Source organism: Vipera ursinii (genome assembly GCF_947247035.1).
Source record: "Vipera ursinii genome assembly, chromosome: Z".
Lineage (NCBI taxonomy): Eukaryota > Metazoa > Chordata > Lepidosauria > Squamata > Viperidae > Vipera > Vipera ursinii.
In genome coordinates this window covers 42,061,783-42,167,513 of record NC_139517.1, presented here as the reverse complement: position 1 = coordinate 42,167,513, position 105,731 = coordinate 42,061,783, and the positions used below count along the sequence as shown (strand labels likewise).

Sequence of the window (105,731 nt, the reverse complement as noted above, 5' to 3'; positions counted from 1 at the left end):
ACCTGCAAGAGCCGCTGCATTCAAGCTCGCACGTGAGCCCCGCTAAATAAAGCCACGCATGCGCACGAAGCTAGGCCGGCCGGCCAGCGGGTCCGTCTTCGCTCGGCCAAACCTGCCGGGGCGCCTGCGGGGCGCTTGCGGTTGGCCTGAGCCTGGGCGGAGAGTTGGCCACTTCTATTTATTTTATTCAGTTTATGTGGCCACCCATCTCACCTGCCGGACCCGTTTCGCTTTGCAAGAAAGAGCAGCTCGAGAGCGGAGCCAAGCCAACTCTGTGCAGCCCTTGGGGCTCCCTGAGCAGCTCAGTGCGAGCGCCCCCCCCAGATGTTGCGCCCAGTGCGGCCGGCCCCCCCTGCACCCCCCACGCTACGCCACTGCTGAGTGCATTCTGTATTTCTTCAGCCAAAGACTCCAAAATATCTTTGTGTGTAAGAGAGAGTGGTAGAGATGACATATTTGAGCCTCTTCAGAATTCAAGCAAGAATATTCATCTATGTAGGTGCCTCTGTTTGAATTGTTACAACAGTCCTACTGTAATTAGATGTCCTGATAGGAAGAAATGGAGTATTGCCTTGTTCAATTATTAAGGGGGGGGAAAGTAATTACAGTGATATTCTCCCCTCTCCTCAGCTTTGACCTAACTTGATGTTAAGGAGGTCAAATCAGCACAAGAGCTTGTGAACAGCAGTAAAGGATGGCAAGCATTGAGTGTTCGCTTTCACCAATTAACCAGGTTGGAACAGGGCACGTTTATGTTTTCTCCTGTCCCTCTTTGCAGACAGCTATGTCTCTGGGCCTTTTAATAGAGGGAAGTGGGAGTAGGAAAGCTGCTAGTACATTTTGCAGTGTTCTAATTTCAGTTGCCCATCCTTTTCAAGTCCCTCAAGCTTTTTTGTGCCTGCATACCAATGTGTTTTTTAATTAATGACGTTTTTCTTCTTCAGCTTCTTTAACTGTAACTGAACATATTCTTTTTTATAAACTAAATTTATGTATATCACTATACCTGATGTGTGGAGTTGAAGAGATTATTAGAATGTTTGTTCTTTGCTGCTTGCTTTGTGTATCTACTACAACCAGTCTAACTCACAGAAAAAGAAAATGTGTATGCACAGAAAACTAATAAAAGTAATGTTGGTAATATAGCACCTAACATTTTTTGGAAAAACTACATCTCCTTGTAGTACAATTACATCAGTTATCAATGCTTAAAATATTTCTTTTTCCTTTTTTTTAAGCTCCATTTTTTTTCTTATGAGAGGTACAGAATTATAAGCATACAGAACTGATAGTCTGTATTCTGGAAACCTCTTCTGCTACTGAAGGCTCAGGTTGCACTTGCTTCAACACAGAAGCTTTAGCATGGTAAAGGCATGAGAAATTAACATGGTAATGACTGGGTCCACACATCACTCTAAAATGATAAATTGGTTAAATGAAGGAAGCAAATTTCTTGCCCCCTCCTGTGTTTCTTTTTCAGCTTAATGATGACACCCCAAACCCATTCAGCAACTTTTACCAGAAGCTTCCATTAGTTTCTGCGACTTTTTGCATTCTAAATAATGCCATGGTCTATATTCATTTGTGTTCTTCACCGTAAAGACTTTTCTCCCACGAATTTTAATTTTCTAATGAAATTGGTGGCATAAATAATAAAAATGACAGGAATGCAATAGTACTATTAATGAATGGAAGCAACTTTCACTCTTTTCCAAAGACCAGGAAATTTACATAGTGAAAGATAATTAAATCTAGTTTCTATACTAAAACAACTACAGGGAAAAGATTCTAATTAAAGCTAGGAGACCTGGACATTCTCTATAACTTATTGATTTACCTTAAACAGGTTGATACAGCAACATACACATGAAGGAGTTATCCTAGAAGGCTTTTTAAAATAGAGTGATGATACAGAAATCATTATAATGTAACAGATGGTCAGTGCTTGTGTCCTTTACAAACGTGATGCTAATAAAAGAATAAACTATTGTAGAAGCAACCATATTCTGGTTTTAACCAGAAGTGAGAGAAATGTTATAGAGAACATGAGAATTATGACTTAAAAATATGTGACCTCTATTTTAATTATAGTAATTATAAAACAATCTAGTATGTTTGGGTACTAATATTGTATGATAAAAAGGCCTGGAGGTGGTTATGGAGAGAATTTAGAAAGCCTAAGGGATAATCCATTAAAGAACAAAAAGGTGGTCCTCTTGGTATTTAGTCAATAAGTGATCTCAAAAAATTGCATCTTGCAGATGTAAATTTCCATCTCTAAGCATGATCAAAATCCTTGTTCTTAAATAAGAAGTCATTCATGTAACTTAAATGTAGGGCAGGGTACTTAAAATGAACAAATTGCAACAATTATTTTATAGCTTGTGTCCTATTAAAAGGTTGGAGGACAGTTTGGGAACATAGCCATAGTTTGTCTATATCAATTGACTACTAAAACAAGTTTTATAAATACTGAATTATATCAGAAAAGTACTTAACACCATTTTGTAGCATGTTTTAAAATCTCGCCTCATCCCTGCAAAGCTCCATACATTCCCATCTTCCAAAATCTTGACCAGGGAACGTTACCTCTTGAAAATGGCAAGTGAAGGTAGTTCTTAGGTTATGATGGCAATTGGAACTGGCACTGCAGCCACCAAGTAATGGAGTCTGAAAGTGTGTCTTACAGGGCCACATCATTTAGTGATGGCCATCCCAGGCAGTCCTGTTGCTATTGTAACCCCAAGAGCTGAGGGCGGTTTAGCAGGAAGAGGTGGGAGTTCCAGATAAACTGCAAAGTTACTATGAGTGCTGGGAGAGGGCTGGAGCAAACCACATGCAAGTTCTGGGAAGCTAGAAGGAGGGCTGGTGGAGTCTGTGAAGGGGAGAGAGTTCTGAGATCAGGAGAAAAAGCAGGAACAAGTTAACTGGAGCCGATTTGCATCCTTGCTCGCCAGTTTCCTCATTGAGTTTGCTTATGAGAAACTGGAAGGGAAGAAATGGCAGTCACTTGACTAATGGCTCTTTGCGACATACAATAATTACGCGCTGGACATACAAATTTATTTATTTATTTATTTATTTATTTTATTAGATTTATATACCGCCCTTTCCCGAAGGACTCAGGGCGGTTTACAGGGTATTTAAAACAAGAAATACAAAAGTTAAAAAAATTTAAAAAATTACATCAATCCCTGAAAAAAAAGTAAAAACTCCAATTAAAATTAAAATTAAAATTAAAATTCTCAGCCTGGGCCAGAGAGCTCGAAGAGCCAGGTCTTCAGGTCCCGGAGGAATGAACGGAGGTCGGGGGCAGTCCTCAGCTCCACGGGCAGCTGGTTCCAGAGGGCAGGCGCACCCACTGAGAAGGCTCTCCCCCTGGGTGTTATCCGCCGGCAATCTTTTACCGGCGGCACCCTGAGCAGACCCTCCCTGTGGGAGCGCACTGGACGAAGGGAACTTGATGCCGGCAGCAGGTGTTCCCTCAAATATCCCGGACCCAAGCCATTTAGGGCTTTATAGGTCATTACCAGCACCTTGAATCTCACCTGGAGGGCAACTGGAAGCCAATGCAGCTCGCGGAGTAGAGGTGTTACATGGGAGTATTGGGAAACCCCCATAGTGATAGTGCCCTGATAGTGATCATATGATCTGTGGGGATGCTACTACAGCTGTAACATGGAGCGCCAGTTTTATGTCCATTTTTTCCCCAGTGATACTGTAACTTTGGTTGCTAAGCAAATGATTGTAAACTGAGGGCTACCCAATAGTTGTTGGTGTGACTCACACTTGTGAATGGAAGTACATTTACAGTTACCTGATGCACAACCTTCATGGTGTGCATTGTTTGCTGATCAGTTTGCTTTAGTGTTGCCTTCTGTATAGAAGTGATGTCTGTACAAGATTCCACATTGCTGACTGACTTGGAATGACTTACTAAATAAGATTTAATTTCATCTAAACAGGTCAGGCTTACTCTTTTCAGCTGAGTAAAGGGGATGGAATTAAGCATAATCTACAGGCTCCCTGGTAATAGTGGGAAGCATTCTGAATCTTTTGGAAGACGAAATCTTTGGCATTAAACTCAAACCTTCAATAAAATCAAGAATCTGATCAATCTCCAAAGGTGGCAGTTCCTTATTATGTAAATGATCAATGTTTGTGCCTATGGCTTACTAGTAAATTTTATTGTGACTTGACTGATTGTCAACATAAAGGCCTGATTTACCTTTATGTGTGTGTGCAGGGGGCTAATATATATGTATATGACACCTTTCTCCTTTGTGAGTTTTACTGCCTTCTCTCATGCTTGTCCATACAAAAAGTCTGTGTATGGAGCTGGAGAGCAAGCGAGCATCAGACGGCTCTTCCATGCTAAAAAGGCAGGAGGAGGGATCTTTGTAGCTCACGTGTCCCTTTTCTCCCTTGCTTCCCCCGCTGCAATTCTCCACAGTTCTCCCTCACGTCACGTTAGGCTCTTCTATCCATCTCTGCATAGTCAAGAGGAAGAAATTTTTGTCTTTCTCCTGCCTGTTTCCAACTATTCACTGGTTCTGATTTGCCTCTGCAAAAGATTCCCATCGCCTGCCCTAAACTGCTTTTCTTCCACTCCTCTTTTTTCCCACCCTTATCTTTCTCAGCAGTAACCCAGAAGGAAGAGCAAAGAGGAGAAACAAGAAGAGGTAAGGCAAGGACCAGTAAGAGCCCCAGACTTTCAATGCAAAGCAAAAGAAAACGAAGAAAGGGCACCACAATCTGCCTCCCTTGCATGCCAGACCAGCTGGTGCCAACTCTGGCTCCGATTATGAAGGCATTATGAGCTGCTCGCTTCAGAACTGGGTGTTGACAGCTTTCTGCTGCTTGCTGCTTTGTCATTCAGGTGAGGGGAAAAAACTCTTCTTTGCTTCAGCCTCCCAACTTTCCCCCCTCTCCCCCCCCACATATTTCTTTGTATTGCTTTGGAGTAGTGAGTGCTATATGAGGTAGGAAGCTGGGTACAGGCACTGGACTGCCAATCAAGCAGTCGGAGTTAGATTGCATATATTTCTCAAAGTGACAGGGAGCACCATATTCCAATACTGCCTCCTTTCCCCCTCCCAGCACCCTCCAACAATGGGTTTCGCTACTCACCTTTTGGAATGGGGAGGGGGATACAGCAATTTGCTGTTTGTAAATATATCTCTTGTTTAAAACCCATCCCTTCTTTATAGACACATTTTTACATTCCATCAGTGCTAGGACTGCAGCCTTTTCTGCTGCATCGACACATTTTCTGCCGTTCCTCTCTGAGGTGGAGATGTTTAAGCAACAGCTGGGGAGGGTGGGTGTAATCTCCTGTCAGGTTTACCTGGGATTGGGGCAGGGGATGGAGGTTCTTCTGGCATTTGCCATTCAAGCTTATATGGGTGACAGCTGTGCTCATAGATTTTTTTGATAAATATGAATGAATTGGATGAAAGAATCTGGGGAAATGGGAAAAAGACTGAAATGCTTGGGAATGCGGAAACCGAGGGTTCAGCCTAAATATTTTAAATGCTGCTGGGGCCAGTCCAAAAATACATGTGATTATAGCAAACAAAAGGAGAGACAGTCCTTGAGTACACGCAGAGTGCATTCCCTTCGTTGTTGTCCAGTGGCCTGGAGTATATCGAGGTTGTGGATTCCAGGAAAAGCTTTAACCTCAGCACCTGTCATTTTTAGAATGTAAAGTAGTGAGCATGCCCCAAAGAAAGTGAGTCAGGCTTAAAGGTTGTGTGAAAGGGCACTGAGACAGCCGTTTTCAATGTGGATGGGCTTTTCTTTACACTAGCAGTGTTCAAATGTTCCTGCCAAGCATTGATTTCTTTTAATATACACCAAGGTTTGGCTTAGCTTGACTGAGAATGCATCGCTGATTTTGTTCTGTTTTTCTTCTCGGAGGTTTTGTGAAGGCAGATCCACCACCTGGTGACTCGCGTAGGTGGGTTCCAAATTCCAATTGGCGCAAAAGTTGGGGTATTTCAGAAATCACATATCCCAGCAGGCTGATGAAACGTAACTCTGGGGGAGAGATCCAGAGGTATCAGCTGGACACAACAGTGAGAAAAGAGACCGGTGGCAGCAGAGGAGGTGACAGAAAAGGAGGAAGCCCTGTAAGTGATCCCAAGAAGCTTCTCCCCCATGCCATTTCATAAGCTGGTTTTCGTTTTCTTCCCTCAGCTTTTACTAAGGCTCCTACCACTAAGGCACAGGTGGCTGTGGGAGGAGAGAGCAGACGCCAAGCTGTTCTGTGAAGCCAGATGGTATACACATGTCATGGTTGGGTGGCAAGAGTTACTTCCAATTGGATACTAATATTCACTGGTGCAGCTGTTTACCTAGCAGTTTTAGACAATTCAAGCATTTTTCCAGGATAAGTAAAATATCTCAGCCGGCATTCCATCTCCTGTCCCCTGTTGCTAAAGCCAATTCTTGCCAGCATTCTGAGTCCATGGGAAGGGACTTTGGACAAGTTACCCTTGTTCAGCAAACAAAATATGTTTTCACCCCAAAACATCACCTATATTTATCTTTCCTACGGAATCAGTAGCAATAATGGCTAAGTTCATATATCTTGCTAAACTATGATTTACTGAATCATAACTTATTAAATAAAGTAATATTATTTGAATTTACATGGCAGAGTGTACTATAAACCAATGGTTTTCCTTTCTGCAGACCAGTAAACTGTCATAAAAAAAATACTGAGAACTACTACCGTGTTTCCCCAAAAGTTAGACCCAGCCTGATAGTAAGCCCTAGCTTGGTTTTTGGGGGTGGTACTAATATAAGTCCTACTCCAAAGCAGCCCTAATTTTGGGACGAGATGCACCCATAAAAAGCAAGCTAGGGTGGGGTAGGTGAAGCTGCCCCATGCGCCCCACACCTGCTTACCTTACCACTAGGACCACCATAGCCAGACCTTCCATACCCTGACACCTGTCGCACCGCTACTTGACTTCTGTGGCAGCTTGCCACCACTTGTGGCCAGATGCCATGTGGCACATTGCGCTGTTGCCACTCCTCCTGACAGGATGCCGCATAGCGCTTTGGGCCGCTTCCACTGCTTTGGGATGCTTCCGTTGCTCGTGTACTTTGGCCCCCTTCTGTTGCTTGTGGCAGGAGGCCACTTGGCACTTTGGGCCGTTTCCACTGTGTAAACGGCCCAAAGAATCACACAGTGTCCTGCTGCGAGCTGCAGAAATGGCACAAAGCACTGTGTGGCATCCTGCCGGGAGGAGTGGCAATGGCACAATGTGCCACATGGCATCCGGCTGCAAGTTGTGGCAAGCAGCTTCAGAAGAAGTCAAGCAGTGGTGCGACAGGTGTTGGGGTGTGGGAGGCCTGGCTGCAGTGGTCCTAGGTAAGACATTCTCCGAAATTAAGACCTAGTGCCTCTTTTGGAGGCAAGAAAAATATAAGACCGGTCTTAATTTTGGGGAAACATGGTACATATGCCAAGGGCTGGCAACACACTGACTTTGGGCTCTGTGGCATATATGTTCCCCAGATGGGATCCCTAGGAGCACAAATTAAGTAAAAATTAATCAAAGAATGAAGGGCCATATCTGATGATATTTTGGTGTTCTCACCTAAAACACCATAAGAAATTTGCCAAAACTACCACACTCTTGATAATCTCTTGAGACTGATGATGTATAAGTATGTGAAACATCATGGACAGGGGACAAGTGATATATACTGCAATGTTCTGGCACAAATCCTGCTCCTTGTGTACTTTTATGCAGTGCAATGTGTCATGATCTCACAACTCATATTTTGTCATTTTGACATCATTGATAGTTGCTTGTGTGTATCTCTAGTTTATTAGTGTGATCTCTTGTTCAGGAATTACTAATGGACCATAATTAATAAACATATTAAGACTTTCAATTACTATTCACTTGGCTCACCTATGGTCCCAAATTATAGACTGAGATCCCTGACAATCGCTTATGGTTTAAAAAGCACACAACTGTTGTACGCACATGCAAATTCTAAACCCAAGCTAACAAAAATTTACTTGCAAGACTTGCATTGCTCTATTAGAATTTGCTCAACTGATTTGATTGTGCCTGGAAAAGCAGCCAATTGTCTCCCAGTTGGGTGAGATCAAGCAGGATGAAAGCTGGAAGCATTGCTTTTCCATAGTAGAGACAGCCCAACTTTTCCCACTTTGCAGAAGATGAACTCTTTTCAGAGGGCATTTAGAACATGAGCCCACTTGACAATGGTCAGTAGATTTTTCAGTATTTTGTTTCTGTATTACTATATATTCTGTGTTTTATTTCTCTTTGTAAGCTGCCATGTATCAGTTTAGATCAGTGTTTCTCAACTTTGGTTACTTGAAGATGTGTGGACTTCAACTCCCAGAATTCCCCAGCCAGTATGGTTTAGACTGTGGTGAGATACAAATAAGTAAACCACAATTGCTATATTCCCATAACAAGCTGTATCTCCTCCAAAAAACTGTATCATGGCTGATGGCGATGGCTATATTTCTGTAACCTGCTGAAGCACAAACTTGCCAATGTGTTTTAATCTAGTCCACAGGTCTGCATCCCACGGCTCCGGAGCCGCATGCGGCTCTTCCAGCCGTCTCCTGTGGCTCCCAGTCCTCTGCCATGTGCAGTCCCCCCCAAAAAAAAGTGGGACTAAAAAAGTTCAACCAATCAGTTCAAATATGCAGGGTAGGTGCATATCTCGCCTTGGCTCCACTCTTCAGTCAAACCCTGTTCTGCGTTTGCACGCATGTACGCACATGCGCACACATTTTTTGCGGCTCCCAGCTTTTCCTTTTGTGAGGGAACCGGTTCCGAGTGGCTCTTTCACTGTTTCAGGTTGCTGACCCCTGATCTTGTCTAATATGCTACGTGAACTTAACTGTTTAGTCGTTGTTACCTGGGATAAAAGTGGTCGTGCCCTGCAGCTAAGGTCATCACCCCAAAAGAAAGTAATATGGTCTGGATAATGGGACCTGGGATTTTTTCCCCACCCTTTGGGGTAGATGATAGATAGTGCTCTAGGATCCAATCTGAAGAATTCAAAGTTATGGAGATCATGGAGTGACATCAGAACAGTATAATATCTAAGGAAACTAAAACCGCAACTGTCTCAGCTTTCAAATAGCAAGTATCAGTAGCTTAGGATGATTTCCACTTTCCTGTTTTCTTTATTATCCAATTTCATCTTTGTCAATGTTTCCTGAAGTAGTACTGTTTATAATTAAAGATGAGCTTTACATACTGAGCCCAATATAAAAGCAAAATATTTCACAATTTGTTCTCAATTTGTGTCCATGATAAAAAGAAATGACGAAAGGCTAAAACTGCTAGAACATAGAAGAACTATTGTAATTGCAAGACATTTCGGCCATCCATATTCCTTTCTAAAAACTCTTTAAATCTGAGTTTCTAGATAGCTGGATTCCAAGATTTTACAGGCAGGAATTATGAGGTCATCATTTATATAGGAGAATATTAAGTGAAGAAAATCTTGCTCAAAGCTGATCAGCTTTGCATATGGGAGCATTACAAACTTTACAGATGCATTTCTGACTTAGCATTCACGTAGACATTAGATCAATTAATGCTTAATATCAATACAACCGTCCTGATTGCTGGATGTACTTACAGACGCACTATCCAGTTAACTGAACCATAGTTTACTGAATTCGCCCAACTCTCTATGATTGCATTATGCATGGAACCAAAAGCTAGCCAAACATTTTTTAATGTTTTGTTCCAACATTTTGGAAATCCAGTCACTGGGCTGTGGAAAGAAAAACAGATAGAGCTCATAAAACATTTTCAGCAACGCAATAATATGTTATGTACCAGTCTTGAGTCTTTCTAGATTGTTCTCCCACTTGATGTTCACCTTTGAAATGAGAACTCTTTTAAAAAATGAAAAATTTCACAATCACATTTACCTTCACTCTCTTGCTCATACTTTTACTATCATTGTTGGATCACAACTCTTATCATACTTAGCTAATTATATTGTGCCTCATATCTGAAAGGCATCAAGTTAGGAAAAATTAGTCTGATATGTCATTTACTTCCTGATGTCAGTTCATTTTTCACCCTTTTGTGATCTGTCTCTCCTTTCTGTTCCTTTCTAAAAGGCTATGTCCACACAGAACCATGAGCCCCCATCTGACCACATTTTAGCTTTGCATGCTTACCCAGCCCAAGTGAACTCACGTCAGGTTTAGTAAGAAAAAAAGGAAGGTTGATAAATTGCAATTAATTGTGCCATGCAAACTCAGCCAGTGAGAATTACGACTGCTGATTTTGGATTCAGAAAGGTGGGAACCTAGATAAGATTGTAATACCTGTATTAGGTTGCCATGATGCAAATGGTGTGACTTACATTCTTGTGTCATGAACGGTTCATTTGTGCGTGGATGTGATGATGCACAAGTCAATATTCTGATGCATGGAGCCTGATATGGACATGTATGGCTGTCATAGATAGTTTCTTCAGAAAAGATATGCCTGACCTTTGTAAGGATACTTGCATAGCTATTTATAGTGTAATACAGTGGTAGATTTCTACAATGTCTCAAAACATAAAACACCATTAGTTAAATCTTTGTGGGAAACTTGAGCATTCCTACTGGATCTCATCCATTCATATTTTCATATTTTTCTTGTTCTTTGCCAATTACATAGACAAAATTAAATATCCACCTTAAAGCAATTGAGAGAAGGCTTACTGCAGAGCTGCCTTTGTTTTAAAAGTCCTGCCAAACATAAAAGGCCATGGGATGGGTATTTTTGACAGTTTTTCTTCTCTTTAAAAATAAAATAATTATAAAATTCCAGATAATATCTACTTCAACTACTAAGTTAAGAAGGTTGCTGTACTCTTAATAATTTCAGAGGGGAGACAAATTGTTATATACAGGGAATTGTTTTTTTTTAACTGAGCATTCACAGTTCAGTAAAGAAATAGTTCTTCTTTGTCCAAAGAGTAAAGATATGTTAATAGATATGGTCTGTTTTTAATGTATCTTGTTAGATATTCTAGGTAAATGAAAGCTGTTGTTGTTATTATTTTACCCAGCCTTTTTAAAAAATAGGCCTATCTCAGACATATTGTGGATTTGATTATAGACCATTATAGTAAAGCAGATATCTTAACAGTCAGATTTTTTTTCAAGTGCTTAGGTATATAATTACTCCATACCGTACCCTACTGTACTATTAAGTGTGCAATAGCATTATGTCTGAAAATGTACCTAATCTTAATATAAAAATGCTTTATTGCTAAAAATGCTAATCATCAGAGATGTAGCGAGTTGTAATCTTTTTTTGGGATGGAGGATCTTGTAAAAAAAATGCAGTATCTGTGAAGTGCAATAAAGCGAAGCATAATATAATGAGATATGTCTGTATAACTCAAGAAGGTGAACATACTTAATAATTCTGCTCCTGTTTTCCATATAACAACAACCCTGTGAAGGCTGAGAGAAAGTGACTGCCCCCAATTTACCCAGTTTCCTAAGGGAGACTTAGAATTCACAGTCTCCTGGTTTTTAATCCAGCATCTTAACTATTATGCCAAAGTTAAGTGGACAGAAGAAATTCTCACTCAAATTCACACATTTAAGAAATTGACGCCTGGCCATTTTTAGTCTCAAAAGACGTATTTCCTATTTTGATTACTTCATAGATTTAATATATTTGCAAAATATTATTTCTATGCTATTCTAGGATCTCAGTGTCTTTTATATCATGTCTTCTTCTGTGGCAGCTGTTCCAAGGTGATAGCTTTGTTAGGGTTAGGGTGTAGGATTGCTTTGTTCTCCAAGTATAGGGTAGTTTTAGAGAATTTTTGTATCCTGGAGTGGGTTTATCTCTGCCTTCCTTAAGCAGGAAGAAATAGAATTAAAATAATTGGTCACACAGATTATTTTGCTTTGTTGCATTTTAGTTCTGGTTCTAACCACTGATCCCCTGGAGTTATGATAGGAATTAACAGTTGGCGGCATTCTGGGAATTTAATTTCAGAGAAGAATATTAGAGATGGACAGTGAAGTATTTTCTGGCAGGACTTGCAGAACTGGCTGACTTCCCTATGCAAAAAGACCCATTTGCAAAATTAGAGTGCTTCCAGATGGACTGCTCAATGTGCTGCTAATCGAAAAGTATCACAGAGGTAGTCTATCAGTGGTAAGAATAAAAAAGGAGGGTTATAATACAAGAGACAGGATGATTGTGCAGTGAAAGCTTTGTCAAGAAACACTTGTGAGGCTACAGAAGAGGTAGTCTCAGAGTGGGAAATTTATTTCCTTCAAACCCATGAATGTAACTTGAGTCCCTCTTTAAAAAATAAAATAACACTTACCGTGCTTCAGTATTAAATGCATCCTGTTGAGTCCAGTTTCCAATTAATTCAGTGTGACAGACTTGCCATTGATTTCCTTGCAAAATATATTTAGCTAAACTTAGTTTGTGAGCCAATTTGAGAGAGTTGTTAAAACACCAGGCTAAAATTAGGAGACCAGAGTTCTAGTCCTTCCTGAACACAAAGCCAGGTGGGCGACTTTAGGCCAGTCACTTTTCTCAGCCCTAGGGAGAAGGCAGTGACAAATCACTTGGAAAATTGTAGAAACTACACCATTTGCCAGGAGGCAACACTGACTAAAAGGCACAAAAACCCTACAATAAACAGTTATCTTAATTTGGACTTAACAGTGTCAATGTAAAAAAGCAAGAAAATGCAGGTTTTAGAACAGTGGTCCCCAACCTTTCCAGCTTCATGGACTGGCAGCAGTGGCCCTGATGGTTTGGGGGGAGGAAGAGGATGGTTTCTCACACGTGCCCACTGCTTGCACAAATTGAGCTCTATGTACTCAGCTGCTGCTTGTGCAGCTTGGTTCCCAAAGGGCTGGGAACTGGGGACCCCTGTTTTATTTATTTATTTATTTATTTATTTATTTATTTATTAGTTTTTATAAACCGCCCTTCTCCCGAGGGACTCGGGGCGGTGTACAGAGGAAGGAAGGTATACAGATTGAACAATAAAGATAATAAGAAACACTAATGAACACAAACTGGGACCCCAATTAACGCTATCATGCCAGGCCAGCCTGCTGAAACAGGAAAGTTTTTAAGTCGCGACGGAAGGTACGGAGGTCAGGGGCCATCCGGATTTCTGTTGGTAAGGTGTTCCAGAGGGCTGGCGCACCCACTGAGAATGCCCTCCCCCTGGGGGCCACCAGCCGACATTCCTTGAGCGGTGGCACCCTGAGGAGGCCCTCTCTGTGGGAGCGCACAGGACGGTGGGGTGCTGACATCGGCAGAAGGTGCTCCCGAAGGTAGTCCGGACCCATGCCATGTAGGGCTTTGTAAGTCATCGTTAGCACCTTGAACTTCACACGGAAGGCAGCCGGAAGCCAGTGCAGCGCACGGCGGAGAGGTGTGATATGGGAGTATCGGGAGGCTCCCAAGAGTGTCCGTGCCGCCGCACTTTGCACCAGTTGAAGCTTCCGAGTGGATCTCAAGGGCAGCCCCATGTAGAGAGCGTTACAATAGTCTAGGCGAGATGTCACAAGGGCATGGGTGACTGTACGTAAGGAATCCAGGTCCAGATAAGGCCGCAGTTGGCGAATTAGTCGAACCCGGGAGAAGGCCCCCTTGGTCACAGCTCCAATGTGGTCTTCCAGGGAGAGCTGCGAGTCTAGGAGGACACCCAGGTTGCGGGCCCTATCAACAGGGGGAAGTAACTTGTCCCCAATGTTAAGCAGTGGGACGTTCTGAATCTCCTGGCTTCCCGGTACGTACAGCCATTCAGTCTTGTCCGGGTTCAGTTGAAGCCTGTTTCTCCCCATCCATTCCCGGACCGCTTTCAGGCAGCGGGACATCACGTCTAGGGCATCACTGATATTGTTTGGAGTTGAGATAAAAAGCTGGGTGTCATCAGCATACTGATGGTACCCTACTCCAAAACTGCGAATGATCTCACCCAGCGGTTTCATGTAGATGTTGAACAGGAGAGGCGAGAGGACCGACCCCTGAGGGACTCCGCAAGCGAGAGGCCTCGGGGTCGACCTCTGTCCCCCTGTCAGCACCGACTGCGAGCGACCCTGGAGAAAGGAGGAAAACCAACGCAGAACCGTGCCTCCCACTCCCAGTCCCCTGAGGCGTCGCAGCAAGATACCATGGTCGATGGTATCGAAAGCCGCCGAGAGGTCTAATAAGACTAGGACAGAGGAATGGCCCCTGTCCCGGGCTCTCCAGAGATCATTCATCAGAGCGACCAATGCCGTCTCCGTGCTGTAGCCCGGCCTGAAACCCGATTGGTACGGGTCTAGATAAACCGCTTCATCCAGGATCTGAGGAAGTTGGTGCGCCACCACGCTCTCAACAACCTTCGCAAGGAAGCGAAGATTGGAGACTGGACGAAAGTTATTCAAAGAGGATGGGTCCAAGGTGGGCTTCTTGAGGAGAGGTCTCACCACCGCCTCCTTCAAGGCGGTGGGGAAGTGACCCTCACTCAGAGAAGCAGAGATGACCGCTAGGAACCAGCCTCGTGTCGCCTCTCGAGCTGCATAGGCCAGCCAGGAAGGGCACGGGTCCAGTAAGCATGTGGAGGAGCTTAACCTTCTCATAATCCTGTCCACTTCCTTAGGAGTTACAGGATCAAATTCTTCCCAGATGACGTCGACAAGACTGTCCATGTCTTGTTCTTCCATCTCAGCCCAGTTGGAGTCCAGACCAGTTCGAATCCGAGTGATTTTATCCAGCAGATATTGACCAAATTCCTCGGCTCGACCCTGCAAGGGTTCCTCCCTCACCTCTTGGTTTAATAGGGAGCGAGTCACCCTGAACAAGGCAGCTGGGCGATTATCTGCGGACGCGATGAGGGTGGAAAAGTAGTTGGATTTTGCCACCCTTATCGCAGCGAGATAAGACCTGGTGAGGATTCTTAGTCGCAATCGGTCGGATTCGGATCGACTGGACCTCCAACGGTTCTCTAGGCCCCGTCTCCGACGCTTCATCTCCCGGAGCTCCTCGGTGAACCATGGGGCTCGCTGGGATCTGCGCCGGGTCAGAGGCCGCAAGGGTACAACTCGGTCCAGAGCCTCCGTGGCTGCCTTTTCCCAGGCTTCCACTAAGGCTTCCGCCGAGCTGTGAGCAGGGGGTGCATGCGAGTCCCTAAGCGCTGCCTGGAACTTATCAGGGTCCATTAGGCGCCTAGGGCGGTACCATCTGACTGGCACCGTGCACCCACGGTGGGGGGTGGCAAGGGGGAAGTCTAGCCGCAGGAGGTGGTGATCGGTCCATGACAGGGGCGTAACAGTTGTGGCACCCCCACCGACATCATCACGCCACCGTCCAGACAAGAACACCAAGTCTGGGTTGTGGCCTCTCTCATGAGTCGGCCCAGAAATTATTTGCAACAGGTCCATGGCCGTCATGGAAGCCATGAACTCCCGAGCCAGTTCGGACGATCCTCCCAGGGACGGTAGATTAAAGTCGCCCAAGACCATGAGTCTTGGGAATTCAACCACCAACCCTGAGAGGACATCGAGTAGCTCGGGTAGGGCCGCCGCTGCACGATTAGGTGGTAGGTACGCCAGCAGCAGCCCCAGCTGCGCCCCTGGGCCGAATCTCAGTAGGAGAGACTCACACCCGACCATCTGAGGGACGGTGGTCTCTCGCGGGCTAAGGGATTCCCTGATGATAACTGCCACTCCCCCGCCCCTCCCATGAGCCCGGGGCTGGTGCAGTACCTGGAAACCTGGCGGGCAGAGGTCAACCAGAGGAACACCCCCCTCTGGGCCCAGCCAGGTTTCCGTGATGCAGGCCAGGTCCGCATGCTCACTCTCCAATAGGTCACGAATGAGGTGAGCTTTGTTGGCTGCGGACCTTGCATTCAGGTAGACCAGCCTCAGCATGGGAGGGTGCGCACCTTTGCTCCCGGGTCCTCCGGGGGAGAACAGAGGGTCGGAGCGTCTCACCGCCTCTACAGAGCGGAGATGACACTCCCGGTGACGATACGGCCCTCTGTCTGTGCACCTTCTGCCATTCCCCACCATCCTAGGGATGGGACGTTCGTCAGTACGCCACTGGGTGTTATCGGCGACTGGCCCTCGTTGTACACCGTCGCGAACGGCCGTGGGCCTGGCATGCGTTATGGTGGCTGGAAGGTGTGCCTTTCCCGTGCAACCATAGTCTCCTCCCTCCCCCCTCCCTAACCCCACAAAAAACTTAGCTAAGAACTTAATCAGGGGCCTCTTGATGGGAATGTGCTGGAGGCCCCTGACCCTGCCCGGCCATCTCTCAGAGGCCCAGTGGTTGGGCCCGTCATCAAGATTGGATGTGATGCAGGCGGGTCGCACCCAGGAGAGTGGGGAACCCCTGAGGGCGTGCAGTGCTATGCTAGAATATTGAACGGGCATAGTCACAGGTGGTTCCGGGAAGGCTGTCCCCTGGATGGTGAATTTGCAGGAGGGTCGAGCCGGGTAGGTGCGTATCTGGATCGTCGCCCTGCCACTGCCACTTGGCCGGGCGAACCCCCAGAAGCAGGCCACTCCTCATCCTCTCACGATGGGTTGTGTCTCTGCTTCCGGAGGTGGTCCAGAACGTACTCTGGGTGAGGCATACCCCATAGAGCTCTCACCACTATGGGGTAGCAGGTGTATGGCCCAGCCACTCTGCCACCGTGGCTAGCACCCAGGCCCGTTATGTCCTGTGGGGAAAGAATGGGCAAAGATGGGTGAGAATGGGCAGAAGGCAGGATGGAGGGATCCATTAATTGGCGTCAGCTCCGGTGGTTCAGCCGCCCCAAACAGTTCCCTCCCTGATCCTCTGGGCGTTGTTCCCGGCCGCAGTTCCATGGCCCCTATTGGTTGGGGACCGTCCAGAGCGTGGCATCTCAGAGGTACCCATTCTATTTCATTCTGAAAATCTCTTCCTGGAATTATTTTCTGATGGCAAAAAGTATACTTCCCCCAAAATAAGCTTCCCTATCCAAAGCTTTGGGCATGTCATTGTATACCAGCTATGGACTGAACATTCAGACCCTCCTAATGCAAAATAATTCTAAAGGAGACAGAGCAGAATGGTAATTCGTGCAGAGATGGAGCAATCTCGTTCTTCTGAAGATAAATGTTATAGCAATAATTACATGATCAGTATGTTATCGCATATTAACTGTTCCTCTGGGCATATAACTTGGCAATTACTTAGAGTCAAACTAAGTAAGACCACAAAGATTTATTTTTGTCTTTCCCAATGTTTCTGGGTATTTATTTTCTTAATTGAGACATAGTGAAGTAATGTAGACTATGACTGGAAAGACCCAAGGAAGCTAAAGATGTGGCTTCGGGCCAATTTCACAGATTGTTGTGTTGCAAATGGAAAGAGAGAATGCATTTTCTTGAGCTGTTGGGATAAAAGAATGGTATGAATATTAATAACAACAGTAAAATATATTTTACTTAATTGATACTCAAGATTACCATCCTACCAAGACATTCATTTCCACAAAAATAAACTAATATATATATATACATATACATATTTACACACACACACACACACACACACACACACAGAGAGAGAGAGAGAGAGAGAGAGAGAGAGATTTTTTTTACTGAGGCACCTGGTCCACCCAAATATGGGAAGGAAGCTTATGCCTGTATCAGCCCCGATCTAGGGGCTATCCCAGGCAGCAGTCTGGGATTTGGATTTGGATTTAACCTATATATAATAACCATGTGAACTTCTTGAAGTTTAAAAACTGGCAGAATAATGTAACTACATTAGAGACAGTTGCTGAGAGGTCTCCCTCTCCACTATCTCTATACTATTCTGTAAAAAAGTTCCAGCTCTAATTTTTTTTTCTGATCCACTTTTGCCTTCTACACTTTCTTTCTTCATTTCAAAATCTCTTTAAAGGATTCAATTAAACTGTTGTAGATTTATGCAAGTGTTAAACAAGGTTAAATAGAAGGTGCGTAAAAGATCTCATCCATAATGAATTAGACCAGACATGTCAAACACAAGGCCCGGGGGCCGGATCCGGCCCGCGAAGTAGTTTCATGCGGCCCGTGAAGCCATCCTGGAAACAGTGAGGGAACGGCCCCCACTGCCTTGGCCCTGGCCCAGAGACCCTCCTCCTGCCAGAGACCCTCAGATCTGTCCCACTCCTGCCCAGGCCCCTATAGGCACCCTTGATGCGAACGATGTAGAGCTGGCCATGCCCACCCAGTAGGCCTTTTGCACTTTAGCCACGCCCACCCAGTAGGCCATGCCCACCCAGGCCACACCCACCTGGCCCCCTGAGGGCAACCGCAATGCTGATGCGGCCCTCAATGAAATTGAGTTTGACACCCCTGAATTAGACAATCTATATAAAAACTGCAGTACACAGCTACTTATAGTGGTAGGTGGTACAAACTACAGATCCCCCTTTATGTTTTTTGTTTTCTCTGTAGTTACCTCCAGGGGATAGTTTATTCCAGAATTAACCTTTCCATTGTCTAGATAAGTAAGTGGGCAGAGGATAGGTTGGGCAAGGCAGGACAGTATTAAAAAATCTTATTCTGCATAGTGCTCTGTTTATGATAAAGCTTGTGAGATGTTTCATAAGCTTTTATGAGATTTCTGGCATTATTTTGCTATACATTCTGACAGGTTTGCATTTCCAAATTTTCTAAGTTAAGCAAATCTAGAGTTGCTACCCAACATTTTTCATTCTACATTTTTATGAAAGTTCAAGTGTTTTCATTGTAGAATAGTTTTATTCCAATGTTGTACCTGTAGTCTTCTGATCTTTTTTTAGGCCACATTTGTGCAATAAAATGTCATCCTATTTAAAACTTGGAAAAAACTGATGGTTTTCAATATCAAGTGTCTTAAATTTAAAATAAAATGAGATCAGTAATTAAAGTCTTCTTCATGGGAACAGAAACTGATCAATTAAGAAGTAATTCAATGCTCTGAACAAAAAACAACTAAATAAAACAAACTGAAGAAGTGGAAACTGAAGTAAACTACTAATTTGTTCCTGTTCCATAATGTTTTTTTAAACAGAGTCTATCTACAGAGGCAGACATTCTTAAAATTAATTTATATGTCCATTGTTCAAAAATACCCTTCAATATGTCCAATGTTAAAATATTTTGCACCGTTCTCTTTTAATACATCTTTAGTTCCCTCTAGTGTCCAACCTTCAAAATCCCACCCTATCATGTTTTTTGTTAGATAATTCAAACAACAACATTTACCCATGGGAAGGATTATTATAATTAATTCCAAAATCATATTTCAAATTTGGCTGGACTCTTAGTCCATTTTTAAGTTTTCAAAATCAAAGTTCTAATTACCATTTTGCTGTTTATTTCTTTCCCACCCCAAACACACATTTTTAAGTCCTTAAAGTTGTACATGAAAACTTTTTTCTCTAAGAATTGAAGGAAACTCACCTGGTGTTTTCAGACGTATTGAGCCAAAGATTCCTAATCACTGAAAAGAGGTTATTAAGCAATTCTTGAAAGTGCTTTAAAAAAGAAGTATGCAAAATTGATCTTCTATTAAAGATACCAAACATATTTTGAGCAAGATAGCTATACCCTTTCAGAGCCCTAAACCCATTATAGTTCCAATATCTCAGGGGCTGCCACAAAGAAGAGGGAGTCAAGCTATTCTAAAGCGCCCAAAGGCAGGACCAGAAGCAATGGATGGAAACTAATCAAGGGGAGAAGCAACCTAGAACTAAGGAGAAACTTCCTGACAGTTAGAACAATTAACCAGTGGAACAACGTGCCTCCAGAAGCTGTGAATGCTCCAACACTGGAGGTTTTTAAGAAGAGGCTGGACAGCCATTTGTCTGAAATGGTATAAGGTTTCCTGCTTGAGCAGGGGTTGGACTCCAAAGTCCCTTCCAACATTATTATTATTATTGTTGTTGTTGCTACTGTTGTTGTTGTTGTTATTATTATTATTATTATTATTAATCTGCTGTCTTGCAGTCTTTTCATGAGAAGCAACTGTCTGGAGCACTTTGGGGCAGTTTTTGTCCAGAGATCCAGTACTTGCCAGCTCTTCAACCTGCCGTGGTTGTTCATTTCTTCACCATTTCTTCCCCAAGGGTCGAGAGATATCATTGTTTATAATTTATATTCAAAAATGTTGGTTAAAACATGCATGATAAATTTATTTCTAATATTCCTGCTGGACTATATGTAACCCCAGTATTAAACTCCTGAACTCAAATGCTATTTTAACATTTAATTTTTTTAAGCTTCCCAGAATAATCCAAAAGTTCGTGACATATCAGTTTGTGAAATCAAATGAAAAATAATTCATTAGCAAGAGAACTGTTAATACCAATCCTTGAAATTCTTTTATGATCCCAACTTACCTTTATTTATTTTTCTGAGCAGTAAAATCCTGGGCTATTTTATTTCATTATTTTTGTCTCATGTCTGTGGGATATGCAGTACACATAAAAAGTGGGGGGGATAGGGCTTTGATTACATCCTGCAACCACAATATTAACATTTTCAACACCCCTCCCATGGAAGCCCTATCAGTTGGTAATCTATGCTGCCACCCCATGAAGCTTTTCATGAGCTTTGCATGAGAGACTTTCTCCAAATATGTTTTTTTTGAAAATATTGAATATATTTTAACCATTTATATGATTGTTTATATGTTTATATGATTGTATATCCTTTGGGGAAAAAGAAAATGAGACGGTTTCAAGTTCCTTCTACTGTAGCCTTTAAATCAACTCCTTACCATGACTCAATAGCAAAAAGAGTCACTCTGTAAACTGAAAGTTGGAATGACCTTTTTCCTCTGTCTAAATATGTTGTAAATACCAATCAAAAGGAACTGTTAAATATGTTCTTTCTCATTGCCATATATTCTGAACTTGTCTTATCCTTCTTTTGTGTTGAAGCTTCTATAGCGTTTTCTTGGAAATCACGTTTTCAGCCCTTGAAATATTCTCACCACTTTACGTTGGAATTGTCCTGTCTTCTGCAGGAAAAGGAATGAGCAAACCACAAGCCAGAACTAATCCTCATATTTGAGTAATGTTCTTTTTTTTAGTCCTTATTTTTAGCCTTAGCCCTTCCCTCCTCCTCTATTATAAAGCCAAAGATTGCATAAGTTCAATATGCTGCAGCAGCATTTTAGCAGGATTAAATTTGAGCCAGGATTCAGTCCCAGAAGCTTTTAGTCTGTTGTCTACATTTCTCCCATTATTCCAATCACTCTGATGAACCATTTGATTCCACATTCCATTACCAAACCTCCCTGCCCTTAGCATGCTGCTGCTCTGCTTGTTTATTGGCATTCTTTAATATCATTTCATATCCCAGTATTAAAGAACTTGTCCTCAGAACGCATGCAGTGATTGCTATTACATTCTGGACTGAAGGAAAAAAATACATTGTTTGCTTATGGAACTCTTTGTCACAAGCCGTATTGATAACTGCTGACAGAATGCTTTAAAAGGGAGTGGACTCATTTATTGAGAACACTCTATCAGCAACCAGCTTCAGCCATATTTGCAGGTTTTTATAAAGGAACTTTTAGCTTTATGTCATCAAAGGAACTTTTAATTTTATGTCATTTTAAGATGAATGCTAATTTAAAAAGGTGAGGAGAGAGAAAGAGGAGATGAAACTGCCTTCTGACGTGGAAGGCTATACTCTGTGAGAAATGCAACAGAACATTAAAAGCTTAAAGTGGTATTCCAATTTATGATTTCATACATTTTATATTGAGCTTTTGTCATGGTTCCAACAGATGAAACTCTTCAAAGAACTTTGAGGCATTGTTTACCTTAAAGAATCTTTATTCGAGAAGCATAACTTCAGCATTTACATAGTCAAAGCCAAATTCTGAATTCCCCTTCCCTGAGCACATAGTATCAAAGCACAATTCCCTCCTTTAAATCACAGTCATAAATCACATTCTCCAATTAGTTTGAAATGCAGGCTCTCCCTCCAGTTCTCCAGCCCGCCAATTCTTATCATCTCTTATTGCAATAATCTTGGTTCACACACTAGTTACAGTTTTGTTATGTCTAATTAAACTCCCATGCACATTCCTCCTCCCCACCCCTAGTACATCTAATTCGAACTCTAATTCTAAGAGTAAAACACAAGAAGGAAAATGGTTGCAACTCCATATGTTGTCAAAGCAAAAACATCCAATGTTAGCAGCGTTGACAGCTTTAGCACAGTGAAAACCTTTGTTGTTGTTAGTTGCGAAGTCATGTCCGACCCATCGCGACCCCATGGACAACGTTCCTCCAGGCCTTCCTGTCCTCTACATCTTCTGGAGTCCATTTAGGCTCATGCCTACTGCTTCAGTGACTCCATCCAGCCACCTCATTCTCTGTCGTCCCCTTCTTCTCTTGCCCTCAACCTTCAACCTTTATACCACATATAATTGGAACTTTGGAATTTACTCCCACATCTACTATTGGCTATCATCTTGAATGGGTTCAAAACAAGATTGGAACTGATTCACAGAAATCATGAGGCTCAATGGCCATTATCATTAATAACCATCCATCTGGGAGACTAGTTGGCTTCCTTATATAGTTGGTTGCCTACTGGTTAGCCACTGGTTGGCAGCTGTGAGAACAGACTGCTGAACTAGTGCAGTAGGAACATATGTGTGTTGTTGACTAAAAGTGCCACTTGTTTGTTTCTGCCCGAATTCCTGTCAGTTTCCTTTTCCTAATCAGGCTGCTGTGAAACAATGATTATGAACATGAACATCCTCAGGGAACTGGGTGGGAAATATATACACAAAAGTTTGGGATATATACAGACTGTGGAAGAAGCTTAAGAAAAAAAAACCTAATAAAAGCTGGAAGGGAAGCAAACATCTCCTTTGGCTAGACACTGCTGTTCTAAATACTGTATATATTTGCAAAGTGCAGTTCCCTAAGCCATTACATTGCAGATCTGGCAGTTCTAGTACATTCCAATAAGCACATAAGATATTGATATTTTGTCTTATTAATGTTCAAGCAAAAGTGAAATCAGAGTGCTAGAGTGCAAAATGGTGGAAAGATCCAGATGCTAAGTAGCTGTCCCTATAATCTAGTGTTTCAGCTGCACTACTGCATAGAATACAATAAATAGTGTATTCATCCTCTGATCTGACACCAGAACTCATACTGCAAAAATCTTTTGGAAAAAAAATAGTCATAATATTGACTCTGTGTCAACATTAGTCTGAGCCTGCTTTAATTAGCCCTTGCAGGTGGTCAGCTGCAGCAGCTCAGTTCAACTTCATTCATTGGGATTTCTCTTTCCTAAAGATCCACATCTTGGGGTGTCTGACAAATGATCTGTAGTTTCCTGCAGTTCCAGGGAAGGAATGAACTACACTGCGCCTTTATATAAATTGGTTGTGGTATCCAGAAATCACCTTCTGTGTCTATCATCCTTTAATTTTTAAAAGTTAATGAAATTCAAGAGTTGTGCAGATGACATTTATGATAGTTGCAGCATGATGCGGTCATGTGGATTGCAATTTGTGACCTTCCTTGCCAGTTTCTCACAAACAAACTTGGTAGGGAAGCCAACAGAGATCATAAGTTGATCTGGTAAGTCTCCCCCACCTGGCACCCTCTTTGAGTCTCTTGCTTGTATCATGCCAACCTGGTGACTTGTGCATGCTCTCCCACACAGCTGCAGTCACTTACTGGCCTGCTTGCAAGTTCCCTGGGACTTTGAGTTTGGTTGTTAGAAGCTGTCAGGAAGTAGCAAGGAAGTGCTTACCTGATGACATACAGTACTCATTTAACCACAGCAACAGAAATGCAGGGATTGTTGTTGCTACGCAATTCAGTCGAGGACATTGTGATTTAATGCCCCCATTATTTAGCAGTGGAAATCCTGGTCCCATTTCCTGTAGTAATTCAAAAACTATCTGTATCTCTTTCTCCAGTCAAAAATTGCCAAATATTCACATTCTTATTCCCAGAATCTCACATCATTCTGTTTTTTCTCCCAATTTTCCCCAATACAGTTAGTCCTCCTGAACGACTAAATTTGGGATCAGCAATTCTATCATTATTAAATGGGACATCATGCAACTTCAATGCCTTATGATCTCAATTTTGCTGTGGTTGTTAGGTTATTAAGTTAAATCACTGCAGTCATTAAGCAAGAAATCACATGACCGCAAATTGCAATTTTACAGCTGGCTTCTCCATTGAGTCTACTTGTTGGAAGCCATCTGTGAAGTGTGCAAATAATAATCATGTGACTTTGGCACACTGCAGTGGTTGTAAGCACCATTAGTTGTGAGCTGCCCAAATCTCAGATGCATGAATGGTGCAATGGATGATGCAAGGACCAGTTGTAAAGTTATTTTTCAGGACTTCAAATAAGTGTTTCATAGGACATTTGTTAAACAGAAACTACCTGTATACTATGTTCATTTGAATTCTTATAAGATTCAAGGGGGGAAAAAACCCATGAGATTTACCAGGTGATGATGGCGAGGTGAAGTCCTATTCTCATCTTTTAATATATCATAAGCAGCTGTGAGTTAACTCTTATCCAAGCTGATTGTAAAAGCAGGATTTGAAAGTTGAGGAGTAGTGCCCTCATTGGTTAACCAAGATGGTTGAATGAAACTTTCATGCAAAAAGATGTGTACTGTGCAAAGATCAGAGTCACGTGCAATCAAAACTAGTTGAAGAAGCTATGCTTGGCTTCACTAAAATATTGAGTTGAGCTCTAAGCCAAATGCAGGGTTTGGCTATTTCTTTCTGCATTATGAATAGAACTTGTCTTATTATTTACATCAATAAGAAGCTTTTTGAAGCTGATCCCACTGCAAGATGGTTAGATACCTGAGACTCAAGAGAAAGTCTTCTCCTGTTGGTCTCTCAGTTGTTGAAGGCTTCCCTCAGGGAGGAGAGCTGGTCTTACCAAGTTTTTAATGGTGGATTTATTTATTTATTTATTTGGATTTATATACCGCCCCTCTCCGAAGGGACTCAGGGCGGTGTACAGGGCAATTAAAACACTATAATTGATTTCATTATGCTGTTTTAAAATTTGAATTTAATTTTTATTTTAAGCCAACTATTCCTATCAAGAGAAGGGGGATAGCTTAACAAACAAGCAAGCAACAAATTAATAGTTTGTTCTGTTTGGCATTGGGTGTAGTATCCTGCAAATAATAAGTCAGAATTAACTGGAACATATTTAGCAGCATAGAATTCAGGCCCATCAGAACTAAAAACCAGGGGTTTTTTTTGGGGGGGGGGTTGGTGGACTGCTATACCCTAACTAGTAAGAAGGGAATGTTTTCTCTCACTATTCTGCTATTACTATTTTGTCCAAGCTTGTTTGGGATTCCAGAAGCAGGAGGGATGCACCTGAGAAACCAGAGTTGTGCATTTTGCTAATCTTTGGGGCTTTGAGGTCTCCAGATTTTTCCCACTCTAGGGGTGAAACAGGTGGAGAGACCTTTTTCCTGAAGTTTGAATTGCTTTGGGCTGTGTGCTCTTCTGACTCTCCCTTGTACTCCCTGAGCCTCTGAAACCAGGGCAATCTACAATTAACCAGGGCAACATGCAATTTCTGATTGTCCTCATGCCATCTTTGCCATAGGCTGAGGTGTGATTTTAACTAGGGCAAGATTCATTTTGCTTTGTTCCATCATGATCCATTTTCTCCTACTGTACAGGCACACAGCATCGACCCTTGGGACTGCAGCTACCCCAGAGCAAGTGGTTCCTTTTTCCTAGTTCATCCTCAGGCTAGAGCATGACCCAACTGAAAAAGCATAATGAAAGGCATATCTGAGGAAAAGCTGTCCTATGGGGTCCTTCCCTCCCTCCCTCCCTCCCTCCCTCCCTCCCTCCCTTCAGAGTTTTTATGCCATTCCCTCATATAGATTCTGGGCACTTGACAAAATAAAAACATTGAGCATGAAATGTACTCCAAACCACAGATCTTAGCCTTCAATTCAAATAACATCAGAACAAAACCACAAATGGTTCCCAATGACCCTCAACCATCAAATCCTGCTGAGAATGACCTTCTTCAGTGACTTTTCAATGCCAGGAGCAGTCACCTCTGTGGGCCACATATTGTACATCAGGGAGGCCACTGCTATAGAGACCAGTTTCTTGCCCACATATCTCACAACAGACCAGGAGCCAAAGGAGTCTTTCTTTAGTTGACCTCACAGGACAGGCAGAATCATTTTGAGCAAGTAAGGTGGTTCCTAATAAGTATTAATTTGATATTCTCTTTAACATGAGGTGTATTGGGTATGATGGTTGTGAATTTAAATTAAATGAGGTATTCTGCATTTTTATAAAGGCATTTGTGTTCTTTTGTCCTATATATGTGATGATTGCAATAAATTAATTTCTCACAGTATGCATATGAAGAGATAGGAGAGGAGAATTAAGTTTAAGAGGGAATATGTGTGATCACAGTTGCATAAGCAGTTGCAGAACAACTGACACATTTTGTGTGCAACATGCTTATTTCATATCACTGCAAATGAAGGCAAAAGTCAAAGAAGGCTCTGCCTTAATTTGTTTTTGTTCTTTTAGGTTATCCATCTGGCCCAAGTGAGTTTCCTCATCCCTGCCTTTGGTTTAAACTTCACTTTGGATCTTGAATTGAACCAGTGAGTATTTACTGCCAAAGTGATTGTTCTTGTGATTCAAATGTAAGATTCCATTTTTGATTGGATGATAAAGGAAGGGGAAAGAGTGGTTGGTTGGAGCCTCTTTGATAATTGGAACAAAAAATATATTCAGCAAAATTATATATAGAACTCTAAATCTTGAGAAAATAGAAAATTACAAAGAATAAATAAGGAAGTAGTAAAAGATGTCCACATTTAAAAAAGAAATAAATCTTGTCCATAGAAAGTTGTGTCACTACTAAACTAGGATTCTTCTTTGTGATAAACTGCTTCTTATGGTACAATAGAGAATATTTCAGTGCATATTTTCAACATATGTCATAAAATACTTTCGTGTGAAAGGATTAAGAATATTGAATAGCAGAATTGTAAAAATACCCGAAATCTTAGAGATTTTCTATCAGAATATAATAAATAAAGCTAGCTAGACAGTGTATGTGTGTTGTATGTTTATATGTGATAGCAGGGCTTATAGTGGACAGAGCCCCAGATTGCTCAGAGTCACATCAGGAAATCTAGTCATTCTGTAAGGTGTATCTGCTCACTACCATAATGGTCTCAACATTTTTTTTAAATGGATTCTGATCACAGAGAAAATAGACTCTTAGGAACTCTGTTATGGAAAACTGAGTAACTGGGTTAATACACCATGCTAAACCCTAAATATTTTGTTAGGTTTAGGTTTCAAATATAGGTGGTCCCAGCTGTTGTGATTTATAAACCATGGATTATAGCATAAACTATTGTGGCATGTTTAGTAAATTGTTATCAAACTGTAATTTACCATTCCACATGTGCAGTGTAACAACCAGCTAAGTAAGGTAACAAAAGGTATATTGTCAGCAATTTTCCTCAAATTGAAATAGTAAGCAATTATTGTAAAAGCTGCAGATTATGTATGTTTTTATAGTTTAATCTGATCTATTTGTTTATTTTGCTATGGTTTTTTAAATTCTGTAAGCCAAGAAGAATCACCTGTGAGATTCACTATTATCTAATGGCTGTTAAAAAGTGATAGCCAATTTATGATGGATTAGTTAATCAATGAGTCTTAATTCTAATAGCAAAATATTCAGGAGAAGTATATCTCTGCTGGGGCAAATTGTGGGGTAAATTGCAAGAGATTCTTGTGAACCTGTCCTTCCCCAAATGTATAAACAGTAAGTTGAATTAGCTGGATCTAATCATACAGAATATGTTTCATTCAAATGATTCTTCAGGCATATAAATAAGCAGAAATGGATAAATTAACTTCTTTTTTTATTGAAATAATTAACTTCTTTGATTACACAAAAATACCTATATTAATGACTGTCTGGAAACCCCTTAGAGACTTTTTGCATGAAACGGAAAAAATGCATTCATGATTTGTGGTTTTGATGACTGGAAAGAAATAGAAATAGAAAAACAGTAGCATTTTTGGAATCATAGAGTAAGAGAATACTGTTACTGTATTTATATTAGCTGCAGAGGCAATTGGAAGCTTCTTTCTATTTCTTTTGGTTTTCTCTTAATGTATATTTTCCTCTTTTTTCTTCTTTTTCTTTTTTCTTCTTTTACTTTTTATTAGTTTGTGCTAGCTTCTAAGTTATTTGCAAAACTTTTAATGATACATGAAAGACAGATAAATGGACAGACAGACAGACAGACAGATAGATAGATATAGATAATGGAACAATAGTCATTTGGGCAACTTTCTGAATATTTTAATCTCATGATACCTTAAAGAGGAATTAATATATTAAGGTATAAACTTTCATCAGCTGTGAGATACTTATGTCAAGTAGCAGATTTACATATATAAGAGTAGACAAAATAATAGAAAAATGTAATCTTTTCAGGCAGGAGATAGTCTGAAATTATCTGTCAAATTATTACAGACTTTATCTCATAGTGACCATTTTAGTGCAATAATGGATGATAACACAATTATTATAGTTTTAATTTGTTAATAAACAATAATGAGATTGAACAACATTGTTATCTCAGTTCAGATATTTGTTTTAAAAAACTGCATATGGAAGAAGCAGTGTTTTAACTTAGATTATATACACCATGTTCTTGTCTCCAAAAGAAGAGACCAAGATCTCATGAATGGGTTGCAGTATGGGAGATGTGAAATTTTCAACCTGGGAGTCCTCATATATATCAACCTCTCCCAATGTGGTGTCTTCCAGTGTGTAGATTTCCAACACTCTTAATTCTCAAATATATTGTGGGCATATTGGCTGGGAGTTATTAGAACTGAAATTTAAAGCTACTCTATTGGCAAAAGCTAAGGAAGTAGTAGGCAAATTCACAGGCATGTATGTGGGTGTGTACTTTTTCTTAACATATGGTTATGACAGAGTGTGACAGGATAGGAGTTACAGTGTGCTGATTTTATATTTCTGATGGCAAGCCAAGATATGTGCAGCAACTGTGTAAGATGTACTTGTCTTCCTGTTTGTTTGTGTAGGTGGGTATGCATATGTTTGTGTGATAAGACTAAATGCTTGTTATGAGTGGAAAGGGCCGCTGCAGTCATACCATCTGCTTTTATTAAACAATTATGAACACAGCTGAAAAAAAAGTGAAAATGGAGATTCGAGTTCCAGAGAATGTTCTATATGCAGTGCTTTTTTTGTAAAAGAAAAAGGTGCCGGAACTCACACATGTCATACAACCTGCCTTGCCTACCCTACAAGGTTCCATCCAAAAAAGGTGCCGGAACTCCGTTCTGAGTGTTCTATGAGAAAAAAAGCCCTGTCTATATTTATTGATTATGCTGGTCTATGGCTGTAATAAAGATTTGATTTAATTTATATGTATTGATAATTGTGTTAATTAAAATATTGAGATATGGAAGGGGCAACACTGTGTTTAATTTATAAAAAGGAGTTTCAGTACTGAAGTACTGTATGTATCTCCTGCATCTCTGATGAATTCAGAGATGTTATAATTATATAACAATAAGAGAAAGTCACCCTGGACGTGCTTAGTGACACTACACTTGTTATTTATAACTTCTGAGCTGTCTTGTCAACGAAAAACAGTTTTATTGCTTATGCTGTAGTCAAATTTCAGTTCCCTCTATCTCAGAAACTATTTTACAGTATTCCATCAGTAATTGTCAGAGGTTTTTTTATTGAAAAGTTTTAAAATACATTTTAGAATACAAAAAAAGGAAAAGCAAAAAAGAAACCCCCTCCCCCCCTCTCCCCAACCCCCCCTCCCCTCCCCTCCCCTTCCCCGACTTCCCAGAGCTGAATACAGGGTATAAAAATACAAACAAACATAATGTAAAATATGCTAACAACAATAAAGCATTAAAGTCTATCGCACTTTAACTCTCCATCGTCAGAATAATAACAAAATAACTACTAGCTAATTATACATCATATAACTCCACTACTCATTCAAATGCTAAATGAATCTTTTTAGTCCCATATTTGTTCTGGATATAATCAATCCATCTCCTCCATTCCACAATGTATCTCTGTTGCGATTGGTCTTTCAAGTACGCTGAGATCTTCACCATTTCCGCCAAATTAGAAACTTTTAAAGTCCACTCATCTATAGTCGGCAGTTTTTCCTTCTTCCAATATTGCGCTACTAAAAGTCTTGCTGCTGTAATTAAATTCAACATCAACTTAATATCTATAACAGTAGTATCTGTAATAATACCCAATAGAAACAATTGCGGACAGAACTTTATCCTTTTCTTAAATATCTTTTGCATATTCCACCAAATTTTAATCCAAAAAGCTTTAACCTTTTCACATGTCCACCATATATGAAAATACGTTGCGTCCTCACAACCACACCTCCCACATTTGGGCTGACAATTCGGATACATACTTGCTAATTTTTTAGGATCTAAATGCCATCTATAAAACATTTTATAAAAATTCTCTCTTAAATTTTGGGCCTGTGTAAATTTTACATTTCTAACCCAGATCTTTTCCCAAGTATCCATTGTTATAACTTCTTGAAAATTTTGAGCCCACTTTATTATACAGTCTTTAACGAATTCCGTTTCTGAATCAATTTCTATCAATGCATTATATATCCTTTTTATATGTGCTTGTCCTTGATCTCTAATTTGCTTTACCAAGTTTTCATCAGTCATCGAAAAACCAGTTTTCTGGTCCTCTTTCCATCTAGCCTGTAATTGCCCATACTGGAACCAAGTTTGTACAATCTTTTCTTCTTTTAAAATATTATATGGCTTTAGTTGCCATACATTCCTTTCTAAACTTAAAATTTCCTTATATGTAGTCTCATCATGTTTAAATCCCACATGTATATTTTCTATTGCGTGTTTAGGTATTGCCCAATAACTTGACTGAACCATGTAATATTGAGAAGGGCACAAGGCAGGGGTGCCCGTTGTCACCTCTATTATTTGTTTTAACATTGGAAATATTACTGATTAAAATACGTGATTTGGAAAAAATTAGGGGAGTTCAAATAAGAGATCAGGACTATAGATTGAGGGTGTTTGCAGATGATCTGGTTGTTGCAGTAACTCAGCCAGATTATTTGGTTGTAGAATTGATGGAGATAATAATGCAGTATGGGAAAGTTTCTGGATTTAAGATCAATATACAAAAAACTAAAATATTGTCTAAAAATATGACAGTATCACAAAAGGCTGTTTTAGAAGAATTAACGGGATTTGAAATAGTTAAAAGGATTAAATATTTGGGGATATATCTGTCAGCCTCAAATGTGAAGTTATATAAAAATAATTATGAAATGTTATGGAGAAAAATACAAAAAGAATTAGATAGTTGGAAAAAACTACAATTGTCTTTATTGGGAAGAATAGCGGCAGTGAAAATGAATGTTTTGCCAAAATTTTTATTTTTATTTCAAATGATACCTATACTTAAAAAGGATTTAAATTTGGAAGAATGGCAAAATTTGTTTGGGCAGGAAAAAAACCACGAGTTAAATTTAAGATAATGCAAGATATGCGTGAAAGAGGTAGTCTTAAAATGCCGAATTTTAAATTATATTATGAGGCTGCTGCTTTGTCAGCGTTAAGTGACTGGTTTAATTTAACACAAGGGAGATTATTAAATCTTGAGGGTCATGATTTGTTATTTGGTTGGCATGCATATTTATTGTATGATAAGAAGGTGGATAGTGTGTTTAAGACACATATTTTAAGGTGTGCTCTGTTGCGAGTTTGGAAAAAGTATAGACATAAGTTAAGCTACAAGAGGTTTTTTTAATGTGTGGGTGCAGGTGCACACATGTGAAACAGTGCAAACAAACGATTAACTATGGCACCACATTTGGCATAAATTTGCTCATTTTGTGCTTGTGATTATAGTCATAATTAATTCCACTCAGATCCCAGTGTTTTTACATTTATTATTACTAGTTTAAATTTACTAACTTCAGGGGGCTCCTGAAGGTATGATTATTTGCATAATGTATATCAATATATGAGCTTCTATGTACATATTGCAAGTTTAAATAGGATATAAGTAGGGGTGTGGCTGTGAGAAACCAGAGATTTTTTTTCATGCAGTGAATTTTTTATTATTATATGAATCAGAAAATATTATAAAGATATTTGGCTTTTTTCATACTAGCTCCTGAATTATGTGTAAATATATATCTGGGGTGAATATAGTTTGAAGCACTATGTCTGAAAGGTATGATTAGGTGAGTGCCTTTGAATATTTAATAAGGCATCTGGAAACATTTCTGTTCTTCCTGCTCTATCTTGAAAATAAATTAAGTTCAGGGTTAGGCACTAGATCATTGTAAGATGAGGTTGCTGATGATGAGTCTTAGTCTGTAACTAGATATGGTGTGGTAAATGAGCAGGTTAGGTAACTGAGTTTCACCCTTAGACTGTGCCTGCTTTTACCCAGGAGCCCAGATGCCCTGAAAAATGACCTTAGCAAAGCTCAGTGTTCATTTTCAGTGTTGGAATTTGCTTGGGGACCATAGAACTGAAGAGTAGTATGCAGAGATATTTGCCAGGGACTAACAGCTGCTGGGTTACATTGAGCCTCCCCCCCTTTCTAGGGAGTTTGAAGATCCTTTTTATGAGTGTATAGCTCTTCCAAACAAAATAGTTAAAAGCTTGAACAAGTCTAGGATCAATAATTATAGTGCATCTGGGAAGAATGGGTGGATTTCAATCATGAGATCCACATATCTGTATTGAGGAAAGGCAAGCGTTACTATTTCCCAATCTAGATTGGCCAAGGAATGAATTCTGGTTGCTGGCATCCATTGCTTTTTCTCCCAAGGAATCTTCTGAGGCAAGTCTTTGCAGAGAAAGTCTGTCTTCAGAATCTAAGCTATGAGATCCTAGAAGTAACACAACGTGGGAATCACTGAGACCAACAGCAAGAGTTTATTCATGAATGTCCAGAGAGCTCACAATGTAGCACATGCTTTGTATGATAAAGCCCCCATCACAATAGTCATTCAAGAAATTTCTCATCACATGCACCCATACAACTGGCATGACTGTCAACTAGAGGGTAGTTTAGAGCAGTCATGCTAAGCAAAGGAGAGTGAGTAAACAGGGATAGGATCAGTGACACAAAAAAATGGCAAAGGTTTTAGTGTCCTCAATCCTGTTAATTTTATAAGAATGGATTAGGAAAGCAGGAGAATATGAGGCACATTTCATCTCAAACATTGATGAAAGTGTTTATATATCTTTCAATATTTTTCTTCTCCCATCAGCCATCTGCTGTCCTTAAATTATGTGGAACGTCATTTTGGACATGATGGAAACGCCAGCCACACCATGGTAAGGAAGCTGAAGCTCTATATCTATATTGTTTGACTTAATATTGAAATATGTGGAGAGAGAGAGAGAGAGAGAGAGAGAGAGAGAGAGAGAGAGAGAGAGAGAGAGAGAGAGAGAGAGAGAGAGAGAGAGATTGAGAGATATTGAGAGATTGGTTGAATGATTGAGAGAGAACGTTGTTACAAGACCTTGACCTGTATTTATTTCAGGCTAATTCTCTGATCTGTTAAACATGAAAAAACTAGCTGGGTGGGGCAGCGGGAAGATTGTGGATGGGAGGAATGCTGATTGTACTTTGCAGCTGCCAGAGCAAAGATGTAGATTGCAGATGCTGAGTCTGAAAAAGAATGAATGGATGTTCCAGAAATAGCCCTGTTCTTCCTACAAAAGGAAGCCTCATAAGTAGAGCATCAATAATACTAAGTGCTTGCTAAGTGGTTGGTCACACACAGCCTCCCAAGCAGCTGCAGCCAATCCTCGAGTCCATCCATTTTATTTCCCTGCTTTGCCAGGAGCGATGGCTTTCCCCATTCTTCTCCGAGCTAACCTGAACCATGCTGTTTTCTATAAATAGACATGAGAGGGAGGTGGCTGCTTGCTCATGCTTGTCATACTGCAACAACCTTGAACACAATAGGCAGTGCAGGGACTACTCGTGAATTGTTTCATAGAAAGACACAAGCAGGTGAAAGAAGGTCAGCAGACAGGCATGCCTCTACACAGAGGGCATAGCTGGGTATTGATGTGCCAATGTCATTTCAATTATTGTTTATTGTTCATTGCTGCTGTTATTGTTCAAGTGCAGGATTATCCACACTGACTTTACATTTTAAATGCCATGCTTCTTTGAGCTGTACATTCCAAATCACCAAGTCATTCCTGAAAGATAACACTCGGCCCTCTGTCACTCTCCAACTATGTTGAACTATTGTTCCTATTAAAATTAAGTAGCGCTGAGTATGATAGCAGTCATAATCCAACATATCTGGAGGGTACTGAATGGTAGAAAGCTAGAACATCTGGAATCTGTATTTGGAGAGTGGAAAGTGGTGGAAAGTATTATGAGAGTCTGTCTGTGTGCATACATTCTAATTTATTCTCTCGTCATCTCTTGCCTTGGTTTCTGTAATCTTCTCCTCTCAGCTTTTTCATCATAATTTCAGAAGACTAGCTAATTTCCTTAGTCCTCTGCCTGATGTCTCTGTAGTTTGTACCTCTACATATGATAATCCTTTCTTCTGTTATCTCCCCAAAAGCTGAAATATCAAGATCTGAATTATCCAGGATGGGAGAAAACAGTTCACATTCACATGAGATGGTCATGCAGTCACACATAGAGAACATTTGAAAATGTTTTCTTTAATGGATGTCAGGATCAGATTTTATGATACGTTAAAGGCCATGAACATAAGAAAGGTGTTCAGGGGATTTGAGGTGATCTCTCAACAGCATACCTGACATTTTTTCCACTATGATGAGAAGTATTATGTTTTCAAGTATGTGCAAATTTTAGGCAGCTTTGAAAATTTTGTTCTCTTTTTGGCTATACAAAGATGTGTAAGTGTAACTGTATAAAATACAACAAAGAAATCGAGTTTCAAGACTCTTCTTCCACTTTACTTTGCTGTTTTTTGTCACTTTTTTCATACCTGTTTACTTTTTATATTAGAGCAGTAGTAGTATTTATTTATTTGGTTAATGATAATAATTTAAAAAAGCAATAACAAAATGAAACAAATTAAATTTAATTTGAAGTTTATTTAGCATATACTAAAAGACAAACCACATATTACATTTACACCTCTACTGCTGTAATAATGTTACATCCAAATAATGATAATTTATTTTTTAAAAAAAACAATTTCTTTTAATTACGTTAGAGCAAGTTCTGAAAAAAAGATATCTAAAATAGTAGCATGCAAAAAAGCAAAGGGTATGATCTTTTAAAAATAACTTAAAAAACTAAACCTAATGCCAGAAAAATACAACTGAAAATTCACAGAACTGTGATATAACAAAATGTAAGTCAATAAATTTGTTTACCTTATCCCCAGGAAGAGCCATTGTCCAATAGCAAAGTGCACCATTTGTTTTTGGAAGGCCTCAAGTTCAGTTTATTGCTTATTTTCAAAGCAATTTTATTAAAAAATTATAGTAACAAAAAACCTGCAAACTAAAAAAGGGAAAAAATAGATACAAAAAAATAGAAAAACAGAAAAGAAAAAAAAAATAAGAATATATTAAAGAAAAAAGATATATAGAAAAGAATGACTCCCCTCTTTACCACAAGCATAAACAATTTTAATAATTTATTAAAGGTAAAGATTTCTCCTGTCCCAGTCATATCTGATTCTTGGGGGGCAGTGCCTTTCTCCGTTTCTTAGCCGAGGGACCCAATGTTATCTTAAAACATTTCTCTGATCATGACTATATACTGAGGCGCAGAGAATGCTGTTACCTTGCCACCAAAGTGGTACCTATTTTATCTACTTGCATTTGCATGCTTTCAAACTGCTAGGTGGGCAGGAGCTAGGGCAAATAATGGGAGCTCACCTGTCATGCAGGACTCGGGTCTCGATCCCAGGTTGTATATGTCCAGCACCCCCAATAACTTATTATCTTCTCTTAAAATAAACGATCTTTTCTTCCTATATCCCAAATCCTTAAAACCTCATTTCAACCCCAATCATCAAAAGTGCATTAGTTGTTATAGAAATAACAACATAATGTGTTTTAACCTTGATCAAAGAAACTAACTGTATATTTCTTCCTTTTATTTTGATCTTTCTGATGTTTAATCACTTCAAATAGTGTGCTAGAAGTTTATTTCTTTTCATTTTTTCTTTGTTCCCTCTCATAAAATTTTTCAAAACTTCATAAAATATTTATCTTGCTTACTTTCTTGGTTTCTTATTTGTATATCCCTTTTAATTATGAAGACGTCAACTAGTTTCTTTTATATGTCCATGTAACATATTTTTTTCCGTTCATTCTTATAGCCTGTTATTTTTAAAGCCACTTTCAAATTGATTTCAGTATTGTCTGATAAAACCTGTTCCTCTTCTATAACATCTTTTAAATAAAGTCTATTTATAGAGGCAGTCATTGTTAAATTAACTTTTGGGTCCATTGTTTAAAAATATCCTTCATATGTCCAATGTTAAAATATTTTGCTCTATTCTATTCTGTATTTGTGTCAAATTTAAGTGTTCTTCTCCTTTAATTGTAATGTTATTTGCTTCTAGTTTGTTTAGTGTCCAATTTTTAAAATCTTACATTTAAAAAAAAATAAAAACAAAAGTATTTTCCTAGGAGAAATTTTTTTAATAATTAATTCCAAACTCTTACTTCAAATTTATCTGGACTCTTAGTTCATTTGTAAGTTTCTAAATAAAGATTTGGCTCCTTGTTTCCAATAGTTTTTAAGTCCTTAAACTTGTAGTTTAACTTCTTTCTTTATTTTTTCTCAAAAAAGTTCCCATTTTTCCAGCTCTGTTGGATACTCTATTTCTCTCATCCTCCAATAAACTGACTGCACATACTTTATTCTACCCATCTTTTGAATGAGTGATAATATCAATGAGTATTTTCTACATACTCCCTTCTTGCTTCTGGAGTAGCATAGAGAATCTGAATGATAGCGCTGTGGTAGGGAAGGTTTGATTTGTCCTTGCTAGTTGGTTGCTTATTTTTGCTTCTTGTATTGTAGAACAAGCCAATTTGCATTAGAAGAATTTAAGCAGATAAAAGAAAACATGATGTTTTTACCTCTCTTTTAGGGAACCAGTGAGCACTGTTACTATCAAGGCAATGTCCGTGGAGAAGCAAACTCTTTTGTGGCTTTATCTACCTGCCACGGCCTACAGTAAGTAAGGAATTTGTGAAATGGGAAGAGGAAACATGACAAAGAAAGCCTGGTTTCCATCAAGGCAAAATCACTGTGGTTGTGTTGTATTTTTTTTTAATTGGTTATTGGATATGTTGGTATCCTTTATAGATGAAGAATTAATTTAGACATTTAAAAATAATAATTCTGATCATAAATACTTTTAAAATAATAATTCTGATCAATCAGAAACTAGATTAAAGTTGCTACTCCAGTGCTGAGTGGGTTTGGGGGTGATGTCAGCATGCTGTAATTGTGGTTTCTACTACATTGAAGACCAGTTTAGCACCTGATAATAATATTTCCTATTATTTCTTAAGGGGTTGCAATCTGCACATAGACATTTCTTGGTCCATATTCTGTTTTTATTTCCTTGAGTGAGAGTAAGGAATGTCTACTATGATTGCTTCATGGAAATGCTTAGCATGCAACTGTTTAGAAACCTGCAACTTTGTCCTAAGGAAGTTACTGATGTCTGCCTGAATATTGTTTCTTAATTTTTTCCTCCTAACGTAAATATAGTTGCTTTAGTGTTTTATGTAACCTCTTCGTATTTCTTTGTACTTCTTCAGTGGCGTTTTCTCTGATGGAAAAGATGTGTACCTCCTGAAGCCTCATGAGTCACTTGAACATCAAGAGGTAAGGAAAGCCTGGCCCGGGCTGTAATTCCATCACTGCCATGGAGATACCTCACTTGTGTTTCATCCCCAGAGGTGAAAGGAAGTTCGTGTTGGCTCCCTTCCCTCCTGTAAACATTTGTATATATTGGGAGTCTGTTCTAAGATAGGATCAGTGTCAAAGTGAGGTGTCTGGGGAAAATTACTGGCACTGAATTGCAGAGGCCTGGATTCAAATTTCTCTTCAGCCAGAAAGCTCACTTGAAGGATATTGGCAACAATTGACCATCAGACCAACCAACATCACTAGGTTGTTCCTAGGATAAAAGGTAACTATCACATGATGAACAGTTGATTTGACCCATAGTGACATATAAGAATAATACACATGAATTCTATCTAGGCTTTTTTGGCATAGTAACAGAAAGAGAGAAAAATGCCACCTTTAAAACTGCAAGGCCAGACCCATGCAGGGCTAATTAGCATCAATCTTTATCAAGAAATTGTTGCGTGTTTTGTTTGTCTCAACACTTTTTGTTGTATACTACAATTGAAGTATTTATTTCAAAATGTGCCTTTCTTTCTCCCTAAGGGATAGGGAGGCTGTTATGGTTGCAAATCCTCCAGAAAATGCTAAAGAAAATATATTCAGATTCTAAAAATTCTCCAACACATTGCTATATCGTATCTGGCTCCAAAGAAACTGGGATCATTTTCTATGGTGCTACATGGCTTAGGCAGCTTCTAAATCTGCTTCTCCCCACAACTTGGCCTAATGTATTTCCATTCTTTTGTAAGAGCCTGGATAAGAAATTTCCCAGGGTGCTTCCTTTGAATGTTGTTACCATAGCAGCAAAGGGAAGGATATTCCATGTTTTTTCCCCAGAGAAACTGCTTCCTCTACCTTCTTACTTCTTATCTGCCCCAGTTTGCATAGATGTTTTACTATTGCTTTATTCCAATGAATGAATGAATGAACGAACCTTTATTGTCAAAGTACAACCATGTATACATTGAGATTGCTAGATGAAAAACATGGTTGGGGAAACTTATAATATTTTGCCCAAAAAGTATTGGAGGGGAAAAAAAGAGATAACATAAACATAAACTTCAACTTAATATAGGAGGAAGAAACTGATTTTCAGCTTAGGATATTTTAATATTGTAATAGATGAACCAGTAAGAAAGAAACAATTTTTAAGCACGAACAGGCTGTTCTTCAGTCTTGAATAACAGTAACACTTCGGTGCACATGGCACTTCTATAGAGAATCTTTTCAGCAGTCTAGAAACAGTTCAAAAACTGTGAGACCTCACAATATTGGCTAAGAGAGAACTGACTCATGCTTCTTTTGGCTTTATACCAGTTTATCCAAAATTGGGGCAAAGCTGATATTTTATTCTGCAGTTTCAGATATCTAGAATATGTAAATAATTTGATCTCTCATAGGTGGAATTTTTGCTTCCGCCCTTTGACTATTCCTGCGCTATATGAGCATGCATTTAATTCACAGGTTCTTTAACAGAGAAGATGGCTTAGTAGCTTTGTGGCTTTCATACCACATCACAGGAGTAGTTTTGCACACAACTGAACATAAAACGAAAGCAAGAACATGGGTAGAGATGCTAGCAGTTAATTCCTTTCTCCTTTGTGTGGAGTAGAGGTGAAAGGATTTTAAATGGATCAGTGGTAGTTCAGGACGAAGCCCTGATTAACTTCTAGGGGTGTTTTTTTTTTTTTTGTTTCTGCACATACCCTTAAAATTTTTAAAAGTTTTTTTTTATTATATAAGGTTTTCCAGATAATATAAAAAGAAATAACAAAAGAATAAAGATACAAAAAGCAAAGTAGAAGATAAACTACTAATAAAACATAAGCAGCAATATAATAATAATAATAATAATAATAATAATAATAATAATAATAATAATAATAATAATAATAATAATATAATGATGATGAAGGATATCTAAAATGAATGCACCAGTTCTGGAAAGAACAACATCCAGAATCAGAAATAACAGAACAGAGACTAGCAGATCAATGCCGATTTATAATACGAAATAAAATATTCACAGAAACAGAAGTGGATGAACTTCAAAGGTTTACCCAGGGCAACGACATCAAAGCCTTGCCAGAAGTAATTCAGAATGTAGCTACAAGCCAGGGGGAGTTGGCAGTGAAGGAATCCAGCAGAGGTATACAACTGTTCTCATTTGGAAACCAGGCACCTCTTCCTCAGGAAGAACAAAGCCTTCTACCTAAAGAAATAAAAGAATTGAAACAAAGAATAACTGAGCATCTAGAACACCACAAAAACAACAGAATGAGGCTGCCTGCATTGAAGCTTGTTCCAAAGAATCAGCTAGCACAAGCATTAAAAGATGCTAATACTGCAATATCAAGTATAAGCACCAATTCACTGCAAGAAACAAACCAACTAATGTAGAGCACAGCTGCAGTTATAATTGAATACCTGGGATGCAAAATCAACAAAGAAGAAGAACAAACAAACAGTGCACCACAAAAATGGAAGGTTAAAGTAGAAAATATGATCAGTAAGTTAAGATCACATTGCAAGCAAGCTAGAACAGATGAAAGAAAAGAAGCTGAAGAAAAAGAAGACCAAAGAATACCTAATCAAGAAATACCATTTAGAAACAAGGAAGATCAAGGAAGCACTGGAATAATAAAGCAGCAAATAACAGCTATAGCCAGGAAAATCAGTAGATACGAAGCTCGAATTGCAAATTATAGGCAGAACCTCCAATTACAATCCAATCAGAAACATTTCTACCAATCCATCAATGGAGAAACTGACAAGGAAGAAACAGTGCAGTTCTGGAAGCAGATATGGGATAACCCAAAGAAACACAAGAAGGATGCGGCTTGGTTAAAAGAGGTGGATGCAAATAAAATAGAAATTGAAATGAAAGAACTAGTAATAACAACAAAAATGGTACAAAAAAGAGCATGGAAGATCAAAAATCATTTTCAGCACCAGGTGAAAATGAACTGCATGGGTTTTGGTTGAAACATCTAACTGCTCATTGCCAAGCAGTTCAACAATATACTACAAGGAGGAGAAATTGAAAAGTGGCTAACAACTGGGAAAACCTACCTAATAATGAAAAATCCAGCAAAAGGTGCAACACCAGGCAACTACAGGCCAATTATCTGCTTACCAACAACTTTCAAATTGCTAACTGGTGTCGTAGCTGATGCAATACAACAGCATCTAATTGAAAACAATGTCTTTCCACCCGAACAGAAAGAAAACCACCCCAATAGCAGAGGAACAAAAGATCAACTCCTAAAAGACAAAATGATCTTGGAAAACTGCAAGAAAAGGAAGACCAACCTGGATGTGGCATGGATTGACTACAAAAAGGCATTTGATTCTCTGCCTCATGACTGCAAAAAGGCATTTGACTCTCTGCCACATGACTAGATAATCAAGTGCCTAGAAATAACAGGAGTCAGTAGAAACATCAGAAAATTTGTGCAAAGTTAGATGGCACAATGAACAACATAGTTGCAGGTCAATGGTGAAAGACTGGAAAAAGTTAATATCAAGAGAGGAATATTTCAAGGAGATTCATTATCACTACTACTATTTGTTATTGCACTGTTTCCTCTGTCAACAATACTGGATAGCTCAGGACATGGCTATCAAACATCAAAAACATCTGCCAGACTATGCCACCTCCTTTACGTGGATGATCTGAAGCTGTATGAAAAAACATCATCTGAAATAGGATCGCTACTGAACACTGTCCATATATACAGCCAAGATATTGCAATGGAGTTTGGCTTGGACAAATGTGCCACACTTACTCTCAAACAAGGAAAAATAGTGAAAATAACAAAATACAAAGACCTACAAATAGAAATAGAAAGACTGTGGCAAAGGCAAGCAAGGGTAGTACCAATAGTAATAGGCGCCTTGGGTGAAATCCCAAAAGAACTGGAGCACCACTTGAACACCATTGGCATTGACAAATTCGCCATTAGTCAATTTCAAAAGGTGGCCTTACTAGGAACTGCTTCCATCCTGTGACAATATCTGTAATACCATCAAACATCCACATCTGCCTATCCCAGGTCCTTGGTAAGGACTCAATAGGTAGACAAAAATGCCAAATCCAGTCTGAACATCTGGCTGACTGCGATGATCAATAACAGCAACAACAATAAAAACCAACAACTTTTAGTAGTGCATTCCCTCATTCCTTTCCACTTATTTTCCCAGCTGCTAACCACTACCTACATATTTTTTGCTATACTTGAACATAAAATGGTGGAGGTTATTATTAGTACCTAGGACATTTTATTTATTATTTTAATTTATCTTTTAACTCTTTTCCTAGAAGACATTCCACATGTCTGAATTTACCTTGGCTGTGATTTTTATAATGCAGCCGTTCCTGATTGAATTTATTGATTCAATTTATATAACTTTCCATCTATCGTAGGTAACTTAAGGTAGTTTGCAATAAAATACATATGAAAAAATAAAAATGAAAAATGTCACATGTGTAGGGTCTTGGTCCTGGACACAAAAATAAGTTTTCAAGTCCTTATGGAAAAGCACAAGGATGGAGGCCAATTTAATCTCAAGGGGAATGATATTTCAAAGGGCGAGACCATAGTAGAAAAAGCTCCTCTTTTGGACCCCATTAGGCAACATCTTAGCTGACAGTATCCAGAGCGTGCCCCTTTCACTGGATCAAACAGGATGGTAGAGACAACTGGGAAAAGATAAGTAACCCAGGTCCTTGGTCTGAGGTTAGAATTGGTGCCATTTGGAATAAAAAGTTCATCTTGGGATGCCTTTAGGGTTCTGAGGTAGGTAGGCTGGCTTCAAGCCACTCACCAATAAAGAGTGTAGAAGGGAAGGGAATAGTAACTATTGTAACTGAGAGACATGACAGAAAGAAAAAAAAGCAAAAGAAAAATACAGATAGTCATCAACAGTTCATTTAGTGACTGTTAAAAGTTACAACATCACTGAAAAAAATAACAATTTTTCACACTTATGACCATTGCAGCATCCTAATGGTCACATTATCAAAATTCAGACTTTTGGCAACTGACCAGATTCACTTAACAATCATGTTACTAACTTAGCAATTGCAGTGATTCACTTAACAACTGTGGCAAAAATAATTGTAAAATGTGGCAAAAAATTACTTTACAAAAGTCTCATGTAGCAACAGAAATGTTGGGCTCAATTGTGGTCCTAAATCGAGGACTAACTATAAAGCTGGAAAAATTAGAGACTGATGGATAGAAATGCACATATACATGGATAGTTGAAAATAAGACAAGAGAACAATCAAAGAGAGCTTTGTAGCAGAACATTTGCTTTATATGTGGATATTCCACATTCTTTCCCTGTCACCCATGTTAAAAGATTTATGAATGATCAGGAAGACTTAAGACCTTGAAGAGCTGTCAGAATATGTGACAGTAGTTGTAATTTGGTGCAGTTTGTTGCAAATGGATCTATGAGGTTCTGAAAAATAAAATAATGCTATGGAGTATAGATGTAATGGAGTAGCATGGCAGGCAGAGACCAATGTGGAGGGGAGGGGGAGGAAGAAATTAGCTAAGGGTTGGAATACTGAAAATTGAAAGGTATGTCATACAAAGAGGGAAGTCTGAAAAGTGGGACTGTAGAAAAATGAGGCAGTAGCAATCTTTCTTGTACACAGAGAAGCATAAAAAGGAAAGGGGGAAAAAAGGAGTTTTCCACTATGTGATTAAAAAAAACCCAAATGCTGCCTGATGTGGAGAAATTCAGAGAGCAGAGCTAAGAGGAGATGCCCAGAGAAAGAGTTGATTAATTGCTAATAGGGACCTTTCTACACCGCCATGGATTCTATTCCTCAATCCTTCAAAAGCAGCCTGGAGCTGATTTGCAGTAATTTTCACTTCTACCGAATTCAAAATGCTGAACACAACATGAGCCAATCAGTTCTTCCTCCTCTAGACCAGGGCTTTTCAACCTTTTCACAGATTGTACCACTTTTAGGACATGACAATATTCGAGTACCACCGGTGTCAAAAACTTGATGACTAAAAAAAAAAGGGGGGGGGTGAGGGATTTTGGGTTTTACTGATTGGATTCATTTGTTGTTATAAAAATGGCTAATTTATACTATTATGGAAAAGTAAAAAATTGAGGTTCGATGTTAATGCTTCATTCTACTGCAACAGAGGTTGTCGGAAGTCAATGCCTTTTCTTTTTCCCTTCTCCCCCTCATTTTTCCCCCTTCTTCCTCCCCATTGTGTCCTACTATTTTCTTTTGTATTTTTGTATTTTATTCCATAAGCTAATAAAATTTACAAATCATAAAAAAAGTAAAAAAAGTACTGGTTTTAATTTCTTTGGTGGCGGTTTCTTTGCTCTCAGGCCATGCGGAGGACCCCTGGCGGTGCAAGCTGCCCAGAGCCCTGGGCAGTGGAGGGCAAGCGCCCAGCTTAGCCCAACCTTCCCCAAGGGGGTGCCTGGTGGGCTTACTTTCTCCTGAGGCTACTGCTGCTTGGCTCGCTCTCCTTGGCCAGGTTGCAAAAAGTGGTCCTATGGGTCAGAGTGAGGCCCACTCCCTCTCCATGTGAGGAGACTCAGCTTTGTAACCAAAGCATCCTCAGTGACAGGATGGGAGACCACCAGGAGAGTCAGGAGGAGGGGAGAAGGGGATGGCAAAAGGGCAGCAGGGCTGGTCGTGGCCAAGCGCTAAAGCAGGACTTCCCTCAGACCCTCCCTCCTTCTCATTATAGTCTCCTTCCTTCCTTCCTTCCTTCCTTCCTTCCTTCCTTCCTTCCTTCCTTCCTTCCTTCCTTCCTTCCTTTTCTTTTTCCCTCCCTCTTCATTCTCCTTTCCTTATTTAAGGAGGCCAGGTAACTCTCAGTCCCCAGTTCACTACCCCCTTCCAATAAAGAGCTGAACTCGCACACCGGCTGGCGTCTCTTCCTTGTGTCGGACCCACTACACAATAGTGGCGACGAAGGTGGGATGCTGCCGACCAAGAGCTGAAGTCACTGGGGAAACGATCCGCGAGCTGAAAGGAAAGGCATTTTCCTTCTTTCCCGCCCCAACTGCCAACCAACCCGGCTACGCCAAGTGCCACATCCGCGACCAAGACCGCAACCGCTGCCATGGCTAGAGCCGCACAACCCCGCGAATTCGACACCCGCCACCCCGAGACCTGGAACCGCTACCTGGCTCACGTTGAACTGTACATGCAGTTCAACCAGATATCGGAGGATGGTGCAAAGGCAGCCGCCCTGCTTTGCCTCGGGGGGCCAGCAGTACTGGAGATCGCCGTGAATCTGTTCCCCCAGGAGGCCATCAACACCGTCGCGTATCGGGACCTCGTGGCCAGACTCAATGCCCACTTCAAGCCCCGGCACTCCAAGGTGGCCGCGCGGTCACAATTCGAAAAAAGGGACCAGCGCCCTGACGAGACCGGTGCTGACTTCCTCGCCGCCCTGCGGGAAGCCGCTGTCACCTACAGGTTCACGAACTTGGAGGAGCGGCTATGGGACCGGCTGATCTGCGGCCTACGGGACAGGGGGCTGCAGGAGCACTGTTCGAGAGAGAGGAGGTCTCTCTAGGAAGGAAGCCGAGCACGCCATCCTAGCCCACGAAGCGGCCTGCGGGGCCGTCCAAGCTTGCCAGGAGACCCAGTCAGGCGACCAGCGTCCACCGGCAAGGGGCCACAGAGGAGGACGACCTGAGTATAGACCCCCGACCAGCGAGCCAGATGCCCAGACAGGCCCAGGCCTCCCAGCAACGCCGCCATCCCTCAGAGGTGCGCAGGGTGTGGTGGAAACCACGTGCGCAGCCTCTGCAAGTTCCGGTCCGCCACATGTCGGGCCTGCAAGAAAACAGGCCACATAGCCGCGGTCTGCCGTAGCCGCCCCCCCCGAGGGGAGATCCATGAGCTGCAGCCGGAGGAACCGCCGTTCGAAGGTACTGGGGCCCCTACCAAAACGCAAATTGGCTATGTCGAGAGCCAGCTGGCCATTAACCACATGGGTAGCCGCCGGCTGCTCAAACCCAAAATTAGATTAACAATCCACTTGCAAGGCGTCCCTTGCAGCATGGAGTTTGACTCTGGATCAGCGGTCTCGATTATTTCAGACGAGACCCTTAATTAGATAACTAGCCGGAGCAAGCAGCGGATTAAATTACGGCCTACAAAATTAACCCTGACCGATTTTCAGAATTCGCCGGTCAAGGTGAAGGGGGAGGCCACCGTTTCAATGGGGTTTAAGGGTCGTGAAGGGCACCTGGACGTTGTAGTGGTAGAGGGCCACAGAGCCAGCCTGGTCGGGCTGGACTGGTTTGAGGCCCTGGGAATCACAGTCTCCGGGATCCATCGGATCCAGGGGGACTCCGTTGAGGCCGTCTGCCGAGAGTTCGCAGACGTCTTCGATGGGTCGTTGGGCAGGTACACCGGGCCCCCCATATCATTCAAGCTTAACTCGAACGTTTCCCCCCCGTTAGGGTCCGGCCGCGGCGAGTCCCCTTCGTGCTCAAACACAAAATCGAGCGCGAATTAGATAAGCTGGTGGCCCAGGGAATCTTAGAGCCTGTAGATGGGGGGAGTGGGAAACCCCTATCGTAACCCCCCTCAAATCCAACGGGGAAATAAGGATCTGCGCTGACTATAAGTGTTCGGTGAACCGCGCCCTAAACCCGCACGCTTACCCGGTCCCCACGGTCAGCCACGTTCTCGCTTCCCTCCAAGGCCGCGCCATCTTTGCAAGGCTCGATCTTGCGCAGGCGTACAAGCAACTCACAGTCACTAGGGAAACAGCTGACATCCAAACCATAGTAACACACAGGGGGGCATTCCGGGTGAACAGGCTGCAGTTTGGAGTCAGCGTTGCTCCTGGCATTTTCCAGGAGGTTATGGAAAAGACACTCAAGGGCTTTCCAGGAGTCTGCCCCTATTTTGATGACATCCTGATTGCAGGAGCATCAGCAGAGGAACTGGCAGGTAGGCTCAGGGAGGTGCTGTCCAGGCTGTGCACAGCTGGTCTCAAACTCAAAAGGGAGAAATGCAGCATAGGTGTCCCTTCCACAGAATTCTTGGGGTTTAGAGTAGATGCCAGGGGAATCCACCCCACAGAATCCAAAGTAAGGGCCATCAAACTAGCACCCACACCCAAGAACAAAGCAGAGCTTCAGGCATTCCTGGGTCTGCTGAATTTCTATCATACATTCCTCCCACACAAGGCAGCCATCGCTGAACCGCTCCACAGGTTGCTAGACAAGCAGGCAACATGGGCCTGGACGGCCACCCATGACCAGAGTTTCAGGGCCTTGAAAGCATTACTGTCGGACAAGTCCACAGTACCCATTTCATCGAGTCCAAGCCCATTTGCATTGCTTGCGATGCATCCCCTTACGATGTGGGCGCAGTTCTCAGTCACCTTGAGCCCAACAGGGCACAAATCCCCATAGCCTACTATTCCAGGACGCTGTCTGGAGCAGAAAGAAACTATGCCCAAATTGACAAAGAAGCCCTTGCAATCGTGGCAGGAATCAAGAAATTCCACGATTACTTATATGGCAGGGAGTTCACTGTCTTCACGGACCACAAACCACTCCTGGGCCTGTTCACAACGGACAGGCAGACCCCCCAAATTCTGTCCCCCAGAATGCTCTGGTGGTCCATCTTCCTTGCAGCCTACAATTGCAAGCTGGTGCACAAGCCAGGGAAGGAGATGGGCCAAGCAAACGGTCTAAGTAGGCTCCCTTTAGACACCCCGGATCCAGACCCAGCACCAGCTACACAGATCCTAGCCCTACAGGAACTACCCGAGTATCCAGTTCTAGCCAAGGACATTGCCAGCCACACAGCCACAGACAACATCATGGGCAGGGTGCACTCATGGGTTTGCACAGGGTGGCAGGGCAAATCCCCGGGGCCAGAGTTCCAGGCCTATTTCAATAGACGCGACGAGATCTCCACACACAAGGGGTGCCTCCTCTGGGGTAGCAGGGTCATCATTCCCACTGTACTACGGGCCAGGGTATTGGATTCCTTACACGAAGGACACCCGGGGGTGGTCAGGATGAAGGCTCTGGCTAGAAGCTACCTCTGGTGGCCGGGGTTGGACAAGGAAATTGAGGATCGGGTCAAGGCCTGTTACACGTGCCAGAGATCCAGGCCAGAAATGCCACACACACCAGTACACCGGTGGGAGGCCACACACACACCATGGTCCCGCATCCACATTGACTATGCGGGGCCATTCCAGGGCCAACTATTTTTAGTAGTGGTGGACAGTCACTCCAAGTGGTTAGAGGTAGTCCCTGTTCCCAACATGACCTCGGGGAGGACAATCCAGGTGCTCAGAACTCTGTTTGCCACACACGGCCTCCCCGACGTAATTGTGTCAGATAACGGGCCTCAGTTTACCGCTAATGATTTCCAGGCGTTCTTGAAGGCGAACTGGATTAGGCACGCCACCTCAGCACCCTTCCATCCATCAACCAATGGGCAGGCCGAACGGATGGTAAGGACGACCAAAGACGCACTCCGGCACATCATCAGCAGGGACTGGCATCACAGACTGGCGAAATTCTTACTCGCCCAACACACAACACCATGCGTGGCAGTTCTGCTGGAAGAGCCCAGCAGAACTGCGATGGGGACGGCGCCTCATCACCAAGCTGGACCGTTTACACCCAGACCGGGTAGCAGCTGAGACCGGAAGGCTATCATCACCATCATCACCATTGTCATCATCACCCACACACAGGGTTCTCAACGTGGGGGACCTGGTCTGGGCAAGGAACTAGGGGGCTGGACATCCATGGGTTCCTGGGACAGTGGTTGAGAAAACAGGACCCCTCTTGTACATTGGGGGGGTGGAGGGGGACAGACGCATAAGGCGACACATTGATCAGCTCAGAGGAAGGGTCCCTGAGCGCATCACACACGTCCCTGAGCACATCACACACGCCCAACAGGAGAACCACACTCCAGGAGAGGTCAGCCCAGCCGGGAACGACACAGAGCAGGGACCAGAGGAGGAGGGTTTCTAATCCCGGCTCCTTGCAGCCCTGCACAAAGGCCTCAAGAACCCACAGTCCAAGCCCAGGGCCAAACCACACCCAGACGATCCAACCGCCCGCACAGGACACCTGCCTACCTGTCGGACTATGTGTGCAAGTGACCCCCATGCAGTGACATCATTGTTTTTTATTATTAGTGTTGACTCAGTGTACATAGTTGTAGTAGTTGCAAGTTGTTATTGTTATGTGGTTCTTCTCTAAGGGGGGAGGGGTGTTATGTATGCAGGCACCTGCATAGCAACAGCCACCAGGGGGCGTTGGCCTGAACGATTTTCGGCGGGAAACCTAGGGCCAACCCCATTGGCTGTCCGCTTACCTGGCCGGATATTTAAGGAGGCCAGGTAGCCCTCAGTCCCCAGTTCACTACCCCCTTCCAATAAAGAGCTGAACTCACATACCGGCTGGCGTCTCTTCCTTGCGTCGGACCCACTACACAATACATGCTTGCATTTAGTGGGGGCATCCACAGACAACAGTACATCAAAGCTGTCAAAATGATGGCTGTGATAGTTGATCAGAGCTCCTCTGTTTTTTATGTGCAACAGCTTTAGCATTTAGGAACAAAGGTAGCTTAGTTGCTTTTCTATTAATACATAATCCTTAAAAGGGCTCTCTTGTAGGGACCGTGCCTTGGTCTAACTGAGACTGGAAATATAGCAAAGGAAAATATTTCTCCCCCCCCCCTCTGCTTTGTCCTATTTTCCCCACTGGAAATGGCTGTTAGCAACACACAAGGAGGGGATACTTTCCTAATTGCTCACAATTCAAGAATACCAGTGTTAATTTGGATTGCCAACAAAGTTCTGTCTGTGGCAAAACAGAACACAAAATTGCTTTCTCCTTTGAACTGGGGCATTTCCAACCAAGTTGCCTCTCCTCCCTCCCTCCCTCCCTCCCTCCCTCCCTTCTTTCCTTCCCTGATTTTTAAAAAAAAACTGCCGGAGGCTCTGAGCAGAGGTGGCAGCAGTTAGGCAGTGGTGGGCACATTTTGATCCCTCCCCCCTGTCATTGCCTCTGCGTGGGTCTCAGCTCACCTTTCCCAGACCTGCACATGTGTGTGTATGTGTGTGTGTGTGCACGTGCGCGCACACGCAAGGGCTGGAGGGGGAGTCACACCCCTAACAACCCACACCCTCAGCAGAGACATTCTGCGATGGCAGGCTGCAAATTAATGAAAGCTGTTTTTTGGGAGTACTTGTTCTTTTTCTCAACGTGCCGCCGATTGCATCGTGCCCTGTGCCGCTCAGCTCCCACCCTGGGGGAAATGGAAGCACTTCTCTTGCTTTTTTTCTTTCTCAATGGTCAGCAGGGATGGTCAGCAGGGATGCCCGGTGCTCGCCGCCTCCTCTTCGCGCACCTAGGGGATGGGGTGGCCTTTTCCCACCAAAACCTCCTTTTATATCCTCTCCTCTCTCCCCCCTCCTCCTTTTCACTTCAGGGCATCTCCAGCTTCCAGAAGCACCGATCAGCTGGAGCCCGGCGCTGATCCTGGGGTGTCTGCTGAGCAGCTCCAGCTGTCTCTCCCTCAGGCTTATGTGGTGCTGCTGCTGCTTCAGCTCATTCCTTTCCCCCCCTCCCTCGCTATCAGTTCTCTAGGACAGTTGTGTATCACCTGCCAGGTGCCAAAGTACCACTGGTGATATGCGTACCACCGGTTGAAAAGCCCTGCACTAGAAAGCCCAGGTTAAATGCATTCAATCAGTACAGTACAAGCAGGCTGCACTCATAAGCTTGGTGGTGTAAAAAACAACAACAAAGTTGTTGCTATTAGAGTGGAGGATATAAAGCTCCTTTTACTTTATGAGAACCTCTATGTGAAGCAGGGACAAATTGGTTTTTGCTCAGGACTTTAGAGTCAAGGTGAGGTACATTCTCACTGATAGAAAATGGCATGCCTATGAACTCTTCAGAGTGCTATCAGTGCAAATGAAAAAAATGCCTTTGACCAATTCTAGATGTGGTAGCAATTGACCCAAAAATAAATCGGTTTAGCTGCTGCATACAGCATGAGAGTATACCTCTGGAGACCTCTTCTGAAACAAGCCAAAGATACTATGTGGAACACAGATTACAAAAAAAGTCTTCCATTGTTACCATGGCTATGTGGGACACTAGAATTGACCCTTATGTTTCGCTTTTCAGCTCAACATTAGAATGCAATGAACATAGTGTAGAGATTGGTACTGTGGTAGCAATTTATGTTATCTTTCCAAACAACACAAATTTGAAGAATTGAAGGCACTTTAAAAACAGAATCCTTCGGTGTGATTTTAAATTCCTGTTTGTTTGGACTACCAGTAGTATGAATATATTTATATGTAAGCACATTTTCTTTAGGCCTTCAGATAGACATATGTGAGGGAAGAAGCTTGCTATCATGATCCTTCCTATTCTGTAATTAATTCATTCTACCTTCACAGATTGTCTGAAAAATTATCTTAATATAGACCCAAGAGTGAGGGGTCCTCGGTGCTCTCTGAGCTTTCTTGTTTTCTTGCAGACATTTCATTATCCTAACTAGGTAATGTTATTAGTACTAGTAAGGTGTGCTGTTTGCTGTCTGTTTATATTTAAATTCTATAGAATAGAAGCTGTTTAAGGACTTTATTTAAACGTGCCCAAACTCAATGCAGCAATCCAGAACAGCAGAAAAAGGAAATGGAGCATCTATACAACACATTCCAAAAAAATGGATACCCACGCAACTTCATCAAAAAGTCCCTGACCACTCAACCCAATATAGCACAACCAACCCAAACCCTAAAAAGAATTACACTGCCATACATCAAGAATATTTCAGAAACCGCAGATAGACTACTTACTACAACCACATGGACTCATCGTAGCACGTAAGCCAATTAAAGCCCTTTAAAACGTCCTAAGTAAACCCTTCATTTCAACCCTGAGCTACAAATATTCTCCTTCATTGAGACTCAAGAGTGAATAAAATTGCAATGAGTGGCATGGTAGCCTAGTAGTGGAGACTTCTGCTTTGCATTCAGAAGGTTGAAAGTTCAGTCCTAGGTAGCGGCAGATGTTTCTCTCTAGGGTGCAAAGAAAAAAAGCTCAGCTCCATCCAGTCACCTAGACTCTAATTAAGGAATTATAGGGTCATAAAAAGGGAGTTTAGTGAATGAAATTGCACAATTATGACATGATATAGGCAGTGGTGGGATTCAGCTGGTTCGCACCGCTATTTGTTTGTTGCCTAAGCTCAGAATGGACTTCTAGAAGTGGCATCCACACAGACAACCAGTTGTTCACATATTTGAATCCCACCACTAGGATATAGGCAGCCTTCCTATCCATTAGTACAAAGGTAAAGGACTTTATGTAAATAACAGGATACTATGAACAGATCATTTTAATTAAACTGAACTGAATTAAGTCTTGTCTGATACCAATGTGTGGAAATACATGCTTCTTGTGGCAATATTTTTCTTTTTAAAATCTCCTATAGCAGGAGCCACTTCCTCACCAAATCTACCAGACAACAGTACCTCGCATGTCTCGTGGTTGCACAAAACCAGGTAAACAGGCCTTTCAACCAAGAGATGTTGTACCTTGTAATTTGGGAATTGGAGGAAATGAGTTTCCAGCTTTTATTTCTGCATTCCTTTAAATTTGTGGAATTCTGTTCTTATTATAGTCTCAATAAGTTATACCTATAATAATGCAAATCTGCTGGATTAAATTTCTGTTGAGTACTGAGATACAAATACATCCTCAATATTTCATTGCCAATCTTTCCCACTGGCTTATTTATTTGTTTCTTGGTGTGTTTTACTTTCACCTTTTTTTCCTTTGGGGTGTACTTTAATTACTCCCTTGGTAATTAAAAAAGCATTAAAAAACCTAGATTAAACTTCCTAATAAAATAGATAGCATGATCATATAAGAACTGAAAACCTGTTTAAAGAAATGATAAAATTTTCAAGAGTGTGTTTCATAGTCTGAAAGAAGCTTCTGCATTTAAAGTGGAGAATAGATTTTATTTATTTATTTATTTTATTATTTATTTTTAATTTTATTCAATTTATATAGCCATCCATCTCACATTTGTGACTCTGTAGTGTCTCAGTAGCCAGAGTGCTTTGACCTTGACAATAAATACAGTAGATTCAGTCTGAAATGTCTTTGAGTGCACAGTGATAGAGATTTCTCTTTGGAATTTGGAAAACATGAGGGACAGACTCTTCTAGAAGATTTCTGTTAACTGAAATGAAGCCCTGCTTTGCATACACTGAGGCTCCGTGAAAGGAAATAGCTGATTATTTGTTGGCAGGATTTTTTCTTACCAAGGAAGGGAGATAGGTTTAGATGAGTACCTGTCTCAGGTATCCAATAGACCTGATATGAATAGCTCTGATATTGAGCTGTAATTCTTAAGACATGTTTTCTGAAAGGAAGATGACAACTATCTCTTGTGTTTTTACACTGTTTGAATAGAATGCAGCAAAAATATTTCTTCCAATAGGTGGTGAGTATTCAGATGATTTCTTCTCTCAGGCATCTCAACTGATACACATTGGAAGAAATTGTATCATAGATTGGTATCAGGTAGTTATGCTAGATATTTCAGTATGATTGTATTGGAATGGTACCATAAGATTATAAGTCAGTATATGTATACAGATTGCTATACTGTGCCTGATCACATCTTTTATCCCAGTTTAAATAATTGAAAATATGATTACCTATTTTTCCATATATGATATCCCTCTCCATTATGTAATATGTATTTTTTTCTTTCAGGGTGTTTATTTTCTGCACTGAACTACCACATTCCTCCTGGGCTTCCTAAATTGCGTCGACGAAGACAGGTAAATTTACTACGTGATAGTAATAATCAATTTCAAAAACAAAAGTCCAAGAAGTCTTATAAATTTATTGTACCTGAAAAACAGAACAGAATTTTTTAATGCATAAATTCCTAACATCATCATCATGTTGGAATGGTCCAGACTTTTGTCTACAATCTTTTTCTGCAATCAAGAATCAAGATCATGTGAAGTGTTAGTATCACTTTATAATGCCTTGGTAAGACCACACTTCAAATACTGCATCCAGTTTTGGTTGCCAAAACTGGAAGGAGTGCAGAGAAGAGCAACAAAGATGATTAGGGGGCTGAAGGCTAAACATATGAAGAATACTTTCAGGAATTGGGTTGGTCTAGTCTAATGAAAAGAAGGACTAGGGGTGACATGAAAGCAAGTCTTTTAATATCTGAAAGGTTGTCACAAAGAAGAGGGGTTAACCTATTCTCCAAAGCACCTGAAGGCAGGACAAGAAGAAATGGATGGAAATGAATCAAAGAGAGCAGCAAACTAGAACTAAGGAAAAATTTCCTGAAAGTTAGAACAATTAATCAATGCAACTATTTGCCTCCAGAAATTGTGGGTGTCCCATCACTGAAGGTTTTAAGAAGAGATTTGGACAGCCATTTGTCCAGAATGGTATAGGGTCTCCTGCTTGAGCAGAGGGTTGGTCTAGAATAGCGGTCCCCAAACTTTCCACTTTTGCAGCCCAACTGGCACATGGGGGGGCATATAAGTGGCAGGCACACGCATGCGCACAGCTCCATTGGTGTGAGCAGGGGGTGCCTGCACCCTCCACTCAAGTGAACGGAGCTTTGCATATGAGCGAGGGTGCTTGCAGTTACGCACAAAACTCCACTTGCATGTGTGAAAAGTGCTTGTACGCAAAGCTCCATTCCTGTGAATTGAGCTTTGCACGCAAGCGCCCTCTGGTCATGCAAGTGGAGCTTCACCCATGAGCATCAGCTCCCTTCAGTTGCACAAATAGAGCTTCATGCATGAGTGCTCGTTCACCACTCACACCAGTGGAGCTTTATGCGCATGTCCATCACTCACGTGGACCAGTTTGAAACAGGCTGCAGCCTGGTAGTGGACCTGGGGTTTGGGAACCCCTGGTTAGAAGACTTCCAAAATTCCTTCCAACTCTATTACTCTGTTATCTTCATGAATTTGCTTCCCATTCAGTATAGACCAGACATAAGTAGCATTAATACTTTACATACATGTCAAGTCTAAACATCTCAGAGTCCCCATACTCAATGAACTGTAATAACATTCTGCGAATTTTTCAAAATATAGGAAAGAAAACATGTTGATCTCTTTCTCCCATGGAGGCAATACCATGCTAAGCAATCTACAGTATTAGTGGACATATATGCATTTCAAAGAAAGAGGAAATGTTTATAAGAACAGAAGTTGCTTATTTACCTTCAAGTTTTATGGGGACTGATAAATAATGCCTATCCAAACTAAGCACTGTTAATTGCAAAAGTCTTCAGTTGTCTCACTTAGCCCAGTTAGACTTACCGTATTTTCTGGCATATAAGATGACTTTTTAACCCATGAAAATCTTCTCAAAAATCCGGGGTCGTTTTATACGCCGGGTGCTGAAACTTTAGGGACAGGGCTGGCTGGAAAACCTGGAGTGGATCTCCCATTTGGGAAAGCTTTAGAGTGAATTAGGAAAAGTTTAATCCACTTGCACTGTTTTATGTTGACATGTTTGATGACAAACAGCCTTATGTTTATAAGTGACAGTTTTCCTACTAAATACCTGCATGTCATAAGCATTTGAATTAAAATTACCATATTAAAATCAAATCTGATGTTTTATAATTTTTATTTGGTGTGCGTTGGAAGAGGGGTAGTCTTATATGGCGAGTATAGCCCAAACCCTATAATTTAACAGGAAATGTAGGGGGTCGTCTTATACGCCCAGTCGTCTTATATGCCGGAAAATACGGTATCTATTCTTTTAAATAGATAGTCCAAAGCAGGTTAACTTCTCTTCCCCTACATTTTTGTATATTTTTAAGGGTGCTGGTCTAAAAACCAGGAGACTCTAAGTTCTAGCTCTGCTTTAACCATGAAAAAACAGCTGGGTGATTGCTTTGAGTTGCTTATGAAGTAATAAAGGCAAGATAGAAATCTAATAAATAAGATAAACAAATTAGATCTTGGTTTATTTCACTTGAAAACATTATTGGAAAAAAATAGCTATACTATTTTGGGATTGTAGTTAAATTTTTAATTTTAGAATAACAAATGGCAGCTAGATAAGTTCTCACATTCCAAGCAGCAAGGCTTGCAGGTGCACTATAGCTCCATGTTTAATGTGTTGGATTTAAACTGGGAAAATCTAGGTTCAAATCCACTCTCAGGTCATTAAGTATGTGAAGTTAGTCCCAGCTTAGCTCAACCTATCTCACAGAGTTAGTCTACGGATAGAATGTATGCTTGAGTTCTCATAGGAAAGATAGAATAGAAACAATGAAATAATAAAATATTAATTACACTGATATTGCATAATTGTTATTGAAAAGAGAGGTATGTTTGGGTTAGTTTTGTCTGATTATATACAACGTCTTGAAGTTTTATAGCATTTCACAGCTTAGAAAGCTGATTTTTGTATAATATATCAACTTTCTCCAACTGCCCTTCAGGTGTGTTTCTCTTAATTCTTAACAATTTGCAGGAATTAAGGAAGCTAGCACTAGGTTGTGGAAGACTGGTGAATTCCAAACTTCGGATTGAGCTTCCTTACTATAAAATGTAAGGAGAAGGAATATGGAAACTTATAGAGACCTGTATATAAAATATGTTCCTGTGCATGAATGGGGAGGCCCTTCTTAGAGCAGGAGTTACCAGTGTAAATGTGTCTTTTTCTTTTTCCCATCCCAGGTTCACCGAAGTCACCGGACTGTCCACAGTGAGACCAAATTCATTGAATTGATAATTGTTAATGACCACCAACTGGTGAGTACTGATAATGGCCTAGAAAGACAAATATAGATGGGTTTGCTGTTGCAGATCCTTTTAAAATGCTTTGTGGAGAGAAGCAAATGAATTGCCTGCCAAGATTGTTTCTTTGAACAATTTGGCAAACAATGATCAGAGCATTTTTCCTTTCAGTCTCTTAAGTGTGATTTCTTTTCTTTTTTAAAAATTGGTCAGTATATCCTCTGTCAAGATCTCTTCCATAATGCCTTTCTCAATTCAGATAAACTGTCCATCAACTGAGCTTGCTGGATCAATATAATTACATTGTCAGCATGACCAGCGTAGATTTGTAAAGTACTGTCAAAGCTTTCCAAGCCTATTGTGTCTTGCATTGGTAATTTGTTTCTTTGTTTTGTTGCAGTTCTTACTCTTGTTTAGTGCTTTGCATTCAGAGCAGCGTTACTAATGAATCCCTGGTAATTGCTCTTAAATAGACAATTCAAAATTGGGATAGAGGTCTTTAATTTATGATTTAATTATTTTCTTTTCATTTTTAAAATGCAAAATGATGTTATGACTTCCCTATCCAGTTCAAATAACAACAATGAAATAATATGTATAATGAAAGGTTCTTTCTCAATATTTAATAGAGACTGACAAATTGAAGTCCATTAAGTGACGGTTCATCAATAATGTTATTAATCTGAATTCTTGATAACTTTATGGATCTCCCATATAGACAATGATGAAATATTTATTTATTAAATATATATGCCTCCATGTCACTATCAAAGTGATTATGTTCAAATGGTTTGACATTGCCTTTGTCCAAGTTATTATTATGACTTCCCAATATAGACTATATCCTTAGCCTATCTTACTGAATTAATTAGTAATTAATTAAATAAATATACTACCAGAAAATACTTGAACTGAAAACTAGACTGAAAAATTTAAAAATATCTGAAAGAAGATATTTCTATATCTTTGCCTTGAAAACAACATTGATATGTCCCCAAAGTTGTCAACATCCAAGCACGATTTGGTTTTTTATCAACATCGGTTGAATGTGACTCAAACAAAACTTCTTTATTTTGAGCAAGAAGTTTTTTCAGACCACAAAACCAGTCAGAAACTTTGGATCAGTACTTGAACACTTGTTCAGCTAAAGATGTGCTTTGTTAGAGAAGGTGATTTGGCTAGAAAATCTTGGAATTACTGAGTTGAAGGGAGTTAATAACCTGATTCTCTACAGGGGGCTACCCTTGAAATATATTCAGAAACTATAATTGATACTGAACAAAGTGGCACAGACAGTTCTAGAGGCTCTTGGGTGGGCCATCTAACACCACCATTTGAAAGTTGCACTGGTTGCAGTCTGCTTTTGAATCCAGTTCAAGGAGCTGGTTATCATTTTCAAAGCCCTTTATGGCCTGGGTCCAGAGGGATTAGCCTATCCAGCAGAAGAGGCCTACTTCAGTCTCTATCTGCCAAAGAATTTATGGTTGGTGGGGTCCAGGAAAAAAGCCTTTGTGATCCCTGTTGTGTAGCAGGTTCTTTGGCACAGGAATGAAGATGAGGCAATTGAGTTCAGGAAAACTCATGGTTTATTGCTTGCAAGATCTGAACAGAGAATTGGGCTGTAACTAGCTGCAATATATAGCCTAGCCCCTAGGTGGCAGCCAAAAAGTTTGAAGCAACCATTGCCACCTAGGGACAGCCAATAGCAGCACTGGAGACTTGTAATCTGGGTTACTGGAGAGCCGTTAGCTGCTCCAGCAACCCATGTGGTATTACCATTGAGCCCAATACATAACACCTCTCCCATCTTAGATGACAATATTGTGACACAATTTAGTCTTAATACAATTATCAAGATTCATTATCAAAACAATCCTAAATAATAGTAATAGAAAATAAACCCATATAGGTTACAAGGTTAACTTACAGCACCTGAATGAATAGGCTTAATTGACAGCACACTAGACAGTTAACATCATAACTCCCAGTTTCTGTAGTACAGTGGCAAGTTGCAGTACAACAACATTATAGATCTTTATTTTACAACGTAATCAGCAAGATATGAAGGAGGCTTGTGTGCCCTAGTGGAATGTCTTGGAATTGCAGTCACTTTGTGGTCTACCACCTTACTCAGTGGGCTGGGTAGACCCATGTCCCTTGTTGCTCCTGAGTCAAGGGAATTAGATGCTCTCTGGCTGGCCTCTCCAGATTGGCCCACCCCAGAGTCAGACTGATCAGCAGAGTAGGCACAGTGGTTGCTGAAGTCCGGTTGGCTTGCTCCTTCAGGGGATCCATGTTGCATTCCTGGACTCCCCACTTCTCCATCTGGTTCCTCATCAGTTATGAAGGAAAAGTCCTGAGAGTCCAAGTGAGGACTAGCTTGGCTGCAAGTTTGAGGACCTTGGGAGGGACCTATGATGCAGTCCTCACAGTGGCCATTCTGGAAACTGTTTTGAGTTGATCAATGTGGCATCTGACAACTCGCCCTCCCTCCTTCCCCTCTTCATAAGATAGGGGCCCAGATGCTTTGGTAATTTTACCAGGAACCCACAGATTCCCATGACCATAGTTCCTGGCCCAAACCCAATCGCCCATTTGCAGCCCCCTAGGGGTTTTTGGTTGAGATGCTTCTGCTGCCACTCTGTCTGGATGCAACCTGTCCAGTTTAGTGATCAATTGCCTCCCCCAACGCAGTTCTGCAGGACTTTTGCCTGTAGCAGTGCAGGGTGTAGAATGCTGGCAGAGTAGAAAATCTGCCAATCTGTGATGCCAGTCACCTGTTACAATGCGCTTGAGTGATTCCTTCGTTGTCCTCACCATGCGTTCAGCTTGACCATTAGAAGATGGATGAAAGGGTGCAGACGTTGCATGTATGATGAGATTTGCTCTAAGGAAGGCCTGAAATTCAGCAGCAGTGAATTGGGCCCCATTGTCTGAAACTAAGACATCTGGCAACCCATGTGTGGCAAAGTGTTTTCTCAGCACCTGGATGGTCCTAGCAGTAGTCATGTTAGGGACTGGAATTACCCTCCAGCCATTTGGAGTGGCTATCCACCACTATGAGAAAGAGCTGGCCCTGAAAGGGCCCAGTGTAGTCTATGTGAATTCTAGACCAGGGAGTGTGCGTTTCCTCCCACCTGTGAACTGGAGCCTGTGGCATTTCAGGCCTAGATTGCTGGCATGTATAACAACCATGGACTTGTGCCTCAATGTCCTTGTCAAGGCCAGGCCACCAAAGGTAGCTTCTTGCTAAAGCTTTCATTCTGACAGTGCCTGGATGGCCTTCATGTAATGATTGTAAGACCGTGTCTCTTAGGGAAGAGGGAATTATGACTGTGTTTCCCCATAAAATGCACTCTTTGTGGGCAGAAAGCTCATGTCTTCTGACAAAATAATTCTGAAATTCAGAACCTGGGCTTTTATCCAACCACCCCGTGTATACCCATGAAAGTACTCTACTAAGTGTATCTGTAGCTGTTTCAGCACCAATGTCCCCAGCATGGAGGGGAAATTCAGGCAGGTCCTGTATGGACAGAATTCTGGCAACAGGAGCTGGATCTGATTCCATTAGTGGCAGTGGTAGTCTGCATGGCCCATTTGTTTCCCTGTTATGTGAATCAATTTAAAATTGTATGCAGAAGGAAAAATAGACTATCTCAACATTCTTGGGGACAGTATGTGGGGGGTTGGTTTGTCTGTTGTGAAAAGTCCCAACAGTGGCTTGTGGTCTATAAACATCATTAAGTCCCTGCCATATAAATAGTCATGGAATTTTTTAATTCCAGCAACAATGGCTACGGCCTCTTTGTCAATCTGAGCATAGTTGCGCTCAGCAGAGGACAACGTCCTTGAGTGGAATGCTATAAGAACCTGTGTTCCATTCTTTTCTAAGTGACTTAAAACTGCCCCCACCCCATAGGAAGATGCATCACATGCAAGACATACTGATTTAGACTCTTTGTAATGAGTTACAGTGGACCTTTCTGACAATAGTGCTTTTAAGTCCTGGAAACTTTTTTCATGTAAATTAGTCCATTTCCATGGAGCTTTCTTATCTAAAAGCCTGTGCAAAGGCTCTGCTAATGCTGCCTTATGAGGTAGAAAGGTGTGAAGGGAGAACCAAGAATGTTTGTAGCTCCTCTTTGGATTTGGGCCTAGGAGCCATTTTAATGGCCTTCACTTTAGATTCAACAGGGTGAATGCCGTTAGCATCAATTCTGAATCCCAAGAATTCTGTTGAAGGAACCCCAATATTACACTTGCTCTTTTTTAATTTGAGGCCTGCTTCACGAAGTCTCTGTAAAACAGCTCTGAGCCTGCTGGGTAACACTTCTGGGGATTCCCCAGCAATAAGAACATCATCAAAATAAGGGCAGATGCCCTGAATGCCCTTAAGTGTGCGTTCCATTATTCCCTGGAAAATGCCTGGGGCAACACTGACTCCAAACTATAAGCGTTTTACTTTGAAAGCCCCTATGTGAGTCACGATTGTCTGAGCTGCAGCTGTGGCCTCATCAACCGGCAATTGCTGATAGGCCTGTGCTAAATCAAGTTTAGCAAAAATAGTACCCCCTTGCAAGGAGGCTAAAATGTGGTTGACCACTGGAACTGGGTATGCGTGTTGCTTGAGGGCTTTATTTAGAGTGCATTTACAATCAGAACAAATGTGAATTTCCCCATTGGCTTTAAGTGGGGTGACTATAGAAATTTCCCATTCCCCCCCATCAACTGGCTGTAAAATGCCCTGTTCTACAAGCTTGTCAAGTTCAGAATCAATTTTATGTTTTAAGGCAAAGGGGACCCTTCAAGGCTTAACCCTAATTGGAACTATGTTGGGGTCTAGCTTGAATGAGATAAGTGGGCCTGTGTATGCTCCTAGGGCAGAATCAAAAGCGCCAGCATAGTCCTCACATACTGATGAGAGGTTTACATTTGTGTCCGGTTGATACCAGTAATCTGAATACCTAAGGCATCAAACCAATCGAGTCCAATGAGACTCGTTCTCTGGCCCCCTACTACTATGACATCCAGGTGCCCATAAAACCCCTTAAATTTTACAGTCAAGGTGGCTTCTCCCTTAACTTTAACTTGAGCATTTTGAAAGTCAGTTAGAATTATGTCTGAAGGCCTCACTTTGGCCCAATTGTTACTGCGCCTAAACATGAAATTAAAAGTGTCTTGAGAAATAATGGAGACTGCAGAGCCAGAGTCCAATTCCATTTTACAAGAAACTCCTTGTAGCTCTACCAGGAGTCTGAGTTTAGGTTTGAGGGGGCATCGGCCCCCAGTGCGGCACATGCTTCTACGGCTTCTGAAAATCCCCACACTAACCGGACCCTGGGCCCCAGTACCTCTCCTAGTCAGTTCTTCTGACTGGTGTTTGGTTGGCCGGTCCTTCTGGTGGGCTCTGCAAACCACTGCGATGTGGCCTGTCTGGCCATAGGCTCTGTACGTGGCTGACGGGAATCTGCAATCGGTGCAAAAATGGCTGCCACCGCACCCTTTACATCTAGGTAAGAGAACTGCCTTGTAAGTGTTCTCTTGCTGCTGGCTGTTGTGGTGTTGCTCGTTGGGCTGCTTTTGATGTTTGTTGATTTCTGGTTCTTCCTCCTCGGAGGACTCTTCGGTGCGTTTGGCGTCCTGCTGCTGGACTCTTCATGCTTTGTTGTTTTGGTGGGCTGGACTGCTTGAATTTCACCCCCGGCGGCTTCGCCGGCCAAAACTTTGTCTTGTGCTTCTGAAAATATTAAATTTGGTCTGGCAAAGAGTCTTTGTTGAAGCGTTCGGTTCCGTAGGCTGCAAACAAGCCAATCTCATAGTCTCTCTTCTAAGTTCAAAAATTTGCAAAGGCATGTGGCCTGCCTAAGGCCCACAATGAATTCTGAAGCTGATTCACTGGGTTGCTCCACTCTCTGGTCAAACTTGAAATGCCAGGCCATTTCAGACATCTTGGGCTGGAAATATTCGGTTAACTTCTTCCTGAGGTCCGCATAAGAGACCGATTCCATTGGCGTCAGAGCGAAGAGGTTCTTAGCCAAATCAAAGGTTGCTGGGCCACAGAGGCAGAGTAGCGTTGCAGCCTTGAGGCCTTCTTCTGGGATTTGGTTTGACCGGAGGTAGTTTTCTACCTGGGACAAATAAGATGGCTATTCTTCTGGATGCTTCACATTGAATTCTCGAAGTCTTCCGACCTTTGGCATTCTGTTTCTTGCTGGTTCCTGCGATTTCTTCCGATCATGCTTCCCAGGCTCAGGGAATGAGTCCGCAGAGCACGAGGTTGCTAATGTAGCTTGCTAGCCGACCTTGAGGGAGGGGGGGAATGCCTTTTCCCTCCGGTGTGCGCTGCCTTCCCCTCTAAGACTTCAGCTCTTTTTCAGGGAAGCAGGATCCCTCCTTCGTCACCAGTGTTGTGTAGTGGGTTCTTTGGCGCAGGAATGAAGATGAGGCAAGTGAGTTCAGGAAAACTCATGGTTTATTGCTTGCAAGATCTGAACTGAAAATTGGGTTGTAACTAGCCCCAGTATATATAGTCTAGCCCACGGGTCGGCAGCCCGCGGCTCCGGAGCCGCATGCGGCTCTTTGAGCCGTCTCATGCGGCTCCCAGTCGCCAGGTGCGCGCGCACCTCTCTGAACGGGTGGAGGTGCGCGCGCAGCTCTCCAAAACTTCAAGGCGGCGCTCTGCCCAGAGAAGCGGGAACTGCCCAGAGAAGCCACGATTTCCCCTCCAGAGGAAGAAGGCGCCGGATGCGGTTGGCCCCGTGGGGAAGGGGGAGCGGCGGCAGGGGCGACGGAAAAGCCGCAGAAATGGCAGGAGAGATGCTGACTGGCGGCGGCCTCGGAGGAGGCAGAGGGGGGGAGGGAGGGAAGGGTGACCGGGGGAGGGGGGGTAAGCCAGAAGGAAAAGGGAAACTCATCCCGCAGAGCGGTTGCAAAAAGAGGGAGGAGATAAGCCAGCCCGGTACCTGGATCCGCTTCCTGTGTCCCCTCCGCTCTGCCATGATGTGCCCGTTTGGTCTCCTGGTGACGTGGGGCTAAGCCGGAAAAGGGGGATGGGGAGACCGAGGGAGGGAGGGAGGGAGGAAGGAAGAGAGAGAGAGAGACGGAGCCAGCACCAGCCAGCCAGCGGGCTCGCGAGGGGCGGCAACCACGCGGGGCGGTAACGCGCGCGAGCCCTTGGGGAGGCAGGGCGGGAGCGCGGTCCGGCCGCCGGGCTTCCTTTCCCACTTGTCCGCATCGCTCCAAGGAACTGCATTGTTTGGGGATGGCGACGCTGGTCGTTTGCTGCGGGGCTCCCGCTTGGAAGGGAAGGGAAGATTTGTGAGGGGAAGATGTTGATGACAAGCTTACATTTCCTTTAAAATGCTGTTTCCCGAGGCGCTCGGCTAAGGAGGAACTTTTTTTGTGAGCGTGGCTGGGACGGAGGACTTGTCCTGCACGTCCACAGGCAACGAGGGCAAAACCCCTTGCGACCTGGTTGTGAGAAATGGGGAAAATGAACACACACACACACACACACACACACACATATACACACTCGGCCTCCCCGTCGCCTGGATTCTCACTTCCCCTTCAGGCGTGCTCTAAGACTCAGGCGTGCGGCGCTTTTCGTTTGCGGAGCCGGGGGAAAAAAGTTGCCTTTCCCCAAAGTGCCGCGACTCCCTTGAAGTGACTCGTAGCGGGCCCCGTTTTCTCCCCCCCTCCGTGCAACTTCTGGCTATCCCCCATTTGCCAGGTCTGCAACTAGAGGCGAGTGCCTCGCCTTCAGCCGAAGGGCAAAAGCCCGATCTCGTCCCGCTCCCCTGTTCCCTCAGAGCGCTGCTTGATGGGCTCTCCACGTGGGTTGAATGGTTGTCTCTGTCCGTTCCCACCCCCCGCCCAACCCCGCCATCGATTCTGTAAGTACCGCACACGACACACACACCCCGGGGCAACTGAAGAAAATAGGATGATGAAGGACTGCAAACTAACACGTTACACGTCTCCATCGATTAACCATTATTTCCCTGAATGACAAGCAAGCCGGTGGTCAAGTAAGTGAGGGTGACGATTTATTTACACGTGAGACAGGGAGAGACGATTTCTTTATTCCGCCAGCGAGCTCAGCGCCTGGCAAGCTTCGGCGAGTCAAGAGCGTGGCTCTGGGAAGCGCACTGGCCTTTTCTGCCTGGGTTTTATGAGGGACGAAGTGAGTTGGGCTGGAAAGCTGCAAAACGACCACGCTTCTCCGTTCCGCCTGGCCCTGGGAGGATAAGGACAAATTAGCAGCAGCGCCCGTTAGCAGCAGCGCCAGGAGCATCCGCCGGGGCAAACGAGGGGAAGGGCGGCTCCCCCAGCCTCGCAGATCCTCGGGAGCGGCAAGGATCGGGTTTCTGCTCGGAGGGAGGGGGAGCGCAGCTCGCACGGTCCGGCTTCGTCCTCTGGCCTGGCCCAAACGCCGCCTCTCTCACCCCCTGCGCCGGGTCCAGGGGCCAGGCTGGGCACGCGAGGCATTGTTCCCCTCTCGCAGGGCAGCCGCGGAGCAGACAAAGAAGGGAGGGACGTGCTCCCTCCTTCTGCCCACTCCGGAAAAGCGGGCGGAGGGCGGGCTTGCTGGCCGGGCTTCCTTGGGATGCTGGCGCCTGAACAAAGGGCAGGAGCCGCCCAAGGTGGGCTGCAGCAACTCGCTTCTCTGCCCCCCCTCCAGGCAAGCGGGGCTTCGTCCCCCGCCTCTCCGGACCTGCCCGCGGCGCTCCGACCCTCCCACTTTTAAAAGCCGCTGTTCTTAGGAGAAAAGCCCCCGTCGCCCCCTCCCCCCTGCGCGCGCCGGCCTGGCCCCATTTGATGAACGCGGCAGGTCTCCGGACGGGACGGCGCGCACCTCTACAAAGGGGAGACCCGTCGCCACGCAGGTGCCTCCCATTTTGCGCATGCGCAAAATGCTTTTTGCGCATGCGCGTGAGTGGACGCACGCATGTGCACTTTTTGCGGCTCCCACTTTTTTGTTTGTGCAACGGAACCGGTTCTGAGTGGCTCCTTTACTTTTTTCGGTTGCCGACCCCTGGTCTAGCCCCTAGGTGGTAGCCAATAGGTTTGAAGCAACCATTGCCGCCTAGGGACAGCCAATAGCAGCACTGGAGACTTGTAGTCTGGGTTGCTGGAGAGCCATTAGCTGCTCCAGCAACTCATGTGGTATTACCATTGAACCCAATACATAACAATCCTGTCCTTTGGAATATTCTCCTACCAGAGTTGAGGTCAGCCTCCACCCTCCTGGCCTTTTCAGAGAGCTTTAAAATTTGGCTTTGCTGGGGGACCTGATAGGGATGCCTTATGCTGGCTGTGGCTGAATATCTCCACTCCTGTGTTGCCTGTCCTGTTGATTTTTAACCTTTGTTTATTTTTTATTAATTTTAGTCATTTAATATGATCTTTTTAACATTTTGTAAGTTTCCCAGAGTTGCGGTAACAATGAAATTGTGGCATATGAATCTAATAAATAAATAATAAATTCAGTACAAGTATTTAAATACTATATTATTTACATGGATATTAAATACTATATTATTTACATGGATTTATTTCTGTGCAAACATGATAAAAGTTTATGGCTAAGAAGATAGGTATTTCAAAAATGTACTGATGTGTTAAGAGTGAAATTGACCTTAGGGCTATTTTTTTAAGTTGGGGGAAGTCACTTCATGAACAAAGAGGTAGAGAAGGGGAAGTCCCTCACTAGACTGCTTCAGCCTCAGGTTTAATCAGATGCTGAGTAAATTTCCTGAAACTATTTTTTCTGTATCTATTCTGTTCCAGTTTGAGCAAATGCGCCGCTCAGTTAGCCTTACCAGCAACTTTGCAAAGTCTGTGGTAAATCTTGCTGATGTGGTGAGTGTGGAGTACATTGAGGTTTCCTGCAAACATTACATGCAAAAATAAGGTGAGGATGAATCAAGGGAAAATCTGGCCCTATACAAAGGATTTCATGGTGGGTCCCTTCTACAGGCCATCATCAGGTACAAATAAGTGATCTAGTCTATTGAGTTCTAGAATCATTTTCACATATATTTGATCTTAAATCCTAGCATCTCATTTCCACAGCACTCTACAGCTAAATGTGTAAGCACACATGAACATATTGTCTTTCAAGTATCCACAATTATTTTTAGACAATGATTCCCTATCAGATTTTTTCATACTTAGTACATGCCAATATACTTGGGAAACATGGAAGTGTACAACCAACATGATTAAACAGTTAAATATTTCCCAATAATGCTGCTTGAGAAAAATTCTCCATGTCTTATATTGTGACCACATGTCTAATGAAGAATTACTACAAAAATCAAATTTAGAACATCTGTTGAGAACTCTGAATGAACGTTGAATGCAGATTGTTGGTGAAATCTTATGTATACCTAAAGACCAGCATTCAAATATTGTACTATGTTGGATATCTCCTGGAGGAAAGAGGAAATGAGGCCAGCCTCAGAAAACTTAAAGAAGATCTTAAGATTATTAAGGTCCCTAGGGAGATGCCAAAGAGGCTGCAAATGATTGAAAACCACTGCAAAACATAAGGTGTTCTGCACAGGACCTGCTGCTGCTGCTGATGACATGCCAAAGAACAACTGTCTTAATTTTCATAATTAGCTCAAGAAATTCAAATTTAATTGGTCAAATATATGGAGCAAAGTTATTCACTTATTTTTATACACTACACTCACTCATCTTTTGGTTAAATTAGTAAACAGTTTAAAGAAAGAGTTATAGACAAGGAGAGATAAAACGAGTTAAATGAGTGAAAGGGTAAGTAAGCAAAATAGTAAGATACAAATAAATAAACAAGATTAAATTGTCTTGAGACTACAGTTCTTTCATAAAATATTAATTATTAAATTACAAAATGCACCAGGTTTTTTTTTAAAAAAGTAAGAATAACTTTTAAGCTTTAAACTAACAATAATGGTACAGCATAAATCACTAATTAAAATTATAAGCTATAATAGGTTGGATCTAATTTCCCAAATATAGACACTCTGCATAGAAAAACCCACATTTTATATGCTTTTTGTTGGAAAAGCTCTTTGATTCCTTGTATGAAAAAATGGCTAGCCAAATTGTCAGAGTGTACTTTGATGGAGAAGGAAATGGCAACCCACTCCAGTATCTTTGCCATGAAAACCCCATGGACAGTACCAAAAGGCAAAATGATATGATGCTGGAAGATGAGCCCCTCAGGTCGGAAGGTGTCCAATATGCTACTGGGGAAGAGCAGAGGGCTAGTACTAGTAGCGCCAGAAAAAATGAAGCGACTGGGCCAAAGCTGAAAGGATGCTCAGCTGTGGATGTATCTGGTGGTGAAAGGAAAGTCCGATGCTGTAAAGATTTTTTCTCCATAGGAACCTGGAATGTAAGATCCATGAATCAAGGCAAGCTAGACGTGGTCAAACAAGAGATGACAAGACTGAACATCGACATCTTAGGAATCAGCGAACTAAAATGGACAGGAATGGGTGAATTTAATTTAGATGACCATCAGGTATACTACTGCGGGCAAGAATCCCTCAGAAGAAATGGAGTAGCCTTCATAGTCAATAAAAGAGTAGGAAAAGCAATACTGGGATACAATCCCCAAAATGACAGAATGATCTCAGTTCGAATCCAAGGCAAACCATTCAGTATCACAGTAGTCCAAGTCTATGCCCCAACTACCGGTGCTGAAGAGGATGAAATTCACCGGTTCTATGAAGCCCTACAGCACCTTATAGAACTAACACCAAAAAATGATATGGGGGATTGGAATGCTAAAGTAGGAAGCCAAAAGATAACCGGAATAACAGGCAAGTTTGGCCTTGGAGTACAAAATGAAGCAGGGCACAGGATGATAGAATTTTGTCAAGAGAATACGATGGTCATAGCAAACACTCTTTTCCAACAACCCAAGAGACGGCTCTACATATGGACGTCACTAGACTGTCAACACAGAAATCAGATTGACTATATGCTCTGCAGTCAAAGATGGAGAAGCTCTATACAGTCAGTAAAAACAAGACGAGGAGCTGACTGTGGCTCAGGCCATGAGCTTCTCGTTGCAAAGTTTAGGCTTAAACTGAAGAAAGTAGGGAAAAGCACTAGGCCACCCAGGTATGAATTAAATCATATCCCTGTAGAGGTAGGAATTAGATCTGATAGACAGAGTGCCTGAAGAACTATGGACAGAGGTTCGCAACATTGTAAAAGAGGTAGCAACTAAAACCATCCCAAAGAAAAAGAAATGCAAGAAAGCAAAATGGCTGTCTGAGGAAGCTTTGCAAATAGCTGAGGAAAGGAGGGAAGTGAAAGGCAAGGGAGAAAAAGAAAGATACACCCAATTGAATGCAGAATTCCAGAGAATAGCTAGAAGAGATAAGAATGCCTTCTTAAATGAACAGTGCAAAGAAATAAACAATAGAATAGGGAGGACCAGAGATCTCTTCAAGAAAATTGGAGAGATGAAAAATGGGCATGATAAAGGAGCAAAATGGCAGGAACCTAACAGAGGCAGAAGAGATTAAGAAGAGGTGGCAGAATTACACAGAAGAACTATACAAGAACGAGCTTAATGTCCCTGATAACCACGATGAGGTGGTCACTGACCTCGTGCCAGCTATCCTAGAATGTGAAGTGAAGTGTGCCTTAGAAAAGCTGAGCAATAACAAAGCTAGTGGAGGTGACAGTATTCCAGCTGAGCTATTCAAATCTTAAAAGACAATGCAGTAAAAGTGCTACAATCAATTTGTCAGCAAATTTGGAAAACTCAACAGTGGCCACAGGATTGGAAAAGGTTAGTTTACATTCCAATTCCAAAGAAAGGTAGTGCCAAAGAATGTTCAAACTTTCGCACCATTGCACTCATTTCTCATGCTAGTAAAGTTATGCTTAAAATCCTACAAGCTAGACTCCAGCAGTATGTGGATCGAGAACTACCAGAAGTACAGGCAGGATTTCGAAGAGGCAGAGGAACTAGAGATCAAATTGCCAACATATGCTGGATCATGGAGAAAGCTAGGGAGTTCGAGAAAAACCTCTACTTCTGATTCATTGACTATGCTAAAGCCTTTGATTGTGTGGATCACAACAAAGTGTGACAAGTTCTTAAAGAGATGGGAGTACCAGACCATCTTATTTGTCTCTTGAGAAACCTATATGCGGATCAAGAAGCAACAGTGAGAACTGGACACGGAACCACTGCTTGGTTGAAAATTGGGAAAGGAGTCCAGAAAGGCTGTATACTGTCGCTCTGCCTATTTAACTTATATGCAGAGCACATCATGAGAAAGGCAGGGCTAGATGAATCAAAAGTTGGAATTAAGATTGCCAGGAGAAATATCAACAACCTAAGATATGCAGATGATACCACTCTAATGGCAGCAAGTGAAGAAGAACTAAAGAGCCTCTTGTTGCTGGTGAAGAAGGAGAGTGGAAAAGTTCGCTTGAAACTTAACATTAAGAAAACCAAGATCATGGCATCCGGCCCTCTCAATTCCTGGCCAATAAATGGGGAAGAAATGGAGGTAGTGACAGATTTTATTTTCCTGGGCTCCAAGGTCACCGCAGATGGGGACTGTAGCCAAGAAATTAAAAGATGCTTGCTCCTGGGGAGGAAAGCCATGGCAAATCTAGACAGCACACTAAAAAGCAGAGACATCACCCTGTCAACAAAGGTGCATATAGTCAAGGCTATGGTCTTCCCAGTTGCAATGTATGGCTGTGAAAGTTGGACCATAAGAAAGGCTGAGTGCCAAAGAATTGAGGCTTTTGAACTATGGTGCTGGAGAAGATTCCTGCGAGTCCCTTGGACTGCAAGGCGATCAAACCGGTCAGTCTTAGAGGAGATCAACCCTGACTGCTCTTTAGAAGGCCAGATCCTGAAGTTGAAACTCAAATACTTTGGCCACCTAATGAGAAGGAAGGACTCACTGGAGAAGAGCCTAATGCTGGGAAAGATTGAGGGCAATAAAAGAATGGGACGACAGAGAATGAGGTGGCTGGATGGAGTTTCAGTTTCAGTTTCAGTTTTATTAAATTTTTATACCGCCCTTCTCCCTAGGGACTCAGGGCGGTGAACAGGGCAAATGATAAAAGTACAAAACTACAAAAGTTAAAATAGAATTAAATTAATGCCCAAGATAAAACAGTAAAATATACAAATATTTAAAAACCCAAATTAACTCCCCATCAGGCCAGGCCAGCTTGTTCAAACAGGTGGGTCTTTAACCCGCGCCGGAAGGAGCGGAGATCCGGTGCCATCCGGAGCTCCACCGGCAGTTGATTCCATAAGGCCGGGGCGCCCACAGAGAAGGCCCTCCCCCTGGGGGCCACCAGCCGGCATTCTCTGACTGGAGGCACCCTGAGGAGGCCCTCTCTGTGGGAACGCACAGGGCGGAGAGTCACTGAAGCAGTAGGTGTGAGCTTAAATGGACTCCAGAAGATGGTAGAGGACAGGAAGGCCTGCAGGAACGCTGTCCATAGGGTCGCGATGGGTTGGACACGACTTCGCAGCTAACAACAACAACTTTGATGTCTAGAATAACTTTGTATTTTTAAAAAAATAAGTTTATTAAAATTTATTTCTTAAATTTAAATATTTAGACTTACTCTTAACAAGGTTATTCAAGATTTTTTCTTTCTCTGTTTCCAATGAGAAGCATATAATTTTCTTGCAGCAGCTAATATATACAAAACTAATTTTGTATATAAACTAAAACTAAACTAAGGATTGTATGATTTAGTAAAATTTAATACAAATGTCCCAAGTTGCAACAGGAATTCAACTTTTATAATTTGTGTAATTTTAATGGGAATTATTTTCTAAATACGTTGAGTTTTCAGTATTACTGTCCAATATGAAACAATACTTCAGTCTCATCTTATTTTCAACATTTTAGTAAGTGAGAGAAATAATATGTCAATAATAAACAACAATTATAATGTTATAATATTCAGAATAATTTTAATCTTTTTCTACTAAAAGTAGATATGAAAATAAATTGTGGGAAGGAAATAAACTATTTTAGTTTTCATTTGACGTATACGGTACATTTGGAAAACTGTGGTTCTTTGGAAAATAGGAAGCATATCTCATGTATGGAAGATGAAAGGCCCCACCTTTATAAAAAAATCTATGTTTGGTCACAGATTTTTAAGGAGCAGTTGAACACTCGTATTGTGTTGGTTGCCATGGAGACATGGGCATCGGGGGATAAGATCCAGACCGATGAAGATTCCCTACAGACATTGAGAGAATTTATGAAATATCGCCAAGAGTCTCTTCCTGAACACAGTGATGCTGCCCATCTTTTCTCGTGAGTTTTAAATGGGAATGTGGTCACTTTTATGCTAGAAAGATGCAAAATTAACTATTATAGTTCTATTATAGTAAGAATAGGCTGAAGTAGGGATGTTAGAGATGTTCATAAGAGATGTTAAGAAAATCTATGTATGCAATGAAACTTTTACTGAGCAAGCCTATATAATAGATCTCCTGGTATTATAGCAAATGAAATGCAGCTTTCTATTATATGTGCACTTCCATTTATATTCCTTTTTAGACATTTAGGTTAACATAGAGACATTCTTTGCTATTGAAGAATATTAACTAATATAGTAGAAATAAGATGTTGGCACAAAAAGAAAATGTCAGGTTTTTTTATATAGGTAGTCTTCATTCAGTGACTGCTTCGTTTAGTAACTGTTCAAAGTTAACAGCACTTAGACTTATATACTGCTTTATGATGCTTTACATCATTCCCTAAGCAGTTTACAGAGTCAGAATATTGCCCCCAACAATCTGGGTCTTCAGTTTACTGATCTTGGAAGGATGGAAGGATGGTAATGAAAAAGGGACTTTATAACCAATAATTTGCATTTGCAGCCTTTGACTGAGTTGCTGGTCCCATTTGAGGTCACTAAATAAGGACTACGTGTACTAGATAATAACTGTATTGCTTGTTAAAATTACATAAGAGGTACCCTGGTATATCTAATAAAGTTAATTCCAGTTCTAGCAAGCATGGTTTTCAAAATAACAGTTGCTTTTGACTCATGATTAAAATGCATAGATTCAACAACAAGTTTGAATTAATATAGGTACAGAATTAAGAATTAAGATACAATCACTTAAATATGGTCAGCTGCAGCTGCCAAAAAAGCCAACACAGTTCTAGGCTGCATTAACAGGGGGATAGAATCAAAATCATGTGAAATGTTAATACCACTTTAAAATGCCTTGATAAGTCCATACTTAGAATACTGCATCCAATTTTGGTCACCATGGTATAAAACAGTTGTTGAGACTCTAGAAAGACTACAGAGAAGAGCAACAAAGACATGATAGCAGTGTTCCAATATCTCAGGGGTTGCCACAAAGAAGAGGGAGTCTAGCTATTTGCCAAAGCAATTGATGGCAGGACAAGAAGCAATGGATGGAAACAAATCCAGGAGAGAGACTACCTAGAAGAAATTTCCTGACAGTTAGAACAATTAGTGAGTGGAACACCTTGCCTCCAAAAGTTATGAATGCTTCAACCCTGGAAATTTTTAAGAAGAGATTGGACAGCCATTTGCCTGAAATGATATAGGGTTTTCTGCCTGAGCAGGGGTTTGGACCAGAAAACCTCCAAGGTCCCTTCCGACTCTTATGTCCCTGCTCCATATTTCTATTCTATTCTATTCTATTCTATTCTATTCTATTCTATTCTATTCTATTCTATTCTATTCTATTCTATTCTATTCTATTCTATTCTATTCTATTCTATTCTATTCTATTCTATTCCAGCATATAAAATTCGGCACAGCAATATCCATTTGGACTTAGTGCTAAAATCAGAGTTTCTAACTGAAATGGAAATAGCTTTGTCCTGGAACATTGCTAGGAAGTGTTCATACATGAACATGCCTCCCATCTCCTCTGTAGTTAACTAGAATTAATGAGCCCATATTTGTCATAGTGAGGTAACAGGCTGATGCAAAGAAATGAATTCCCTAACCAGTCTATACTCTTGCCCTATTTCGACAGTTTTCATTTCAGTTGTAGGTTTAGTAAGTGAATGCCAAGAGGACATGGCTTCAGGGTGAGGTATCATCAATATGCTGATGATACCCAGCTTTTCATCTCCACCCCGAACCAACCTAGTGATGCCCTCGATGTGATGTCCCGTTGCCTGGAAGCAGTACAGATTTGGATGGGAAAGAACAGGCTCCGGCTCAACCCGGCCAAGACTGAGTGGCTTTCCGTACCGGCATCTCGTTTAGTCCAAGAGGTTCCATCTTTGGTTATAGGAGGAGAGATGTTACCTCCCGTTGATAGAGCACGTAATCTAGGCGTCCTCCTGGATTCACGACTCAGTTTTGAAGATCATATTGGAGTCGTGGCTAGGGGGGCATTTGCCCAGGTTCGCCTGGTATGCCAGTTGCGCCCCTTTCTGGACCGAGATGCCCTACGTACAGTCACCCACGCACTCGTTACCTCCCGTATAGATTACTGTAATGCTCTCTACATGGGGCTGCCCTTGAAGACCACCCAGAGGCTTCAGCTGGTGCAGAGTGCGGCTGCGTGGGTAGTGATGGGAGCACCCCGATACTCCCATATTACACCCCTCCTGCGTGAGCTGCATTGGTTACCGGTTGTCCTCCAGGTGAGATTTAAGGTGCTGGTACTTACCTTTAAAGCCCTACATGGCTTAGGCCCGGGATACTTGCAGGACCATCTGCTGCTGGGAACGACTTCCCATTGTCCAGTACGCTCACACAGAGAAGGCCTCCTCAGGGTACCGTCGGCTAGACAATGTCAGCTGGCAACCCCCAGCGGGAGAGCCTTCTCTGTGGGAGTGCCAGCCCTATGGAACCAGCTCCCCCCTGAGCTTCGGATGGCCCCAGATCTCCAGTCCTTTCGCCGCGGCCTCAAAACACTCCTTTTCCACCTGGCTGACCTGGACTGACAGGGATTTTAATTATGTTTTTAATTTTTAACTCTAATTTTTAATGTATTTTAATTTTAATTTTTATTTATTCTGCAGGGGCCTTTAATTTTTATTTTTATTTTAACTTCTGCATTTGTTGTATGTTATTGTTGTTAGCCGCCCTGAGTCCTTCGGGAGATAGGGCGGCATATAAGTCCCAATAATAAATAAATAAATAAATAAATAAATAAATAAATAAATAAATAAATAAATAAATAAATAAATAAATAAATACATCTAGCAGGTCAAGGCTATCTAGCATTTCCTTCATCTGCATAGTGAATCTTCCTTCTTACTCTCCCAGAGGGCACACTTTTAGAAGCAGCCGCAGTGGTACAGCTTATGTTGGAGGGATCTGCTCAGTTCCTAGAGGCGGAGGTGTGAATGAGGTGAGTGGGGTTATGATCACTGGAACTGGAGTTTAAAGGTACAGAATTAAAGCCTGCATGCTCTTCCAACCCTATCAAATTTGTCTGTTTAAAAATCTCAAGCTCATTTAGATTTCTCTTCTCATCTTGCAACTCCTGAGGCTTTGAAAATCCATTTCCCAAGCTTGTGAGATGCTAGTCTTCTGCCCTTTAAAACCCTTTCAGAATACCTACTTTCAGCGAAGCCTTGAAGATTTCCACACTCTAACTGAACTAATACTTATGGTTTTTGTCACTACATTTACTGACATACACCCCTTATGCTTTCTGCTCACCCCTCTTTTTTTGCCTTCAGTCAACTAAATTTATATGTAAGATCCTTAGGTAGTATCTCTCTTGTTTTTTTATATGATTCTACAAAGAACCGATGTACTGATAGGGCTCTTTACATGTCAATCATAGCCAGGATTTCATTGTTCTTTGGAGAGAGAGGAAGGGTGGGGTGGAGTAGTTACCGTGGGGCCTGTGAATAATCTGGGAAAGATCTGCCTTCAAAAAATTAACATTTTTATGATAGCTGATCACTCCATATTCAGCCTACCCAATAACTTGTTGTCCTCCTTCCCAAAGTATGGTACCGTTGGAGCCATGGCAGTAACATTAGCCCAGACCTTGGGTCAAAACATTGGTATGATGTGGAACAAGCACCGTGCTTCTGCAGGTAAGTAACTGTGTGATGAGCCAAGTGGAGAAAATGACCTGAATAATGAGAATCTGAAACATGCTTAGTCCAGTGGTTCTCAACCTTTTCTTCATCACAAACCTGCTTTAAATACGTTTTGTGGATATGGACCATGGCTATAGACTTCCAAGACTTAACTCAAGATTTAAATCATAACATTTATTCAAGCCTATGATGACATTGCAGCCCCCCTAGATTGAGAACCACTGACTGAGCCAAACAATAATTATGAGGCTATGGTTTGCCTAAAAGAATTTGTTTTAAAGAGATCTGGAGCCCAACAGGCATTTTTATTATGATAGATTGAAGAACTATTCCATTCTCAAGATTGGTCTCCTGTTCTGTAGAAACTTGAAAAGGTAATTTTTAGGTTTCCAGTTTAGTACTCCATTAACAATGTTGGCTCTACTCCGTTGTCTATGTTGGCTATACCAAAGATGATATTTTTCATGCATCATGAACATTTTAGTGTAACAGTCTCAGATTAGGGATTACTTTGTTCTGGTTTCCAATTTGGCAATCTCTACTGTAAAAGGTTCTGATTGGATAAGCCGAAACTGAAATTGGGGCCTGAATGTGGGTTCATTAGGGCTGTGGTTTATGTTGTCAGTCCTCCAGATCTAATTTGCTTTTCTTCCACATCCTCTTTGCCAGCGTATTGGCTGCTTCTTAAGGTCATGATCATAATGTAGAATGGGTGAGCCAAGCCAGTTCTTTTGAGGTTAATAAAATAAGAACCTGGCTAAAGAATAAAATGTTACTGCAAAAAAAAATTGCAGATGAACTTCTTGGAGATTTCTGGTTCAAGTTTTTCAACTAATTAGCTATTAATAGATACCATTAAGTCATTTGCAGCATTTTCTTTACTGAACGTTATAAACTATTAATAGTATTAGCTGGATATTTGAAGAAGTGTATTTATGAAATAATACATATAGACAATAGGTTACATCCTCTAGAGGAAAATGAAGGAGAACAATGTATTAAAACTAAATGCATTAGAATACAACATAACTAAAAAAAGAGAGAGCACTAATATTTGTACATGCAAAAAAAAGCCTTTGACAAGTTGGAGTGGCCTTTTTATTTGGCTTTTTAAAAACAAAAAGAATCCAAGACAAAAATTTAAAAATTGGGCAGATAACATACCAACAACAAGCTGCAAGGATTACTGCAATTTTCCCACAAGTTTTCTAGTAAGCAAAGCCATTGGGTAAGCGTGTTTACTTTCTCTCTTGTTATTTATAATTGCTTTAAAAGTTTTGGGAGACAAAACTTGGTGAGAAAAACACTTGAAATAAAAATTCTGGGAGAGGAATACAAGTTGAAATGCTATCTAGGTTATGTAGTACCAACCATTTTGCAACTATCAGAAGAGAATTGTCAACATTTGTTAGGAAAGATTGCTACCAGATTCTTCTTGATACTTTTTCCAGCAAAAATTAACATGGTCATCTTCTAATAACATCTAGTTCACTTTTTATAGAAAAAGTGGTTTAAGGCTTAATCTTAGAATGGGATGTTTTATCACAGACAGGGAGAAAATAAATGATACTTGATGATTTCAGCTTTAGGAATACACAATTCTGAGTTATAATTTGAAATAAGGGATTCGGACAAAAAATGTGAAGTAGGAATAGAGAATGTATATTTCCCATAATTCTTTAAAAAGATATCTCTATCTTTTTTGTTGCTCCTTTTCTCTATAGGGGATTGTCGCTGTCCTGACTTATGGCTGGGTTGTATTATGGAAGATACTGGGTAGGTTGTAGAAGAAGAAAAGATCACATAAGGGCAAGGTGTTGGGTTAATATTTGAAATCAGGAACCAAGGATTTATTAAAGTATCCCCCAAACTGTTTGGACCTTAACTTTACATCTTGCTGTCATCATAAAACTCACTTTGATTGATTATTGTTAAGTTCATCTATTTCCCTCTCTAGCTGGCTTCAGAAGAAAGCAGGTAGCACTTTATGCACAGGAAAAAGAAAGATACATCTGTTCAATTTTACTTTTTTAGTAATCTGACATCCGCTATATCTGGTTATCTTGTCAGTTTTAAAATTCAGTTCTCTTATCAGCCTTCCCCCTATCCACCCCTGCTCTGTTTCTCAAAGAAAGGAAAGGAAACCTGTGTCACTAATAGACCCTTGCATAGGCCAGAAAACATCCCACCTTAAGCCTCTGGCATCAACTGAAAACAAATTCAAGATGCAAATGTACAGTTATATAAATGATGATGATGATGATGATGATGATGGAAGGGACCTTGGAGGTCATCTAGTCCAACCCCCTGCTCAGGCAAGAAACCCTATGCCATTTCACACAAATGGCTGTCTAGTCTCTTCTTAAAAACTTCCAGTGTTGGAGCATTCACCGCTTCTGGAGGCAGGTTGTTCCACTGATTAATTGTTCTGACTGTCAGGAAGTTTCTCCTTAGTTCTAGGTTGATTCTCTCTTTGGTTAGCTTCCATCCATTGCTTCTTGTCCTGCCTTCAGGCGCTTTGGAGAATAGTTTGACTCACTCTTCTTTGTGGCAGCCCCTGAGATATTGGAACACTGCTATCATGTCACCCCTCGTCCTTCTCTTCATTAAACTACACATACCCAATTCCAGCAGCCGTTCTTCATATGTTTTAGCCTCCAGTCCCCTAGTCATCTTTGTTGCTCTTCTCTGCACTCTTTCTAGAGTCTCAACATCTTTTTTACATCGTGGTGACCAAAACTGAGTGCAGTATTCCAAGTGTGGTCTTACCAAGGCATTGTAAAGTGGTATTAATACTTCATGTGATCTTGATTCTATCCCTCTATTAATGCAGGCTAGCACTGTGTTGGCTTTTTTGGCAGCTGCAGCAGACTGCTGGCTCATATTTAAGTGATTGTCCACTAGAACTCCAAGATCCCTCTCACAGTTACTACTATTGAGCAACGTACCCCCTATACCATATCTGTACATTTGGTTTTTCTTGCCTAAATATAGAACCTTACTTTTTTCACCATTAAATTTCATTTTGTTAGATAGTGCCCATTGTTCAAGTCTGTCCAGATCCTCCTGTATCTTAAACCTATCTTCTGGAGCATTGGCTATTCCTGCCAGGTTGGTGTTGTCTGCAAATTTGATGAGTTCCCCATCTATCCCCTGATCCAAATCATTGATGAAGATATTGAAGAGCACTGGGCCCAGAACAAAGCCCTGGGGCACCCCACTACATACTTTCCTCCATGTAGATGCAGTTCCATTGAGGATCAGACACTGAGTATGGCTGGTCAATGAGCTACAAATCCATCTGGTGGTGATGCTGTCTAATCCACATTTTTCTATCTTATCAAGTAGAAGGTTGTGATCTACTTTATCAAATGCCTTACTGAAGTCCAAGTAAATTGTATCCACAGCATTCCTCTGATCCATTAATTTTGTCACTTGGTCAAAGAATGCAATAAGATTTGTCTGGCATGATCTGTTTTTGACAAACCCATGTTGGCTTTTAGTTCGCATCAAGGTGTTTGCTGATTTGTTGTTTGATTATCTTTTCCAGAATCTTCCCAGGTATTGAGGTCAGGCTGATAGGTCTGTAGTTTCCTGGATCTATTTTTTTCCCTTTTTTGAAGATGGGAACTATATTGGCTCTTTTTCAGTCTTCTGGTAGTTCCCCAGTGCTCCAGGATCTTTGAAAAATATAGTTCAGTGGTTCTGAGATCACATCTGCCAATTCTTTGAGAACCTTGGGGTATAATCCATCTGGTCCTGGTGATTTGAACTCATCTAGGCTGGGCAGGTGCTCACTTACCATTTTTTTGCCTATCTTAACTTGGCTTTCTCTTCTGTTTTTTATGGCATTGTTTTTGATAGGTTGGACTGTTTTTTCCCTTTGTGTAAAGACAGATGCAAAAAACGAGTTAAATAGTTCTGCTTTCTCCCTGTTGCTTGTCACCTTCTTGTCACTTTCACCCACTAATGGACCAATCATTTCCTTAACTTTTTTCTTGTTTTTTACAATAAGCTTTTTTTTATAGCCTTAGTTCATTTTGAGCCTTAGCTTTCCTCACTTCATCTTTGCAGGCACGGGCTATTTGCTGATATTCTGCCTTAGTTATGTGTCCCTCTTTCCACTTTTTATACTTTTTATACTTTCCACTTTTTATGTTAGATCTTGCATCTAACATAAATAAGCTTAGAAAACTTTTTAAATAATTTTTATTAGATATTACAGCCATACAGATAAAAACTAATAGAAACTACAAAAAATTAAAATAAAAGATAAAAAAAATTAAAGTGCAAGAGAAAAGAAAAAAATATAAGTAGAGCAGAAAAAAGGAAAAAAAATATATAAAATATAAAATATAAATATAAAAATATAAATATAAAAATATAAGGTAAATAAAAATGTTTTAACAAATCACCATCTTCTCTTAACTGTAAATAACAGTAAATAACTATCAAAGGAAACTAGGATTCCTAGTGCACAACCACTGAAATATAAGCCAGCATTGCTGCAGCTGCCAAAACCCCCCAATGTAGTCCTAGACTGCATCAACAAATCAGAATCAAGTGATGTGTTAGTACTATTTTATACTGCCTTGGTAAGACCACACTTGGAATGATGCATCCTGTTTTAGTTACCACGATGCAAAAAGGATGTTGAGATTCTAGAAAGAGTGCAGAGAAGAGCAACAAAGTTGATTAGGGGACTGGAAGGTAAATGTACGATGAATGGTTGCAGGATCTAGATTTGTCTAATCTAAGGAGAAGGACTATGAATGACACAATAGCAGTCTTCCAATATTTGATGGGTTATCACGGAGAAAAGGAGGTCAACCTATTCTCCAAAGCACCTGAAAGCAAGACAAGAAACAATGGATGGAAACTAATCAAGGAGAGCAGCAACCTAGAACTAAGGAGAAATTTCCTAACTGCGAGAGCAATTAATCAGAATGGCTTGCCTCCAGAAGTTATGGGTGCTCCATCACTTTTTAAAACAGATTGGACAGCCATTTATCCAGAATGGTATTACTTCATATCTTCAAAATATCTTCAATTTTTCCCCCTGATTTGTTTGAATTTAAAAAATATTTCGCTATGGATTGAAGGGGATTCACCCTATGAATATCATGAAACTTGGTGTTCCAGGGGTTTTTAATATTTAAAAAACAGTAAAAAATTAGTTCCAGAAATTATTAAGAGATGAGGATCCTAATCAGCAAAAGTCCATTGAGAGTTACCCAAAATACCAGTATATCTGTTTTAAACTTAATCCAAAAACACACTTTATAATACCTGTTTTCCTTCTCATGTTTTATCTATAAAGAAATCCCACAAACCTCATTATCCAATCATAGTAAGTGAAAAATCCATTAATTTTATCTTGTCAAGGTGACAAACATATAATATTTCTTCCTCATATTTTCCCCACAGCCACATTGTGAGGTTAGTTTGGTTGAGAGATATTAACTGACCTAAAGCCACCCAGCCAGCTCTCATGCTTTTCCTGGATGCAGAAAAGACACATCTTTTTATTAATATTACTTAAAATACATAAGTTTTATTAACATTGCTTAAATTACATAAAATACAAAATAAATTATTTTTCCCATATCTATTATTTGAAAACAGAACCTTAAAATCTCTTCATTTAGTCCTAGTTAGCAAAAGTCAATTAATGATCTTCAGACAGTGCATCTATTTTAACCTTGATCAATAAACCTACTTCATATTTGTTCTGTTTCTGTTTGCAGACAGACACATGCAGGCAGTTGCTATGGAGATAAGTAGTTAAACAGTTGGCCAGATTGTAAATCAGGGTCTATGCAAAGAGAGCTTGCCTGAATAAATCACTTTGAAGTTCAAGCAGCAATAGAGTAATCCAACATCATTCCAAGAATCAAGAGTACTGAGTCAGGTAGACAGCCAGTCCAAAAGTCAAAGGTTCAGAAATAAGTTACAGCGGAATAATTATCACAAATTAAAAATCCAAATGGTTGTTTACAACAAAGATTAAAGGGAAAGTAGATACATAAAACTATGTGCAGATCTCTCCGCGGCTTTTGATACCATCGACCATGGTATCCTACTGCGGCGTCTCAGGGGGTTGGGAGTGGGAGGCACCATTTTACGGTGGTTCTCCTCCTATCTCCTGGGCCGTTCACAGTCAGTGTTGACGGGAGGGCAGAGATCCGCCCCGAGGCCTCTCATTTGTGGAGTTCCTCAGGGGTCGGTTCTCTTGCCCCTCCTGTTCAACATCTATATGAAGCCGCTGGGTAAGATCATTCGTGGTTTCAGGGTGGGGTATCATCAGTACGCTGATGATACCCAACTTTTTCTTTCCACCCCGAACCAACCCAGCAATGCCCTCGCCATGATGTCCCGGTGCCTGGAGGCGGTCCAGGTCTGGATGGGGAGAAACAGGCTTCGTCTCAATCCCGCCAAGACTGAGTGGCTGTGCATACCGGCATCTCGGGTCAACCAGACTATTCCATCTCTAACGATGGAGGGTGAGGTGTTACCCCCCATTGATAGGGCTCGCAACTTGGGCGATCTCCTGGATTCACGACTCAACTTTGAAGACCATATAGGAGCCGTGACCAGGGGGGCTTTTGCCCAGGTTCGCCTGGTGCGCCAGTTGCGACCCTATCTGGACCGAAATGCCCTACGCACAGTCACTCATGCACTCGTGACCTCCCGTTTAGACTACTGCAACGCTGTCTACATGGGGCTGCCCTTGAGGACCACTCGGAGGCTTCAGCTGGTGCAGAATGCGGCCGCGCGAGTTGTGATGGGGGTTTCCCGATACTCCCATGTAACACCTCTACTCCGTGAGCTGCATTGGCTTCCGGTTGCCCTCCGGGTGAGATTCAAGGTGCTGGTGATGACATTAAAGCCCTAAATGGCTTGGGTCCAGGATATCTGAGGGAACACCTGCTGCCGGCATCAAGTTCCCTTCGTCCAGTGCGCTCCCACAGGGAGGGTCTTCTCAGGGTGCCACCGGTAAGAAATTGCCGGTGGGTAACACCCAGGGATAGGGCCTTCTCAGTGGGTGCGCCTGCCCTTTGGAACCAGCTGCCAGTGGAGCTGAGGACTGCCCCCGACCTCCGTTCATTCCACCGGGGCCTGAAGACCTGGCTCTTCGAGCTCTCTGGCCCAGGCTGAGGATTAATCTTATTTTAACTGGGGTTTTATTTATGTAGGGACTAATATAATTTTTTTAATTTGTTTTTAACTTTTGTATTTTGGTTTTTTAATCACCCTGTAAACTGCCCTGAGTCCTTCGGGAAAGGGCGGTATATAAATGTAATAAAATAAATAAATAAATAAATTACTCAGGCTTTGTCCTTTACCTAGTGAAAAGCCTCATTCCCGGGCTTTGGTCCACTGGCCACTGCCTATGTCAAGCCCTTGGGGCTTGGGGGTCATGCCTCACCCTTTGACTGCTCCAACTGATCAGGAGATTCATGTGATTGCTCAGCCTCTTCAGATGAATCTTGGCTTGAAGGTTTCTGAGGCTAACAACCTATAGACTCAGCTGGAGCAACATTGTCAGAGTCTGAATCTGAATCCTAGCCCATGACAATATTCCTTCCCCTGATTTTGTACATTTTTAGTTTTTAGTCCCCTCAAATAACGTCCTAGAACTGGGGGGGGGTGTTCATTATTTTTGTCTCTTCTTAGAAAACTTTGAAATTTAATAGATCTCTTTCTTAAGAGTTTGATTTTTTCATTTTTGCTTTCTCTTTTATCACAGAATTTCCTTTCATTTGTACATTCAGGATTTCATCTCCTTCCCTATCATTGTTGTAATTTGTCATTTCCAGATTCATATTTAAATCAGTTTTAGTCTTATCTAGTAAAACTCATTTCTCTTCCACAATATCATTTACAATCTGTTTATGTATAATAGTCAATATTTTTAAAGTAATTTGAGTCCATTATTCCCAAACAACCTTAAATAAATCTGTTAAAATATTTTGTTCCATTCTTGGCGAGTAATTTAGATATTTCTCATTTTCATGCAATCTTTAATATCTTCTGATCCCTCTAATGTTCAAACTTCAAAGTCCCCTCTTACCATGTTTATATTGTTAGAATTTAAAAAAATCAGTTTCTCATGGAAAGGATTTATATAATTAACTAGACAATCTGTGACCTGTTGGGTCATTCTTTTAGATATATTCATGAGTGCAGAGGGATTGATAGATATTGGGCAGGTATAGGAGACAAGACAGAGGGGTTCCTTATTGACTTTCTGTCTGCAAATTTCCCAGGCAGGAAGTTGCAAGACCAAATCTGCTGCCACATTCCTACCATCAACCACAGTCACATGATCCTCTTTGACTTTCTCCTTGCAAACTTCCCACCCTTGCCCATTGACTTGTGGGAAAGTGTCAGAGAATGTTGCAAATGAGTATCGTGACTGTACAGCAGTACAGTGCCAGTGTGCTGAAATTGCAAGAACTTGCCAAAATTTAATTCCCGTGGGAATAATGTGTCCTGGCATTTTGTATGTTAAATTTGTAAGTAAGTTGAAAAAGTTTTGCCCTGTGATGCACCATTTTGCTCAACTAAATTTCACAGACACAAGAGCATTAGTAGTACATACATTTAGAAATCTTATTTCACCTCTATCTAGATCTTCAATATGTTTATAACTTTCCAAAATCAATGCTCTAATCCCCCTTTTCCTACTTACTCCAAAAAAGAATTTTTCTGAGTCTTTAAATTCATATTTTAAAATTCTTTGGATTGAAAGAGACCACCAAATGAATTCCATGAAACCTCTGTGCCGTACCAAGAGTTCTCAATATTTAAAAAAACAGTAAAAAATAATCCAGAATTGATTAAGAAATGAAGATTGGTCAAACTTAAAGTCCTTAAAGGCAATATTGTGAGCCTGATGAACTCCCTTGACTTATAATTGCATAACACACAAGTGACCACAGAAACATTGGTTCCTGCTGCCCACACACCAGTAACAGCTATCTGGAGTATGTATGGGCAATCTCACAATCTCTTCTTTCTCTGGAGAGTTTTCAGTAGCTCAGATCCAGCTTTCAGCTGCCAATTCAGCTGTAATGTTATCCCCCTGTTCAGGAACATCCATTTTTCATTGGAAGTCTCCGTACCAAGAAATTTTTTTACCTCCTTTGACATTTCATTGGTTTTTGATCTTCTATTGGCTCTCTTCCTAATAACACAGATACTACCTGCCACGGAAATTTTCACGCTGCAGTGTTGATGAATTCAATCAGTTTCTGGCTGAAGGAGGAGGAAGCTGTCTCTTTAACAAGCCTTTGAAGGTAATATTAAAACACTTTCACTTGATCACAATTGTAAATAAGAATTACTTCCAGACAACATTTTCCATATCTTATGTGTTTGCAATTCCTGGAACTATAGTTAAACGAAATTCTTGTTTTGTGATCAGAATATCAGCAAGAGATTTAGATAAGGTAGGACCATATGTAATTATGGAACTTTAATAGGTGATACTACTTCTCAGTGGACCCCGCGGAATTGTTGAAAAGGTCAATTTTTTTAGAAAAAAGGCAACAATCAAATGACATTGCACTTCATAATTGTTTTCTTGACGAAAATATGAAAGTAATTTGTAATTTGGAGTTTTTTTTTCACTTTCCCAAACTGCTCTGCAGTTTTGTGATTTTTTCGTCACTCTCCCATCTAAGCCCCATTTATTTTTTGAAGACTTGTCATCAACAGGTGTTGCATAGGCTTCAGCCAATGCATTTTACATGTCTCTGCTGTAGGTAAGCTTGAGTGACTTTCATAAAAATGCAGGGCTGACTTAGTATAAGGCTTCTCTTGAATATACTTGATTTAAGATAACATTTTCAGTATTTTATTAATTGGTTTTAAGCAACTGAATATATAATGTTGCATGGAAAACTGAAGGCCATTGCTAAAATCCAAGCAATATATAAATGTCAACAGCAATAATCAATTATATGCTAATCATAAAATATGATTAAAAGTTACAATAAATTATATTTAAGATATTAAAGATTTATTCTGATTTAACAGACCTTATAAAAGACTAAGTCTTTGCTAAAAAGAAACCCACATTTTGAATGTTCTAAAAGCCTGTGTATAAAATTAGTTTTTGTATAAGATTTACTTCTGAGATGCAAAGTTATTTGAAATGTCAAGGCATATTTCCACCAATTAATTAGCCATTCTTTGGCTTAATTAGCTATGTACATTCTTTCCAGCAGGAAGTGTAAAGTATCTTTACAGCACTTATCAATGTTAACTTGATCTATTTTGTGGGAATATAAAGTTTAGCAATTGCTGAGCTTTATAACAATGCCACCAAATATTAAAAAAAAATCTGACCTGGTCATTAAAATTCTAACAAATGTTAGAGAATAAGCTTTCATTGTAGCAATCAGTATTGGAATAATATATCAACAATAAACATCGTAGGCTTCTGGTTTGTGCTTGCGGTGCTGGTGGACGTTCCGGGAGAAGCTCTCCCCCTGTGGTCTGGTCTTCCTCCCTCGGAGGACCCTGTAAAGGGTTAAAAGTCATCCTGGAGGGGCGACCGCCATGAGGAGACTCTCTCTGTGATCACGGAAGGGCGGCAGCCCTCTGTTTGATCCGGAGTTACTGCTCTGTCCTGAAGAAGAAGAGATCGGCCATGTTAAGCTGTTCTCTGCCGAAAGCCAAAATCACTACCAAGCACAACAAAGCAATCTGGAGGATTTGGGTGAGACCTTACCCTTCTTACTTCCCTAATTACTTTCCTGTGGGACTTTCTTGAAAATCTTTTTCCCCCTTCTTGAAAGATCGGTGACTGCTTACTTGGGGATTTACAACCTTAAACCCTCAAAAGAAATCAAATGATTTAGCTAAATAACTAAGCAACCTTATTTGTACCTCTGAAATTTTTGGGCCACTAAAAGGTTTTTTATTGCTTATTTTTACGGGGACTTACTACTCTTTACTACTAAAAGAATTAATTGGATAAAAGACATATTATATTAGTCTGCAAAAAGAGTGTACATGCTATTAAGGACATCTTGTGGCAAAACCTGGTATAGCAAGTAAACCTTTTTTTACTCTGAGATTTGGCTGTAACAGATTTGTCCTTGACATTATCTTTAAAGTTAAAAATTGGGAACACCTGGCACTGAAAACAACTTTTAGGAATAGTGGAAGTGGACATTTATTGACTTTTATTAAAATAGCCTCCACTAAAGGCCTATCTGTAAAATACTAAAAAATGGAAGAATATATTCCATCACTATGAACTCATACAATTTTGGCAATGACTGCAGAAATAAAAGCCAGAGTTAAAGACAAATCTGACAGCACAAACTCACCAAATGAGACTCTTACTTCAATTGATGAACGGACAATCCAAAAATGAATAGAGGATGAGGAATTTAACAAGAAAACAGGGGACTTTAAAGTACAAGTACAATCTACTGAGAGCCCTGATGCCCAAACATTGATTTCAACTATAAAACCTACAATCCAACAAGCAACAGAAGTTGAAGGAAACAATACTAAGATGGAGGCTGCCAAAGGCCTTCCAATACAGTACACCAAGACTTCAACCAACCAATAACTACAACACCAGAATGCACTGAAATTAACAATATATGTATTTTAGACAGGATAACTATAATATAACAAAATGGGGGAAATATGGGCTACCCGGAAATTAAGTTTTCTTTTATATATTATAGGCTAGTTCGGAATATCTTATTCCAATTAAGTAAAACTTAAAAACAGGACATGGATATGTATATGTGAAAATATATTGAAAATTGTTCTAACTGATTAAAGGTAAAGGTAAAGGTTCCCCCGCACATGCGTGCTAGTCGTTTCCGACTCTAGGGGGCGGTGCTCATCTCCGGTTTGAAGCCGAATTTAATTTGACTATGTTATTATAACTAAGGGAATTGGAGAGGGAATTCATGTTGATGTAACTTGACCTATCTACAAATGACTTTGTTATTTACTACTGTTTACTTTTAACTACCCAACCACCATATTGCTTCATAAATACCTGGATGTAAAACCAAAAAATCAATAAAACTTCTATTAAAAAAACAATAAACATTGTACATCATGTGTAAGATACTTGTTGTAAATATTATGCTTTTCTTTAATTGAAATTCCCATTGCTGCTTATCAAATTACTATATTTTTTACATCCCATTTAATCATATAAATTTTAACTTACTGTTTTGGAGGCATATGTCATCAACTATTTATAAATACAACCCAGGAAATATTTCAAAATGTGTGTTATATAATTTTAAAATTCAGTCAAATTTCTTCTCCCTTGTTTTTGTTGTGCTTTTAATACCATATTAATAATGAAAAGCATTGAATGACTTTACATTTAAAGATAGATTTATTCAAATATATCACCATTTCTTAGTTGTATTAACAAAGATTAACATAGATCATCCTTATCTATATTAATGTCATCTGAATATTTAAATAGTGTGGTGGTGTTTTTATTATTTGTTTTGTTTTCATTCTGTTTTTATTTTGTTTTGATTCTTAGCTGCCCAGAGTCATGTTTTCATACAATTATTAAATTAATATATGTGTATATTAATCTATCAATTAATATATCTAAAATCTATCAATTTTATTCTCTCTAGTATATAAAAACAAATACTGAACATATATCCCCAAGTTTCCTTTTTTACTGTTTTCAGTACAGTTTTCAAAAATCATCTTTCTCTGCCAATGTTATACTTTTAGGAGTTCTTTGTTCAGTAAGAAAGCAATTTAAAAACTTTCAGTTTCTTAGTCACATTCCTTATGCTGGTTGATGTAAACTGAATAAATAACTGAAATGGCAAGCAATCTTAACCTCATTCATGCCTTTTTTTTAAAAGTAAAAAAGTACAGTAAGTGATTTCCTACACATGTCTATGGTCCCTGTCTCACCCAGAAGCATCAAGATTTTAAAAGGACATTCTAAGCATGCTCATACAGTGTTTGGTGATCCAGTCTCAGAAATAAGCAAACCCTTTCCATCCCAGAGAGACATAGGATTTTTCTTCCTTCCCAAACATAATCAAAGTGTTCCATAAAGATCTTTAAATTAGGGCAGTCTTTGTTCTACAGTACTAAATATTAGGCCAGATCATAATGAAGCTATGAGTTCTTTCTTAATTAATCAAAGACCCCAGAATTCAAAGTCATTTCAGCACCTTTTGCTGTTCCTTTAGATCAGACACGTCAAACACAAGGCCCGGGGGCCGGATCTGGCCTACGAAGTGGTTTCATGAGGCCCGCGAAGCCATCCTGGAAACAGTGAGGGAACGGCCCCCACAGCCTTGACCCTGGCCCAGAGACCCTCCTGCCAGAGACCCTCAGATCTGTCCCACTCCTGCCTAGGCCCCCAGAGGCACCCTTGATGCGAATGATGTAGAGCTGGCCATGCCCACCCAGTAGGCCATACGCACTCTAGCCACACCCACCCAGTAGGCCACGCCCACCCTGGCCATACCCACCTGGTCCCCTGAGGGCAACCGCAATGCTAATGCAGCCCTCAATGAAATTGAGTTTGACACCCCTGATTTAGAGGGAAAATAGTTTGTACTATTTCCTATATTTTCAATCAGGATAGAACAATCCTGTAGATTAAGATCAAGGTTGTAGCAAAACTAAATAGGAGTAATGTTGACAGTTTTATATTCCAAAGACCAAGATCCCCAACTTTTAAAACCTCATTGGTGCAACGGCTTTGCTTGAATGGTATTGTGCCTACCTTGCCCAGAATAAGCCAATAAATTAATACATCTTTTGGAAGAGAACTATCGGGCATATTGAAGGAGAAGATATTGAAGGAGAAGCAATTTCTCTTAACTTCTGCTCCACTTCAGGAAGGATATCATCATTTTAGGCATTTATGAAGTACTATAACAAATTGGTTCCCAATGAATATATGGCACATTAACTCCCAAAATTCCTTCACCTTGCTGTTATGTCATAATTCTGAATAGCATTTTTTCATAAACAGTATAGTGTCATTCTGAGTTCAGTTTGCTTAAATTATGGTCCCATATTAGATGTCAATTGGTAAAACAGTAGAAGAATTTATTTTAAGAAATTGATGTTTACCTTTAAAAAAATACTTTCACTTTCATTGTTGATTTCTCAAATCTACCCTGTCCCAAAATGGAAACATAAAAAGAAGAAATTTCAAGAGAGTTTCTTCATCTCCATTTTCAAGTGCAAATGAGTGATGTAGAAGAAAATGTTATTAAATGATGTCATGGAACATTCTAATGATTCCAATTCCTTTACCAATATCTCCTTAACACAGCTCCTTGACCCTCCTGAATGTGGTAATGGATTTGTTGAAGCAGGAGAAGAATGTGACTGTGGGTCCTTTGCGGTAAGCAACAACTGGGGCTAAAAAAAGGTGCCATCTGACTACTAGTAATATTATTTTCAATTTTGCCAGGCTTTGAATTCTGAATTCTGTTTTATGCATGCTGAAGAATGTCTTTTATTTTATCAGGGACTGGAGTAGTTCAGAATCAGAGCCCCAACAGCTCTCTTATCAAAAGACTATTTTCTTTTTCCTCAGAATGTCATGATCCATAAAAGTTGGGATAAACCCGACATTAATGCTGGATAGATTCAACCAACATCTTTTTGTTTTGCTTTAGTGTTGTTCAAAATCCACAAGAACAAACATCATCTTGTTCATGAGATATGTGTCCCAAAAGAAAATGTTAGTAAAAACTAGCAACAAACATTAGGGAAATTGATGTTATAAACAATATAGTTATCTCAACTGGTAAAAGGAAAAAAGAGCTTTTTTGAGAATTGATTAAATCTGCATAATTTGCAAAATAAAGCAACATATGTTAAGAAAACTTGCAAATTCAAGTTTTCATATTGGAAACTTCATACTCCTACTGTATTCATATGGTGGTGGTGAGTTTGAAAATAAAACCAAAATCTCTAAAACAATGTTAGTTAAGATATAAAAAAACCTGAAGCTGTACTTTTCTTATTTCAACTTTGATCGAAAATTCTAAGCAATATTAAATCTATTGTTTTTCTTTTCTCAAAGGAGTGTTCCAAAAGTGGAGGAAACTGTTGCAAGAAATGTACCCTTACACACGATGCCATGTGCAGTGATGGGTTGTGTTGTCGAGAGTGCAAGGTAAACAAGTTGGAATGAGACCTTTATCCCTTGATTCTGTGTCCATCTCTCACCAGTTTTAAGCAAAGCTTCCTTTCTTGGGAGTTATGCAGCAAGGCATCATCTGTGCTTGCACGTCAATGCTGCCTACGTAAAGCAAACTGTAATCAGGCCAGGCCACAATTTGGTACTCGGTGTCAGTGCACATATTTTGAGATGGCTCAGATGTGTAACATTTTCTACAAAATATTTCTGAACAGCTAAAAGCATTATAGTTTACATAAATCATGGGGGTGAGGGGGTAAATTGGGTTCAATCACCCCCTTGAGCAAATCTTCGCCTGCCTAATTTCAGCAGTCTCACAATGTCACATATTCCCAACTCATGGATGGAAGCCCATGCATGTATGTCTGTGCACATTTAATATTTACAGCACAACTTTGTGGATGGATTTGGTAAAATGCTGAGACATGCTTTCTTTTTCCTTTTGCTGCAAGGAGAAAAATGATGAAACTAGGATTATGTAGAGCAGTAAACTCTGCTGCTCCTTGCATGGTGCTACGGATAATTTGGTTCTCCTCTTTTCCTGCACTGACAGTAGAAAAAAGAGATAAAGTTAGAGAAAGACCTCATCTGACATATTGTTTTGTTTTTCCCTTGCCAGCTAATATTAAACTCCACTTTTATTTTTCTTCCATTTTCTACCATGAAGTATGAGCCACGGGGTGTAACTTGCCGAGAAGCTGTGAATGAATGTGATATCCCAGAAACTTGTACTGGGGACTCCAGTCAGGTAAGTTTGGGGAATTATAAGTAATGTGATTTACAAGTAGATTGGGGGGAGGGATAGCATTTTAATCCACTAGTCAAGACCAGTGGTTTTATTGTAAAAGAAAAAGGTGCCGGAACTCACACATGTTATACAACCTGCCTTGCCTACCCTATAAGGTTCCATCCAAAAAAGGTGCCGGAACTCCGTTCTGAGCGTTCTATGAGAAAAAAAGCCCTGGTCAAGACACCCATGTTTTGGTGGTTTCTGTGCACAACAACTGATGGCACGCAGTCTTCATTATTGAAAAGTTTTATCTAGAATTTAAATTTCTAAGAAAGAGATGTTGTGGATAACATTGGCTTGAAAGTATATTCATTTAAAATGGGTCCCTACCTTTTCTAGCCTTCCTAACCTGATGCTCTAAATATGAGTCATGTTGACTGAGGATTATGGAATGATAGCTAGTACATCTGGGGAGTAGTAAGTTAGGGAAAAGAGCTTTTTACCAGTTTTCCTGAGTTGTATTTATCTATATTTTGTCCTTTCTGATATAATTCAAGGTACTAGTAATGGTATTCAAAGCCCTACATGGCAGGGGTCCGGAGTACCTGAGGGAACACCTGCTGCCGGCATCGACTTCCCTCCGCCCTGTGCGTTCCCACAGAGAGGGCCTCCTCAGGGTGCCACCGGTCAGAGAATGTCGACTGGTGGCCCCCAGGGGGAGAGCCTTCTCTGTGGGCGCCCCGGAGCTATGGAATCAGCTACCGGTTGAGCTCCGGACGGCGCCTGACCTTCGCTCCTTTCGCCGCGAGCTAAAAACATACTTTTTTGAACAAGCTGGCCTGGCCTGATGAAGGGATTGGGGGGGGGTTGTTATGGTTATTTTATTGAGTTTTAAAGATGTATTTTAGTATGTGGGCATTTATTTAATCTTGTCTTAACTTTTGTAATCTGTATTTTTATTCTTGCCCTGTTCACCGCCCTGAGTCCTTCGGGAGAAGGGTAGTATAGAAATAGTATTAAATAAATATTAAATAAATAAATAAATAAATAAATAAATAAATTCTCTTTTTTTCCCCTGTAGTGTCCACCTAATGTACACAAGCAGGATGGCTACTTTTGTGACAATGAACAGGTAATAGTTGGTATCTCAGTTTCATAACTAAAATTCCTGGAATTTCAGGAAGTATGGGTGGGGAAGCTTAATTACAATTGGACCCATCTGTCAATTCCAGTAAAAGAAATACCCTTGGAAAATTCTAATTAAATCAGACTGAACAAGGAGCAAGTTTCTCAATAGTTATTTAAACAAACAAATAAATAAAGGTTAATGCAGAGTTTTAAAGCCACATCTGAATTCTCAGATCCCAACGGGTAATACACGTCTCTGTAAAACATGCAAGCTGAGTCGTTCTTGCACAAGCCTCTAACAAGTCCCATTTTTGGCTCTGTAGGGCCGATGTTATGGAGGCCGTTGTAAAACCAGGGACCGCCAGTGCAATGCATTGTGGGGGCGAGGTAAGTAGCTATTTACTCTTAGAAAAGAATCATCATAACTGATTTGCAAAATCTAAGTAGCCAGTATACTGCAGAAAAGATTTTTTTGAATCTCTTTGCAGCCATCTAGTAGTAATACAAACCTTGGTAGGTGTGTTTATAAAATATAATGGCACTTTAATATTTGAGTGATATCCAATAATATCAGTACTGGAGATGGAATTGTCCTCAGGTTAGGGAAAACCTATTCATTCTGTTATTCCTTAACTGAGGTACAGTTTGATTCTCTTCGTTTATATATAGCAGTTTGCTAAGCAGACTGCTTGAACTCTGTTCTGGAGGCTTTTTGCTAGCAGCTTTCTTTGGAGATAGCTTTCTTTCTTTGGATTGCATGAATGAGTGAGGGGAACAGGAGATGCCCCTATAGCCATTTCTAGGGCTGATTGTAATCACCCATTACTAGCAAATCACTTATCAGCAAACACCAGCATTTTGTTTGTTTTTCCATCACTGTTTACAAACCGCACAAACTATTTAATCTAGAGAAAGAGAGGTGGGTTTGGGATGAGACGAAACCCATTGTCTTCAAAATTCATCCATCCGTAGACCTAGTTTTCAGTAATACCAGGCAATTTCATTCTGAGTAGCTATGCTTGACTTTTATTCTTTCTTGTATTCATTTTCTGATTTTTCCAGTGCCAAATGAAGAAACCAGAGGCATGAACTTTGCATTATTTCAAGGGATTAGAAAATCGTAATGTGGGAAGGGCCACTTAGGCCAACTCCCTACTCAGGGCAGGTATAGAAATTAAAACATTCCTACTAGATGGCTCACTTTCATATGAGCAGATGGAATGAATGGGAACTTATCACCTTTCTGGATAATTGGTTTCACTATCGAACTGTTCCTTACTGTTAAGGTTTTTTCCCCTAACATTTAATCAGCATTTGGTTTTAATTCATTATTCCATGTCCTGCATTCTGAAAGAACAGAGAACAAATTTTCCCCTCCTGCTGACATATTTTTAAATATTTTACAGGAGATATCTTTTTTTAAAAAAAACAAATTTTATTGGTTTTACATTTAAATATTTAGAAAGCAGCATGGTGATTGGGTAATCAATAGTTCAATAACAAAATCTTTTGTACATCTCTCAGGTTGCATCACCAAAAATTCCCTTAACATTTACTATATCATAGTTAAGCTAGTTAGTTATAGCACGATCAATGAAAACATTTATCAATAGATTTTTACTTATAGATATCCATATACTGTTTTTAGATTTTACCTAATTTTCAATTACAATATTCCAATTTAACCTTTAATATCCATAGTATTTAGATTTCGGATAACCCAAATTCCCTTTATTTCACTACATAACAATTGTCATATCTAAAATATACATTTTACTTACTTAAATACATTCTTATTTTATTTCATAAACATGTTCTATTTCTCATCCTAGTACCTCACCACTTACTAATAAAATATCCTTTGTTGTCTCAGTCCATTTTCTATATTATAATTCAAAACTATGTTCCAATCACTAATTTTCATTTCCCTTATAAGTCTAAATCCTAAATATTAAGCCAATTAATACCTTTTAAGATCTCCCTTTAGCCCATTAAGTGAGACTTTAGGCTCTTCTATCATAAATCAAAAAATCCCATTTTTTAAATCTAACTCTGGCTTTCTTTTTGTGCCAAGCAGGCTTCCATACCAGTGCCTTTAAATCCTCAGATGAATCTCCCTTCATTCCTGTACATGTTACTTGAATCAAAGGAGACCATCTAGTTACCAATTTTCCAAAGGAACTGGCCCATTTATAATCATTAAATTGTTGCCCTAGTAGTTCAAATCTCCATGTTTGGTTTGGTATATTTGTCTTCAAATCGGTCTGGTCTTCTTCTTCCTCAGGTTTCATCTGGTTTAAGTAAAAAGTCATATCCAATGTTGTGATTGTTGTTTGGTTGTGTAAGTTTTCAATATGCTGTACTTGTTGATCTTTAGCATCCTCCGTTTTAGTATTGCTTTTTCCCACTTCTGTTGATTTTTGGGTTGTAAGTTCTTTAGTTAGAGTCAAGGTTTCATTTTGTAGATTTAAGCTGGCACCTTTATCTTTCAGTCTGGATTTCATTACCTCAGTAGCTTCAAGAATTTTTTCAAGTATAAGCTTATAATTAGCTGAAATTTGTTGGTGATATTCCTCCATTTCTAGGATGGTTAAAGATAGTCCTTTAGTGGAGGCTATTTTTTAATAAGAGTCAGTGAATGTTCACCTCCACTATTCCTAAAAGTTAGTTTCACCGCCTATCTGTTTCAGCTTCTTATCTCTTTTAGATAATACCAAGGACAAGTCTAGGCTGTAAGAGGTCTCTCAGTCAAAGGTATTCATTTGCTGTACCAGGCTTTGCTACAAGATATCCCCGATAGCATTTAGAAACTTCTTCCAAATTCAAGTTAGGCTTTTATTGAGTTTAAATTCTTTTTCAACTTTTAACAAGTAGATAAGGTAATAGGTCCCTGTAGAAATAGGAACTTTTTGGGACCTCAAATATCAAGAAAGTGCAAGTCCAATTGCTTAGTTGTTCTTTTAGTTATTTTTAGTTGTTCTTTTCAAGGGTTTATTTCCCCAAGGTAGTCAAACGCTGCCATTTTAAAGGGGGGGAAGGAATTTCAATAAGCTTTTACAGGAAAGTGTTTGGGATACAAAGAAGGTAAGGTAAGGTCTCACCCAATTCCTCCACGGTGCTTTCATTGTACTTGGTAGTGATTTTGGCCTCGGCTGGTAGCAGCTTAGTGATCGGTCATATTAATGGCCGATCTTTTGCCCGTCAGTCCGAAGAGCTGCCCCAGATCAAATGGAAGGGCTGATGTCCTTCCACAATCAATCGGGGGTCCTCTTCATGCTCGTTGCCCCTCCAGGGTGACTTTCAACCCTTTTTCGGGTCCCCCATAGGGAGAAAAACCGGACGGCGGAGAGAGCGATCTCCCCACACGTCCACGGACACCGCGATTGCAAACCAGAAGCCTGAAAGGAGATATCTTATGCTCTCCCAGCTCCACTTTTCAGGATTAAGCATGTACAGTTCCTTCAGTTTTCATTTCATGGGAGTTAATTTTAGTCCCCTTTTAATCCTCTCTCTGCTTTTATGAACCTGTTTCTGTTTATCTGAAGCCTTCTTAAAGTGTGGTATCCAGAATCAAACATAACATTTAAGGTGGGGTTTGGCCAATGCTGCAGAATAAAGTGGAGCTTTGATTGTTATTACTTGGAAACTATATGTTAGTAGATACAACCTAAAACTGCATTTACTTTTTTCTTTTTGGTGGGCCGCACTAACATTATACTGCATATTCACATTTCGATTACAATCAATTATCACTCTAGTAAATACTAATATTCAACATTCTATAGCTATGCTTCCTAACTTAATATGCATTAAGTTTTGTTTCCTAACTTAATATGCATTAAGTCTCATATTCTTATTTTCAGCAATTTCTTTATGCTGTCAAGATTATTTTGAATTTTATTTCTGTCTTCTATGACAGTTTCCCAATTTTGTGCAATTTGATCAGCATCTCCTCTTCATCCCTTGATAAATAAAAATATAGTACAGGGCCCAAGACTGGTCTTACAAAATACGTCTTTCTATTTTCGTGAGATATCATTGATGAGCAGTCTTCTATGCACTTAATTGCCATTTCATCCATACTGTGGTTTACTAGTTTGTTAATTAAATGCCATGGAGTACTTTGTCAGGTACTTTGCTGAAATAAAAGTAAATTAACTCTGCAGCATTACCCAAAACACTTACGAATTTACCCAATAAAAGTGAGATTTATCTGGCAAGAAAAATAAGTAATTATCACAGTTTTAAAAGTGCTCACAAATTCATTATTTTATTGTCCGCTTTAAACTCTCCTATATTAGTCTTAGAATGACTTATGTAATCTTTCTCCTCCTTCTTGAAGCAAAACATGCTCTTTTCCAGCCATATGGCACTTCACCAAGATCTCTCAAAGATAATGGATTGGCCAGACCCTCAGTAAGTTTCTTTAATAACCTAGGATGCAATTCATCTGGTCCTGGAGATTTAATGCAAAGTAATGAATAATGCCAGACTGTACTTTCATCAATCTCATGCCTCAGTCCTGCCTCTTCATTCTGCTCTTCACAATTTTCTGGGTCAAAATATACCTTCTTGTTGGAGAAGATGAAGTCAGATGGGCAACTCGTCTGTTGATTCATTTTTCTTATCATAGCTAAAGAAACTTTTTTTTTGTTCTCAGACTTCTTCATTCACCTCAGCATGTTCTGAGTTTTAGCTTTCCTAACATACTTTCTTGACTTCCAGACTACTAGAATTGTTTGCAATTGTGTGTTGAGTACTTCTTTTTTAGGAACATATGCTCATTTTGTGCTTCTTTTCCCATTAATTTCCCTTACAGTGAAATTCCACTTATAATTTAATTGAGTGTATTAAAATCCATTTTGTTCTTTTGTATCTAGTGGTTACTGGAAAAGATACTAACTACTCAGACCAGAATAGCCATGGAGGACAGTGGCCATGGATAGGGATTTTGTGTATTTGTGTGCATGTGTTGTATGTGCATAGTTCTGAAGTGACCAAAAGGAACTTCACTGATTCCACACCTGGTTGTTAAGTGTGTCATTTGTATATGTGGCAAAAAAAAAGAAAAAAGAAAATTAGGATATGATGGAAAGTACAGCTTAAATACCAGAACTGTAGAATAGGGGCTGTGGATTAAATGAAGACCATATCGTGACTACAAAGCAAAAAAAGAGTTGTCAGAGCTTATTTATATTGCAGTTACATACAAGGGGAGAAGGTCCTAAATTTTCCCTGCTGCTTAATGAATACTATGGAAGTAATTAAAGAAAAAGTCCATAACCATGCCACAGCTGTAGATATAATTTTAATGGACTTACTGTAATTTGAAGTTAACAATTTGGGTCCCTCAGTTTGGCTAATTGAAATTGGCACTGGTATGCATTGTTGCTTTATTCTGAATTAACTCAGACATTCCTAGCTGAACTGTAATCTTGGAAGATCCTAACCTTGTTCTTTGCCTGCGCCAGAGATATTCACCATTACCTTTGCTTATTTCAACTTCTGCCAACCATTTTAACTACGAACAGAAATATAGCCAAGAAGATAAATGAATCTGACTATTTGTGTATTTACCATATTTAACATCATGTATGTACATTGTGCTTTATAGAAAACTGGAATTTCTACATATTCCACCAATAATCTAATTTAAAACACCTATGCATATACAGAGGAAGGACGATTATTTCAATGACATCTACTTTGCCTTGATAAGGCTTCTTCCAGAACCCAATAACTTCCCGATGAATTGGATATCAATTCCTACCATTCATCAGGAGATGACAGGAGCTAGTTTTAACTTACAATATCTGAAGGGTCTCAGATTATGACAGATTGAATAAAATACAGCAATTAGAGTATCTGGAAATGTTGAAGATGAATTTAAACAGAAGAGGGTACATACCATGAACACAAAAATAGCAGAACAGAAGAATAGGAAGAAAAAGATGGGGGGGAGGGAGGAGAAGACAAAACAAATACCATCCACATCATCACCAATCCTTAGGGATTACTGGATAATCTGCCTTCTTATCCACCCAAATTGGCTCATGATTCCAGACAATCCAGCCTGGCTATAGCTATAGCTAAGATGATGTCTTCATACTGCCAATTAGGAGAGAAAGACAGGAACTTGATTTGGCACCATAGAAGTATCATTTATCCATTATTTACTGAAGCAATTTTTACTCAGTTCTTTAAACTGAAAAGACTTGGGATGGTTTGAAATGTAATAAAAAACAAAGAGTTTTCATCTTAGATAGCAAAATGAACCTTATAAATCATTCCAAGTAATGAATCTGGCTTTTCAATTCTGAAAGTTTAAACCCTCAAATGTTAACACAAAGCCCCATAGACCAGGTTTGCACAAGGCATAGCATGAACATTCTCATTTCTTTTCTTGGCATTGTTTACACATTTCACTTTTTAAGGATAGAAATCTTTTACTTGAAAATAATGTTTTAAAAATCTTAAGCACTTTTGGAGTTGTCCAATGTTATGCATCAAAAAGCTAGGTCAGTAGAAAACATCCAAATGTATAATAAAGAAATTATTTAATTAACTGAGTTCCTTCCTAAGCTTCTCCATGCACCAGCATAATTGCTGACCTAGTGATAGAATTTATTCTTTCATTATCAAATATAGAATATTCTTCCATATTCAGTGTGTGAAATCCATGATTATTATGCTCTTTGGCTTGCTTTTATTCTCTTTCTCACTTTCCTTCCTGTAAATCAAGCTTCAGCTGAAAGGTTTTGCTATGAGAAGCTCAATGTTGAAGGCACTGAGCGTGGGAACTGTGGGCATGAGGGGAGCCGCTGGATGCCCTGTGTCAAGCAGTGAGTAATCTGAGATTTCTCCCTTTTCCATAATATCCTTTCCCATAGTATACTGAATCACACCTAATGGGGAATTCACTAGAAAGCCACAAACAATAAGCTGATATGTTATGTTATGTTATGTTATGTTATGTTATGTTATGTTATGTTATGTTATGGTTCTGTCCTCCCATTCCAATTAGGAATGTATTGTGTGGATATTTTCTCTGTGCCAATGTGACAGGATCTCCACGTATTGGTGAATTACTAGGTGAGATCAGTCAGAAGCCAGTCTTTTTAAAAGTATGTTATGGTTCTTTCCTCCCATTCCAATTAGGGATGTATTGTGTGGATATCTTCTCTGTGCCAATGCGACAGGATCTCCACGTATTGGTGAATTACTAGGCGAGATCACAACAATGACATTCTATCACCAGAAGAGATATATTGATTGCCGGTAAGTGGAGGGTCTTGCGCTTTAAGACCCACCTTCTTCATTCATGCCAACTTGCTGGAGAACTGGAGAGATTAAAATAGGAATGTTCTGGGCTGCAGATTGATCCCCTCCCACCATAGAATAAGTTTCCAAATAATTTTGGGGAATGTCCTTCTGCCAGTCACAATCCTGAAAGCATCAGAGATGTAAATATAAGGCAATAGAATAAAGGGGGCTATTTTTAAAAAGTGCCTGTTATCTTTTCTTCCTTCACCAATGTTGTCATGAACAAAAAGGACATTGAAATATTCCTTCACTCAATGAAGCTTTTTTCCAGGGGTGGCCATGTGCAACTAGTGGATGGCACAGATCTGAGCTACGTAGAAGACGGGACACCCTGTGGACCCAACATGTTGTGTCTTGATCACAAATGCCTACCTGTCTCTGCCTTTAACTTCAGTATCTGCCCAGGCAGCTGGGGTGGCCAGATCTGCTTCGACCATGGGGTAAAAATTATAAATAAAGTTGTGTTTCCATTTAATAATAATGCAACAAAGGGAAAGAAATGTATCATTTAGCAACTATTTTGCCAAGTAAGATCTATATAAATGCCAACATTGTGCCATCTGCATTTATTTCTTGGCTTTATTTCCTTCTGGATTAAATATTAAGGAAAAAATAGGAATACTCAGAATAGGAGCATGTCTTTCTTAAATATTCCTGAAATTTATTTATTTATTTGTTAGCCACCCATATTGCCACAAGTTGGCAAGTAAAGACGGGTCATAGAAAAAGCCCATTATCATTTAATAATTACATGTAGTTAACATCCATCTACAGTAATATGGGATGCCAACATAAAACGGAATGATTATTCCATTGCAAAACAGCCATTCTTCAGCAGTATTAAACAATATCAAATTATTTTTGGAGCATTGTGAGATTTTCTATTTTTCTCTTGAAAGCTTCATTTTTGTCATCTCATTGTGTAATGGTACAGCTCAAGCGAACACATACAGGTTTCTGGAAAAAGGCCACGGGAATGGGTTTGAGGAGCCGCACAAAACACCTCCTGCTTAATTACAGGTCTGCAGCAATGAGGGCCAGTGCATCTGCTATTCAGATTGGACAGGAAAAGACTGCAGTGTCTACGATCCTATCCCAGAGCCTAAGCCGACTGGGGAAACAGAAAAATACAAGGGTAAGTCTGTGGGAAGGAACTACTTTGCAGACAGCCAGAACACTCAACTAATTAAATAAGTAATCAAAAAGGTTCCTTGCAGAAACTTTATTCTATCCGAAAGCCCTTCAGCCATTTTCCATTTTGGATCAACCCCTTTATCTGTCCTGCTATTTCCTGATTTTTCTGAGAAAAGGAGTGAGGAACACAAGAATCTTCCAGGACTGGAGAAACTTGCAATATACATTGCAAGATGAGTTTGACGTGGCAATGTACTATTCAAATAGCCTTCTTTTCTCCCTCCTTCTTTACTTCTTGGGAACTGTTCTAATATTCCCCTGTTCCTATTTTCCTATTTAAAAACAATCCCTTTTTCTGATTTCCAGAAGTTTTATATGTTTTCACTGTAATGATTAAATTAGGATAGTCCTGTTGTACAACTAAGTTCTGCCCATTGTGCTGCATATCAAGAACACAAACCATTGTAACACAGTTAATTTTTTGTCCCCTCTTTCTCCACAGGTCCCAGTGGTACCAACATCATTATTGGCTCCATTGCTGGAGCCATCTTGGTGGCTGCTATTGTTCTTGGTGGTACCGGATGGGGATTTAAGTAAGCAGCGTCAATATGCACATATTGTGCTTCTCAAATTGCTGTGCCCTTGGGCTAGATTGTCTTGAGGACTTCCTCTCTGTTGCATGTACTCCAGGTGCCTTTTGCAGTGGCATTTATTTGTGTAAAGGGGAATTGAGCCCAGATATGGCCCATCCATCCCCAACTTAGTTTTGGGCTGAAGGGGAGGATCCTCTTCAGAGTGGAGTCATACGAGTATTCCACAGATAGTCCTTGTCTTACAATTGTCCACTTAATGTCTATTTGAAATTTCAGTGGGCTTTCCCAGAGCTACTTATGACTCATTTTAACATTACAAAGCTGCACTCATCCCCGCAGCCCTGTGATTGGAGTTTTGAATGCATGACAACCAGTTCATCTTTGTAACTGTTTGCACCATCCCCCAGTCACATGACCATGGTTTGTGACTTTTTTTGCTGATTTCTGTCATTTATTTCTAGTTTCCAGCAAAAGAAGCACCCATTGGGGAAAATGGATTTGCTTAGTGACAGCCGCATTTGCTTAATGATCACAGCATTCACTTAATGACCAATGCAAAAAGAGTAAAAAAAACAACAACCAGATCTGGTCATATAATGCAATGACTCCTGGCTGAAATTCCAGCCTCAATTATAGTTGTAAGTCAGGGACTACCTGTACTAAAGGTGTCATGCAACAAAAGCAGTATTGGCAAGCTTGTTTTCATGATGCAAAATTTTCTCATGATAGTACAAGAAAAGCATGGATATTCTTGAGCTAGCTATGTCTGACTACATGCCTGGACTGGAAACAGGGAGCAGGCTTGTCTGTTGGATTGAGTCTTTACTGCATTTTAATTTGAAATTAGTATTGAGAATCACCAGAAGGAACCATCAGTGGATGGAGAAGGATGGCAAAGGAAGGTATATGCAAATAAGATGTTGGTCATCATGGAAATAAGATGTTGGTCAATAGTCTGAATCCACTTCAGAAAATAAGGATTGGCTGCTGTAGGATAATGTGACAAGCTGAGCTATAGATCTGAAAAAGGTGAAGAGAGATAAAAGGTGCACAGTATTCAGGAGACCCAAACTGATATTTAGTTGTATTTCTAGGCATGTATGGTGCTTGATACACAGACCAAAGCCACCCTCTTGTGGTGAGTGTCTGTATTTAACATATCTGAGGATAGAGGTGAGGAAAATACAAAAATGGTATTTGCTTAAATGTGGTAAATTCTAGTCCTTATCACGAGAAGTTATATTGGAACAAAAAGTTCAGAAGTGTGATATATTAAAACTGCATTGCACTGTTTTTTCCACTAATAAAAAGAAAATATGGTAAGTTTTAGGATACTTCCTAGTGGGATTAGAGAGAGCAACAGGAAACTCAACTGGAAGTATTTCATAGTGATCTACTTGCAAGGATTGGCTAGTATTGTTGCAAATTTGTCATACAATTTCTTCTCCTCTTAAGATGATTTTGCTAGCTTTCTGGTCCCACAACAGTTAAAACAGGATTTCTCCTTCTTCTCACCTTGAACATACGATTGAGAAGCATAGCTGGAAGGGGACTACAAAGTGTTCTCGTTACTTCCCCCCCACACACAGACACCAGTTTCCTAGATATTAATGGTTTATGAAAGTTCAGCCAGAACCTTTTCTATTCTTGTTGTATTTATAATTGACATTGCTTTGAATTGGGTCATACATGTCCTCTTTCCAACTGTCAGTTTAACGAATGGACTGCCTTCAGTTTCATCTATGTGATTTGGTTGTAGAATCACGGTGAAAGAAGTGGGTCCAAGGATCTTGAGGGCTTTTTTTTTTTTTTTTGGCCTTGGGTAAAAGTGCCATTTAGTTTTTACTTCATGAAGTTTGGTTAATACTCTTGGCTTAGTGAGGAGAAGAACTATTTGGCAGGAGAAGCAATTCAGCTTGGGAAAGAGAAGCAGAAATGGGAGAGAAATGGGGAGAGCTGCAGACTGGCTGGGGTTGGCTACTGTTCCTCTCTGATCCACATCAGGCTTCCTGTTATGTTTCGCATGGATTGACACTTGCATGAATGAAGGAGTGCCTGACCGGGGACTGCATGAATCAGATACTGATGGTGATGGGGACATTGGCATGGAGGTGGAGTGGGGAACAATAGTCCTTAAATATCTATTCCATCCTCCAAAGCAGCCTTGTAAAACCCAGTCTTAAACTATACTTCCACTATTCTCAGCTTATTGGTAGGAGATGATATAAGTGTCATCCAATATATTTAATGCATAAGAAGTGGGAGAAGCTGCTTTTGGGTACTCTGCTCATAACAAAAGTTTGAGGTACATCCTATAAAGTTAACTGTATCCCACTTGGACCCCCCACCCAAGATCTCTTGCTCCCTGCAGGGTTTATTGCTGGTATGACATGTTGTATGGGTTGGTCTGTTGCAATGGGGCGGGGGCTGGGGGGGGTGGAATATAAATTCCTCAGTACCACTGTTTGGGAGGCTGGAAGGAAGGAGACGTCTGAGGAATGAAGATGAGGAAAGCACCTTCAATTTTTGGCAAAGACAGAATAATCACTTTGGTTTCGTCGGTCTGTAACAGTTCTGGAATCACAAATAGCTTTTCTTGCTTCCCCAATCACATGAGTTCCAGGCATTTGGAATGTTGTTTTGGTTGCAAAATTTGAGTTCTTTCGTCATTGGTTTATTTTTACCGTCTGTTGGGAAAGGTGATACAAGGAATGAAAAAAGTAGCAGAGGGAACTTAATGGAAGGATAAGGAAAATGGAGGACCTCTGCCTTGCAGAAAATCCCTTTTCCCTGGCAGCTTCTACATTCCCTCTAGTTCTACGTGTGGTATTCCTGGTGTGCAATTGCAAGTAAACTTTCTTTAAAACAAGCAAACAACACTGACATATGGTGTTTCCAGAAGAAATGCAGGCTAACACAGACTAGGAACGTGAGGCCCACTTGCCTCGGAGAATGTGCTGCAGGGGAGAGTGAAATGAAGGTGCTCTTCTTTGGGATATTTCCAGCCTCCCTTTAAGTTCTGACAGGAGCTACATGATCTAATGGAGTTCTCCAAGGATGATGGTAATTGGATCTCTGCACAAAAGCTGTCCTGGATGGTAAGAAGAAATTGCATGTTAGGCTAGTTTGCATTACCAACCATAGCATGTGGCTCGAAGACTGAAGGCAGTCAGGCCAAGATGTACAGCTGAAGTTATCTGCTAACCCCTGCTCCTCCTCTCTCTTTCCTTTTCTCTCTTCGGCTTGCAAAGGAACATTCGCAGAGGAAGGTACGACCCAGCTCAGCAGAGCATGTAACAGCTTCCCTGAGCACATCTCTCCATCACCTACCGCCTCCATCCCATCCTCCTCATCGCCTTCTCCCCACGCTCGCTGCTTGCAATGATCATTGGTGCAGAAGGCCCAGAGCTCTCGTGGAGGCCTGTCTCATCGGAGAGAATTTCCCCTCTGCCATCAGTTCTCTCCGCCTCACTCTCCATTTCTTCAGTTGCTATCGTGAGGAGATGTCTAGTGAATAAGTAAATGGCTGCAGGTGTTCTATCCAGGCATCTAATGAACCCCTGGTACTGCTCACTGGATGATAAGAGAATTAATCTTTCTCCAGTTTAAGGCCCAAGTAACAATCCTTTGTTTCATGTTATGGTAAAGTCAACACAGGATTTTACTATACCATTTTCACAGTGGGACCTTTTTGCAGATGGAAACAGTTT

General features: G+C 40.7%; 1 protein-coding gene across 1 annotated transcript; it reads left to right on the top strand.

Annotated features, from left to right (window-relative positions):
* Window positions 1-4,764: 4,764 nt before the first annotated feature.
* Window positions 4,765-102,025, top strand: ADAM11 (ADAM metallopeptidase domain 11; the record flags this gene model as incomplete). The annotated part of the gene is made up of 25 exons (XM_083378515.1): window positions 4,765-4,879; window positions 5,920-6,131; window positions 26,596-26,672; window positions 33,396-33,462; window positions 37,242-37,327; window positions 37,921-37,987; window positions 52,527-52,596; window positions 53,822-53,889; window positions 56,785-56,859; window positions 66,637-66,708; window positions 72,001-72,167; window positions 75,127-75,211; window positions 75,821-75,911; window positions 77,642-77,693; window positions 85,120-85,219; window positions 90,238-90,309; window positions 90,997-91,089; window positions 91,781-91,861; window positions 92,925-92,975; window positions 93,295-93,358; window positions 99,714-99,813; window positions 100,130-100,249; window positions 100,566-100,734; window positions 101,315-101,429; window positions 101,931-102,025. The coding sequence occupies exons 1-25, from the start codon at window positions 4,816-4,818 to the stop codon at window positions 102,023-102,025; spliced, it is 2,313 nt and encodes a 770-aa protein (XP_083234641.1). The 5' UTR covers window positions 4,765-4,815.
* Window positions 102,026-105,731: the final 3,706 nt, after the last annotated feature.